This window comes from Loxodonta africana, chromosome 27, assembly GCF_030014295.1.
Source record: "Loxodonta africana isolate mLoxAfr1 chromosome 27, mLoxAfr1.hap2, whole genome shotgun sequence".
Classification (NCBI taxonomy): Eukaryota; Metazoa; Chordata; class Mammalia; order Proboscidea; family Elephantidae; genus Loxodonta; species Loxodonta africana.
This window is the reverse complement of record NC_087368.1, coordinates 27,612,391-27,756,569: the sequence shown is the minus strand read 5'-3', so window position 1 is coordinate 27,756,569 and position 144,179 is coordinate 27,612,391. Positions and strand designations below refer to the sequence as shown.

The 144,179-nt window shown below is 39.8% G+C and overlaps 1 protein-coding gene across 2 annotated transcripts; it reads right to left on the bottom strand.

Moving 5' to 3' along the window:
• Positions 1 to 43,029: 43,029 nt before the first annotated feature.
• On the bottom strand, positions 43,030 to 139,298 carry ZCWPW2 (zinc finger CW-type and PWWP domain containing 2). Of its 2 annotated transcripts, XM_003415720.3 has the most exons (8): positions 138,801 to 139,298; positions 126,137 to 126,296; positions 98,723 to 98,837; positions 93,528 to 93,574; positions 59,352 to 59,410; positions 58,081 to 58,148; positions 47,593 to 47,717; positions 43,030 to 43,327 (listed from the first exon to the last, which is right to left on the bottom strand). In XM_003415720.3, the coding sequence occupies exons 1-8, from the start codon at positions 139,136 to 139,138 to the stop codon at positions 43,166 to 43,168; spliced, it is 1,074 nt and encodes a 357-aa protein (XP_003415768.2). In that variant the 5' UTR covers positions 139,139 to 139,298; the 3' UTR covers positions 43,030 to 43,165. The 2 variants fall into 2 exon arrangements, with proteins under 2 accessions (XP_003415768.2, XP_023410654.2); XM_023554886.2 differs by lacking the exons at positions 58,081 to 58,148; positions 98,723 to 98,837.
• Positions 139,299 to 144,179: the final 4,881 nt, after the last annotated feature.

The following is a 144,179-nucleotide window of genomic DNA, read 5'->3' as shown; positions in this document are numbered from 1 at the left end:
GCTGAATCAGTTTTTGGTATGAAAGATATGGGTTTTGATTAAAAAGTTATTTGGGACACATATGTCCCACAGGACTGCGGTGGGGGGAATTAGTGGGACACATATGTCCCTTTGGACTTTGAAGGTAGGATTCACGGGATGAAGCAAGAAAAAAATCCATAGTGCCTACCAAAAATTCAAACACACTCAATGATTCAGTATGCACTCCATTAACAAAAACACATGGTACCAACAAAAAATTCAAAGCTGCAAATAATTGGGTCTGGAAAGGGTTAAGTTAGTGGGATGTACTGGTGGAACCCAGGAGGGTGCAAGGAGCAGAGAAGCCAGGGTGTTTCTTCCCTCCTTCCTCTGCCTCAGCTGGATTTCCTCCATGGCTCCAGCTCCTGCCAGACACCTCCTCCCTCAGTGGCCCCTGGTCCCACTGAGCAGCAGTCCCTCCTCTCCCCTGGCTGGTTCTAGTGCCTGCCAAATAGCCTCAGTTCTGGGATTGGGGTGTTACACCTTCCCCCTGTGGCCCTCTGCCCTGGGAATGGGAATCGCCTCCTACTCTTACTAACCTTTGGGTCCTCCGCCATCCTCTGACCTCAAAGCACTTCCATTCCATGTGCGTCCAGTTTTTTCTATCATGATCCCTTCTGTTTAAAAGACTAGAGTGGTGTCTGGTTTCCAGTTGACCCAACTGATATACCTAGCTAGCTCACCTTAATAACATAGCAGGTACTCTTTGAGTGGCAGAAATTGTTGACTCAACCTGGTCCTCTTCTAGTCATATGGTGAGTAATAAGCCAGTTTTCTGGCATTAAGTCCATTGCTGCTCTGTGTTTCCATGACAAGATTAAATAAGCACTCAGCAAGTGAGGCCCAGTGGGGATTTTTGTGTAGGAAGGCTGTCTTAGACTGGGTTTTCTAGAGAAGCAAAATTAGCAAAGTGTATAAATATCTATATAAAGAGATTTCTATCAAGGAAATGGCTCACTTGGTTGTAGAGGTTTGAGCATCCTAAATCCATAGGTCAGGCTGGAGGCTTCTCCTGATCCATGTAGCTGCAGGGGCTGGCAAACCCAAGATCAGCAGGTCACACAGCAGGGATCTTGCTCACAGATGGAGAAGATCAACGAATCCCAAGATGAGCAGGCAAGACTGCAGGTAAGCTGCTAGCTCAAGTCCCAAGAACCGGAGGTCAGTAGAACAGGAGCCAGGTGCAGGATCCAGAGTGAGCAAAGCCCCTCGAGCATTGCCACAGAGTCTACTCATATTTGACGAAGTCCACACCCCCAAGGAAACTCCCTTTCAACTGACTGGCTACTCACAGCAGATCCCATCATGGAGGTGATCACATTATATCAAATGTCATCATGGGAATAATCACATCATCACACTACTGCCAAACTACATCATAACTGACGAACCACTGAGAATCATGGCCCAGCCAAGTTGACACACAACATTATCACAATGGCCTTTCATTCAAACCTCACCTCAGCTACTCACTACATGAACTTGGGCAACTCACCCCATCCCTCTCTCTGATCTCAGTTTTTTCCACCGATTCCATTGTGAGTAATAACCTCTGTCTTGCACCATTAGGAGAATAATATTTTCCCTCCATATTTACTTATAGTCCAGATTCTTAGTTTTAAATATTTGATGCTTCACATCTTGCTAGCTTGTTTATATAGTTAAAACTTCATATGCTTTTGTTGACACAGTATCAATAAAAGAACTGAAAATAGGCACATGTCGCCTTCCTGATGGCTAAGCTGCTGAGAAGTGGTTAATTAAGAGTGCATGTCCCTGAGGTGTGACAAACAAAATTTCAAATCCTAACTCCGCCACCAGTAAACATATGACTTTGGAAAGTTACTTATATTATTTAATACCTCTGGACCTCAATTTTCTCATCCATAAAATGGCGATAATGACAGTTCCTACACCTTTGTGTTGTTATGGGGATTAGTTAAACGATAAAATTTACTTAAAGCTCTTAACACATTATAAGGGTATATTAGATTAATGTATTAAACTTCATGTGAATCACACATTTAAAATGTTCATGAATCCACTCTTGAAAGAACCCTTGAAATCTTTTCATCCCATACAGAATATTCTAGTCCTAGAATAATACAGTCCTAGGACACACAGGTAAAGAATGTTTCTACCCCAATTTCAAGCCCTCACCTGCCTGTCTCAAACTTCAGAGTGCCCAGGAACTAGGTATCAAAAGAAGTGACCTGTTGAGTGGGTTGGACAAGCCCTAGGGGCCTGGTCGTTTTTCAGGATGCTTGAATGGCAGAACTCCACAGCACTGCGCTTGCGTAGCTCAGGAATTCAGAAGACTAGATTTTGGTTAACATACCAAATCAGATCTAGCTATGGTCTTCTTACAAGGGCAGGACTTTTGCTCAACCACAGTCCAAACTGCTGAGGAGTGTATAGTGAACCTAAGTAATTCATTTCTTCTTGCCTAAGAGTGCAATTAAAGCATAATGCCTACAGCATTCCTTCATCCATTTGTTTTACAAACTTTTCTTGAGCACCTGTGCCAGACACTAAGAAAGTTGCAAGACATAGCCCTAGTCCTCCAGGAGCTCAGGTGATAAACAATAAGCAGACACATTCAATATAGTGTGGTAAGTGGTATAATACCCGTCAGCACAAGGTACTTTGGGAACCCATGGGGACATTTAATTCAGTCAAGAAGGGGAAAATGGCTGGGCTGAATCTGGAAAAATGAGGAGAAATTAATAAGGAAGAATAAAGCAAGGAGTGCACTGGTCAAGGTAGAAAGAACAATGGGTACAGAGGCACGGAGGAGGAGACTAACGTGGCACATTGCATGGACCCCAAGTGAGTATAGGAGAAATGAGAGGGGTCAGATGGAAGGGTTGGCTGGAGCCAGATGATGAAAGGATTCGATGCCATGCTAAAGAGTTCCATCTTAGACCATATATACCATGGAGGAATGATGGTGGTATTTTAAGCTGAGGATAAGAAGAAGTGGGAGATTTCTATGACAACCCTATGAATAATGGTAAGACTAGAAAGCAAGGAAAACAACTGGGACACCTTAGAAGTAATGGAAACAAGAAACGAGATTTTGAGTAAGGCAGTGGCCACAGAACAGAAGATGGGGCTGGGCTCTAAAGAGATTAAAGGTGTATTCAATAGGACTGGGTGAGTCATTAGATGTAACTATTACTTCTAAATTAAGAGTTCCAAGATCACTGAGCAGACTATAAATATCCTCTGATCCTGTCAAGGTAAGAGCAAAATCTATGTGACATTTAGTCAGATTTCACCCAAAGCTGACCTATTTTATTATCAGCTATGCATTGGAAAGGAGCCCTGGTAGTGCAGTGGTTAAGAGCTTGGCTGTTAACCAAAAGGTCAGCAATTTGAATCCACCAGCTGCTCCTTGGAAACCCCATGGGCAGTTCTACTCTGTCCTATAGGGTCACTAAGAGCTGGAATCCACTTGGCGGCAACGTTGCTGTTGTTGTTATGCATTGGAATGTCAGAGGCCAACAAATTCTATAGCTTCTTTTTCAGGAGATAAAAGAAAAGACCTATCACTTCAACATGGTACAAGTTTTTTCTTCTAAGTTTACGGTGTTACTCATTCTGGAAGTAATTCATTCTTTTGTTATAAAACTAAATATCTGCTTCTTTATGTCAAGGTGCAGACATCCTAAGTCTCCATTTTCCATTGTTTTTAAGCAAATCTTCACCTAAATCATGTCCAACCGATGAGTATCTATTCTATTTTTAAGGATCTCCAAAGAAATATGTCCCCTAATCCCCTTGAATGCCCACTTCTCCCATGACGAAAACCCTCCGCGAGCCTGTTCTCTCATGTGGTTGGGTGAGGCTCTTTCCTCTCATGCCACATGAAGTGCGTTGAAGAACAGCTGTTGTATCGAAGATGGAGACTTGCACTTGACAGGACCTTGTGAATGAAAATGCTTCTCCCTCAGAGATCAAAACAAGGTGAACTACATTAAATATAATTTGCTGCAAATTATACCTCCCAGGTTTCACAACTAATTACCAGTTATAAATAAATTAATGTTGGTTTGCAGGAGGAGGAATAATGACCCTGAACACCAATCCAAGAGTTGGCTTTTCTTAAACATTTTCTTGTCTGACAGTTTTTATGGTCTTTATAACAAAGCAACCTTTTTGGAGCTTGTAGTTGAAAGATACGATTGCAGGACATAGTTCTATAAGTCTTATGGTAGTTTTCCATGTCTATGAAGTTCTTGGTAAGCCGGATGACTGGATCTTTCCATGGCCAAGTATTGGCCACATTTTGGGAAGACATTAGCAGGCTGAGCCATTTTTTTTTTTTTTTTTTTTATGAAGTTCTTGGTAAGCCGGATGACTGGATCTTTCCATGGCCAAGTATTGGCCACATTTTGGGAAGACATTAGCAGGCTGAGCCATGGGTATGGATGACTGAAAGTCAGAGTTGGAACCTGGAGAAACAAAAAGGGGATCAGAAGTGAAATATAGGGTCAATTCAAGGTTGGAACCAGAAAGGAAGTAAATCTATCCTTTTCAGTAAAGATGATTTGGGCTACAAGTAACAGAAAACCAACTCAAACTGTTTTAACAATAAAGGAAATTTATTCATCCATGGAACCAAAATGTCTAGAAATAATACAGTTTTAGACACAGTTTTATCTGAGCACTGACTTTTTATTTCACTACTGCTCCTTTGGATCTAGCTTTCTCCATTGTGTCAGTTTTATCATCATTGGAACAAATTATGCTATGTACCATCCCATAAAGTATCATTATAACCAGGAAAATGCCACAGTCTGGTTGATGTAGACCAGTCAGGTCCTTTCCCTGGATCTGGGGTTTCTGGTCAATCCTACCAAACCACATGCCTGCCTGTCACGGATTGAATTGTGTCCCTCAAAAATATCTGTCAACTTAACTGGGCAGTAAGTCCCAGTATTGTGTGATTGTCCATCATTTTCTGTGATTTCCCTATGTGTTGTAAATACTATCACTGTGATGAAATAAGATGGATTAATGGCAATTGTGTTGATGAGGTCTACAAGATTAGGTAGTGTCTTAAGCCAAACTCTTTGAGATATACAAGAGAGAAGCAAGCAGATAGACGGGGGACCTCATACCACCAAGAGAGCAGCCAGGAGCAGGGCACCTCCTTTGGACCTGAGGTTCCTGTGCTGAGATGCTCCCAGACCAAGGGAAGACTGATGCATCACAAGGACCTTCCTCCAGAGCCGACAGAGAGAGGAAGCCTTCCCGGGGAGCTGACGCCCTGAATTTGGACTTGCAGCCTCCTCGACTGTGGGAGAATAAACTTGTCTTTGTTAAAGCCATCCGCTTGGGGTATTTCTGTTACTGGAGCACTAGATCACTAAGACACTACCGCAATAGAAAGGGGTGGAAGAGATGCTAGGGAGGCATCGACGCTCACTGCAATACCCACTAAGGCAGTGGTCAGAGAGAGCAAGACGGTGGGACCAAAGAAGAAGGAAGCCAAAGAGCTCAAAAGCAAGACTTAGTCATGCTGCAGCGAGGACCTAAGAATAGCTCCATTAGGGATGTTTGAAGTCAAGACCTGGATGCATGACAGTTACTTCCGGAATTTCATTATGAAGAAAAGAACAAAGATGGTTATAATGTCAGTCCACGTCAGTAAATCACTGCTTAAGAAAAAGAGGCATTCATTCTTTCAAGTCACCAATGGACTATTTAGCAAATGTCTGTTTTTAAGAACAAAGCAGAACTCTGAAGTGCTAAACATGTCATTAAGTAAGACAGCCTGCTTCCTAAAAACCACGCTACGTGCAGTGACAGGATGTTCCAGGACTGACTGATTGCTTTGATAGGAACGAGAAGCTTACACGCCATACTGAGTGGGGGAAGGGGAGAGGTCACAGCAGCGGGGAAAGCGCATTATATAATTTATCCAGATCTGGGAACAAAATGTGGTTTTTGTTTATATCAAGAAAGTCCCTCTGAGAATCCAACAATTAGTAAATGTCTTGCACCGTGCTTGCAAGTAGTAGGCACTCAGTAAATGTTCATTGAATTAAAGTATTTACTGAGCACCTCTCAAGTCCTGTGACAGGCACTGATGGCAATTTAGCAGACACTCGGTGCTCGGTATGGATTCCTTGGGGCTCACCATTCCCTAGTGCACGGAGAGCTTCTTATTACAAGCGTCAGAGGCTCTCTGCCTGAGGCGATGCTTAGTTCACACACGGGCAAGAAGAGGAATGGGAATTAATGTCCCCGGGAGAAGATCTCAACCAATGATGGATGGGAATGTTCCTCAGTGAGACAGCCCTGAGACACATCCTGTGCTGTCTCCCTGACATCCTGAGAAGGACTGAGTCCCTGTGATGTGTGCAGCACTAGTCTGCTTATTGGGTTTTTCCCCTTCGTTGTCTCGCATTCCCACTCTCCTGCCGACGCTTCCTGGGATCACCTCCTAAACAAACTCCTTTTACTCGCAACTTTGTATCATGAGCTGCTTCTGGAAGAACACACCCTATGACAGTGGCCTTTCCGTCGCCCTTCTCCTTTCCTTCCTGGCTAACAGAACCGGATATTTTGGGGAAAGGCAATAAGCCTAGCCCCAGGGGAGGGATCATTATTTGAATACACCAATCATGACAATCCTATTTTTTAGCTTTTCCAGCCAATCTTGCAGCTAGAAGGTAGTGATGTGGTCATTTCTAGCCAATGAGATGTAAGCACAGAACTGATAGAATTTTCTGGAGAAGCTATTGCTACCCTGGTTAAACGTGATAGATGTGACTGCCACATCCCTTTCCCTTCCTCCTGCTTGAATGCGATCATCACGTCTGGAGCTGCGATAAAGAGATCCGCACAAAGCTTCTGCTGGCCCCCACACCACTGAACCGCAATGACCCATTTCTCAAACTTCTTGTTATGGGAGGAAGATAAAACCCTCTTTGTTTAAGTCAACTTTATTCAGTTTTCTGTTACACGGCAACCAAAAGCAATCCTAATTGGTACATATACCTAGCACCATGTTAAGGGTTAAAAGAGATCAAGAATGAATAAATAATCCACAACCGTCCATAGCCTCACGGGGTATGTGTGTTTGTGTGTGTGAAAATAAGTTATCAAATAACTTTAAAAATTTTATTATCTCTGAGAGAATGAGTATGATGTAATAGTTTGGTCAAGCACAGGTTGAACAACTAGGTGGCACCAATTCAAGCACTGTAGAGTGCTTTTGGCTAGAGGGTCCTTTAGATCTCTTCCAACCCTTAGGTTCTACCATTCTTTTACTGTAGAGAAGTAAAAAAGTCAGCATTGGCAGCAGTACTCCCAGAAGTTTGGGGGAAGAAGAGGAGAAGGAAACGGGGCTTGGAAGGTGGATACCAAAGCTAACCCAAATCCACTTCCATCCGGTTGATTCTGACTCGTAGCTACCGTATAAGGCAGAGTAGACCTGCCCCATAGGGATTCCAGGGAGCGCCTGGTGGATTCAAACTGCTGACCTCTGATAAGCAGCCTGAGCTCTTAACCACTGTGCCACCAGGGCTCCTGGAATGTGGACTGAATATGAATAAAGTGAAGTAGAGAACATTTTGGTTAGAGAAATGAGTTGGAAATATATTCTTCAGGAAGACTGCCAAAAACATGGAGGTCTCATAGTTGAAAGCCCTAAACTTGGACAGAGAAAGAGATGGAGAAAGGGAACGTGGGAGGGAGGGAGGAAGGGCGGGCGGGCAGGCAGGCAGGCAGGGCAGGCGGGCAGGGCAGGCGGGCAGGGCAGGCAGGCAGGCAGGCGGGCAGGGCAGGCGGGCAGGCAGGGCAGGCGGGCAGGGCAGGCAGGCAGGGCAGGCAGGCAGGGCAGGTGGGTGGGCAGGGCAGGCAGGCAGGGCAGGCAGGCAGGGCAGGCAGGCAGGGCAGGCAGGCAGGCAGGGCAGGCAGGCAGGCAGGCAGGGCAGGCAGGCAGGGCAGGCAGGCAGGGCAGGTGGGTGGGCAGGCAGACGGGCGGGCAGGCGGGCAGGCAGTGCAGGCAGGGCAGGCAGGCGGGCAGGCAGGACAGGCAGGCAGGACAGGCAGGGCAGGGCAGGCAGGGCAGGCAGGCAGGGCAGGCAGGGCAGGCGGGGCAGGCAGGCAGGCAGGGCAGGCGGGGCAGGCAGGCAGGCAGGGCTGGGCAGGCAGGCAGGCAGGGCAGGGCAGGCAGGCAGGCAGGGCAGGCAGGCAGGGCAGGTAGGCAGGCAGGCAGGCAGGGCAGGCAGGCAGGCAGGGCAGGCAGGCAGGGCAGGCAGGCAGGGCAGGCAGGACAGGCAGGGCAGGCAGGGCAGGCAGGCAGGCAGGCAGGGCAGGCAGGGCAGGCAGGCAGGCAGGGCAGGCAGGCAGGGCAGGCAGGGCAGGCAGGCAGGCAGGCAGGGCAGGCAGGCAGGCAGGGCAGGCAGGGCAGGCAGGCAGGGCAGGGCAGGCAGGGCAGGCAGGCAGGGCAGGGCAGGCAGGCAGGCAGGCAGGGCAGGCAGGCAGGCAGGGCAGGCAGGCAGGCAGGCAGGCAGGGCAGGCAGGCAGGCAGGGCAGGCAGGCAGGGCAGGCAGGCAGGGCAGGCAGGACAGGCAGGGCAGGCAGGCAGGCAGGCAGGGCAGGCAGGGCAGGCAGGCAGGCAGGGCAGGCAGGCAGGGCAGGCAGGGCAGGCAGGCAGGCAGGCAGGGCAGGCAGGCAGGGCAGGCAGGGCAGGCAGGCAGGGCAGGGCAGGCAGGGCAGGCAGGCAGGGCAGGGCAGGCAGGCAGGGCAGGCAGGCAGGCAGGGCAGGCAGGCAGGCAGGCAGGCAGGGCAGGCAGGCAGGCAGGCAGGCAGGGCAGGCAGGCAGGCAGGGCAGGCAGGGCAGGCAGGCAGACAGGCAGGCAGGCAGGGCAGGCAGGCAGGGCAGGCAGACAGGCAGGCAGGCAGCCAGGCAGGCAGGCAGGGCAGGCAGGCAGACAGGCAGGCAGGCAGCTGCCCATGATGAATTGTAATGAAGATGTCGATGGAACAGCCATTTCAGAAGAGCATGTTTTAACTGGAATATCTGCTATGACTAGAACCAGCTGATGTTGCTTTTAAATCCTCTTTGGAAACTCAAAATCAGCTCAATGGATAATAACAACAGTGTCACCTTCTGTGACACCACTCTGAAGATGAGATCGGGATGTCATCAGGTGTGAATACCAAGCGAAGAAGAAACTGGAAAAGACTCGTGTGTGGAATTCAGTGCTCTTGTACCCCTGAGAGCAGCTTGTTGTCACTGCGTAGCATTTTTAGCATCCGCAATTCATTAGCTATTCCTTAGCAAAACCCTGTGAACTAGATTCACTTTTTTTTTTTAACAAAGAAACTCAAAGAGAATTAAGTGATGAGCTCAAGGTCACGAAAGAAATCTTTTCAATAGTGAGATAAACAAATGGCATCATGAGTTTGAAAGCTAGAGTTCTACAGTGGGAAGAAATATAAAAAAGTGCCCCTTAATTCCCACCAGAGCTGTTGACAGTGTGTTACAATGATAATAAAAACTACTAGTGTTTATATTTTTTTAGTGTTTATATTTTTCAAACTGCTATCACATATACTGTCTCCTTTGAACCTGGCAAAAACCCAGGGCCCAGATAAGACAACACTTAAATCCCTATTTTACAGAGGATGAAACTGAGGCTCATGGAGGTTAACCAGTCGGTCAAGCAACTGACCAAGGCCACCTAGCTGGTCAGAGACAGGAATCCAAGTCTTCTAATGCAAACTTCCCTCGTCTGCTTATCACTCCACCTTGCCATGTAGTTTTCAACTATGTGAAACCAATGCTACGGCCAATTCTGTTTAGTCCAGGAGTGGCCAAGTTACAAGATACGTGCCAACAACCCAATATGTACCTTCTTAGCACCTGTATAGATGAATTAAATCATATACTTATTCATTCAACAATTATTTATTAAGTGCTTACCATGTGCCAGGCATTATTCTATGTGCTGTGAATCTTTAGGGAAGAAAAGGTCTCAGTCCTTAAAGAGTTTACAGTTTCTTTCAAAAGATCTAAGCATCTTTGAATTGCTCTCTGCATTCCTGAGGCCGAATGCCTGTCCCACAGCTGCACTTTGAGCTGGCTCTGGTGCTGGGCTGAGACTTGCCGCAGTTTGCTCATTGGGTCAGTAAGAGCAGCGCAGTCTACAGAAATGAACAAAAGAGAAGGGTAAGAGAAGTCAAGGGGGAAGACAAGAAGGCTGTACGTCAGGAGCTCTCACAGTGCTGTCCAAGAGAACTTCTGGGAATGATGGAACTATTCTGTATCTGCACTGTTCATTTGGGAGCCACTCATGGCTCCTGTAGCGTCGATTCCAAATCGTGGTGACACCATGTGTGTCAGAGTAGGACTCTGCTCCATAGGGTTTTCATGGTTGATTTTTTTTAAGTAGATTGCCAGGCCTTTCTTCTGAGGTGCCTAGGGGTGGACTCGAACCTTCAACCTTTTGGCTCTCAGCCAAGTGTGCTAACCATTTGAGCCATCCGAGGACTCCCCACATGTGGCAGTCCCTTGAAATGTGGCGAGCATGACTGAGGAAGTGGATTAAAAAAAAAAATTATTTAATTTTATTGATTTAATAACCACATGTGTCAAGTGGCTATAAGCTCTAGAAGCTAATCCAAGAGCTGAGCTGTTGGAGCATGTCCTGCATCACAGGGCAGGAAGAGCCGCACCTTCTATTTGTACAGAAGTGACAATGTATTTCCTTAACAACAGTATCAAAATTTTTCTTGGGGAAAGAACTGTCTTTCCTTGGAAAACTACCTTGGTAAGCCAGTTGGGGTAAAGCTTCAGCACTATTGGCATTTTGGGCTGGATAACTCTTTGTTCTGGGGGTTGTCGTGTGCGCTGTAGGATTTTTAGGGCAGCATCCCTGTCCTTTATCTGCTAGATGCCAGTAGCAACCCCTCTATCAGCTGTGACAACCAAAAATGTCTCCAGACTTTGCCAAATGTCTCCTTGGGGATGAAATAGCCCCTGATTGAGAACCAAAGGAGGCCTGGTGGTTCAGTGGTTAAGAGCTCAGCTGCTAACCGAAAGGTCGGCAGTTCCTTGGAGCTCTTTGGAAACCCTATGGAGCAGTTCTTCTCTGTCCTATAGGGTCACTATGAGTCGGAATCAACTCGACAGCAACAGGTTGAGAACCAGTGCTATAGTTTAACAAAGCCATGGCCAAATTGCCCTCTCTGCAGGACAAAATAAGAAAAAGTAGGCTTTGCTCTTGGGAGGGAGGGAGAGAAGAAGAGGACAAGAGCAGGGAAGGAGAGAGCAACCAGAAAGCAACGAGAAGCAGGCTCTGCAGCCGGTAAAGAAGCAGCGAGAGTGCCCAGTGGTCCACACCAAAAGAAAGTTTAAGGACAAGAAAGTTTGACTTGAAGTTTCTTTGAAAAGTTGTTTGAAAAGCCATGATGTAAAATTCTCTTTCATAACCTTCTATCCCTACCCTACAATAAATATTCTGTAAAATTTACTGTGCTTTCCAAATGTTTCTGTGTGAGTGGGATTTTGTTGAAATCAAGAAAGAAGTTGAGGTTCACACCTGGACTAATATATAAATGCAAAACAGGAGTCCAGGCATACAGGGGATGATAACGATGATGAAGATGATAGCTTGCATTAATTATTTTTTTGTGCCAAACACTGTTTTAAATGTGTTACAGGCAGCTCCCTATGACATGAGCTTGTTGATGTTGGGTCCCATTGAGTCAGTACCGACTCATAGCAACCCCATGGAACAGAGTAGAGCTGCCCCAGAGGGTTTTCTTGGCTGTAATCTTTCAGGGAGCAGATCGCCGGGTCTTTCTCCCGCAACGTGGCTGGTAGGTTGGAACCACTGACATTTCCGTTTGCAGCAAGTGGTTAACCTTTGGGCCACTAGGGCTCCTTCCCCCTATGATTTAGGCATTGTTATTAGACCACTTTGCTCCCATTTTTATTCCAGTAACATAAATTTAGTTAGTATTATTTTGCCCCATAATTAAACCGCCAGAAATTTAACTTAAGGAAGTAGATATTTACATTTATATAAGTTGATATTCATGCGATATCATTTATGAACATAAAACTTGCCACCTATTATAAACAATTGAAACAATGGGAAAAGATTACACAATGATAGTATAGACATCAAAAGTTACATTTTTACAACTACTAATGACCATCATTTAATGTTAAATGGAAAAGCACACATACGTGTACATTGTATATAGATGTACATTGGATCATTGGAGTATATATGTGTGTATCATATTTTTTGTCATATGCTTCACACATATACACATACATTTATTCCAGTGATTCAATTTTTATAAAGTTTTTCACATACACACAGAGAAATGATCAAAAGAAAACATACAAAAACCAAAGGGAGAGATTATGGATGATTTTTACTTTCTTCTTTCTCCTTTATGTTTTTCTCTGAGTGATTCGTATAGTAACAATTCTAAAAAGGATTTTAAATTGTTTTAGTGTGTGTCATACTTTCATTTTTATAGGCATTATATTTGTGCTTTTTGATTTTGTGTGTATTAAAGCTCCTTGTTTAAAAAAATTCTCTTCGTTTAGAAATTATGTTAACTCACTTATTGAAGAATTGAGGTGAAAATTTAAAAATGCTCACTCATCAGCATCTCAGATGCGGTCCCAGGTGATCCTCAGCCCTGCCCTCACTAATGCAATACACGGGGTCAAGACACCTCCCTCTCTGAGGTGGTCAACCATCACGCTCAAGAGGCTCAACTTCAGGGAAGGGGTGCCACTCTTCCTCTCTCCCCACCCTCCACCCCCTCTCACACAGGCAGGACCGAGTGGACAGAGCCAGTCTGGAGCATCCGACAACCAAAGATCCTCACCTTCTAGTGGGGTCATCTTGTGTTGTGCTTGGCACTGTATTTTTACAGAATAAAGGGCAGTGAAACACTTCTGGGCCATCTTTTCTCTCTCTCTCCTGGCATCCTAAAATTTCACATTATTTGCACTAAAAAAGAATTCACTGATTCTCTCAGTCTGCTGTCCAGCAGGCTGGTGGCTGTGATAGGGCAGTTAGATAAGGAGAAGGCAGACATCCTCGAAGGACACCCCGAGCTATACAAGCTACACAACAGGTCACTCCCACACAGGTCCCTGGGGAACCATGACCTGTAGAAGGTGCTCAGGAATAGAAAGAAGAGGGGCAGGAGGTCCACGCTGGCAGGTAGAGAAGTTTATCAGCAGAAGTCAGAGCCCTGGCCTCCCTCGCTGGCCCGGCTGATGGACACACGATAGTAAATATGAGAAAGCCTGGTGTCATAGTGGTTAGTGCTATGGCTGCTAACCAAAAGGTCGGCAGTTCGAATCCACCAGACACTCCTTGGAAACTCTATGGGGCAGTTCTACTCTGTCCTGTAGGGTCATTATGAGTCAGAATCAACTCGATGGCAATGGATTTGGTTTTCTTCTTTTTTATGAGAAAGCCATACGAAAGTGTTATGGTCTTAGAACTGTTTCCTAGAGTCTAGTGGGATTCCTATGCATTTTGTTGATCTGCAGATATAATTTCTTATATGTTTCAGTTCTCTAGCAATGAGCTTCTCACTCAATTTCAGTATCACTGCACAGTGCCAGCTGAGTCCCTCACTGGGAGCCTTGGAACAACACACATTTGGCACAATTGGCTAAATCATTTTCATCCTCTTACCAGCAGGTTCCAATCATGGCAACCTAATCAATCTTCTAGCCATCTACATTAATCCCTACAATGACCCAGCTAATCCGATTGGCTGCAGTGCGGCCCAGTCACAACTTACATCAGACCATCTGGGGGCTCTGCCTCCTCCAAGGGTAGCTTAGAAGGACCATCTGCTTCGATGCTCCGTACGCCCCGCAGAAGGAGGCGAAGGTTGAGCCCCACCACACGCCCAGCAGACCACTCTCCTCCTGCCTTAGCATGAACCAGAGAAACCCTGAAATGCGCTGTAATGTAGCTGCTGGCATCCTGCAGAACCCGCTTTGCATTCTCAGTGAACACATGATAATATTCAGAATGCAGATTAAACTTTATGGGTGCTATAACCTTGGCCATTTATTGCAGCGGATTCTGTAATTGCCTGATGCTGCTAATACAGCCAAGACTACTTTGACATTTTTTTTTCTTTTTTTTTTTTAACTTTTGCAGTTCAAGCTGCCATGTTGATTAAACAATCCTGGTGTTTCTTTGTGCACTTTCTTTGGCTAATATATTAGTTAAGGTCCTTTTGCATACAAGCAACCAGAACCTGCCTCCTCGAGTGATGGGCAGTAAACTTGAAAATAAAATACATTAGTATGCTGGAGTTCAAGTTGTTCTTGAGAAATAAGTACACTTAACATTCTAAGGGGAAATAGGCTTGTACCAAAATATAAGGAGAGTTGCGGAGGGCAGGGGGAAGTAGGTCAGTTTGAGACAAGCTGTGCCTACAAGTTACATTAGAAGGTAAAAGGTGTCTCTTTGAATAATTTTAACCACAAAGGTGTCTATGGTTTACACATACTTGGAAGAAAATCAGCCAGCATTAAGATTATCACCAAGAATGAACTAGGAAATTCAGGACTACTGTTGACCTATGTAAAGGAGCCCTGGTGGCACAGTGGTAAAGGCTCAGCTGCTAACCAAAAGGTTGGCAGTTCAAACCTACCCACCACTGTGGCAGTCTGCTTCTTTCTGTAAAGATGACAGCATTGGAAACCCTATGGGGCTGTTCTACTTGGTCCGACTGGGTTGTAATGAGTCAGAATCCACTCCATGGCAATGGGGTATTGACCTACATGCACCCGTGTGTGAATTAGAAAAAGGTGCCCATTCCTTTGGCCAGAGATGGCCCTAAATGGAATATTCCATTGTAATCTTCAACCCTGGGGAAGCCACCAAGTAAGGAGTTTCTGAAAAGCAAACCACTCCTATAATGACACAGTGATACAAGATGGTGGCTGGAAAACCCTAACGTGAGAGAGGAAGTAGCATTCCAGCATTGCAGGAATGTCCAGGGGTATAGACTTCCCCAAGGAAGATACAAGGGAGAAACTTGGTGGAGTTAAGGAGGAGTTTTGAAATTTAAATTAATATTGAAATCCAAGCACCTGGTTTGAGGTATCCTGGGTTACAGGAGACCTATTGTTCCTCCCACTGGCCTGGTGACCTGTCAGTGTAAATAAATCAGGGTTTAATTCATTTCTCTTTGCCTTCTCTATCTAATGCAAGGGCCATGAGAATTGTATCTTAAACCAGGACACTGTAGTGCTCATTCCTTTGGCAACGCTGATGGGCTGAACTGGGAGTGCAGCCATCTCAAATGCACTTCCTGTTTGTGACCCCTGAGATGGGGAGAAGTGATGTGGCGAATCAACAATCAATACCACCAATATTCTCCAAAGTCAGTATGGTAGATTACATTAAGGGCCCCAAATTTTCACTCCTCCCTGTGTTATGTGAATTTGCCATTCCTCTTACCAAAGACACAAACTTTATATTCCCACCTCTGTATATATGCTCAACCATGTAACCTGTTTTGGCCAAATATAATGCAGTGGAAATGACAGTATGCCAATTCCAAACCTAGGCCTCAAGAGATCTTGCATGTTTCTGCTTGCTCTCTTGCACTTTTCCCCTCACCATGAGAAGGACATGCCCGAGATTGCCCTCCCTGGAGGAAGATGGATGAGAGACACATGGAGTAGAGGTGTTCCAGCCCAGCTGAGCCCAGATCAGAGCCCACAGCCAACCTGAAGATACATAAGTGAGCCCAGCAGAGGTCAACTGACCGACAAAAGTGTTCATATATAATTTGTTGTTTTAAACCACTGAGTTTTGGAGTAATTTGTTACACAGCAATAGCTAGTTGATACCGTAAGAACTGGGGTAAATCTTGGGGCCTCAACATTCAAATTCATGGACTTTTTCACAAACAGCTCCTGTTAACCTCAATAACCCCCAATTTCTGGTGTGTCTGTCCCAATTCCAAGTTCCCCAGGAGGGACAAATAGCTGGAGGGGGTGGAGTAGAATCTCAGGGAACATAAATCTCTGTGTTCGGGGCCAGGAAGCTTCCCCCAAAATGGCCTCAGTATTTTTCCTGGTCTTCCACTGTAGGTGATGGGTCCTTCAACGTGATTGCTCCTTGTACTGCTAATTATTAAACACCTCGTCCAGTTCCAAATACAATGTTAGTAATCAAGAAAAATAAAATAAGAACAAAATGTAGTTGTCATCTCTGATGCCTATTCATCCATTCCTGGAATTTCCCAGAACTTGCGTTTTTCCACTTAACATAGATGCTTATCGTCATCTGAAAAATGTGATCACTGGGCGTGAACACTCTCTCATAAAAGGTTGCTTCCTTGGACAAGCCCGGACCTGGTCCTTTCAACCCAAAAACGTAGCTGCTTTGTGACCACTTTGCTAGTTCTGTGAGGACTTGAGCCCTGTGTGTGGATTCTGTGGATCCCTTCACAGGCTTAATTTGGAGCCACTTTTTCATCACCTTCTGAAAATCCAAGAAAATGACTTTCACCAAGTCCTATTTATCCCTATCTTTGTTTGCTCTTTCTAAGAATGTAAAAGCCGGAGTGATTTCTCCTTCTAGAATAGCGACTATTTGTGCTGATCTTTCTATTCTTTCCCTACATTTTATCATGGGGTCTTGAAATGATACCTGGAAAACAGCTTTCCTGCAGGTTGGATAAAGCTCACCACTCTATCATTTGGGGGATCACTTATTCTCTTTTTAGGAAATAGAACTTATCTTGGCCTCTTAGCCATTTTAAAGTAACAGTACCTTCTTTTTGTGTTTCACAAGAACTAATGTGTATTTCCAACTTCAACTTCTCTGCCTTTGCAGTTTAACTTTGTTCTGCTTCCGGAAATACATTTGACACCAAAACATGTTTTGACGATCAATTTCACATTTTTAAAGACATCGAGTGTAAAAAAAAAAAAAGAATGATGCAAAAGTGCATAAAAATGTAAATGAAGAGAGGGGGAGCCAAGATGGCGGACTAGGCAGACGCTACCTCGGATACCTCTTACAACAAAGACACGGAAAAACAAGTGAATCGATCACATACATAACAATCTACGAACCCTGAACAACAAACACAGATTTAGAGACGGAGAACGAACTAATACGGGGAAGCAGCGATTGTTTCCAGAGCCTGGAGCCAGCGCACCAGTCAGGTACGGCACGAGCACAGAGAGCTGCTCCACCCCCATGAACTAACCCCGGGAGGGGGACCAACCAGTTCCGCGGGCGGCGTGGGACGCAGCCGGTAGGAGAAGTCCCCGGGAGGCAGTGACTGGTCTCGGAGCAGGAAGAGCAGTGTCCCAGCCAGGCAACCATCCCACCGGGATTTGGACTGGACGCAGGTACGGCATAAACATGGAGAACTGCTCCACCCCCCTGAACTAACCCCGGGAAGGGGCCCAGCCGGGTCCCGCAGGCGGCGTGGGATGCAGCCAATAGGAGAAGTCCCCAGGAGGCAGCGGCTGGTATTAGAGCAGGGAGATCAGCGTCCCAGCCGGGACACTCGGTCACGGCACAAGCACGGGGAGCTACTCCACCCATCTGAACTAACCCCGGGAGGCGGCCCAACTGGTTCTCGGAGGCGGCACGGCCACATGCCTGGAGGGACGAGAAGTTCCCGGGAGGCAGCGACTGATTTTGGAGTTGAGAGTGCACCGTCCCAGTAGGGGAGCCTTGATGCTGGGCGTGGGGCTGGAAGCGGAGGATCTGACCGTGACTCCAGCGGGCCAGACCCCCCAGGGGCAATCTCCACACAGCCAGCACACATAGGTGACGTGCCCTCGGGAATCTCAGATATAACAGTCATTCCAAGCAAGACAAGCAACTCTGGCTATATTCTGAGGTGCTACTCTCCTATCTCTCTGTTCCCTCCCCCACCCTCCCCAGGCGGCTTCATTAACATCCGAATAGCCTGAGCCAGAGGGAAAACTCTGATAGGGATCTGACTGCATTTTTTTTTTAGCGGATTTTCTGGAAAAACTAGTTTCCCAGTGATGGCTCAGAGACAACAATCCATATCAAACCACTTAAAGAAGCAGACCATGACAGCTTCTCCAGCCCCTCAAACAAAAGAATCAAAATCTTTCCCAAATGAAGATACAATCCTGGAATTATCAGATACAGAATATAAAAAACTAATTTACAGAATGCTTCAAGACATCACAAACGAAATAAGGCAAACTGCAGAGAAAGCCAAGTAACACACCGATAAAACTGTTGAAGAACTCAAAAAGATTATTCAAGAACATAGTGGAAAAATTAATAAGTTGCAAGAATCCATAGAGAGACAACATGTAGAAATCCAAAAGATTAACAATAAAATTACAGAATTAGACAACGCAATAGGAAGTCAGAGGAACAGACTCGAGCAATTAGAATGCAGACTGGGACATCTGGAGGACCAGGGAATCAACACCAACATAGCTGAAAAAAAATCAGATAAAAGAATTAAAAAAAAAAATGAAGAAACCCTAAGAATTATGTGGGACTCTATCAAGCAGGATAACCTGCGGGTGATTGGAGTCCCAGAACAGGGAGGGGGGACAGAAAACACAGAGAAAATAGTTGAAGAACTCCTGACACAAAACTTCCCTGACATCATGAAAGACAAAAGGATATCTATCCAAGATGCTCATCGAACCCCATTTAAGATTGATCCAAAAAGAAAAACACCAAGACATATTATCATCAAACTTGCCAAAACCAAAGATAAACAGAAAATTTTAAAAGCAGCCAGGGAGAAAAGAAAGGTTTCCTTCAAGGGAGAATCAATAAGAATAAGTTCAGACTACTCAGCAGAAACCATGCAGGCAAGAAGGGAATAGGACGACATATACAGAACACTGAAGGAGAAAAACTGCCAGCCAAGGATCATATATCCAGCAAAACTCTCTCTGAAATATGAAGGTGAAATTAAGATATTTACAGACAAACACAAGTTTAGAGAATTTGCAAAAACCAAACCAAAGCTACAAGAAATACTGAAGGATATTGTTTGGTCAGAGAACCAATAATATCAGACATCAGCACAACACAAGGTCACAAAACAGAACGTCCTGATATCAACTCAAATAGGGAAATCACAAAAACAAACAAATTAAGATTAATTAAAAACAAAAAAATACACATAACAGGGAATCATGGAAGTCAATAGGTAAAAGATCACAATAATCAAAAAGAGGGACTAAATACAGGAGGCATTGAACTGCCATATGGAGAGTGATACAAGGCGATATAGAACAATACAAGTTAGGTTTTTACTTAGAAAAATAGGGGTAAATAATAAGGTAACCACAAAGAGGTATAACAACTCCATAACTCAAGATAAAAGCCAAGAAAAACGTAACAACTCAACTAACATAAAGTCAAACACTATGAAAATGAGGATCTCACAATTTACTAAGAAAAACGCCTCAGCACAAAAAAGTATGTGGAAAAATGAAATTGTCAACAACACACATGAAAAGGCATCAAAATGACACCACTAAAAACTTATTTATCTATAATTACCCTGAATGTAAATGGACTAAATGCACCAATAAAGAGACAGAGAGTCACGGACTGGATAAAGAAACACGATCCATCTATATGCTGCCTACAAGAGACACACCTTAGACTTAGGGACACAAACAAACTAAAAGTCAAAGGATGGAAAAAAATATATCAAGCAAACAATAAGCAAAAAAGAAGAGGAGTAGCAATATTAATTTCTGACAAAATAGACTTTAGACTTAAATCCACCACAAAGGATAAAGAAGGACACTATATAATGATAAAAGGGAAAATTGATCAGGAAGACATAACCATATTAAATATTTATGCACCCAATGACAGGGCTGCAAGATACATAAATCAAATTTTAACAGAATTGAAAAGCGAGATAGATACCTCCACAATTACAGTAGGAGACTTCAACACACCACTTTCGGAGAAGGACAGGACATCCAGTAAGAAGCTCAATAGAGACACGGAAGATCTAATTACAACAATCAACCAACTTGACCTCATTGACTTATACAGAATTCTCCACCCAACTGCTGCAAAATATACTTTTTTTTCTAGCACACATGGAACATTCTCTAGAATAGACCACATATTAGGTCATAAAACAAACCTTTGCAGAGTCCAAAACATCGAAATATTACAAAGCATCTTCTCAGACCACCAGGCAATAAAACTAGAGATCAATAACAGAAAAACTAGGGAAAAGAAATCAAATACTTGGAAAATGAGCAATACCCTCCTGAAAAAAGACTGGGTTATAGAAGACATCAAGGAGGGAATAAGGAAATTCATAGAAAGCAACGAGAATGAAAATACTTCCCATCAAAACCTCTGGAACACAGCAAAAGCAGTGCTCAGAGGCCAATTTATATCAATAAATGCACACATACAAAAAGAAGAAAGAGCCAAAATCAGAGAACTGTCCCTACAACTTGAACAAAGTGAGCAACAAAAGAATCCATCAGGCACCAGAAGAAAACAAATAATAAAAATTAGAGCTGAACTAAATGAATTAGAGAACAGAAAAACAATTGAAAGAATTAACAAAGCCAAAAGCTGGTTCTTTGAAAAAATTAACAAAATTGATAAACCATTGGCTAGACTGACTAAAGAAATACAGGAAAGGAAACAAATAACCCGAATAAGAAACGAGAAGGGCCACATCACAACAGAACCAAATGAAATTAAAAGAATCATTTCAGATTATTATGAAAAATTGTACTCTAACAAATTTGAAAACCTAGAAGAAATGGATGAATTCCTGGAAAAACACTACCTACCTAAACTAACACATTCAGAAGTAGAACAACTAAATAGACCCATAACAAAAAAAGAGATTGAAAAGGTAATCAAAAAACTCCCAACAAAAAAAAGCCCTGGCCCGGACGGCTTCACTGCAGAGTTCTACCAAACTTTCAGAGAAGAGTTAACACCACTACTTCTGAAGGTATTCCAAAGCATAGAAAATGACGGAATACTACCTAACTCATTCTATGAAGCCACCATCTCCCTGATACCAAAACCAAGTAAAGACATTACAAAAAAAGAAAATTATAGACCTATGTCCCTCATTAACATTGATGCAAAAATCCTCAACAAAATTCTAGCCAATAGAATCCAACAACACATCAAAAAAATAATTCACCCTGATCAAGTGGGATTTATACCAGGTATGCAAGGCTGGTTTAATATCAGAAAAACCATTAATGTAATCCATCACATAAATAAAACAAAAGACAAAAACCACATGATCTTATCAATTGATGCAGAAAAGGCATTTGACAAAGTCCAACACCCATTTATGATAAAAACTCTTACCAAAATAGGAATTGAAGGAAAATTCCTCAACATAATAAAGGGCATCTATGCAAAGCCAACAGCCAATATCACTCTAAATGGAGAGAACCTGAAAGCAAAGCCAACAGCCAATATCACTCTAAATGGAGAGAACCTGAAAGCATTTCCCTGGAGAACGGGAACCAGACAAGGATGCCCTTTATCACCACTCTTATTCAACATCGTGCTGGAAGTCCTAGCCAGGGCAATTAGGCTAGACAAAGAAATAAAAGGTATCCGGATTGGCAAGGAAGAAGTAAAGTTATCACTATTTGCAGATGACATGGTTATATACACAGAAAACCCTAAGGAATCCTCCAGAAAACTACTGAAACTAATAGAAGAGTTTGGCAGAGTCTCAGGTTATCAGATAAACATACAAAAACCACTTGGATTCCTCTACATCAACAAAAAGAACACCGAAGAGGAAATAACCAAATCAATACCATTCACAGTAGCCCCCAAGAAGATAAAATACTTAGGAATAAATCTTACCAAGGATGTAAAAGACCTATACAAAGAAAACTACAAAGCTCTACTACAAGAAATTCAAAAGGACATACTTAAGTGGAAAAACATACCTTGCTCATGGATAGGAAGACTTAACATAGTAAAAATGTCTATTCTACCAAAAGCCATCTATACATTTAACGCACTTCCGATCCAAATTCCAATGTCATACTTTAAGGGGATAGAGAAACAAATCACCGATTTCATATGGAAGGGAAAGAAGCCCCGGATAAGCAAAGCACTACTGAAAAAGAAGAAGAAAGTGGGAGGCCTCACTTTACCTGACTTCAGAACCTATTATACAGCCACAGTAGTCAAAACAGCCTGGTACTGGTACAACAACAGGCACATAGACCAATGGAACAGAATTGAGAACCCAGACATAGATCCATCCACGTATGAGCAGCTGATATTTGACAAAGGACCAGTGTCAGTTAATTGGGGAGAAGATAGCCTTTTTAACAAATGGTGCTGGCATAACTGGATATCCATTTGCAAAAAAATGAAACAGGACCCATACCTCACACCATGCACAAAAACTAACTCCAAGTGGATCAAAGACCTAAACATAAAGACTAAAACGATAAAGATCATGGAAGAAAAAATTGGGAGAACCCTAGGAGCCCTAATACAAGGCATAAACAGAATACAAAACATTACCAAAAATGATGAAGAGAAACCAGAAAACTGGGAGCTCCTAAAAATCAAACACCTATGCTCATCTAAAGACTTCTCCAAAAGAGTAAAAAGACCACCTATAGATTGGGAAAGAATTTTCAGCTATGACATCTCCGACCAGCGCCTGATCTCTAAAATCTACGTGATTCTGTCAAAACTCAACCACAAAAAGATAAACAACCCAATCAAGAAGTGGGCAAAGGATATGAACACACATTTCACTAAAGAAGATATTCAGGCAGCCAACAGATACATGAGAAAATGCTCTCGATCATTAGCCATTAGAGAAATGCAAGTTAAAACTGCGATGAGATTCCATCTCACACCAGCAAGGCTGGCATTAATCCAAAAAACACAAAATAATAAATGTTGGAGAGGCTGCAGAGAGATTGGAACTCTCATACACTGCTGGTGGGAATGTAAAATGGTACAACCACTTTGGAAATCTATCTGGCGTTATCTTAAACAGTTAGAAATAGAACTACCACACAACTCAGAAATCCCACTCCTGGGAATACACCCTAGAGATACAAGAGCCTTCATACAAACAGATATATGCACAACCATGTTTATTGCAGCTCTGTATACAATAGCAAAAAGTTGGAAGCAACCAAGGTGTCCATCAACGGATCAATGGGTAAATAAATTGTGGTATATTCACACAATGGAATACTACGCATTGATAAAGAACAGTGACGAATCTCTGAAACATTTCATAACATGGAGGAACCTGGAAGGCATTATGCTGAGCGAAATTAGTCAGAGGCAAAAGGACAAATATTGTATAAGACCACTATTATAAGATCTTGAGAAATAGTAAACCTGAGAAGAACACATACTTTTGTGGTTACGAGGCGGGGAGGGAGGGAGGGTGGGAGAGGGTTTTTTATTGATTAATCAGTAGATAAGAACTGCTTTAGGTGAAGGGAAAGACAACACTCAGTACATGGAAGGTCAGCTCAATTGGACTGGACCAAAAGCAAAGAAGTTTCCGGGATAAAATGAATGCTTCAAAGGTCAGCGGAGCAAGCGCAGGGGTCTGGGGAACATGGTTTGAGGGGACTTCTAAGTCAATTGGCAAAATAATTCTATTATGAAATCATTCTGCATCCCACTTTGAAATGTGGCGTCTGGGGTCTTAAATGCTAACAAGCAGCCATCTAAGATGCCTCATTTGGTCTCATCCCACCTGGATCAAAGGAAAATGAAGAACACCAAGGCCACACGACAACTAAGAGCCCAAGAGACAGAAAGGGCCACATGAACCAGAGACCTACATCATCCTGAGACCAGAAGAACTAGTTGGTGCCCGGCCACAATTGATGACTGCCCTGACAGGGAGCACAACAGAGAACCCCTGAGGGAGCAGGAGATCAGTGGGATACAGACCCCAAATTCTCATAAAAAGACCAAACTTAATGGTCTGACTGAGACTAGAGGAATCCCGGCGGCCATGTTCCCCAGACCTTCTGTTGGCAGAGGACAGGAACCATTCCCGAAGACAGCTCATCAGACATGAAAGGGACTGGTCAGCGGGGGGGAGAGAGATGGTGATGAAGAGTGAACTAATTATATCAGGTGGACACTTGAGAGTGTGTTGGCAACTCTTGTCTGGAGAGGGGATGGGAAGATAGAGAGAGAGGGAAGCCGGCAAAATTGTCAAGAAAGGAGAGACTGAAAGGGCTGACTCAAGAGGGGGAGAGCAAGTGGGAGTAGGGAGTGAGATGTATGTAAACTTATATGTGACAGACTGATTGGATTTGTAAACGTTCATTTGAAGCTTAATAAAAGTTATATAAAAAAAAATGTAAATGAAAGTCCCTTTACACCAGATTTTTCTTTATCCTAATGCAAACTGGAAAACAAATACATAGACTTATTTACGTTGTTTAGTCAAGAGTGCTTATAACACCTTCTCCCCAGTCTTACCCCCTTTTTGGGGGATACAACAACTATTTCACCTAAAACACATAAATAAACATGTTCTAAGATGTGATACTTCAGCCTTACCATTTTAGGCAAAGACATACATGCTAATCATATTACTAAATGGTTTCCGGTCATAAAATGTCATATGGAGAAAATTTAAATTGTGCTCTGTGTGTGAGTGAGCCCAAAGTGATTTGCTTTCTTTCAAATGCTAAGGAACAATAAAGACAGCGCCTCATCTATGACGTTTCAATCTGCTGTGCACATGTGGTACTTCCACGACTTTCAAAGCCATCACGTTTATAGCCTTTATTTGACTTAAAAGGTGTTTTTCTGTGCTATGACTTTATTTTTAGTTTAGTTTGACTTCAAGACACCATGAGTTCCCCAAAGTTGAAAACTTGGTGAAGGAAAAGTACACAAAGAATGCTTGTTCCAAAATATGACTTTCTCATATCACTCCTTGACCAAGATGGGCGTAAGAAAGTCCTGATGTCCCACTTAAGACAATGGACCATCCCAAAGGGCGCTGAGAAATCCCATCGGCCGGTGAATGAGCAGTCTTGGCACTTATACTTCAGGCAGCCATTAGTCACTCTAGAAAATGATATGGTGCCTCCTTAAAAAACTAGAAATGAAATGCCATACCATCCAGCAGTCTCACTCCTAGGACTGTATCCTAGAGAAAATAAGAGCTGTCACACAAATAGACATAAGCACACCCATGTTCATTGCAGCATTATTTACAATAGCAAAAAGATGGAAACAACCTAAGTGTCCATCAACTGAAGGATATATAAACAAATCATGGTACATACACACAACGGAATACTGCGCAACAATAAAAAACGAGGATGAATCCGTGGAACATCTCACAACATGGATAAATCTGGAAAGTCTTATACTGAGTGAAATAAATCAGTCACAAAAGGACAAATACTGTATGAGACCACTATTATAAAAACCAAAGGAAAAGTTTACACACAGAAAAAAACTATCTTTGATGGTTATGAGGGAGAGTAGGGATGGGGAGGGGAAATCACTAACTACATAGTAGACAAGTAGTAACTTTGAGGAAGAGAAAGACAACACACAATATAGGGGAAGTTAGCACAATTTGACCTAGGCAAAGGCATAGAAGCTTTCTAGACACATCTAAACACCTTGAAGGACTGAGTTACTAGAGCTGAGGGCTAGGGACCATGGTCTCAGAGAACATCTAGGTCAACTGGCATAACATAATTCATAAAAAAAATGCTCTACATCCTACTTTGATGAGTAGCATCTAGGGTCTTAAAAGCTTTTGAGTGGCCACGTAAGACACATCTATTGGCGCAAAGGAGAATGAAGAAAACCAAAGACACAAGGAAAATATTAATCCAGAGAACTAATGGACCATGAGAATCACAGGCTCCGCCAGCCTGAGCCCAGAAGAACTAGACAGATGGTGCCTGGCTACCGCCACCAACCACTCTGACAGGGATCACAATAGAGGGTCCCGGACAGAGTGGGAGAAAAATGTAGAACAAAATTGATATTCACCAAAAAAACACCAGACCTACTGGTCTCACTGAGACTGGAGTAATCCCTGAGATTATGGCTCCCCATACCCTGCTAACTTAGAACTGAAGCCACACACCTTTCAACCAAAGCAAACAATAACACACAGGAGGAACGTGCTTCTTAGATCAATCAAGTACACAAGACCAAATGGGCAACACCTGTCCAAAAGCAGAGATGAGAAGGCAGGAAGGGACAGAAAAACTGGACGAATGGACACGGGGAGCTCAGGGTGGAAAGAGGGACAGTGCTGACACACTGTGGGAATTGCAGCCAATGTCACAAAGCAATTTGTGTATAAACTTTTGAATGAGAAGTTAATATGCACTGTAAGCTTTCACCTAAAGCACAATAAAATTAAAATTAAAAAGTAAAGATTTTTAAAAAAATACACCAAACAAGTTTTAAAAAACTCTGCTTTGTACAGAATTTATGTTAGGGCTTAGACATTTAATGGTAACAGGAAAACATTCTTTTTTAAGTGTTTAGCTCAAAAAAGCTATCATACAGTGACATTTCTCTTCTTCAATCTCATTTGAGGCAGGAAGAATGGCTTTGACCTTGTTTAGCGACACTTGAACTCTGGGGGCTCCAAGCTAACTTTTTCTCCCTCACCCTGAGCTTCATTTAGTGCCAACAAAACTTGACTTTCTAGTTCAAATAAAAAGTACCTTCGCAAAGGCTTATAAAAAGGTTCATAAGATGTGTTAGCGTTTGAAATGGCTCTGAGGTGTATAGATGTATCAGGAGCCCGCAGATTCAATTTCCCTTGAAATAGCTTCTAAAAGGAAAAGCGAGTCCTTGGAGGAAAGTACTTATGAAGATGTACTGCTTTGTCTTTGCTTGTTTTTTCCTTAAAATATTTGAAAATTTCCTCTTCGGTAAAAAAGCATCCTCAATTCTCTTAATACTGCTGATGAGAAACCATCATGTGTCTGGAAGATGAATATTTAAAGTTCTTGTTACTTAGCCTAATTCCAGAGGGTCTGCCAATGCAAAAAAGTAGTTTAAATTCCCTAAAGTCAATAATAAAATACCTTTAAGGATTGGGCAATTCAACCTGAGTGGACTTTAGCATATGTTTACGTTTGCACCAAATTTATAACGTCATCTTCTGCATTACAGCTCAGGAAAAATAACTTGTAATTTTCTTTAAGTTTGGCAAATGTATGATTTCCATTAAAGTTAAATGTTTTGGGTTAATTATTATGATATTCATGTGTCTCTGTATTTTGAACAATTCATATGAATTAAATATGCATCAAAGGAAGATGAAAAAAAAAATACCCTTGCCTATGTGTGACTAGGCAAATAAAAGGAATTCTGATATTTAAAGAAGCCATTGTTCTCATAACCTATACTCTGTAGTAAGAGCCCTCAGAGCTAGAAAAAATAATCATAAATGATACTACACCTGCCCAGTCCTCATACATTTTAAGTTAATTTGCTTTGAAAAAAATGTACAGTAGTAGGTTTCCAGGCAAACTAGTTATTAAGTGCAATTCATTTTAGTTTCTAATATTTTGCCTCTTATAATTTGAATGCTTGCTTTTTTTTTTTAAGTGGACAAAACACATACTTTTTTTTTTAGTACTGATCATTATTTTTTTGGTAACATACTCTTCTTCCCACATACAAGTCATAATCTTTAAATAGTTGTACTTTTTCCTTTCTGGTTATATCTCAGTGATTATCTCTTTACTTTCTTGCACACGTGCATACCCACAAACACATACACACACACACACCAGCTACAGGATTTTTCTGTCTCTTTTTGTGTCTATGTTTGTGTCTCTCTTCCTGGCTTCCTCTCTTCCATTCCTTCCCTCTACCCCCTCTTTCCCCATAGGAGGTTTCCCCTCTCTAAGAAACTGACTCTTCAGAAGTAAAGCACAAATAAAATAATTCATTAATTTTCCAAGATTATGCCGTAAAAGGGAGCAAAAGAGAAAGAACGTCACTCACCATTATAGAGAAAATCAGCTGCTGCCATAGGAGAACAAGGCAGGAAATCTTGTTTACCTGATAATTTAAAAAATGAAATGTGAGTTTAGATTCTCCATTATGCCTCTCCAAGGGGTGTTTACCTATTAAAGATAAACTGGTTTACCTGAGGGGAAATGTAATATTTTAAAAGTTCAAGTGCATGTAAAATGCAAACAGGATTTCATTTATTTATGATCCCTAACGTGCTCTAATGGAGGCAGAACTCATTATTCAGTGAATATTCGATTCTGTGATGTGTGTTCGCTTCAGCAAGAGAGAGACAAGTAAAGTTCAGAGTATGGAATGACAGAACATTTAGGAAATAACATTTGATTCCTAATTCTGTTGGGAGAGCTAATTTCTTAAAGATTTGAAACCCTGTGTCTCATTACGTATAAAATATTGATTGAGCTTGACTCTTCCCTGCAGTATCAATGACATTCAAACATATTTGTATAAACACAAAAGTGACATCATTTATTGATAATGCTATAGTGAAATCAGAATGTTTTAAGTAGCAGAAGGAAAAAAAGGAAGATTGCAGTCAGTAAATTTCTAATTCTTCACGTTGGCTACGAACATTAGCCTATTCTGACTCATCAGCCATTTTCATACGTCTACATAATGATCATTTGCATAAGGAGGTCTGTTAAAAGTAGAACAATATTTGGTGCCCTATTCAAATTCAGGAAAAAAGGAAAGGGGGGAGGGTGTCATGGATTGAATTGTGTCCCCCCAAAATATCTGTCAACTGCCTCGGTCCTGATTCCTAGTATTGTGTGACTGTCCACCATGTTGTCATCTGATATGATTTTCCTATGTGCTGTAACCCTATCTCTATGATGTTAATGAGATCAGATTTTGTCTAAAGTCAATCTCTTTCGAGATGTAAAAGAGAGAAATGAGCAGAGAGACAGGGAGACCTCATACCACCCAGAAAGAAGCACCAGGAGTATAGCACGTCCTTTGGACTCAGGGTCCCTGTGCAGAGTAGCTCCTAGTCCAGAGGAATATTGATGAAAAGGACCTTCCTCCAGAGCCGACAGAGAAAGCCTTCCCCTGGAGCTGATGCCCTGTTTTTGGACTTCTAGCCTCCTAGACTGTGAGAGATTAAACTTATGTTTGTTGAAGCCCTCCACTTGTGGTATTTCTGTTATAGTAGCACTAGATGACTAAGACAGGGTAGGTCAGAGGGGCCCAAGCCACCAAGAAAGATTCAAATGTAAAGTTGTACTTGTGAGAAACTCAATTAACTACTGAGTGAAATTTGAAACAGTGAACTCAGCCTTAACCATGGTGGCTTTTTGAATGTGCAAAGCCTCTCCAGTCTCATGGCCTTTGAACTTACTATTCCCTCTGCCTGGAAGCTCTTTACCAGAAACATGCGCAGCTCTCTGCTCAAATGTCTTCCTGATATGGAAAGTAGTATTCCCCATCTTTTTTTTTTTTTTTTCCTTAGCTTCATATCCTCATTGACCTGGTCTATTTCTTTCTTTCTTTAAATTACTATCTGTCTTCCTAGCTCAAATTTACTTTGTCCCTTTTTGTACTGTTTTCCTCAGTCATTAGAAGAGTATCTCAACCAAAAAACCAAACCCAATGCTGTCAAGTCAATTCTGACACATAGCTATAGGGTTGCTATGAGAAGCATGTCTAGAGGGCATTCAATAAATATTTGTTGACTTGACTTGAAGGTAATTGTGAAGCATTAACATTCACTTTTTGAACCTAATATTGTCTTGGTACTATGTAAATCACTGTGAGGAATGAAAGCTAAGGTTCTTTCCTTAAAGGTGTTTATAATCTATTTAGTGAGACAAGACTGTCACACATTGTATTAGCTACTCCAATTTTTTAGGGGATTAAAATAATAAATACTTATTATCTCACATAGTTTATGTGGGTCAAAAATCTAGAGGCAGCTTAGTTCTGGCACAAGATGGTTTATGAGGTTGCAGTCAGGATGCCAGCCTCGACTGTGGTCATCTGAAGGCTTGACTAGGGTTGGAGGATCCACTCCCAAAATAGCTCACTTACATGGCTGGCAAGTTAGCGCTGACTGTTGGCAGGAGTCCTCAGAATCTCACAACATGGACCTCTCTGTAGGGTTGCTTGAGTGTCTCTGACATAGCTGCTGGTTTTCTCCAAAAGGAGTGATCTAAAGGAGGGCAAGGTAGAAGCCACAGTGTCTCTTATGATCAAGCCTCTATCATATTTGTGATATCTTCATGGTTACACAGGTGAACCTTATTCAGTGTGGAAGGGGACTACACAAGAATGTGAAAAGTAGACGGCAAGAATCATTTTGGAGACTGACTACCACAAACATGCAATAAGTAATGAATCACATATGGCCATGTGTAATGAAGTGCTAAATTGTAGAAACATGCAAGGTTCAGCCAGCTTTGAGGACTTGAACTTATAGCTGACACTTATGAGTTAGATGGCAAATTTAACCCTCATTTGGGCAAGGCTGTTTATTCTAGGTATTTTTATAACATAAACTCCATTTATTCAATAAATATTTATTAAGCTAAATAAATAATTTATTTTATAAGGACCAGCACAAAGCTGTCCCAAATATCCCACTTTGCCAAGCTGCTATACCACTCCATCACCTCTAACATAAACTACTCCCTCTCCCAACAGCACTCTCCCTCCCGCCTTTGGGTTCCCTGATTTGCTGCAACTCACAGAACTCACAAGAATGAACCATATAAAGGGAATGGCTTATGCGGTTGTAGAGGCTGGCACATTCCATATTAGTGGATCAGGCGTAGGCTTCTCCAGGCCCACATGGCTACAGGAGCTGATGAAACCAAACTGGCAGTTTGGAACACAGGCTGCCGGCTCACAAAGTTGCGGAAGCTGGCAAATCAGGTCAAAGGATAGGCCGCCAGCCCAAGTGGCTGTGGAGACAGGTGAATCCCAGAATTGGCAGGTCAGACAGCAGGCCTCTGGGGAGGTCGGCTGATCATGAAGCAGCTGCAGTATCCAGATGCAGCACAGAGAGAGCCTCACCAGGACACACACACATATCTTAGACGCAGGCTACACCCCAGGGAAGGGAGCAACTTTAGTAAGGGTAGGACTTGAGTCACGCCCTCTTGCAAGGCTGCAACCAAAGACATACCTTATACCACTCCTGCCTCATCAGCATGTAGAGGTCAGTATCCACAACATATAAAATGGAGGACAACCCACAATACTGGGAATCATGGCCTAGCCAAGTTGACTTATAACCTTGACCATCACAAGTTCCCTGTACTGTATTTGCATAGTTCTACTTAATCACTGTGTGTGAGTCACAAAGACCAGGGCTAGAAGGGCCGTATTAAGCAATTCATTACACTGCATAAACCCCTGCCTGCTGTGCTAGGTCAAGGGATTATGAGTCTGGCCTGGAGGTATTCACAGTCCATTGTGTGTAGGGTCACAATGATGGAGTAATAATGCTTTGAGTCACTCTAAATATTTTGTGCAGTGGGACAGGAACCATCATCCCAAAGCCTGTTTTTCTCTGGGCACTATAAGCAGAGATTACAAATGTACAAACTTAACACATATGTGGGTGAAAAAAGAAATAGTCCTCATGCTGTCTTAGTAAGAAATAGTCCTCATGCTGTCTTTGTACACTATTTCAACTTAATCCAAGAAAGGTGGATTTTAGAAATTGTCAACTAAGAAATCTAACATCGAAATAGTCACTGATCTTCCTTATGATACAAGAAGGAAAGCCACTTGATCACCTTAATAAATGCAATCAGTAGAAAGTGATCTCATTCTCGAAAGCACCTCCACTCCCCCCACTTCTGCCAAAACTGGAATATACCAAACCCAAATCAAACCTATTGACGTTGAGTTGATTCTGACTCACACTGACCATATAGGGCAGAGTAGAACAGCCCCATACAGTTTCCAAGGAGCGGCTGGTTAATTCAAACTGCCAACCTTTTGGTTAGCAGCTGAGCTCTTAACCACTGCATCACCAGGGCTCCAGGTGGAATACAGCCTTCTAGATTTTCAAACCCCACCAGTTCACCAGCCCAATGACTCTCCACCAGTATTTGTCACATCAGTGTCTGAGCAGGACAGCTGGCATCTGAATCAAATCACCTGTCGTTGCTTCTTTTAATGTTTTATTTTCCCTGTCAATTGCCCAATTAATTATTCTTATCTCAGTCTCTTTCAGACTCAAATCTATGGCCTCATGCTTATTTCCATCCTTCTTTGAGGAATTAGGGGAAAACTACCCATCTTACAGTCGTTTAGTCAATGTTATTTAAGACCAAGATTAACCCAATACATTCATATAAAAAAAAAAAAAAAAAAAACCCCATTGCCTTCAGGTCAATTCTGACTCATAGTGACCCTATAGGACAGAGTAGAACTGCCCCATAGACTTTCCAAGGAGCGCCTGGTAGATTTGAACTGCTGACCTTTTGCTTAGCAGCCATAGAATTTAACTGCTATGCCACCAGGGTTTCTTATACCACCAGGGCTTCCAACATTGTTGTAAGAAATATGAAATTCAAGTAGAAGTCAAAACCCAGAGAAACAGGCACATGCATAGACTGCTAGTAGAACGTAATAAACTGTTAGACGTACAAAGCTTTAAGTTGTCCAGATACTCTGACGCCTCAATTTCACTTGCAGGAATGGCTTTGGAAAAACGAATGTATGCAAAAATTGCAGGAAAAGGATGCTCATGGCAGAGTTGTTTATAATTGTGAAAACATGGAAACAAATTAAATGTCCAACAAGAGGTATATCAGTGTATGAACATAAATACAATGAAATACTAAGCAATCATTTAAAAAAATCATGTTGTAGAATATTCGATGGCATACAAATATGGCCACAATATATAGTTAAGTGTCAAAAGCAGTGCAAGCAATCATATGTTTGGTAATATCTCATAGGTGCTTTAAAATGGACATATTTTACCTGGAAAAAAAGTTGTAAGAATTTTTAAAAATATCAGCAATGATTTGCCTCTCATTGATAGGATTGTAGGTAATATGTATTTTCTTATTAAAATTCTCTGTTTTTTCAGTGACGATATGTGATAGATGGACTACATTAAAGGCCCCTTTTTTAGTAGCACCTCCTGGTCTGAATCTGGGCTGGGCACTATGGTTTCATCTGGCCAGTGGGATGCTCCCAACTGTGACACAAAGTGGAGGTTTGGCAAGCACTTGCATGGCGGAGGTTGCTCTCATTCACGTGCTTCTGTCACTTCCATGAGAGTATGCCTGGGCTAACATGCTGGAAGTCGGAAGGAAGCACGTGAAGCAGAGCCGAGTCGCCCCAATATTCCCACTTGGGACTGCCCTAAATCACCCAACAGCTGGCCCCCAGGCACTTAGCAAGCCTAGCAAGATCAACAGAGCCTAAGCTGACCTGTACCTACTCACACCCAGAAGAGTGAGACCAGCTGAATGGAACCAAGCCAGCCGAACCCTGCAGACTCTCAAGCTGAAGCCTGCATTTGGTTGGTTGCCACTGGCATTTTGTGTTGCTACTACCCTGCAGTATTGCAACGGGAGAACTGATAGAGCATGTGCTTATTGTGACAGGTTGGGGGAACATGGAGTTAGAAGAAAAAAACGATCTTCAATTCAAACCCAAAGCGATGGAGTATAAAACTTGTCAGACAAGACTTTTGAAGAGGCTAGGTTGGCAGGAAGTTTAAAATCAATATAAAAATATGAACTGATGTTCTAACATGGGCAAGGTGCTAAGCTATGGTCTGGGTGTGGCACTGAATGGAAGGAAACACAGTCCCTGTCCCCACAAACCCACACCATAACAGTGGAAACCCCTCTTGACACAGATAACGCTTTCCAAGTGTTACCAACAATTGCATTAATATGCTACTGCACCAAAGAGCTTTAAACTGCTGAAGTTGGTTAAAAATGCATTAGTTGCTCCCCCACATGATTCCAATAGCAGGGTAAAAATCAAAGAGTCTGTTCTCACCACCCGGTGAACTTAAGGTAATGAGGTCTGTAAGCTGACTTGAACAGAAGAAAATGATATTAAGCTTTCATGGAGGACAAATGAAGGTATCTACCTGTAAGCTTTCTGACAGCCAGAGACCCTTTGCCATTTTAAACTCGGTGGCTGTGGCACATTATTTCCAAGCAGCTGAGAGTTTAATAAGACTTTGCGGAGACACCTAACCTTCCAGTACCTGGCCGCCCACTGGCAACCCTCAGGCGCTCACTGTGGAAGCTGACAATCTGAGCTAACATCCGGGCATGGATTTCCTCAGACACAGGGGCACAGGTTGGCATAGTAATATCTACCTGCTGCCCCTAATATGTGCAAATCACAGAATGGTCTCATTCCAAGCCAGCGCAGCACGAGCGCCCTTGGGTGTTTAGTCCTGGAGATTCTGGCGACCAGGGCTCTTCTCTGCAAAACCTGGCTCCCCTCGGAGTGAAGTGCTGCCTTTTTGATGTGATATACCAGGCCCTCCTTAAGGAAAACTCAACCTGCCCGGCCCAGCCTTAACTCCCAATATTCCTCCCCTCATGTCTTCCACCACCGGTGTCTGGTAATGAGGGCTGGTTACTTCTTTTCTCATCTCTGGGCTTTGTTCAGCCTGTGACGTTCATCCTCTCCAGTCCTATTCTTCTGCCTTCAAATTCTGGCCTTGCTTCACAGGTCTCTCTCCCAAACCAGACTGTAAAAATAGTAACAACAGTAACAAGACAAGATTGTGCGAGGCACCTTGCTAGGTGCTCTGCTTGTCTTAACTCACTTTATTCTGCTCAACAACTCTAGGAGGTCAACATTACTAATACATTACCATTATCATCATCACCATCATCCCCATTTTACAGATAATGAAAGTGAGGCACAGGGAGGCTAAGGCAACTTGCCCAAAGTCAGCATCAGTTCTGTGAGGGTGGAGATCCTATCGTGTTCACTACTACCACTGCCAAGCACAAAGTCTGGCTCATGGTAATGAATGAATGAATGGTCTCCACGAAGCTGTTCCTGCAGTCAGAATTAATCTCATTCCCCTCTGCTTTCAGATCTCCACTAGTACTTAAAGCGTTCTACTTCATAAGGATGGATCGAAATTTCCAAATAATCTGTACTTGCACACATCCTTGTACACTGACACCCCAACCCTACTTTGCTTGGAGGAAGTCAAGCTTCCATAGATAAACCAAAACCAAACCCATTGCTGTAGAATTGATTCCGACTTATAGCGACCCCACAGGACAGAGTAGAACTGCCCCATAGAGTTTCCAAGGAGCTCCTGGTGGATTCAAACTGCTGACCTTTTGGTTAGCAGCCGCAGTTCTTAACCACTATGCCACCAGGGTCTCCCTTCCATAGATAGGTGACATTACATGGTCACTGCATGACAGCTGCTGCTGCTGAGAGACAGGGCGTGGATAGGAGCTAGAGCCTGACTAGCCAGGCCCTTACTCTAAAGAAGTACAGCCCTAATCTTCACTCACTCACTCACTGTCCCCCATACCTCCTCTGTTGGAAGGTCCTCCAAGAGTTTGCTGGCTCGTCTAGAACAACCATCCAAGAGGAGTGTCCCTGGCTGGAGTTCCGTCCTACACATCCCACATCTTGATGATTATGTAGGAACAAGAACCAAATGGGTGATATAGGCAGGCAACTCAACAGGAAGTAGAGAGTAGGGGTGGTGGTAGTCACAGCGGACCCCCAAGGTCTGATCCAGTTATGCTGGTAGAAGCAGAAGGTCTCCTCAGGCCAAGACCTTAACCAAAGCCAAACCAAACCCACCGCTGTCTACTCAATTCTGACTCATAGGGACCCTACAGGACAGAGCAGAACTGCCCCAGAGTGTTCTCAATGCTGTAAATCTTTACGAAAGCAGACTGTCACATCTTTCTCCCATGGAGCAGCTGGTGGGTTTGAACCGCCAGCCTTTCAGTTAACAGCTGAACGCTTTAACCACTGTGCCATTGGGTGCCTCCTGGAGTTTAAAACTCAGGCATCATTGTCATTGGGCCTCTCTGTAAGTCAGGAGGAGCCAAGGGAGGGACTTGAGATGGGAGAGTCCTGCTTCTGGCTTACTCCCCTCTATGGACAGCTGCTGGCAGCCCAGGTCCAAAGTTGTCCCATGACCTCAGACTCTGTGAGGTGGTGTCTCATCTCTGGCATGGGTCACCTGGGCCTGTGGAATTGTATTAAAGGATTTTGTAATTATTGACTCTTTCGCTTCCAGGCACTCACCTTTCAGATGCACTTTCTGCTCTGAAGACCACTTATGCTTGTACGCATTTCCCATTACTACATGGACGCTCCAGAAGGGAGGGGCACAGCCACATTCACTTTTCTCTCCTGCCTCCTCCTTTTCTGCTGCAAATTATGAGGATTGTTTTCTCAAACCTAGAATTTATGAAATTTAATTGCATGGCTTGGTAAAGAAGCAGCAATCCTAAAATATTTTGTGAGCTTCCTGGCTTTCAAAAGATATTCTGAACAAAATTCTAACTCACAAAAAAAGACCAGACTTACTGGTCCCGCAGAAACTGAAGAAAACCCGAGAGTATGGCTCCCAGACACCCTTATAACTCAGTCCTGAAGTCACCCCTGAGGTTCGCCCTTCGGCCAAAGATGAGACAGGCCCATACAACAAAACGAGACTAAATGGGCACACCAGCCCAGGGGCAAGGACGAGAAGGCAGGAGGGGACAGGAATACTGGTAATGGGGAACCCGAGGTTGAGAATGGGAGAAGGTTCACAGGTCACTGGGTTGGCAACCAGTGTCACAAAACAGTATGTGTATTAATTGTTTAATGAGGAACTAGATGTAAACCTTCATCTAATGTACAATAAAAAGATGTTCTGAATCTGGACCCAGATTCCAGCTTGCTGGAGGGAGGCATCCTGAAGCATAGCACGAGCTCCCTGAGAAAGGCACTCAAGCATTCATCAGAATGTATCCAAAATGACAGAGAAATCTGCCACTACCCATCAATAGTAAGACTTTTTCCTTCTTTCCCTTTTTAACTGAATGTCTGTGAAGAAAGCAGGTGATTTAAAGCCTTCTCTAAAATTCAACAGTGAGATGTCCCTTAAAAGACAGACGTTACTGTTAACATGCCCATCAGAGGGAAGATCATAACGCTGCTGGCGATGGCTTCTGGCGATGGCTTCCAAAGATTAACTTTAAAAAGGAAAAGAAGGAGCTCTGATATTGATGACTAGTAGATGGAGTACAAGACAAGTGATCATTTCGAATGTGTAATCTCCTTTTAACTGAGTCATTATTAATTGCAATGGACTCGAACACATACTCAGTTCCTTTCTGAAGGAGTAAACAGAAGGTCAAGTTGATTTACAAAGCACTTTCATGTAAAATATCTCATTTCTTCCTCACAATAATGCTTTGATTTAGATAGCCTCGCCCCCCATTTTACATGTAAAGAAGCTAGATGATTGTTCCAGCCACTCAGCTAAAACACAGCTTAGGACAATACAGACACTAATCCATGGCATAGGATCTGCAACAAGACAGAAATGTATTCAAGTTCTGACCCTTACATTTACTGGTCATATGACTTAGACAAGTTAGCTGGTGAAATCTGGACTCAAACTTAGGTTTTTTCAACTCAACATCCTATGATACAATACCAAAAAGCTAAGAAAAGGATGAGGAAAATAGGGGTGGAAATACCTCCATGCTTTTCTTTACCAAATGAGATATTCCACCATTGTGGGTATATCTACATTCTCCACTCTATGTGATTAAAAGGAAGAAGTGACCCACTCAATGAACCCTCAATATCTTGGTGGTGTTGGTGTCATGTTTATAACAGCTATACATATGCTACCTCCTTAATAAAGCAATGTGTGAAGTTTAAAATTAAACTCACCATTGTGAGCTGTGAAGAAAATAGGCTGAGCTTCCCAGTTGAGGGGCTAGTCTGAGCCAGATCCAGACAGAGCTGGGATGATCACTGGGCAGAGAGCCACAGGCTAGCACTCTTGAGTTCAGTCCAGGATGTGGAAATACTTTGGTAGTAATACTACCCTAAGGGGAAACACCCCAATGATCCAGGTGCAGCTGGAAAGCTACCACCACAGCTGGTCTGTGGAATTGTTGGTGGAACCAAGAAGCCAAGAGTATCAGTTCACTACTGCCACAATTAAATAAATAAATAAATAAATAAATAATGCTGTGTAAAAAACAACCATAAAATTCAGTGACTTTAAACAATAACCTTTATTCTCCTGGATCTATAGTTGGCTGGAAAAGCTCTGCTTCAGGTTTTTGTGGCTTAGGCAAGTCTGCTTCATTCTGCAGGTCTGTGGGTCTGTGTTTTTTCCATGGTCTTTCATCCCCTGAACCAGAGCGCTTGCTGCGTCATGTTCTTCTCAAGGTGATGGCAGAGATACAAGAGGAAAAGCAGAAACACACAAAGCCCCTTAGAGTCTAGACATAAATAGCATCATCACTCCCACCCCATCTCATTAATCAAAGGAAGTCTCATGGTCAAGCCCAAAGTCAAAAGGCATGGAAGTATGCTCTGCCTGTGATGGGGCCATGACAAGGATGCAATGCAGGACGACACAAAGAACCTGTGCCAATAATTTAATCAATACAGTCCACCCTCTTGACCATTATTACTCACATCCCTCCAATATGAAAATCATGCCCATTTCCATCCAAGGACACTCAAAAATTTCACTCAATCACAGCATCAGGTTCAAAACCTAGGACCCTATGATCTGCATCAGGTCCAGATACGACTTCTCTTGATCTAGAGACCTGTGAACTAAAATGACAAATTATTGGCCTACTTCCCACATGCTTCCCACATTATACCATGGTATAACAGGGTAGGATAATCACAAGCACCCCCATTCAAAAAGAGGAAGACTGGTCCTTAGCAATTCTGAAATCCCTCTACGAAAATTAGCCAAGTCTCCCTCTTCTGGTGATAGACCTTGGTTTTATTGGGGGGTTGTAGAGAGGAGAAGCCCCCCAGTCCATTGTTCTCTACAGCTCCTGGCTGTGCCCTCTGAGACATTCCTTTCCATCAGCTTCCTCATTTGCTTCTGAAGAGGACATTTGAAATTTAAACATTTTTTTGGTGACTGAGAAGTTTCCCCAGCCTGTTTCCTACATGTAGACAATTGGGGGCTCATAGGTCTTTTTTTTCTTTTTTACCTCTTTAACAGTGTCAGTCCCTTTTAGTCTAGGCTGACAGAACTTTGACAATATAGATCTCTCACCAACTTAGTAGGGTTTCTATGTATTTGATTCCAAATCATTCCTTGTAACAAAAATCACAATCCAGGACATGCTTCCCTCTCCAGACTTAATGACTGGCACTTTGGGCGTACCAGGTGACTGTGGCACCATGCCTTTAAGCTTTCTAGGAGGTTTTATCCAACTGGAAAATTCTACTAAATCCCACCTGGTGATATTTAGCAACAGTATAGCCACACCTCTGATTGAGTCTTTACTCTGAAGTCAAGTTTTACTGTGAGCCACCAGGATTTGGTCTTTGACTGGATCTTTGTCCCTACGCTATTATCTTGAGAAGCTTTTTCTTGCTGGAGAGGCTGATGATAAGAAAGAGTTTTATCTTCTAACCCAGCAACTCTAAGCTTTTTATTCCCTCTTACTTCTGCTTATAAATTGGCCTTTTTCGTCTTTTTGAGTATATCTCTTTCTTAAAAGCAATCAGCTCATGCCATCAAATTTTTTCTTTGAAACCATCTTCTCCTCTCCCCATCTGCCCTTTCATTTGCTTATACTGCTCACTTCTTTGAATGTTTATACCTTGCAATAAACCTGTGGGTGGAAAATTTCCAAGATTTAGATTTAAGGACATAAGAGACCCCACTTGTACCTTGTGCCCTAATTTATCTGTCCAACCCCACTTTTTAAAAATCCTATCAAGAGACATTGAGAGCTGGCTTAGTACTTGGAATTTTTAAATTGTACTATGTCTAGATCTCTCCTGGGGACCCTGTAGAGAGAAGATTGATAGATGAGGATTTAGTTATTTCCAGGGATTTCAAAATCTTACCTTTGTCCCTTGAAAGAGTCACAGATGCAAATTCCACTGGTCTGGAGTATCTGGAGCAGAATTCCACCATTTGTTATCCCCAATCCATGGTGGGCTCATGGATCATCACCTATTTAGTATAGGCATTAGATGGTAGAATGGTGTGGCTCCATTGAAAGCACTCCACACGTCACCTCAGGCTCATGAATAAAAGGCCCCTCCAGAAAGAGTGAGCCATCAATTCTTTCCATTATGTGCACACAGACTCTAAGGTCAATTTTACAAAGTTTACTATAGTGCCTAGGTCCATCAGTGGATAAATTACTGTCTGTGCCCTACCATTCTCCATTGAAGAACCATCAGGTTCAAAGCTGTACAGACTTTTGCAAGTACTGAGGGTGTACTTTCTTCTTTAACACACATGTGGCAACAAGGGATTAACCCATCTAAAGTGTACAGTTTATCGCCAATAAAGATAGAACTAAGCCTCTCACCACTAGGAATCCCTGCATAAATTCTGATTCCAGCATGGGGTAAATGGGCCAGGACTTTCTGAAATATGAGGTAACAGTACTGGTTTTAGTGCTTAACTGTCCAGCATCTGCAGATGTGACTGTGGATTCAGGTCACGCAGTTAGTAGGTGGGAGTACCAGGATCTGGGGGAAGCATTCTGGCTCCACAGTCCCACTGTGATAGCCTGGTCTATGTGAAATGGCCTGCCTCTGTATGTAGGATATTTACCAATAGGGAAAGTTTCCCAGCCAGGTATGGTTCTCAGTACTGAGCACAGAGATGTTAGTCAACTTCTCCTTCATCCCTTTTCCTGGGCACACCCTATATCTTGAAAGCCTATATTTTCACATGGGTAGAGGGTCCTCACAGCCTTTACTTGGACCAAGTCTAACATTTCCTGAAGACAGAGTTAACCCAAATGTTTGTTTGCAGAATAATTTTGGGCTACTCAAGTTCATAAAGCCTTTCAGTGGAAACCCTAGATGTCTACAACTCAGACCAGTGCAGAGATGACTTCAAACTGGAGATTTCAGTATCTAGCCTATGACTTTGACTTTGAATCTGACTTTGATGAGCACTGGCTGTTCCACCAAGAAGAATTAGCTTCAAATGATCTAACTGATTTACTACATGGGGGTAGGGGGAGGGTGAATTGTAGATAAAGTCTTCTGAATACAGTTACAGTCATTTTTTATAGTTGATTCTAAGCAGTAACAAGAAATGGGATAAATTACTTCTTGAGACATCTTGTGAATATAAAATTATATTGGAAAGAGAGAGGAAGCGCATGGTGTTCTGAAAAGCTGTAGCTGGAGGCCATGCATCCGGTTCTGGAAAATATGTGCTAAGTAAATTCAGCTGTGAGAAAAAGAGGAAGCCTTAGCCTTCAATGTTTTCTACCACTTGGAATTTAAATATGATGTGTGGAGATGTCTAGTCACCCTGCTTCTCAGTGTAGTACTGAAATTCAGGCTTTGCCCAAGCATGAATAGCTTAGAAGCTCTGCTGAACTCTCACGGTTTGGCCCAAGCTTGATTTTTGTCCCAAGTGTCTAATCCTCACGTGTTCCATCCTCAATGAGCAGCATCATGAACACCAGACACCTGGTGTTGCCCCTGCTTCCTCTCTGTCTTACTCCTATACCCCACCTCCAGATCCAAAGAATCCGCTGATGTTAACGTGGCTTGAACTTACCCACTTCTCTCCACCACAGCACCACCACAACCTACAACCTCTGAAATGAACTCTTGAAACAGTCTCCTAACTGGTCCCCCGCCTCTAGTGTTATTTCCTCTCACTCCGTTCCCACACTGCTGTTGCTGCTGTGATCTTCCTGAAATGCAAAGGAGATTCCACTGCTGAAAACTTTTTAGTAGCCCCTAAAGTTTTCAGGGTACATCCCAAGCTCCTTAGCCTTTGTACATGGCCCTCCTGATCTGCCGTGGCTTATGTTCTCATCATCGCTCATCATTCCAGCTAATTCATCCAACAGCAGGGCCCAGATGTTTTTTCCCACTCCTCGAAGAGCTTTGGTTTCTGTTCTCATTTGCTTGTAATACCCCTTTCCCCACTCCCTGCTGACAGAGAGAGAGAGGAGAAGGGAAGAAAGGGAGGAGGGAGAGGGGAGGGGAAGGAAGAAAGAGAGACGGCAGGAAAGGAGGGAGAGAGAGGTAGAGAAGGAGGGCCAGAGCGGGAACTAGAGCTGGGTGTGCATACACACACATTTGTGGTGTGCACTGAACCAGACGTGGAAGGACACTCCCTGAAAATGTTCGTGGCAGCCCCCAAGGAATGGGACCTCGGGGAGGGGTTAAGGGAGTGATTTTGCCTGATGTACTTTTCACTTCACTACTTTGTTTGGAATTTTTGTAGTACGTATACCTCTCGCTCTATTTTTAAGTTACATCTTCCCATCTTTATCCCCAGAGATACTGGTTCACTGGGGAAGGGTCTAGGATTCTGGTCTCCAAGGTCTCCTGCAGACACTGTTTATCAGTCAGTTTGGGGAACTGCGGTTGAAATGATTGTTTTTGTTGTGATGAGGCAATTTACATTTTTGTTTTTTAAGAAAAGCTCCAACTCTCCCATACAACCATGTTTCTACTATTTCCTTTTATTTTGTACTTGTTCAATTCCACTACGAGTACACATTTTTTTTCTAAGTATATTAGACCTGAATTGTCTCTAAGAATTATAACTGTTTCAGCAGCCATTATAGCAGTTAACAAGACCGGAATAAAAGTCCTAAGTAACCACTGTAAAGTGTGTGTTTGTACAGCAAGTTTCACAAAGCTTTTTTAAAGTTAAGGCAAGCAAGGAAAATAAACTACAAATATCAGGGTTTTGTAAATTGAAATTTTTCACACTAACTTAAACGCCGTTTGATTGGCTGTCAAAACTGTGAACCTTCTCAAAATATAGAGTCATTACAAATACCCACTTTGGTATAGTGTACACTGTTTTGCTAAACATTTTCAAGCTTTTGACTTCAGGAAAATACAGAGATGCAAATGTTTTTCTAATTAACTTTGAAAATCTGTACCACGCCCTAAAATTCAGACATCAAGGCATCTATTTCTTTAAACTTGTTGGTTATATTCTCAATACATTCTCCAGCTTTTAATTTTAGTCCGTCAATTAAAAGATAGTCCTCTTCAGAGTCGTTCTCAGATGGGCTGCCTGCAGGAGCTTCAGGGCTGCACTTAGTCAGCTGTAAAAATAACCGTGCAATTCATCAGAACTATATCCAGTTTACTTCAAAAGCCAGGTCTCATTGTCTGGACAAACCATAGAGCAGTCAGTAAGTTCTCCAGCCACAGCAGTTACACAGAAGTCTTTGCTCTATTGGCGGTCAGACAATGATTCCCGTATGTAATAAAAAATGCAATATAATGCATAGAAAATGTGTTTGTATAAGAATAACATTATTTAGATCTCTCTCTACTCCCCAGCATTACAGGTTTTATTTTTAATGGTATGCTTTGAAAAAAAAATGATCATTTAAATTCCATGTCAGTTTTCTATATTGGTTTCTGTTTTAAACTATTATCACGGGGACTAGAACGTGGAAACCGTTTTAGTCACATTTTCTGTGGTCAACTTCTCATAAGCATCTGCGTTCCTTATGAACAGCGACAGCTGGCTCTGACTTAAGGGGAAGGACATCGGTAAAACGCCACACCCACACCCACACTCACACACACCCACGAGATTTATAATTTCAAGGTTCCTTAAAGGCAGGGTTAACTTCCCATGCAATTCAAGAAAAAAAGATACACGTGCAGATTATATATGTACATTTATATAGCGAAGATCTGCCTTTTCATATAAATACTATCCAGTAAATGCTATCTTATTTGTATATGGATCACCCAGTTTGTGAATTATTCAGGTGGATTTATACAAATCTGAAATTAACTTCCTCCCATCGCTTGCAAAGTCAGGGCATGTCAGCCAGCGTTAATATTAGTTAATATTAGCTAAAAAAAAAAAGAAGAACATAATTAGGAAGGCGACTCTACTGAGGAAAATAACCTCACAAAGCATTTCAGTGGCAGACAGAAATGAGTCTGATTAGCCATGTCTGTGTGCTTCTCTCCATGGTGCTGCTCTCAGCCATCGGTGTACGGGCCTGAGCGTAACCATATTGAAACCTCACAGGTGAAATGAACGATGAAAACATCACATTTACAGCTCTGAAAATCGCTCAAACAACAACTGCTCAAACAATAAGTATGCCCAGGGCTTTAAAATTACCAGGTGGCTCTTTTTGGCTTATAGGAGACCACTTTTTCCTAAAAACAAAGCACAGCTCCAGTTTTAAGCAGTGTTGCCTTTGGAAGTCATATTAATTCTTTTGACTCACTCAAAAAAAAAAAAAAAAAGGAAGAAAGAAAAGAAATCCCTGAAGTGATCATTTCTTTACTTTCAAACCGGCAATAGCTCCAACTCTGATGTATTTGTTTCATTGCTATTCTCCCCATTGACAAGTGAACAAGGCCCCAACTATCCCAACCCTGGCTTGAACCCAAGGCTTCTAAAGCGCACCGTGGAGAGTGGTTCAGTCAGCAGGGGGCGCTCACTTGCCTGCCAGCAAGTTAAAATGGGTAATTTTTATAGTTCTTCAATGCCTTTTGAAAGCATAAAATAATGCCAGAATCTAAAACCAAAAGAACGCTCCTGCTACTAAAACTATGTGTTTTACCTTAAGAAGTAAAACTCAGAAGTGAAGAATTTTCTGTTCTATCATGTTACTAGTTATAATGGCAAAATAGAAGCCAATTCTGTGGTTGTAAAAAACTCCAGGACATCACTATAAAAACCACCCAGGCTGTATTTTTGAAAAGACAAACTGCGAAGACTGAAAAAACATTTCACAAAGCCATATGGTGTTCAAACAAAACACACATTTGCTAGAAAGAATAATTTCAGTATTAATTATATATATATGAGATATGTGTCAGAGCCCTGGTGGTGCAGTGGTTAAGAGTTCAGCTGCTCCAAAAAGGTCAGCAGCTCGAATCCACCAGCCGCTCCTTGGAAGCCCTATGAGGCAGCTCTTCTCTGTCCTGTAGTGTTGCTATGACTTGGTATCAACTCAATGCCACCGGGTTTGGTTTTTAAGATATATGTCACTAATCTATGGATCTTGTTCTACAAGAGGTGAGACCCACAGACAGAAAACAAGTCTTTGGAAAAAGGTACTCTAATGGAAAAAAATGGCCTTTAAAACCTATGCCAATACAGGCGAAAGTTGATGTTGCTGGTGTTGATTATGAAAGCTACCATGTCTTTCAACTCAATAGGAGTTTTTAACATTAATTTTATTTTTATACATGTTTCTCAGCCATAAATTCTGTATGTTTTCTTAATTTCTAACTCAGTAAAGGAGGCGTTTATGATTCATCTTTATTCTTGTTGAAGTTCTGAATGAAATCATGCAATCCTGCAGCTGTCAGAGTGTGTCAACTACCTTGTCCATTTACGAAGCCATCATTTCTGCATCTGAGAAGAGAGGGGTTTGAGGAGGGGTGGCTGCCAAGGCGAGAATGTGGGAAAAGAGAGATGAAGTAAGAGAATCTCAGCACTTCCTCTCCATTGACTGCCATTGCCAGCTCCTGTCTATAATCACAGCTAACCTCAGGCATCAGTTACTACGCAAAGCACTTTTCCTATTTTGTCTTATTTAATCCTGAAAACAACCTGAGGCAGGTAAAAATCAACTGCACCACATTAGACAGGTCCTAAGTGTCAGCAACAGGACTGAGACCCAGGCATTACGATCCAGTCAGTGCTCCTGACCACTATGCTCTCCTGCCTCCAGGCACACTATATCTCTAAATGAATGAACGAAAGAATAAGTGAGTGAGTGAGTAAAAGGAAGAAAAAAGGGGAGGGAGGGAGGGAGCGAGCGAGGAAGGGAAGAACCTTAATGATACACCACAAGTCCTCGCTTGTGTCCTTTTCTTAATTATTTAGGGAGCAGCTGAACCGGCTGATGGTGGCTTCCTCCCTCTGACTTATTTTTAGCACACACACCAAACTGATGCTCTGTGTTAATGACCACCTCCCTGGCCAGTGCGCCACAAAGCCTCATTTTATTTGCAGAGACATGGAGCTGATGTGCTCATCAGTTCGCCAACCATTTATATAAGCATTTGCTGTGAGTTGGGATCGACTCAACGACAACCAGTAGTAGTAGTACAAGTATATCAGCATTGAATAAAGGGAGCACACATGGCCTTTCTGAGGCCAATTCAGTTGGCCAAAAAGCAAAAAAAAAAAAAGACAACTCTAGATATGAATGGTGAAATGATGAAACTTATCCCAACTAGAAATTCTACCTCCGGTATGTTACTAGCGAGCCTTGTCCCTACGGAGGTTACCTGGAGCACGCACCATGCCTCAGGCAGTGAGTGTCCACCTGTGCTGTCGTTGTTAGTCACAGTCCATGTGATTCTAACTCATGGGAACCCCCTGGATGCACAGGAGGGCTGTTCCACAGAGTTTTCAAGGCTGTGACCCTTCGAAGGCAGATCACCTGGCCTGTTGATAACCCCTTCGTGCCTGGCGGAACATAGAGTGACCCTGAACTTTTTCAGCCTCTGGGGTTTACTGGGTAGCTACTGTACCACTGACAGTGAGTGCTGCCACAAGGCAGGGACCTTTATGACTGTTTGAAACTGAAGAAATGGGCGTGTGCCCCAAATACCGTTTTACGGGTGTTATATGAGCTGTCTGAATTTTTGGTAGAAAAAACAGAAATTAAAAAAATTTTTATTTGTTACACGTATGTGTCAACAAACCCTGATGGGGACTCCAGGGTATCATTAGTGGTACTTCACAGGCACAACTGAACACATAGGGTAGGACTGAAGGAAGGGGCAAGACATAAAATTCCATACTACCTACCAAACACTCAGACACATTCAATGGTTTCAGCGTGCTTCCATTAATGAGAACACATGGTATCAACAGAAAATTCAAAGCAGAAAATAATTGGGTCACCAAAAGGTTAACCTGCCAACCTCTCTCGCAACAGTGGGCACTTGGCCATTTGTGCCACCCAGGAACTCTTGTAGGTGGTGCCAAACGCTCAACAGGGCATATTTTTCCGCTAGCTGCTGTTACCTGGACCCCTTTGACTGTGAAGATTTGCGACAGGGGAGAGGTTTGTCTGTAGTGGCACCCTCTCATTTCAGTCAGCCTCCTCCACCTTTCTTCATCCCAAACCCAAAGTTCTGAAATAAAAAGAGCTCTTCTGCTCAAAACGGATATTGTTTTCAAAGACTGGAAGATACATTCTGATTTCTCAACAGGCTACTAGTTTATTATTCACCTGATGGTAATCAAGGGCTCCAACTTCAGAAGTGTTTTCAGAAAATGTTTTCCGTGTAACTAAAAAGTACCACCAGGAAAAACTCTGCCATTTAGAGCTTCAAATTGCTCTTCAGGCCTGATCAGAAGTATCAATACCTTTTCTCCTGGATTTCTCTCCTCTCCGCATTCTTCTTCAGACTCATCAGGTGTTGCCGTGGGCTCCAGTGCCTGCTGTAGCATTTGCTCCAGCTCTTTTAGTAAAATTTCTGTCTCGGAGACAACTAAAGACACCTCATTAATACAGTCCAAAGTGCCACATCTGAATTAATTCCACCTAATTCATAATTTTAACCACCCAGAAAGAGGAACTCTTCTAAACATTACAATAGAAAAATAAATCTTCTATGCTAATTTCACATATAGTCTCTGATGCAAAATTAGTATGAATTTCCAGGTGAAACTCTTACAACTCTTTCTTGAAAAATGTAGGTGACATACTTGCTATGTGTAGGCCATAAGGCCTCTCTGAAAACACCAAAAACTACTCAAAATATTTTTTTTTTTTTAAATTAGGGGCCAAGGGCACTATTATGAATTTAATTGAGTCCCCCCAAAAGATATGTTGAAGTCTTAACCCCTGGTACCTGTTTGGAAATGGAGGCTTTGAAGATGTTATCAGTTAAGATAAAATGAAGTCATACTGCAGTAGGGTGGGCCCTAATCCAATCTGAGTGATGTCTTTATAAAAAAGAACGGGAAGACAACAGACTCTGTGACAACAGAGTTAGGCTGTAGATTCAAGCCAAGGAAAGCCGAGGCTACTAGAAGTAGGAGAGATAAGAAAGGATCTCCCCCAGAGCCTTCAGAGAGAGCATGGCGCTGCCAACACTTAGCCAGAGTGCTCCTTAGAAGCAAGGATGGCAAGACTTCGTCTCACATACTTTGGACATCGTATCAGGAGGGACCACTCTCTGGAAAAGGACCTCCTGCTTGGTAAAGCAGAGGGTCAGCAAGAAACAGGAAGACCCTGAATGAGATGGACTGACACAGTGGCTACAATAATGCGGTCAAGCAGAGCAACAATTGTGAGGATGGTACAGGACCAGGCAGTGTTTTATTCTTTTGTACACAGGGTTGCTACAAGTTGGAACTGACTTGATGGCACCTAGCATCAACAGCCTCCAGAAGTGTGAAACAAAAAATTTCTGTTCCTATAAGCCACCCAATTTGTGGTATTTTGTTATGGCAGCTCTAGGAAGCTAATATAGGTACCAAACTATTATTTATAGACCAGGAGTTTGCAAACCTTTTCTGTAAATGACAAAAAAAAAAAAAAAAAAATCTGTTGCCATCGAGTTGATTCCAACTCACAGCAACCCTACAGGACAGAGTAGAACTGCCCTACAGGGTTTTCAAGGAGTGGCTGGTGGATTCGAACTGCCAACCTTTTGGTTAGCAGTTGAGCTCTTAACCACTGTGCCCAGGAAGTAATATTTCAGGTTCAGTGGGCCAGACTGTCTCTGTCACAGCTACTCAACTCTGCTGTTATACAGCACAAACTACAGACATATGCATAAAGAAATGAGCATGGCTACGTTCCAATAAAACTTTATTTACAAAAAAGGTGGTTGCTGGTGGCCTGTGGGCTACAGTTTGCCAATTCCTATCACAGGCTGTTACAATTATGGGGTAAAAGAGAAAGCCATGTAGTTAAGTTGGTAGGCTGAACACGGTCATGTTCATTCTTAATCCAAATGTGAATGTACCTTAAATGAAAATCTGGTATTTAAAAAAAAAATACCAGGGTTATAGAAGCTTTTTTGTGTTTCTGTGACATAAATATACAGTCATGTGCTGCATAATATCCATTCGAGCAACTTCCGGCTGCATATACATCCGTGGTCCCATAAGGTTATAATAGAGTTCAGAAGTCCCAATCGGAGAACTGGACATAGCAGATTTAAGCACGTCGCAATCAACAATCATGACGATCCTCAAAAACAAAGAAAAAATTCTCCAAGCTGTTAAAGGATCGGCTCCACTGAAAGCTCCACACACAGAAAATGCAAGAAGGACCTCTACTAGACATGGAGAAATTTCTAATGATGTGGACAGAGGACCAAATGCAAAAGTAAATCCCTCTCAGCATGTTGAGGATCACAGCTAAGGCCCAAAGCCTGTTCGAGATGCTTGAAGAAAAGGCAGGACCAGACTAGATGCCTAGTTTAGTGCTAGCTCTGGGAGGTTCAAGAGCTTCAAACAACGTTTTTCTCTGCACAGTGTGAACGTGAGCGGTGAGTCTGTGAGGGCTGATGTGCAGGTGGCAGCAGAACTGGTTGAAACCTCAGACAGACTAATTGTGGAGGGGGTTACTTGCCCCAGCAAGTTTTTAGCATGGATGAAGCCTCCTTGTTCTGGAAGCAAATGCCTTCATCCATACTATGCTGTTCGATCAACATCCAAATCACATAACGTCCTATTTCACAAAACGTATTGTGGACGTTAAACGATGCATGATTGTACAAATAGGCAAAATGTCTAGTAATTCATCGAACTCCTGAGATCAAATGATATTCTCCACTAACAAATAAACAAAAGCCTGCTTTAATTCAGTAGATGCAACTACTGGTTAACAATATGGATCAAAATTCCTGATTTAAATAGAAAAAAATACTCTATTGATACAGGGTCTTGTTGAAGTGAAGATCAAGGAAAAGAGGCCACGTGTGGTCTTCTGCCCTACACCTGAGAGACAGATGGAGCACCTGAGAAACGCTTCCAAAGACAACACGATTTGGAGGGAAAGGCCACGTGGACGCACCTCTTCCCCTTCCATTCTGGTTACAAAAATCTGACATACCACCCCCTATGATCTGCTGTTCATTGGCAGGTCACCAAAAGTCACACTACGTAGAGCAGCTCAAAGTCCATGGAACGTGAAAATAGACTCAAGCATCATAAACGCTTTACAGCTTAAGTATCATCAGTGAATACAGCAGCATGTTTCCAGCAATGATACTAATTTTTCATGTAATTGTTGAACGTATTTAAAGTTTTCTGATAAATTATTTTTAAGAGGAATATATATGATATACACACATCCATCCATGTCTGTGTGCATGACACCTACTCACACACATCCTTGTGAATTAACTATGTTGAAGGAAAAAAAAAATTATTAATGGGAAAAAATTTATATACAGTTTCCTTTCCTCTAGTCCAAGTGTTCATATTTTATTATCTTCTTTGTTGATTATTTTTATCATATGTATTATTCATCAGAAGAAAAAATTTAAATTCTGTCAAAAATACTATGTACTAAATAATAGTGTTAAATAAAGGCTTGGGAGGTTATGAAATAGGAAGGTTTCCCTTTCTTGGTTATCATTATAGTACTGGAAAAACAATTTTTAGTTTACATTTTTCACATTACAGTTTATGTCTACAAAAATAATTTTTCTGTCACTTTATGGCTTTCCCCAAGCATTTTCATATATTCAATCAACAAATATTTATTTTGTGTCTATTAAAGGCAAGGGACTCAAGAGAATAAGCATAGATTAACAAACCTTCCTGATGATAGTTTCTTCACAGTCAATCTTAGGTTCTCTTGAGAGAAAACTCCTTTCAAATAAGAAATACCAGTTTGAAAGAAGCTTTCTGAGAAGCCTTTACATACCTTAGAACCATTTGCTATGGTTGAAGAATGAAACAAACTAAAACTATAATTAACACGTTTTTGCTGTTGTTGTTAGGTGCCATCAAGCCCATTCTGACTTATAGTGACCCCATGCACCACAGAGCAAAACACTGCCTGGTTCTGCTCCATTCTTACTTTATTGCTATGTTTGAACGGATTGTTGCAGCCACTGTGTCAATCCATCTCACTGAGGGTCTTCCTCTCTTTCGCTGACCCTCCACCTTACCAAGCATGATGTTCTGCTCCAGGTACTGGTCCCTTCTGATAACATGTCCAAAGTATGTGAGACCGAGTCTCTCCATTTTCACTTTTAAGGAGCATTCTGACTGTACTTCTTCCAAGACAGATTTGTTCTTCTTGCTGTCTATGGTATATTCAGTATTCTTCACCAATACCATAATTCAAAGGCATCAACTCTTCTTTGGTCTTCCTATTCAGTGTCCAGCTTTCTCATGCATATGAGGGTACTGAAACTACCATGGCTTGGGTCAGGCGCACCTTAGTCTTCAAGGTGACATCTTTGCTTTTCAACACTTTCAAGAGGCCTTTTGCAGCAGATTTGCCAATGCAATACATTGTTTGATTTCTTGACTGCTGCTTCCATGGGGGTTGATTATGGACCCAGGTAAAATGAAACCCTTGACAATGTCAATATTTCCTCCATTTATCATGATGTTGTTTATTTGTGCAGTTGTGAGGGTTTTTGTTTTCTTTCTGTTGAGGTGTAATCCATACTGAAGGCTATAGTTTTTGATCTTCATCAGTAAGTGCTTCAAGTCCTCTTTGCTTTCCGCAAGGTTGTACCATCTGCATATTGCAAGTTGTTAATGAGTCTTCCTCCAATCCTGATGCCATGTTCTTCTTCATATAGTACAGTTTCTTGGATTATTTGCTCAGCATACAGATTGAATAGGTATGGTAGAAGGATATAAGGATACAACATTGATACACAGCTTTCCTGATTTTTAACCACACAGTATCCTCTTGTTCTGTTTGTCTACGTACAGGTTCTGCATGAGCATAATTGTTTTGGAATTCCCATTCTGCCCAAAGTTATCAATAATTTGTTACAGTCCACATAGTCAAATGCCTTTGCATAGTCAATAAAACACAGGTAAACATCTTTCTACCCCCACGTGTCTGTCAGTTTGCCATACTGTGGGGGCTTGCATGTTGCTGTGATGCTGGAAGCTATGCCACTGGTATTCAGATACCAGCAGGGTCACCCATGGAGGACAGGTTTCAGCTGAGCTTCCAGATTAAGACAGACTAGGAACAAAGACCTGGCAATCTACTTCTGAAAAGCATTAGCCAGTGAAAACCATATGAATAGCACTGGAACATTGTCTGATATAGTGCTGGAAGATGAGTCCCCCAGGTTGGAAGGCACTCAAAAGATGACTGGGGAAGAGCTGCCTTCTCAAAGCAGAGTCGACCTTAATGATGTGGATGGAGTCAAGCTTTCGGGATTTTCATTTGCTGATGGGGCATGACTCATAATGAGAAGGAACAGCTGCAAACATTCATTGATAATCGGAACCTAGAATGTATGAAGTATAAATCTAGGAAAATTGGAAATCATCAAAAATGAAATGGAATGCATAGACATCAATATCCTAGGCATTAGTGAGCTGAAATGGACTGGTATTGGCCATTTTGAATCAGACAATCACATAGTCTACTATGCTGGGAATGACAGCTTGAAGAGGAATTGTGTTGCATTCGTCGTCAAAAAGAACATTTCAAGGTCTATGCTGAAGTACAATGCTGTCAGTGATAGGATAATATCCACACACCTACAAGGAAGACCAGTTAATACGACTATTATTCAAATTTATGCACTAACCACCAGGGCCAAAGATGAAGAAATAGAAGATTTTTATCAGCTGCTGCAGTCTGAAATTGATCGAACATGCAGTCAAGATGCATTGACAATTACCGGCGATTGGAATGTGAAAGTCGGAAACAAAGAAGAAGGATCAGTAGTTGGAAAATATGGCCTTGGTGATGGAAACAATGCCGGAGATCGAATGATAGAATTTTGCAAGACCAATGACTTCTTCATTGAATATACCTCCTTTCACCTACATAAATTGTGACTATACACATGGACTTCGACAGATGGAACTAACAGAAATCAAATTGACTACAACTGTGGAAAGAGATGACGGAAAAGCTCAATATTGCTCAATATCATCAGTCAGAACAAGGCCAGGAACTGACTGTGGAACAGACCATCAATTGCTCATATGCAAGTTCAAGCTGAAGTGAAGAAAATCAGAGCAAGTCCACGAGAACCAAAATATGACCTTGAGTATATCCCACCTGAATTCAGAGACCATCTGAAGAACAGATTTGACGCATTGAACACCAGTGCCTGAAGACCAGACGAGTTGTGGAATGACATCAAGGATATCATACATGAAGAAAGCAAGAGGTCATTAAAAAGACAGGAAAGAAGGAAAAGACCAAGAGGGATGTCAGTGGAGACTCTGAAACTTGCTCTCGAACATCGAGCAGCTAAAGCAAAAGGAAGAATTGATGAAGTAAAAGAACTGAACAGAAGATTTCAAAAGGTGGCCAAAGAAGACAAAGTAAGGTATTATAACGACACGTGCAACGAGCTGGAGACAGAAAACCAAAAGGGAAGAACACGCTAGGCGTTTCTCAAGCTGAAAGAACTGAAGTTGCAATAGTGAAGGATTCTACGGAGAAAATATTAAATGACACGGGAAGCATCAAAAGAAGATGGAAAGAATACACAGAGCCATTATACCAAAAAGTCAATGTTCAACCATTTCAAGTGGTGGCATACAATCAGGAACCGATGGTACTGAAGGAAGGAGTCCAAGCTGCTCTGAAGGCATTGGCGAAAAACAAGGCTCCAGGAATTGATGGAATATCAGTTGAGATGTTTCAACAAACAGATGCAGTGCTGGAGGTGCTCACTCATCTATGCCAAGAAATATGGAAGACAGCTTCCTGGCCAACTGACTGGAAGAGATCCATATTTATGACTATTCCCAAGAAAGGTAATCCAAATGAATGTGGAAATTATAGAACAATATCATTAATATCACACACAAGGAAAATTTTGCTGAAGATCATTCAAAAGCAGCTGCAGCAGTGTATTGACAGGGAACTGCCAGAAATTCAGGCTGGTTTCAGAAGAGGATGTGGAACCAGGAATATCATTGCTGATGTCCAATGGATCCTGGCTGAAAGCAGAGAATACCAGAAGGATGTTTACCTGTGTTTTATTGACTATGCAAAGGCATTCGACTATGTGGATCATAACAAATTATGGGTAACATTGCGAAGAATGGGAATTCCAGAACACTTAATTGTGCTCACGAGGAACCTTTACACAGATCAGGAGGCAGTTGTTCAGACAGAACAAGGGTATACTGATTGGTTTAAGGTCAGGAAACGTGTGTGTCAGGGTTGTATTCTTTCACCATACCTACTCAATCTGTATGCTGAGCAAATAATATCAGAACCTGGACTATATGAAGAAGAAGGGGGCATCAGGATTTTTTCTGAAGCAACTTTGTTAATGAAATTAACCCTGTTCTTTAAAACAGATTTCTTATCGAGTAACCTGGTACTTAATAGAACTACTGCGGCTGTCTCCACACTGACTCCCCAGTCCCACTCATTCTGTGTTTTCCTACTTCATACTGTGAGTCTATGGAAATTGACACTGACATTTAACGCACTGTTCGAAGATGGATTTTGAGCTATGCTGGAAAAGAAAAATAGTGCACACATATCTTTATATTTCTAAGGCTATGCTAATTACAACCAATTTATAATAATGAATGTCATTGCTGAATGGCATTGTAGACTTCCCGATTTCAAGTGATCTGGAGAAATACGTATAGTGCCTTTTGATCAAAGGGTAGACAAACTAATGAATGACTTCATAAATCAACCAGGGTTCATAACACCAACTTGACTAATGTCAAATTCTGCTTCCAAGGAATGAGAAGTTTGCTTTTCTAAGTAAGTATTCCTATATGGTAAATTGATAGAGTTCAAAAATAATCCCCAAGAAATAGAAGTTACTGTAATCTACAAACTAGGTTATCAAAATTGCTCAATGATATATTCCAAAGATAGAGAATGAATGCCTTTGCTGACTGCTTGGCCAATCATCAATCAATATTGATTATCTTGTAGTTTCACTGACTTTTTTAAATTTATTGTTGAGAGGAAAGTGGTAGCAATACAGTTGCTCCATCACTCAGAGAAAGTAAAAAAATTAATAAAATAAGAAGAAAAGAATAAAAAATACCACTGATACTGAAGTCCATATCTAACCTTTAAAAACAGAAGTGTGTAAAATAAATCAGTGCTATTTTTTTATTTCTGATAAGAAATAATTCACTGTTAGTCTCAATATGTCAGTCACTATTTCACTATTTAAAAGTTGTCAAATGTATATTTTTGGAGTTTTCCTTAACCTTTATGTTATAGATTGAACTGTGTCCCCCAAAACTGTGTGTCAACTTGGCTAGGCCATGATTCCCAGTACTGTGTGACTGTCCACCATTTTGTCATCCGATGTGATTTTTCTGTTTTGTAAAGCCTACCTCTATGATGTTAATTAGGTTGGATTACCAGCAGTTAAGTTAATGAGGCAGGGCTCAATCTACAAGATTAGGTTGTATCTTAAATCAATTTCTTTTGAGATATAAAGGAGAGAAGCTAGCAGAGAGACATGGGGACCTCACACCACCAAGAAACATGAGGCAGAAGAACAGTGTGTCCTTTGGACCCACAGTCTCTACGCTGAGAGGCTCTCAGACCAGGGGAAGACTGATGACAAGGACTTTCCCCCAGAACTTGGAAGTTCAAGTCCACCCAGAGGTATCTCAGAAGAAAGGCCTCGTGATCTACTTCCAAAACATAGCCATTGAAAACATTATGGACCCTGATAAAAACTTTCAACAAAACAGGCACAGAAGGGACATTCCTCGACATAATAAATGACATCTACACAAAACCACCTATCGGAAACCCTGGTGGCACAGTGGTTAAGAGCTACGGCTGCTAAATAAAAGGTCAGCAGTTTGAATTCACCAGTCGCTCCTTGGAAACCCTGTGGGGCAGTTCTGCTATGTCCTCTAGGGTCCCTATGAGTCAGAATCAACTCCACAGCAATGGGTTGGGTTGGGACATAAAGTTTAAACTATTTAGTGATTTCTCAACTTTTTCTACTGATTTCCAGAAATGGGACCTGTTTCTTTCTACAGATAAGGAGAATGATACTTGGAGATGTTAAGTAACTGCACTAAATTAGTTTTCCTCCTGATCTCTAAGTAATGCAGAGAAAAAGAGAAGCAATGATACACAAAGCCTCTAAAGGAACTTGAGACTGGGGTAGGAGATTAACGGGGGACTTCATAGCACCTGGGAGTGTAAGGAAAGAGGGTCCAGGAAGTGGGGCTGAGATTCAGGAAGATGGTATAACTTAACTCCATCATTTGATACAGGATTAATCCTACCTTAAGCTAAGAACGATAGTTATTAGAAGCTTGGATGGAAGGAGCCAAAGAGATGTGAATAAACCCAAACCTGCTGTGGTCAAGTTGATGCTGACTCATAGTGATCATACGGAACAGAGTAGAAATGCCCCATAGGGTTTCCAAGGCTGTAAATCCTTATAGAACCAAACTGCCACATCTTTCTCCCAGGGAGAGGCTGGTGGGTTCGAACCATGGCCCTTTCAGTTAGCAGCCGAGCACTTAGCCGCTGTGCCACCAGAGCTCCAGAAATATGGGAAGGGATGAAAACCTGAGGAGGATTAAAGTTAGTGAAAAGAAACATTCTTTCAGGATAGGAGTTAGCTCTTGCAAAGTACATGGCAGATTAGTTGTAGCAGAATCAGTTTGAAAACAGAAACAACAGAACTGTGTAGTGGTTTTGAAGAGGAAAAAAATGGGTTAAAAAAAGTGGCTAGTCCGTGAAGAAAATAATAAGTCTCACAACTTAAAAAAAAAACAAAACTAGAGTTTGGTAGGGGGTGAGTTAAATGGTTTAAATGGGGTGCATTTATATGTACATATATAGATGTGGTATTATGTATAGCCTGAAAGTAAGCACTAGGTCATAGGTCCAAATTCTCAAAAGAGTCATGGCAGGTCTCAAGAACTAAGCACCAAATCTCAAGACGACTAGACAAGGAGCTTAAAGGTACTACTACAGGGTACTTTATCTGTCCTTCCTCTGCCTGCTTTCCTTCCTTTTAATGAGACTATAAATGAGTGACTTATTTAGTCAATTGCAACGCAGTGCCTTAGGATCTGGAGGTGGCTGCAATGGAAAGGGAACGTGGCATGAGTAACTCCTTGGGGTTTAACAGGCTTTAAAACCTCTTTGCAAGGCTGCCAATGTTCCACCCTGTAAATAAGCATTTGCTTGCCTTTCAAGACTACTGAAAATGTAGGAAGAGTAAATAGGCTTTGAGAATTAAAACTGTCTCTTTGCATTCCACATTCACCCTACTGTGTTCTAATACCAAAGGTAATTAATTCAGCTGGAAGCCTCAGGCTCCTGTTTTCCTCCTTCTCTCACTTTGGCACCCCTAGGGCCTCAATGAATTTGGAATGGAGAGGTCTGGATTGAAATGTACTGTTGCTGGGATTTTTTTCCCACAACTGATGGCATCAACCTTATTAGTGCTTCATTAAAATAAAAGAATTAACTTATGACAAAGCCAGAGAAAATACAATTTGTGGGAATAAAAACCTAAAAACAATGGAAAACCCCTAGTATGTAAATCAATACCAAGAATGTCCCATGAATATTTTTCATATATTGTTACAGCCAAGCTATAGCCAAGAACAGATTTTTTTTTTTTCCCTTCAAATGACTACGACTACTTTTTGTGAAAGTAAATGTAGGTAAAAGAACTAAAAGTAGAACAGGCTGTCACATACCCATGTTTTCCTTTGATAAGGCATCATCTGAACAAACATTTTCAAAAGAGCATTTTAAAATAGCTTTCCTAGAAAAAGAATTTGAACGATTTAGCTTCAAAAGATCATTTGGGTATATTTAAATAACCAGTCATGTATATTCATTGGTAATTGTAGATCATGAATATATATGTCTTTCTCTTGAGGTACTTTTTTTTTTTTTTTTTTTGGTTGTTTTATACAGCAAGTAAAGCAGCATGATTCAGTGCAAAAAAAATCAAAGAGGACTCATACTGATTTGAGAACACACTGTGTAAAGCACACACAGTGTACTAAGCACTGTACTAGAGGCTACTTCATGCAATCCTTTCCCCGACCCTGGGAAACACCTACTAAGTAATTTTTACTCTCATTCTATGAAGAAACCAAGGTTCAAAGAAACTGAGAAATTTGCCAATACAGAAAAATGGCTGAGCATGACAGAACTAAGATTTTCTGATTTAGCCAGAAGATGGTTGTTCAAACTCATTTGCTGTAACCATAAAATCTTGCAAAAGTTACTTCTCTAAGTCACGAATTCTTTATCTGCTAAATGGAGATAATTATGATATGCCCTCAACCTTTTTCTCAACCTACTTGCTGGGGTCCCTGTGAAGTGTAAATGAGATAAAGCAGTAAAAATTCTTTTAAAAAATCTACACACCTTCTAAAAATGACAAAGAAGAAGGAATATCTATTAGTGCCAGAGACCTTGTTTTTGAGTAGGATTCCTTTTCAACACAGTCCTGATTACCATTCATTAAGAAAATAAGTAAGTAAATAAACTCTATGGCTGGTTCAATGATAAACCAAGACTTCTCATTAGTGGCTTATTAGTTCATCATGAAGGCCTGATTCTGGTTTGCATTACCTATCTTAAATAAAAAATCTGCTTCTCATCTGGTTGCTCACGTAATATTAATCATTGAAAGTTCTGGTTCAATATATTTCTATAAATATAAAACTTTCTTCATACTTCTAAAGCTACTACTTATCATTTTAATTCTTTTAGAAAATTTTAAACACAATGTTTTCCTAGAGAAACAGAAACAAGAATCAGGGAGAAAATGTCATGTAATAATTTAATTATATATATATTTGTGAGTATATATATACATACACATATATGTATATATGAGTCAGAATTGACTCGACAGCAACGGGTTTGGTTTTGGTTACATACATATATATATGTGGAGAGAAAGACAGATTTTAATTTTATCGTAATACTTTTTTAATTTTAAAGAGCATACCTTTTCCTTTTTCTAAATTTAGGCTTTTTCTTTTCTGTATTATTTTTGGAAACTCGTATCTATAAAACGACAAAAACAATGAATTAGGTCATATGGGGCTAGATCAGTTTAGTATAACTTTGCACAGAAGAAAACTCTGACTCATAGCCCTAAACACCATCAATAATTCCGGTCAGCCACCTCACAGTCACAAGACTGCAATTGGATTGATCTCAACTTCCAGGAAAATGGTAGAATGATCAGATGTGGATGCCTTCTCCCTATCTCCACCCCTTACCCACTTTCACAAACACATAAAAATACTAAATAAAACAAAATTTAAGTTTTCAGACATATCTGATCTTTAAGAAAAGAAAATAAAACATTCATATGCTGGAAGTATGTGGAAGGCATAGCTGTAGTTACAGGTGTGCACAGACATGGCAAAGGCCTACAAGGAATTTTAAAAAGATAGGGCCAAAAAAGCTTGAGGTTGTAGTTTTAATGTCTAAGCAAAGACAAGTGACATGTTTTGGGTCCATACTAGTTAGAGAGCTATATTGAAAATGTCCTCTAAAACATGGGGACTTAAAGGGCTTTCTGCATTAAAAGATAATTGGAAAAAACTCTACTCACCAGGACAGAAAAGAAACAAGGTAATATGTAATTTGTCCAGGCAATTGGACAAAAAAAAGAGCAGTAATTTTAAAAGAATGAAAGCTTCAGGCCTATACCATGAAAGTGAGAAATTAAAATTTATGCTTGTTTGCACAGCAGAATTCCCAAAGATCAAATAATTGGCAAAAAGGTTTATCCAGGATCTCTAAAATCATTAAGGTCAGAAGTAAAAACAAACGGCACAATTAATGTACAGACATACATAGGCTCTCTAACACCATTAATTCAGAAGTATTACAATGAAGGGCACATGAAATTTCCTGAAAAAGAAAAATTGTATAGTTTCATATATATATAATTCAGAAACAGGTAAAATTAATCTATTCATCATAAAATTAAAAATTTATTCATCTTCTGAAAATGACAAAGAAGAAGGAGGAAAATTTCTTTTAGTGCCAGTCTCTGTTAACCTGTTGCTTTCGACCCAAATCCAACTCATATCAACCCTGTAGGACAGAGTAGAACTGCCCATAGTATTTCCAAGAAGCAGCTAACAGACTCAAACTACCAAACTTTTTGGTTGGCAGCTGAGCTCTTAACCACTATACCACCAGGGCTCTGAGTTTCTTTTTGGACTGGCCACAGAAATTGGGATGTTTATCCTTGGGGCAGGGGAATATGACTAGGAGAGAACATTCCAGAAATTTTCTGTTTATTCAATTTACAAAGGAATGTTCATTTTGTGAAAATTCTTCCAGCTTTACACTTATGATTTGTGTTTGTTTTTTTTATATGCTTACGTGATATTAATAAAAACTGTTAAAAATAAATATGCTTTAAGTTATTAATAGAATAGCAAAAAATAAATAGAAACCAAAATGAACAAGGTCCAGTCTCTATGACAAAAAAAATATAGAAAGATTTGAGTGAGAACCAACCTTTCCCAGAAAAAGAAAGTAAAGTTAGTAAAATTAAAATTCAGTGAACGATTAAACAACACACTATTGAACAACAAATGAGTCAAGGATGAAATCAAAAGAGAAATTACAAATTTCTTAGAGTCAAACGAAAATGAAAGCATAACATACCAAAACTTAAAGGATTCAGCAATAGCAGTACTCAGAGGGAAACTTATAGCAATAAATGCCTACATGAAAAAAGGAACAAAATCTAAAATTAACAGCCTAACACTAAAACTCAAGGAACTAGAAAAAGAACAGCAAACTAAGCCTAAACTTTCCAGAAGAAAAGAAATAGCAAAGACCAGATCAGAAATAAATAAAACAGAAAAACAATACAGAGAATCAATAAAACCAGAAGTTGGTTCTTTGAAAATAATATTGACAAGCCTTTAGCTACACTGACACAGAAAAAAAGAGAAAAAATGCAAATAACCAAAATAAGAAATGTAAGCAGGGACATTATAACTGACCAGTAGAAATAAAGGAAATTATGACAGAATATTATGAAAAATTATAAAGGGATAAACTTGATAAAGTGGACAAATTCTTAAAAGCACAGAACCTACACAAACTGACTCAAGAGGAAACAGAAAATCTCAACAGACCCATAATAAGTGAAGAGATTGAATCAGTGACCAAAACCCTCCCCCCAAAAAAAGTCCTGGACCAGATGGTTTCCTTGATGAATTATACCGAACATTTACAGAACTGACATCAATCTTGTTTAAATTCTTCCAGAAGATAGAGAAGGAAGGAATACTCTCTAATTCATTCTATGCAGCAGACTTAACCCTGGTACCAAAACAAAACAAAGATACCACAAGAAAACTACCGGTCAATATCTCTTATGAATATAGATGCAAAAATCCTCAACTAAAATACTAGTGGACAGAGTCCAACGGCATATTAAAACAGTCATACACCATGAACAAGTGGGATTTATTCTAGGAATGAAACGGTGGTTCAACATTAGAAAATCAATGTAATACACCACATCAATAAACAAAAAACAAATCAATAGAACAAAGTAAAAGAACCACATGAGATCACCTCACACCATGGATCAGCAGTGCCCTCTTTATCACTGGAAGCAAAGTCAACAACATTTTTAAGACTAACCAGGCCTGAGATCCAATTTAGAAAACTCATCCTTACAGTTTTGTTTCTCTAGAACTATTCTCGGTACCAAATGTCTTAGGCTGGGCTCTAGAGAAGCAAAACCAGTAAAGCATATAAATACATAGAAAGAGAGATTTACATCAAGGAAATGGCTCATGTAGTTGTACAGGTTGGAATGTCCCAAGTCTGGGTCAGGATAGAGGCTTTTCCTGATTTACGTAGATGCAGGGGCTAGTGAACCCAAGATCAGCAGGTCAGAGAGCAAGGCTCTTGCTCAGAGGCTGTGAAGATTGACGAATCCCAAGATCCTCAGGCAAGACCATAGGTAAGCTACTAGCTCAAGTCCCAAGAACCAGAGGGTAGACAAACAGGAGCCAGATGCAGGATCCAGCACAAGCAAAAATCCCCCAAGCCTTGCCAGAAGGTCTGCTTATATTTGAAACTCCCTTTCAATGATTGGCTATTCACAGCAGATCCCATCCTAAGGGTGATCACATATCAAATCTCAACAATGAAGAGATCACAACATTATACGGCTGTCAAAACACTGAGAATCATGGCCCAGCCAAGCTGACACACAAGCTTAACCATCACAAAGATAATGCAGGGCAAGGCTGTCAGGCCTAGCTTTTAAGAACGAATTACAGACCAATATCTCTCATGAATATAGATGCAAAAATTCTCAACAAAATTCTAGCCAATAGGATACAGCATCATATCAAAAAAATAATGCACCACAACCAAACGGGATTCATACCAGGTATGCAAAGATGATTCAACATTAGAAAATCAATCAACATAATCCACCAAATAAAACAAAAAAATCACATGATCATCTCAATCAATGCAGAAAATGCATTCGAAAAAGTCCAACATCCATTCCTGATAAAAACTCTCAATAAGACAGGAATAGAAGGGAAATTCCTCACATAATAAAGAGCATCTACACAAAACCAACAGCCAACATCATTCTCAATGGGGAGAGACTGAAAACATTCCCCCTGAGAGCAGGAAGCAGACAAGGATGCCCTTTATCACCACTCCTATCTAATGTTGTAAGGGAAAGTCCTAGATAGGGCAATAAGGCAAGAAAAAGAAACAAAGGGCATCCAAATTGGTGAGGAAGAAGTAGCACTATCCCTATTCATGTATGATATGAAATTATATATAGAGGACCCTAAAGACTCCACAAGAAAACTATTGGAACTAATAGAAAGATTCACCAGAATAGTAGGATACAAGATAAACATGATTAAATCAGTTGGATTCCTATAGACCAATAAAGAGAACTATGAAAAGGAAATCAGGAAAGCAATACCATTTGTAATACTAAAACCAAACCAAGCCCACTGCCATCGAGTCAGTTCCAATGCATAATAACCATTTGTAACATCCACCCCCACCAAAAAAAAAAAAAAGAGAGAGAAAACTCAGGAATTAATCTAACCAGGGATGTAAAAGACCTGTACAAAGAAAACCACAAAACGCTACTGCAAGAAACCAAACAAGACCTACATAAACGGAAAAACATACCATGCTCATGGATACGTAGGCTCAACATTGTGAAAATGTCAATTCTACCCAAAAACCCAAAGCAATGCACAAATACAATGCAATCCTGATCCAAATACCAACAGCATTTTTTAACGAGATGGAAAACCTAATCAATAACTTCATATGGAAAGGAAAGAGGCCCTGGATAAGTAAGCCATTATTGAAGAAGAAAAACAAAACTACATATCTACAGTAGTCAGTACAGCCTGGTACTGGCACAACGACAGACACACTGACCAATGAAACAGAATTGAGAACCCAGATGTCAATCCATCTACCTAGGGCCACCTGATCTTTGACAAAGACTCAAAGTCTGTTAAATAGGGAAAAGGCAGTCTTTTTAACAAATGGTGCTGGCAAAACTAAATGCCCATCTGTTAAAAAATGAAAAAGAACCCATACCTCACACCATACACAGAAACTAATGCAAAGTGCATCAAAAAAAAAAAAAGACCTAAATATAAAACAAAAATTATGAAGATCATGGAAGAAAAAATAAGGTCAATGCCAGGGGCCCTAACATAGGGCATAAACAGGACACAAACCATAACTAACAATACAAAAACAACACAATAACAATACAAAAAAAGCTAGATAACAGGGATCTTCTAAATTTAAACATTTATGTTCGTCAAAAGACCACAAAAAGAGTGAAAAGAGAACATACAGACTGGGAAAAATTTTTTGGCTATGACATATGACGAAGCCCTAATTTCTAAAATCTGTAGGAAAGTCCAACACCTATATAACAAAAAGACAAATAATCCAATTAAAAAATGGGCAAAGGATATGAGCAGACAATTCACCAAAGAAGACATTCAGGTGGCTAACAGACAAGGGAGGAAGTGCTTGTGATCACTAGCCATTACTGAAATGCAAATCAAAACTACAATGAGATACCATCTCACCCCGACATTACTGGCATGAATCAAAAAAAAAAAGAAAATAACAAATGTTGGAGAGGTTACAGGGAGATTGAACTCTTACACACTGCTGCTGGGAAAGCAAAATGGTAAACCATTTTGGAAAATGATATGGTGCTTCCTTAAAAAGTTAGAAATAGAAATACCATAGGATCCAGCAATTCCACTTCTAGGAATATGTACTAGAGAAATAAGAGCCATCACATGAATAGACATATGCACAGCCATCAGTATTCACAATAGAAAAAGACAAAAGATGGAAGCAGCCTAAGTGCCCATCAAAAGATGAATGGATAAACAAACTATGGTATGTACACACAATGGAATACTATGCAAAGATAAAGAACAGTGGTGACTCTGCAAAACATCTCACAACATGGATGAATCTCTAGGGCATTATGCTGAGTGAAATAAGTCAATAACAAAAAGACAAATATTGTATGAGACCACTATTATAAAAACACATGAAAATGTTATACACAGAAAGAAACAACAATTGCTACAGGGTCACTATGAGGCAGAACCGACTTGATGGCAACGGGTTTGATTTTTGGTTTTATGGGTCAAACAATAACGCATGCGAGGAACGTGCTTCCTAGTTTAATTATATATATGAGACTAAATGGGCACACTAGCCGAAAAGCAAAGATGAGAAGGCAGGGAGGGATAGGAAAACTGGACAAATGGAAACAGGAAACCCGAGGTAGAAAATGGGAGAGTGTTGACACGTCACAGCGTTGGCAAAATATGTCACAAAACAATTTGGGTATTAATTGTTTTATGAGAAACTTTAATTTGTCCTGTAAACTTTCACCCAAAGCACCATTAAAAAAAAAAAAAAATCCAACTGGGTCTTTTAGCTATACAAAATACAGAGGCTTTAGGCTGGTGTAAGTTCTGTTTAGTATTGTAAACTAGGTCTATTAGCCTTCCTGGTTACAAATAATAGAAACCAAGTCTTGTGAACGAACACTGCAGTAAAGAAATTCACCAGAAGAATATCAGGTAGCTCATGCAATTGATGGAAAGACTGCAGAACTAGGCTTGGAAAATAAATACCCAAGGACTAAGGACAGTTAGGTAGCTGCCACCACAGACAAGGTCATGACATCAGAGCACCTGCTTGGGAATAACTGATACCAGCAGACCCTGACGACTGCCACATATTGTGTGCCAGCACTGCAATGATTGGGCTTCCAAAAATCCAATGCCGTGGAGTCAACTCCGACTATAGTGACCATATAGGACAGAGTAGAAATGCCCCATAGAGTTTCCAAGAAGATGGTGGATTCGAACTGCCAACCTTTTGGATAGCAGGCAAAGGCTTTATCACTGTGCCACCAGGCCTCCACCATTGGGTTTAAGAAAGAAAAACCCATATGAGGAAAAAAAAATGAATTATCCAATAAAGGAACAACTAGCAAAACACAAAAATAAATAAATGAGACCTCAAAGAAATTAAAAACCTTTGTACATCAAGAAACTTTACCAAAAAAGTAAAAAAACAAGCTACCAACTGGGAGAATATCTTCAGAAACTATATATCTGATAAGAACCTAATAACCAAATGTATACAAAACTTCAACAACTTAACAGTAAAAAGGCAACTAACCCACTCAAAAAATGGGCAAAGCACTTGAATAAACATTTCACCAAAGACACATTCAAATGGCCACCAAACACATGAAAAGATGCTCAATGTCATTAGCCATCAGAGAGATACAAATCAAAACCACAATGAGATACCATTTCGCTCCCACTAGAATGGCTTAAAAAAAAAAAAAAAACAGAAAATAACAAATATTGGCGAGGATGTGGGGAAACTGGAAACCTTATCTACTAATGGTACAAAAAAAAATGGAAAATGATATTACTGTTGTGGAAAACTGTGACAATTCCTCAAAAAACTAAAAATAGAATTAGCATTGAGCCAGCAATTCCACTTCTAGGTATAAACCTGAAAGACTTGAAGGCAGAGACTCAAACAGAGACCTGTACACTGATGTTCCTTGCAGCACTGTTCACAACAGCCAAAAGGTGGAAACAACCTAAATGCCTGTCAACAGGTGAACAGATAAACAAAATGTAATGTATACATACAATGGAATACTATTCAACCAGTGAGAGAAATAAAGTCTTGACACATGCTACAACATGGATGGAGCTTGAAGACATTATGCTGAGTGAAATCAGTCAATCACAAAAGGATAAATATTGTATGACCTCACTTATATAAAAAGACAAGAATAGGCGAATGTATACAGACCAAAGTTAATCAGTGGTTAACAGGCGTGGGATAGGGGAAGGGGGAAAACTGCTTACAGAGTAGTGAGTTTTAGTTTACGGTGATGGAAATATCACATTGATTAATGGTTGGGTTGCACAGCCGATTAATGTAATTGCTGTCATTAAGTTGTACACCTATAAAAAGTTGGATTGGCAAAAGTGTGTGACAGATATATTACAACAATGACAAAAAAAAAGAGTAGTTGCTGGGTCTGTTTATGTACAACCAAACACCTCAAAGGATTCGTTTCCTTGGTTTGGAGGTTTAGGGTCATGGTTTCATGGGACATCCTAGTTAACTGATCTAATATCATGTTTAGCACTTCTCTCCCACCTCCTAGTTCACTGCCTGGGGTCTTAAAAGCTTGCAAACAGCTGTCTAAGGTACAGCAATTGGTCTCTATTTACCTGGAGCAACAGAGGAAAAGGAGAGTCAGGAACAGGAGAGGGAAATGGAATGTGAGATAGCTTGCCTCCATGAACAACCGTCCCCTTTGCCACGAGACCAGAACTGGATGGTGCCTGGCTGCCACTGCTGAACATTTTGATCAAAGATTCTACAGAAGAATTCTGACCAAAAGGGGGTAAATACAGAACAGAATTTCAAATTCTCATGGACTGTAGGTTTTCTGGAGCCATGGAGGCTGTATGAACCCTTGAAACAACTGCCCTGAGATACTCTTTAAACCTTAAACCAAAAACATACCTTGAAGTCTTCTTAAAACCAAACAATAGTTTAACTAGTAAAGAATGTCTGCTTTAAGAACTATCTATATGGAATCAAACTGAGGACAGCAACTTGAAATGTTAAGTAGGAAACTTAGGGGGCAGTGATTTTATGTTAATGGGTTAGGAACAACTCAGAAAAGGAGGGTGAGAATGGTTGCACAACTCAAAGAATGTAATCAGTGTCACTGAATTATACTTGTAGAAATTGCTGAATTGGTGAATGTTCTGTTGTATATATTTTCAACAACAAAAATAAAGTATGTGGCGGGGCCAAGATGGCGGACTAGGTAGACGCTACCTCAGATTCCTCTTGCAACAAAGACTCGGAAAAACAAGTGAATCGATCACATACATAACAATCTACGAACCCTGAACAACAAACACAGATTTAGAGACGGAAAACGAGCAAATACGGGGAAGCAGCAACTGTTTTCAGAGCCTGGAGCCAGCGTCCCAGCCAGGTAACCTTGGCGCCGAGATTAGGTCTGGGCCCAGGGAAGATGAACTCATAAATCTTGTGACGGCGGAAACAAGGGGCGCAGCCCTACCCCCCTGAACTGAACCCGGGAGGGGGCCCAGCAAGTCCGCGCGGGCGGCATGGCGATGTGGCTGGTGGGAGAAGTCCCCAGGAGGCAATGACTGGTTTGGGAGCCGGGAGTGCAGCGTCCCAGCAGGGGAACCTTGGCGCTGGGCTTTTGACTGGGCGCTGTCAGGGCGCAAGAACGGAGCGCTCTACTCCCCTGAACTAACCCCGGGAGGGGGCCCAGCCAGCCCGCGGAGGCAGCACGGCGACGCGGCTGGCGGGACAAAAAGTCCCCGGGAAACAGCGACTGATTTTGGAGCCAGGAGGGCAGCGTCCCAGCCAGGGAACCTTGGTGCTGGGCTTTGGACTGGCAGCGGAGGATCTGACCTCGGCTTCAGCGGGCCAGACCCCCGGGGGCAATCTCCACACAGCCAGCACACATAGGTGACACGCCCCTCGGGAATCTCAGATAAAATAGTCATTCCAAGCAAGACAAGCAACTCTGGCTATATTCCGAGGTGCTACTCTCCTATCTCTCTGATCCCTCCCCCACCCTCCCCAGGCGGCTTCATTAACATTGGAATTTCCTGAGCCAGAGGGAGAACGGCTCCGGCTCCGCGGCGGATTTGCTTCCCCCCCCCCCTTTTTTTTTCTTTTGGTCTTTTCCTAACCCACTCTTCTGGCCTGACAGAAGGAACCACAAAAAACCCAGGGACCAAAAATCCATCCCTAATTGGACTAAAAACACAGAACCAGCTACAGCCAAGCATATATGATCCAAATCTCAGACTTTCATCCTTACAGGGAACAAGGCGGCGGTTATAATCCAAAGGCAGTTCTGATAGGGACCTGACTGCATTTTTTCTTTAGCGAATTTTCTGGAAAAACAAGTTTCCCAGTAATGGCTCGGAGACAGCAGTCCATATGAAACCACATAAAGAAGCAGACCATGACTGCTTCTCCAACCCCCCAAACAAAAGAATCAAAATCTTTCCCAAATGAAGATACAATCCTGGAATTATCAGATACAGAATATAAAAAACTAATTTACAGAATGCTTCAAGACATCACAAACGAAATAAGGCAAACTGCAGAAAAAGCCAAGGAACACACTGATAAAACTGTTGAAGAACTCAAAAAGATTATTCAAGAACATAGTGGAAAAATTAATAAGTTGCAAGAATCCATAGAGAGACAACATGTAGAAATCCAAAAGATTAACAATAAAATTACAGAATTAGACAACACAATAGGAAGTCAGAGGAGCAGACTTGAGCAATTAGAATGCAGACTGGGAAATCTGGAGGACCAGGGAATTAACACCAACATAGCTGAAAAAATATCAGATAAAAGAATTAAAAAAAAAATGAAGAAACCCTAAGAATCATGTGGGACTCTATCAAGAAGGATAACTTGCGTGTGATTGGAGTCCCAGAACAGGGAGGGAGGACAGAAAACACAGAGAACATAGTTGAAGAACTCCTGACACAAAACTTCCCTGACATCATGAAAGACGAAAGGATATCTATCCAAGATGCTCATCGAACCCCATTTAAGATTGATCCAAAAAGAAAAACACCAAGACATATTATCATCAAACTTGCCAAAACCAAAGATAAAGAGAAAATTTTAAAAGCAGCCAGGGAGAAAAGAAAGGTCTCCTTCAAGGGAGAATCAATAAGAATAAGTTCGGACTACTCAGCAGAAACCATGCAGGCAAGAAGGGAATGGGACGACATATACAGAGCACTGAAGGAGAAAAACTGCCAGCAAAGGATCATATATCCAGCAGAACTCTCTCTGAAATATGAAGGCGAAATTAAGATATTTACAGATAAACACAAGTTTAGAGAATTTGCAAAAACCAAACCAAAGCTACAAGAAATACTAAAGGATATTGTTGGGTCAGAAAACCAATAATATCAGATACCAACACAAGGTCACAAAACAGAACATCCTGATATCAACTCAAATAGGGAAATCACAAAAACAAATTAAGATTAATTAAAAAAAAAAAAAGCTCAAAACAGGGAATCACTGATGTCAATATGTAAAAGATCACAATAATCAAAAAGGGGGACTAAATACAGGTGGCATAGAACTGCCATATGGAGAGTGATACAAGGCGATATAGAACAATACAAGTTAGGTTTTTACTTAGAAAAATAGGGGTAAATATTAAGGTAACCACAAAGAGGTATAACAACTCCATAACTCAAGATAAAAGCCAAGAAAAACATAACGACTCAACAAACAAAGTCAAAAACTACAAAAATGAGGATCTCACAATTTACTAAGAAAAACGCCTCAGCACAAAAAAGTATGTGGAAAAATGAAATTGTCAACAACACACATAAAAAGGCATCAAAATGACAACACTAAACACTTAGTTATCTATAATTACGCTGAATGTAAATGGACTAAATGCACCAATAAAGAGACAGAGAGTCTCGGACTGGATAAAGAAACACGATCCGTCTATATGCTGCCTACAAGAGACACACTTTAGACTTAGAGACACAAACAAACTAAAACTCAAAGGATGGAAAAAAATATAGCAAGCAAACAATAAGCAAAAAAGAAGAGGAGTAGCAATATTAATTTCTGACAAAAAGACTTTAGACTTAAATCCACCACAAAGGATAAAGAAGGACACTACATAATGATTAAAGGGAAAATTGATCAGGAAGACATAACCATATTAAATATTTATGCACCCAATGACAGGGCTGCAAGATACATAAATCAAATTTTAACAGAACTGAAAAGTGAGATAGATACCTCCACAATTAGGAGACTTCAACACACCACTTTCGGAGGACAGGACATCCATTAAGAAGCTCAATAGAGACACAGAAGACCTAATTACAACAATCAACCAACTTGACCTCATTGACTTATACAGAACTCTCCACCCAACTGCTGCAAAATATACTTTTTTTTCTAGTGCACATGGAACATTCTCTAGAATAGACCACATATTAGGTCATAAAACAAACTTTTGCAGAATCCAAAATATCGAAATATTACAAAGCATCTTCTCAGATCACAAGGCAATAAAACTAGAGATCAATAACAGAAAAACTAGGGAAAAGAAATCAAATACTTGGAAAATGAACAATACCCTCCTGAAAAAAGACTGGGTTATAGAAGACATCAAGGAGGGAATAAGGAAATTCATCGAATGCAACGAGAATGAAAATACTTCCTATCAAAACCTCTGGGACACAGCAAAAGCAGTGCTCAGAGGCCAATTTATATCGATAAACGCACACATACAAAAAGAAGAAAGAGCCAAAATCAGAGAACTGTCCCTACAACTTGAACAAATAGAAAGTGAGCAACAAAAGAATCCATCAGGCACCAGAAGAAAACAAACAATAAAAATTAGAGCTGAACTAAATGAATTAGAGAACAGAAAAACAATTGAAAGAATTAACAAAGCCAAAAGCCGGTTCTTTGAAAAAATTAACAAAATTGATAAACCATTGGCTAGACTGACTAAAGAAATACAGGAAAGGAAACAAATAACCCGAATAAGAAACGAGAAGGGCCACATCACAACAGACCCAACTGAAGTTAAAAGAATCATATCAGATTACTACAAAAAATTGTACTCTAACAAATTTGCAAACCTAGAAGAAATGGATGAATTCTTGGAAAAACACTACCTACCTAAACTAACACATTCAGAAGTAGAACAACTAAATAGACCCGTAACAAAAAAAGAGATTGAAACGGTAATCAAAAAACTCCCAACAAAAAAAGCCCTGGCCCGGACGGCTTCACTGCAGAGTTCTACCAAACCTTCAGAGAAGAGTTAACACCGCTACTACTAAAGGTATTTCAAAGCATAGAAAATGACGGAATACTACCTAACTCATTCTATGAAGCCACCATATCCCTGATACCAAAACCAGGTAAAGACATTACAAAAAAAGAAAATTACAGACCTATATCCCTCATGAACATAGATGCAAAAATCCTCAACAAAATTCTAGCCAATAGAATTTAACAACATATCAAAAAAATAATTCACCACGATCAAGTGGGATTTATACCAGGTATGCAAGGCTGGTTTAATATCAGAAAAACCATTAATGTAATCCACCACATAAATAAAACAAAAGACAAAAACCACATGATCTTATCAATTGATGCAGAAAAGGCATTTGACAAAGTCCAACACCTGTTCATGATAAAAACTCTCACCAAAATAGGAATTGAAGGAAAATTCCTCAACATAATAAAGGGCATTTATGCAAAGACTACAGCCAACATCACTCTAAATGGAGAGAACCTGAAAGCATTTCCCTTGAGAACGGGAAACAGACAAGGATGCCCTTTATCACCGCTCTTATTCAACATCGTGCTAGAAGTCCTAGCCAGGGCAATTAGGCTAGACAAAGAAATAAAGGGCATCCGGATAGGCAAGGAGGAAGTAAAATTATCTCTATTTGCAGATGACATGATCTTATACACAGAAAACCCCAAGGAATCCTCCAGAAAACTACTGAAACTAATAGAACAGTTTGGCAGAGTCTCAGGTTATCAGATAAACATACAAAAACCACTTGGATTCCTCTACATCAACAAAAAGAACACCGAAGAGGACATCACCAAATCAATACCATTCACAGTAGCCCCCAAGAAGATAAAATACTTAGGAATAAATCTTACCAAGGATGTAAAAGACCTATACAAAGAAAACTACAAAGCTCTACTACAAGAAATTAAAAAGGACACACTTAAGTGGAAAAACATACCTTGCTCATGGATAGGAAGACTTAACATAGTAAAAATGTCTATTCTACCAAAAGCCATCTATACATACAATGCACTTCCGATCCAAATTCCAATGTCATTTTTTAAGGTGATAGAGAAACAAATCACCAACTTCATATGGAAGGGAAAGAAGCCCCAGATAAGCAAAGCACTACTGAAAAAGAAGAAGAAAGTGGGAGGCCTCACTCTACCTGATTTCAGAACCTATTACACAGCCACAGGAATCAAAACAGCCTGGTACTGGTACAACAACAGGCACATAGACCAGTGGAACAGAATTGAGAACCCAGATATGAATCCATCCACATATGAGCAGCTGATATTTGACAAAGGCCCAGTGTCAATTAATTGGGGAAAACAATGGTGCTGGCATAACTGGATATCCATTTGCAAAAAAATGAAACAGGACCCATACCTCACACCATGCACAAAAACTAACTCCAAGTGGATCAAAGACCTAAACATAAAGACTAAAACGATAAAGATCATGGAAGAAAAAATAGGGACAACCCTAGGAGCCCTAATACAAGGCATAAACAGAATACAAAACATTACCAAAAATGACGAAGAGAAACCAGAAAACTGGGAGCTCCTAAAAATCAAACACCTATGCTCATCTAAAGACTTCACCAAAAGAGTAAAAAGACCACCTACAGACTGGGAAAGAATTTTCAGCTATGACATCTCCGACCAATGCCTGATCTCTAAAATCTATATGATTCTGTTAAAACTCAACCACAAAAAGACAAACAAACCAATCAAGAAGTGGGCAAAGGATATGAACACACACTTCACTAAAGAAGATATTCAGGTAGCTAACAGATACATGAGAAAATGCTCTCGATCATTAGCCATTAGAGAAATGCAAATTAAAACTACGATGAGATTCCATCTCACTCCAACAAGGCTGGCATTAATCCAAAAAACACAAAATAATAAATGTTGGAGAGGCTGCGGAGAGATTGGAACTCTTATACACTGCTGGTGGGAATGTAAAATGGTACAACCACTTTGGAAATCTATCTGGCGTTATCTTAAACAGTTAGAAATAGAACTACCATACAACCCAGAAATCCCACTCCTCGGAATATACCCTAGAGATACAAGAGCCTTCACACAGATACATGCACACTCATGTTTATTGCAGCTCTGTTTACAATAGCAAAAAGCTGGAAGCAACCAAGGTGTCCATCAACGGATGAATGGGTAAATAAATTGTGGTATATTCACACAATGGAATACTACGCATCGATAAAGAACAGTGACAAATCTGTGGAACATTTCATAACATGGAGGAGCCTGGAAGGCATTATGCTGAGCGAAATCAGTCAGAGGCAAAAGGACAAGTATTGTATAAGACCACTATTATAAGATCTTGAGAAATAGTATAAACTGAGAAGAACACATATTTTTGTGGTTACGAAGAGGGGAGGGAGGCAGGGAGGGAGAGGGTTTTTTACTGATTAATTAGTAGCTAAGAACTGCTTTAGGTGAAGGGAAGGACAACACTCAATACATGGAAGGTCAGCTCAATTGGACTGGGCCAAGAGCAAAGAAGTTTCCAGGATAAAATGAATGCTTCAAAGGTCAGCAGAGCAAGGGCGGGGGTTTGGGAACCACGGTTTAAGGGGACTTCTAAGTCAATTGGCAAAATAATTCTATTAGGAAAACATTCTGCACCCCACTTTGAAATGTGGCGTCTGGGGTCTTAAATGCTAACAAGTGGCCATCTAAGATGCATCAATTGGTCTCAACCCACCTGGATCAAAGGAGAATGAAGAACACCAAGGTCACACGACAACTAAGAGCCCAAGAGACAGAAAGGGCCACATGAACCAGAGACCTACATCATCCTGAGACCAGAAGAACTAGTTGGTGCCCAGCCACAATCGATGACTGCCCTGACAGGGAGCACAATAGAGAACCCCTGAGGGAGCAGGAGATCAGTGGGATGCAGACCCCAAATTCTCATAAAAAGACCATACTTAACGGTCTGACTGTGACTAGAGGAATCCCGGCGGTCATGGTCCCCAAACCTTCTGTTGGCATAGGACAGGAACCATCCCCGAAGACAACTCATCAGACATGAAAGGGACTAGACAGAGGGTAGGAGAGAGATGCTGATGAAGAGTGAGCTAATTATATCAGGTGGACACTTGAGACTGTATTGGCATCTCCTGTCTGGAGGGGGGATGGGAGGATAGAGAGAGTTGGAAGCTGGCAAAATTGTCACGAAAGGAGAGACTGGAAGGGCTGACTCATTAGGGGGAGAGCAAGTGGGAGTACGGAGTAAGGTGTATATAAACTTATATGTGACAGACTGACTTGATTTGTGAACGTTCACTTGAAGCTCAATAAAAGTTAATAAAAAAAAAAGTAATAAAAAAAAAGTAATGAAGTAAGTATCAGCAAGTTTTAACTATGAATCAACAATGGGAAAATTGCATAAGTTGGAAATGTGGAAGTCAAAAGAGAAAGAAGGAAAGAAATATTTCCAATAAACTCAGCCAACGAAAAAGTAAATAAATAAATAAAGTACGTAAAAAATTCAGTGAATGAGTTAGTTTATTAGAGACACTCAAGAAAGAATGTCTGCAAGGTAGATCTGAAGAGATCAAATTCTACAGCAGAGAGAAATCACTTACGAAAGAGTAGTTAAGATAATAGAATGATAAGGTCTAATACTCATCTGAAAAAAGTTTTATACTGGGAATACAGGAAGAAAAAGGAATAGAATATATGTGAAGTGATTATGGATGTTAAAAGCCTGAACTCAGTATGTTGGCAAGGTTGGATCCTTCTGGAAGTTCTGAGGGAAAATCCATTCTATGCCTCTACTAGCTTTTGGTGGTCATGTTGTTGTTAGGTGCCATCGAGTCACTTCCAACTCATAGGGACCCTATGTACAACAGAACAAAACACTGCCTGGTCCCCTGCCATCCTCATGATTGTCGTTATGCTTGAGCCCACTGTTGCAGCCACTGTGTCAATCCATCTCATTGAGGGTCTTCCTGTTTTTTGCTGATCCTCTACTTTACTGAGCACGATGTCATTCTCTGGGGACTGATCCCTCCTGACAACATGTACAAAGTATGTGAGATGTGGTTTAGCCAAACTTGCTTCTAAGGAGTATTCCAGCTGTACTTTTCCAAGACAAATTTGTTCATTCTTTTGGCAGTTCATGGTATATTCAATATTCTTTACCAGCACCACAATTCAAAGGGGTCAATTCTTCTTTGGTCTTCCTTATTCATTGCCCAGCTTTAATATGCATATGAGGTGACTGAAAACACCATGGCTTGGGTCAGGCGCACCGCAGTCCTTAAAGTGATATCTTTGCTTTTTAACACTCTAAGGAAGTCTTTTGCAGTAGATTTAGGATCCCTGGTGGCGCAGTGGTTATAAGCTTGGCTCCTAACCAAAAGGTTGGCAGTTGGAATCCACCACCCACTCCCTGGAAACCCTATGGGGCAATTCCACTCTGTCCTATAAAGTTGCTATGAGTCAGAATCAACTTGGTGGGTGGTTCTAGCTTTTGGTGGCTGTTGGCAATTCTTGGCATTCTTTGGCTTGTGGACACATAAATTCAATCTCTACCTCTGTCTTCACATAACCTTCTCCCGTATGTCTGTCTTCCCTTTTTCTGTCTGTTATAAGGACATTCATCATTGGATTTAGGGCCCACCTAATCCAGAATGAGGTCATTTTGAGACTCTTGCCTTATTACAATTGCAAAGACCCTTGTTCCAAATAGGATCACACGCTGAGGTTCCAATGGACACACCTTTTTGGGGACCACTGTTCGGCCCACCATAGGTAGATGCTGTAACCTTTATCAATTCCATTCCTTTAACTTCTCTTTCTTTTGTTGCATTTCTGATTCTAATACATTGTCTAACCCAGTGCTGTTCAGAATGAGATCCAAAATGCAACAGAATCAGCCAATACCTGGGAGGCTGCTGGAAATGCAAATTTTTTTTGCCTACCCTAGACCTACTGAGAATCAGAACCTCTGGGGTAGGACCCAGGAATCCGGGTTTAAATAAGTTCTGCAGGTGAATCTTAGGTTACTCGAAGTTTGAGAGACACTGGTCTAGCCCACGCCCATTCACAAAAATATAACGCTATATAGGGCTCACTGGTCTTAAACAAACCAGATGAAGCATTATTTTCTTGTGGGATATACATAACAAAGAGGCATGTGTATAGACAGTACATGCCATTTAGTAAAAAAAACAGACATGTATGTGTGTGTTGTGCGTATGTATGTATGCATGTGTGCGCATACACATATATATCTAGGACTGCTGGCTGGAATGGTAAAAGATAGAACTGCCTTTCGTTGCAAAGGACAGAGAATCCACAAGTGTTTTGTTTACATCCGATTTATGTAATCTGCATAAACTGACCTGACATTGGCCATTTCCTTAAGTCACTATTCATCTGAATGAATATCTTTTTAGTTTTAAACAAAAAGAAGAAGTTTGTTAGGTGCATTAAATCTGAGGCTGTAAAATTCTGATTCAGCGTTTTATGCTCACAGAAGACACAAATGTGTTCTGCAAGTTTTTGAGGGTAATTGTCACCCAATAATCACTAAAGAGCTGCCTACTTTGACAAAATTTCCAAAAGTGAATAATGTACACAAACTCTTGTCAAAAGGAATCATACAGAGGAAAAACCAGTATCCTCATTTCCCTTGGGAAAATCTGCTGGGAAAACCTGCTTGGAGTAAGTACGAAAGCCAGTTCCGTGCAGCATTGTAAATGATGGTTATTACTTAATCTGAGTATCTAGTGAATAAAAAAAATACAGGTACGTCTTCGGGGCCTAGACAATGATTGTTCACAACACTTCTTTGGAAAAGAGGGGAAGGATAAAACGATAATTTTCTAGTTCTACTTTCTGTTATAATGGTAAAATGTCCTGTATTTTAAATACTATTTCAACAGAGAAAACACAAATCTAAATGATTCTCACATAAATATTAATAATCAATTACCACAAGGTTCAGTGTAGTCAGTCTTTAGTAGAGTCTGACATTCCTGTGAACCTTGGAAAATGTCAGAGACCAGTCTCTGGCAACATGACATAAATATCTGGTCCCTTGTACTTTTCCTTCAGCCATGTGTAGGTTCACACTAAAGCGCTACGGGTTTCTCTGGGTCTGGGGGTTACCAGAGAAAATACTGGAGTGTGTACTCAAGTGAGCTAAGGCACAGGAGAGAATTTTCTCTAAAGGTAGAAGCTGACCACCAGGCTCAACTTAAACCAAAGGCATGAAGGACCTCTATTAACCCTTCCCAATCCTAGCCGAGGATAACAGTAACAGAAAACTTCAAGGAGCTGTATGATTACATATTCCACTGACAATTTTTAAAACCTTGAACTTATAATTTTTATAAAAATGTTCTCTGACTATCTCTACCACGCATGTTGTTGTTGTTGCGTGGCATCTCATAGTGACACTCTATGAAAGAGAACTGTCTCATAGGCTTGTCTAGGCTACAATCTTTACGGGAAGAGATCACAGGCTTCTACACCCTTTCTCCCACGCGGAGCTGCTGGGTGGGTTCGAATCGCCAACCTTCTGGTTACCAGCTGAATACTTAACCATTGCACCACCAGGTCTCCTATCAGGTACTAAAAAAAAAAACAAAACCTGTTGCTATCCAGTTGATTCTGACTCATCGTGACCCTATAGGCCAGAGTAGAACTGCCCCCACAGGGTTTCCAAGGAGCAGCTGGTGGATTCGAACTGCCGACCTTTTGGTGAGTGGACGTAGCTTGTAGTAGCTCTTAACCACTGTGCCACCAGGGCTCTTCTGTCAAGTATAGAACATGAACATTCAGTTTGTTTTTTTTTTTAACAAAACTGATTCACTTATCTATATAAAGACTTTAAGAATACTAAAGGCCAATCAAAAGAGGGTGCCCAGGGAGGGAAGAACCCCATGAAAGGCAGGACTCAAGGCACAGTTGTTCATCTGATTGAACGGAAGCAGTAAATTAGATTATGTGACCTCTAACTGGAGACTGTCTAAAAATCCAGGCCAGTTGAAAACAATTTCTATATTTGTATACAGCTTTTTTTTTTTTCCTAAAGCTACTGGATATTTTAACAAGAGACATGCTGGATAAAGATAAACGGTTTCTAGAGAAGACTTTCTAGGAGCTAGAGATTTCAGCTAAATTCTAAAAAGCTGATACTCCGGGACTATCCAGTGGTTTTCGTACCTGCCTTAGTCATCTAGTGCTGCTGTAACAGAATTGCCACAAGTGGATGGCTTTGACAAACAGAAATTTATTCTCTCAGAGTCAAGGAGGCTAGAAGTCTGGATTCAGGGCGCCGGCAGCTCCAGGGGAAGGCATTCTCTCTCTGTCAGCTCTGGGGGAAGGTCCTTGTCATCAATTTTCCCCTGGTCTAGGAATTCCTCACTGCAGACTCTAGGTCCAAAGGACATGCGCTGCTCCTGGCAATTCTTTCTTGGTGGTATGAGGTCCCACACCTCTCTGCTGATTCTCTCTTTTATATCTCGAAAGAGATGGACTCAAGATACAACCTAATCCTGTAGATTGAGTCCTACCTCATTAACCTAACTGCCTCCAATCCTGCCTCTTAACTACATAGAGGTTAGGATTTACAGCACATAGGATAATCACATCAGATCACAAAACAGTGGGCAACCACACAATATTGGCATCATGGCCTAACCAAGTTGACCCACATACTGAGGAGACACATTTCAATCCATAATAGTACCAATGTTACAATTTTTTTTCTTGGCAAAAGAATGAATGTTGAGTGTCTATCTGTTTCATCATTTTTCTCTCCAGCAACTTCAGTCGTAAGGACAACCAGTCTAATTCTTTATTCCATGGGTCATTATCAAATGTTCTGAGTATCCATCCTTAGCAGGTGGCATGAAAAGATCTCTCTCCTACACAGGAATAGACAGACTCTTCATAACAGCACAATAAAAATGTGTTATTTTTTAAACTTTGTCTAGATCCAACTATTTACATCAACTCTCTGATAATTCCGGAGGCAGAAATGGAGGACATTCTTTAGAAAAAGATTCATCGAAGGGCACGGAAGTTGTAGCTCCCTTTGTGTTTCTCAGTGTGTACAGACTTAATAGGTGTGCCTAAAATAAGCATTTCATGATGCAGCAAATTCTTTATGGATCAAGGTAAAGGTATTAAGTACATAAGCAAAAAGGAAGATAAATAGCACCTCAGAGTCATTAAAATTGTAAAGAATTAGAAAGCAATAATTTCTAGGTCTTCAGAGAAAGAAAATAGGCTTTGTGTCATCTAATATTAATGAAAAGTTAAATGACTTGTGAGCAGAAGCCAAATGTTTATAAATTTGAAATGGACTTGAATTCTAAGGTATTACTTTATAAGCCAGTTCTACTAATTGACACTGACATTGTATTTTTTCCCGTGATAACATCTCCTCTTTGAAAATAGGAGAACCGCAGTTGTTAGTATTAGGCACAGGAAGATCGTTTAATGTCTAGTCTAATAGCTACAATCTAGAAAATACAAACTCACTACTTAAATACCTGTTTTATGTCATGTCGATACCCACTCTCGATGGCAATGGGTTTTGGGCTTTTATTGATTAGTAATGCTATATTTGGGTTTAATTTAAAGGGGTAAAGTTTTAAATTTCTGGACTTTGTGGCACCAGATTTTAAGTATTGCCAGACTGAAATTTCCAGTGAATTAATATCTTGAATGGATTCTTAAATGTGCATTAGGTAAAGAGAAGTAAAAAGGAACGCAAAACCATTATTATCATAAATGCTGACATTCAAAAATGATACTTTTCGTTTTATGTTTTAGTAATAAGGATGAAAACAATTCTTAAAAGACAAGAGAGAAAGTTACTGATAGATAAACTTCAGAGGCTGTTACCAAGCATCAAATCTGTATAACTAAGCTCTGAATTTTCTCAGACAAATCACTGGTGTAGGAAGGCATCACCAAGAAGCCTCTTCACTTAACACCTTCTACAGCCCCCTCTCAGAACTGCTCATACGGCATCTCTAGGCAGCCAGCTGCCCTGTGGATGAAACTGCCCCTTAGGGGTAGCTGCTAGCCAACACCTCTCCCACTGGATGCCCTGTGAACTTGGAGAATCCTATGGGGCAGTTCTACAAGGAGCTCTGGTGGGGTACTGCTTAAACACTCAGCTGCTAACTGAAAAGTCAGTGGTTCAAACCCACCAGTTGCTCCACGGGAGCTGTAAGGATTACAGCCTTGGAAACCTCACAGAGAAGCTCTTCTCTGTCCTATAGAGTTAAAACAACTCTATAAAACAACTCAATGGCAATGGGCTGCACCAGGATGCTGTTGTTTTATCTCCAGGGAAGAAAGACAAAGGAGTTTTCACTTCCATTGTAATCACCACTGATGACTGTTTTCTCTGTGCTTTCCCAGCTTCTTCCACCCCCACTGCCTGTTTTATGAGAACTACAAGGAGAGCAACCTGGGTAGGCTCATTCCGGCTGAGGTCAGATCCATAGACTCAAAGTTAAATCAAAGGGTTAAACAAATATATAAGTCCCAAAGTAGACTTTTTTTTTTTTTTAAAGGAGCAAATACAATCATTCACACCACAAAATCGGTACCCTGCATCAAAGGATCTTTTCTTGCTCTCATAGATGGTGAGTAACAGGTTTTGGATATCAGAGACTAACCTCTTTTATTTAATTTTAACATTTTACCATAGAATTCCTATAGAGTATAATTAGAAATTGAGGTAAATCTGGACCTAATCAAGCAGGTTTAGATACTAAGATACTTAAGGATATATTGTTAAAAATCACTGCAGATTTTAAGCAGAGAAAGTGAAATCAGCATGAAAAGAACACTCTACATCAAGGTTTTCCAAAGCGTGGCTACCATTTAGGTGATACATGGACAATTTCCATATTAATATATTTATTTTGATATATATTTGAAAAACTATAAATGCACATCATTTGCCTTTTTAATATTTAAGTTAGGGAACTTCCTAGGGTGAAAAAATTATTGATTTTTAAAAAAATCTTAACTGGGAACGGTGGTTAAATATTGTCTACATTTAAGAAAACTCATCCTACTTCACATTTATGATCCATGCCTTTCACTGTGTTTAAATTTTACCTCAATAAAAAAATTTAAAGGAAAATCAGTTGAAAGAAAACTATGGTAACTAACATAAAAAATGGCTAAAACAGTGATGGAATACCTGAACAATTCAAGTCTGGGTAGCACTGGTCTATGGAAAAGGTTAATGATGCCTGCAAAGAAGGATCCAAAAGGAGTTTTGAAGCTTGACTTTGATACTTCCCAAGGGCCTCCTCTGCTTGCTATTCTTTTCTCAGACTTTTCTCCGCCTGGAGCTAGAAGCCAGCAGTAGGGATCTATTATAATATTTATCTTTGGGGAAAAATGCATATATAGTCATGTGGCACTTAAAGTCCACGATGCGTTCTGTGAAACAGGATGTCAATGTTATTTGGACGTTGTGCGAACACCGTATTATGGATGGAAGGTCACTCAGGCATTTGCCTCCAGAACACAGAGGCTTCATCCGCATTAAAAGCCTGCTGGGGCAAATAACCCCCCTCCACAATTAGTCTGTCCAAGGTTTCAACCAGTTCTGCTGCTGCCTGCACATCAGCCCTCGCAGACTCACCGCTCACGTTCACACTGTGCAGAGAAAAACGTTGAGACGTTTGAACCTCCCAGTGCTAGCACTAAACTAGGCATCTAGTCTGGTCCTGCTTTTTCTTCAAGCATCTCAAACAAGCTTTGTGCCTTAGCAGTGATCATCAACGCGCGGAGAGGGGTCCTCTTTTGTGTTTGGTCCTCTATTCACATCATTAGCAATTTCTCTGAATCTGATAGAGGTCCGTCTCCTGTTCTCGTTAGCCTTGCAGCTTTCAGTGGAGCCGATCCTTCAACAGCTTGGAGAGTTTTTTCTTTGTTTTTGAGGATCATGGTGACTGTTGAGTGGTACATGCCTAACTCCTCTACAACCTGTTCTCCAACTCTAACAATCTTATGGGACCATGGACGTATATGAGGTGGGACGTTGCCCGAAAGGCTGTTATGCAGCACATGACTGTAAAGCTAAATGAATGAAGTGAGCTACAGTAGATGAATTCCATATTAATTGCAAACATATCAATTAACACAAACATCCAGAAATCTAGTCACAAAATATAAGCAACATACCTTGCTAACTGGCCTATGGACATTTTCCTGCTGGTTATGAAGAATTTTTGTAGCAATCTTTGGTGAAAAAGATTTTGTCATCAGAAAATACAAGAGCCTAAGTTTCTCAAACATAAATACATGAATAAAGAGAAAATAAAAACCAAACCTGTTGCTGTCAAGTCTATTCTGACTTATAGTGATCCTATAGGACAGAGCAGAACTGCCCCATAGGGTTTCCAAGGAGCACACGATAGATTCAAGCTGCTGACCTTTGGTTAGCAGCTGTAGCACTTAACCACTACGCCACCAGGGTTTCCATAAATAAAGAGAGTGGTCATTAATTCTGTCTTTTAAAATGGCGTGAGTTAAATTTTTGGCATTATTGAAAATCAAGTGTTAGGAAAAAAAATAACCACACACACATGCACACACCCACAGAATTTCTATATGTAAGCCAAAAAAATTAGAAAATAAAATTCAAAAAAGATCCTTTCCCTAATAGTAGCAATACCTAGGATAGCCTTAATTAGAAATACATAAAACCGTATATTAAAAAAACTAAGAAAAATGAATAGAGAGACAAGTTATGTTTCCAAGTGGGTGTATTTAGTATTATAAACATGGAAATTCTCCCTAAATTTGTACACAGATTTTCTACAGTATCAATCATTATCTTAATGGAATTTTTCTTGGCACTTGACAAAATAATTCTTAAATTCATCTAAAAGGGTAAACAGGCAAAAAATGTAAAACCAACTTCGGAAAAATTAGAGTAACGAAGGATCAGTAACACACATTAAAAGATTAAAAAATAATAGTAAAAATTAAAGCAATTCTGAACTTGTCTAAGACCAGATACATGAATAGATATACAAAGATATTTTGACATGTTAAATGCCATATACATTAAAAAGAAGATATATATTATAAAGAATGCAACAAAAAACAGTAAAGAATGGAAAAAATTACTTATAAGTCAATAAATAGTACTGGGATAGATAACTGGTTAGCAAGTCCAGTTAAAATCTCTGTGGTTGTTTATACCCTGTTCTCATACCACATACAAAAATAAATCCATACTCCTATACAGCTAACATTTATGAAGCATTTCCTACGTTCCAAGTACTGCTTTACATACACTGTCACAGCAATCCTATTATGTAATGGTTACGTTCTTCCTGTCTAATATGTAAGAAAATTGAGAGCTTAGAGAGTTGGGCAGCTAACTTAAGATCACACTGCTAGCAGGTAACAGAGCTGGGATTCATACCTCAACAGTATCTCCAGAAGTTCTTGATTTTACCCATGACACTGTGCTATTCCCTATGGAGAATTTTTTTTTTTTACTATTATAAGTAGTGAAACAAATAAAAAAGCTCAGAATTGTACATGCAGCCACATAAAAATATTTAACTTCTAAATTCCCAGAAAAATGTGGAAAAGCAAGCAATGCATTGGGAAGAACACATGTGAAAACTATGACAACGGAGTAACATGTTTGTTACTAGTATATGAAGAGTAGGTATAAATTTGTAAGAAAGTATTAGTAACTTAGACCTCAAGTCAAAGAAATGCAAATTGAAACAACAATGACAACAAAGTATGATGTAAACTGGCAACATGTTTATTATAATACCTTGTTTATTACAATACTTTTCTATGAGGATAGTGGCATTTGTATGTGCTGCTGGTAAGAGTATAACAACTTGACATCATACTCCTATCCATTTCTCAAAAACCCTTCTACATACAGGGAATTGTCCCAAGGAAACACTGCAAAAGATGAGGTTAGGAGGGGAAGTGATACGCATGAAGATTTTCATCAAAGTGTTACCAACAGGAATAGGAAAAAACGTTAAGTGAATCGCGAAAATATTTTGTATTAATTAAAGGGCAATCCTTTAAAGCACGACACCAAATCCCTAAAAGAAAAGATATGACTATATAAGTATACCAAAAGAACTACAAAAATTTAAAAAGGAAAATGGGAAAAATGTTCACAACATATAGACAATAATCAATAGCTGAAGAACACCTACAAATCAATCAGAAAAAATAAGCTCAGGGAAAGGACAGGCAAGGAACATGAACAGGCATTTTGCAAAAGAAACACATGTCCAATAAACACATTAAAAATGCCCATGTCCAATAAGTCCATTAAAAATTCCCAATCTCACTAAAAGTCAAACAAATGATAGCAAATTAAAATATTTTTTTCCTCCCTTTAGATATCGGCAAAGGGTATCAGAAAAGAGGTACTCATATTCTGTTTGTAGGATTACACCAGGTACAACTGTTTTGAAAAGCAATTTGTCAATACTTGATCAATATTTTTAACTTTTATTTTGAAATAATTTTATATTTACACAGAAGTACATAAATAAATAAGAGTTCCCATATACCCTTCACCTAGCTACCCCTAAAGTTGACATCTTAAGTAATCATAGTACAAAGATCAAAAACAGGAAATTATCACTGGTACAATACTATTAACTAAACTTACGGCCTAATTCGAACTTCACCAGCTTTTCCACTAAGTCCTTTTCTGTTTCAGGGTCCAAACTAGGATTTCACACGACGTTTGGTTGCTATGCCCCCTCAGTCTCCTTCAATCTGAAACAGTTTCTCAATCTTTCCTTGCATGTGAGTCTATTTTAAATGCTCAGACCCTTTACCCCAGCAATTGCACTTCTAGCGATTATTCAAATGAAATTTGCACACAAGTGTGTAAAAATGTATTCAAAAGGATGTTTATTTCCAGATTTTAAAATAGCAAAATGTGTGAGATGGGGCAAAGAAAGGAAGAGCATGATTTAAACTTTTTAGCTTATGTGCTTTTGTATTGCTCGATTTTACTGTTTTTTTTCAAGCTCGTATCTGTCTTATATTAAACAAATAAAAACAAAAAAAGACTGATCATGGCTAGAATTGGCAATGTAAGGAGGTCTAGACAGTCCCATATGCTAATGAGGGAACTGTAATTGGTATAAAAATGTGGGGGTTTTGGAGGGTCAGAGAAGAGTTCTTTAGCAATGTAACAATTTGGTAATACTTTGAAAAATTTTAAATGTGCATATTCATTACACCAGCAAGCCTTTTCCTAATAATTTTTCTGACAGAAATATTTGCCCAAGTGTTTAAATAGATTTGTGTACAATGATGTTGCTGCATTTTTAGTTGTAATTCTACAAATTCCTTAAATGGCTAGGAGATTAATGCAATAAGGTCCTTATATAAAAAAAAAAAAAAATTTTTTTTATAAGATAAAAGGTATGCAGTCACTTAAAATCTAGCAGATGCTTGACTTGAAAAGATGCCCACAATATATTATTGAGTGAAAAAGTAGAGTTTAACTTTGTTTGTATTAGTTATATATATATATATATTTATGTTTTTGTGTGCCGAGTCATAGCGACCCTATGTGACAGAGTAGAGCTGCCCCATAGGGTTTTCTAGGCTGTACTCCTTCCGGGAACTGATAGCCAGGTCTTGTCTCTCGCAGAGCCACTGATGGGATTGAACTGCCAACCTTTCAGTTGGCAGGAGAGTGCTTAACCATTGTGCCACCAGGATTCCTTATATATATATACTTACACACAGAAATAAAAATGAATTTTGTTTATTCGTAAACATTTATTTAATGTATAAGACATATGTTTACACATGCATAAAAAAATGCACATGTAACTGTTGACAGTGTCTCTCTCTTGGGACTGAAATTACAACCAGGAAAAGACATATGTCTGTATTTTTCGTGTGTTTTTTTCAACAAGCATGTGCTACTTCTCTGATTATAAAAACAATGTTTTAAAGTAATCAAAGTCATAAATAACATCAAAAAGGTTGGTGATATAACACACAAACAAAAAAAGATTAATTTATATTACACTTAGTTTTTTTTTTTTGTGATTAAGACCATGCAAATAAACATATGCATATAGAAATGACTATAAACAAATGCATAGAATTAATAAAGTTTAATTAAAATTATGACTTTTTAGTTTAATTAAGTAATGACTTTTTGAATAATTTTTAAAATTCTGTTCTCCAAATATAAGGTTATTATATCACACTGAAACAAACGAATTCATCATTAAAATGGAGAGACCTACATTAAAAAAAAAGACTTTTATCTAACCCTAACCGTGTAACAGAATTATGATGCTCTCATAAATTCTGAAAAGCATAAATTTTCTTAAATTCTTACTTCTTGTCTCTCTCTAAAGGGAAATTAAGGAAAAAGTACTTGCACTTATTAAACATATCCTATAATATAGTAACTATATACTCTTACAATTGCTTTGAATATTAACCTTTATACAATCATATCAGGTAATTATTATCATCCCCAAGTCAGAGATTAATTAAATGAGGCTCAGAGGTATTAAGTTAACTTGCCTAAAGTCACACAAATGCTAAGTAGCAGAACTCGCTCTTGAAGGCAGACCTATCTCATAAGTTAAATTCTTTCCCCCACACCATGTTGTTTCCAGACTATTTACGTATGTTCAAACATCCTTCGGAATCTATAACAGGCAACACTATCAGCTACACTACCTGTCTTCCTGGTACACTACTGCCTCATTCTTTATTTCTAAGGCCAATTGACTCAGATACTTATTGTAGATACTAAATCTGGTCTGCACATGTCCTTTGACACTCTGAAAGTACTTCTTGAGCTGTTATGAATGTTTCATAGTTCATGGAATATTTGCATGGGAAGATCCACGCCTACCCCTCCTTTTCATCACATGGCACTCAAGGGGATTAACGGGGCTTACTCAGAGTCACGTTCATTCACGCCGCTGCCATTGAACTGAGGTGGTCAGGCAGGTGCACTTGGACTTCTCACCTCTATTTTAAGAGGTACCCATGCTCTCACACGGCTGAAGAGCTGAGGGAGGGGAACTATGAGAGTGGCAGAGGCTTCTAGAGAGATCTCTAACACTGGACCCTAGAAGCACTGAGGTCAGCCTTAGAAATGACATGCCAGCTGCTGACACTCTTACAGCTCGGTTCAAAGAGATGGCAGCAACTGCCGGTACAACTCAGCACTTCAGTGCCTAACAACATATTTCGCGAGGTCCTCTCTTGGTCCAGGAAAGGCAGGATGACACTGTGGTTAGCACTGATCCAGCAATCCCACTTTGGGAATCTACCTTACAGTAATAATAGCATCAGTATTTCAGGATATGGGTACAAGGATGCTCACTAAAGCATTGCTTGAAGCAGCATCAAGCCACAACAGCCACTTAGAAACACCCAGGTGTCCACCCACATGGGACTGGTTGACAAAAACTGATACATCTGCTATGGTATGCAACTTGGAAGGTTAAAAATAGGTCTATATCCGTTAGTCTAAGCAGTTAAATTTATAGAGTAACATATGTAATTAGATTTCACTGTTTTAAAAACATCTATACATGTGCATATATGTATTTGTTTTTATAAATATAAACAAAATACGGGGGGTTAAGATTTGCAATACGAGATAAGAGGCTGTAGAGGCAATTATTTACTTTTTCCTCATTCATCCTTGTATTGTGTTTTTGGCTATGGTGAGCATTCTGATGCCTATTTTCTTCATTTATGAACCAAAGATAATGATGAATACCTCATATAATTGTTGCTGGAGTCAAATGAAATCACATATGTATGGTGCACCATGATTATTATTCTTCTGCTTTGAAGCCAACAACTTTCTTTTATTCATCTACAGTGTTTTATGTAAAACAGTTCTGTCTTTAAAAAATGTTGTTCAATATCTACAGATCCAAAATGCACAAGAAAGTTAACCTTAATAAGCGAAATTAACACTCGACCTCTAATGAGCCTACCTTGCCAACACTTTAATAGGAACTACGGAAAACTAATTAAGATTAAATAAAAATACCTAAGGAGCACTGTATGGCTCCAGGCAAGTTCCTTAACTTCTCTAAGCTTAAATGACCTCCTTTGGAAGCTGATAAATAATACTGTTTGCTCTCTCTCCCTCCCTCCCAAGGGTCTGAAGTGAAAGCAATGTTTGTGGAAATGCTTGTTAGGCAGAAAATACTATATAGATGATTTTTTTTTTTTTTTAACTAGGATTGTGCCCATTTATAAGCATCAAGCTCAAAGTTATTTAAGAGTCAAATGTGAGATCCTAAAGTGATTAGGAAACAAATGAACAAAAACAGTTAAAGAAGCTGCGGTATTATGTACCATCAGAACTGAATTCCTACCCTGGATCTGACACTCCTGTTAGTCAATGTCATACCTCTGGGGCAGTTTCTTTGAAGAACAGTTATTTGACACCTATTTCCCACTGCTGAGCCCTGGTGGCACAGTAGTGAAGGGTTTGACTGCTAACCAAAAGGTCAGCAGTTTGAATCCACCAACTGCTCCTTGGAAACCCTATGAGGCAGTTCTACTCTGTCCTATAGGGTCATTATGAGTTCAGAATTGACTCAGTGGCAGCAGGTACTCGATGGCAAGGGCCAAATAAAATAGTCTATGTCAGTATTTCTCAACCCTATCTGAGCTGATGACTCCCTTTTAAGACAAATGCTTTAAGACATTTCCTTCCCTTTTTAAATGACACTCTTAGACCACTATCTGTACCCCAGTACCTATGCTCCCCTTCTCCTTTTTTAGCAATAAAACCTCCCTCCAAGCCTGCCCAGCTAGAAGCCATTTCTCCCACCTTCCCCTACTACTGGATGTGGCCAATGGAATGTGAGGGAAGTGATACATGCAGCATCAAGTTCACATATATATATTTTTTCCTCAACTAATGGTTTGCACTCATCTTCCACTTCTTTCTGTGGGCCAGAATGTGGATATGACAGTGCAGTCAACTTCTGACCATATAGATGATGATCACATCCTAGGGACTGGGAAAACAAGATAGAAGGAATTTGGGAGTTTGGATAACCTTATGGGGCAAGGCCTCCTACCCTCGACCAATGGCCCACCTTTGGGCAGGCATATGATAAAGAGATAAACTTCTATCTCCTCTGACTCACTAAAATTTAGAATCTTTTTGTTACATCATTATAGTTTGTACCTTAATTAATACAACTGGCTACATCTTTACTTTTAAAAATATATATAACTACAATATAAAAGGAGAAATATATTCATAATAAAATAAAACGTATTTCTATATGTGCAGGCTTGGGAACAACTACACTTAAAGACACAATCAAGAAGATAAATGTTGAAGATAAAAACGAAGATAGCTAGCCATCTTTATTAAGGCCAGCTTTGGGCGTAAGTGAAATAACATGACCAAAGTCATTCATACAGGAGCTACATGAAAATCGAACAGCAGAAGTAGTGGTAGATATGAGAACAGAAACCACTGTTAAGTGATAACAGATCAGACTTATTTTTATATGGTAAGAAAAGAAACTAATCTTAATTGGAATAGGGATAATATTCCAAAATAAATTATAGACTGAGTACAAAAAATTAGAAGTATAACGTTCTCCCAAATGAGCTGGGCAAAAAAATTTCCAATGCTATGATAGGGGATGAACAATGTATCCCAGCAAAGGTATCTCCTTTCTTGAAATCCTACAGAGTATCAGGGAATACATTCAGTTTCTAGTACTTGAAAAGATCTTTACCATAATTTTCAATGGGTTAGGAAGACTATCTAGATGATAAATCAGAAAAAAAGTAATAACATAAGATATAATAAAGAATGTTAAGGTAGACCTCTGGGGCTAATCAGAGTAAGGCTGAAGAACAACAGGCTAACAAAAAATAACCTCGATATGTAATTTTTAAAACAAAGATTTCTAATTATTAAGCTAGACTAGTTACAAGTATAAACGATAGCAACACTATGAAATATTTCCAAATAGTTATTTTTGACAAAATTCAGTGGGATCAATGCATTTTGTGTGTCTCTGTTACTTTGGTAATATTTGGGTTTATGACTCTTAAAAGGTATCTCGAATCTCCCCGTTGCTTATCTGCAAACGCTTTTCATGGCTTCTCAGTAACTGTGCTTCTACCGTGAAACCCTTTACAGCTAACTCCACCGTTAGATAGGTTATGATATGCTGAACAGAGAATAAGTGAATTATTCAATAATTTCAAGAACAATGTATTTACTCTATTTTAGCTGCCCTCTCTACAATAGGCCTTTAAATTCCTTGGATTCTTGCCTAAATCTGATTTCAGTATTATTTTATATTAAATCACACTACAATTACATTTGTAGCTTGTTGAGTCCAGGAGAACATTCAACAGTCATGCTGAATGTCGGACTGTTCTTATCATAGGGAAGGTATCCCATACCCTTCCCCAATAAAATGCCCTATACGCCCCCAAACTACCATAACACATCCACACATTTCTACAGTGTTCCATAGGGCCATGTCTCTCAAACGATCTGTGGTGAAGGACTATCCCCCAATGCCCAGTCTGTCTCAGACCAATACTTTCTCATAAAATAAAGGTGAGTTACTAGGAAAATAAAATGAAACAAAATAACAAAGACACAGACCATACAAGCCCATTTTATTGTTACTAGATTCAACAGACAAAAATTACTCTGTAAAATTACTATGGAACTTTTTAAAGGCCTACTCTCAATTTCTGTATTTATCAGGGAACAATACAGCAAATAGTTCACAGACCAGCTCTGGTCCATGGACCACACTATGAATGGCACACCAATGCCCTAGTTGAGAACCACTGATAAATACGAAGCAATATGTTGAAATGCTAGTTATCATCTTGATCATCTTTAGCAGAGATGGAAACAGACAATTCCATTCAAATGAACAATCCTGCACTACCCCACATACGCCTGTCAAACCTCCAGACCTAAACAAGTCCCATTTCCTTTCTTTTATAAAAGGAAAACTTGTCTTCTATGATACTGAATTCCTTCCAGCAAAGGAGTGTCAACATTATTTAGCCAGAGAAAAGTCCAGACTCAGATTCCTTTTAAAAGCGGAAAAGCAAAAGGATAAAACAAAATCTGCTTTCAAAAGGCCTCATAAAATATACACATTCGGAATACAGGAAGGAAGCTCACCTACTGTCTGTTCATTTAGAAGTCCACGCCCAATATCCTTGTCTGTTCTCCCGGGTTAACTCAACCTGAAGTCCACACCCAGTATCCCTGTCTGTTCTCCCAAGTTACACTCAACCTACCTGGGTCCACCCTGCCCCATCCCCAACACCAAAGACAGGAAGTTGCTAATACAGGCTTCCCTTTCAATTGCAATTCTTTTTCTTGAGACACCAATATATTACACGTCCAGAAGGATTTTTTTTAAGCATAGATTGTTTCTCTTTTTTTAGTAGTGTCTTGTAAAAACACTGTCAAAGAGAATGTCAAGGTTCACCCTATCCCAGTTATAATACTGACGGTACCCCTTGCCATCAAGTTGATTCCGACTCATAGCAACCTTATAGGACAGAGTAGAACTGCCTCATATGGTTTCCAAGGAGCGAACAGTGCATTTGAACTGCCAGCCAAGGTCAGCAGCCGAGCTCTTAACCAGTGAGCCACGAGGGCTCCATTTTGACAGTAGGCAGAGTTAAAAATCTCTCTACATGCAATATACAGAAAGACGAATTAAATTTGAAAACTCCTTTAAAAATGCTACTGACTTTGCAAGTTTCCAGAAAAAAAGCTGCAAGATTCAGAAAATTAGTTCGAATGGTTGATGCTGCTCTCTACTTAAGTTTACAGTAAAATCCACATTAAGTTGTGAACTTTAGTTATTTAAATTTTCCATGAGATTGTGTGGGCACACTACAGTTTAATATGGTATATAAGAAAATATTTTTATATGATAGTATGTATGGGAAAAATAGGAGTCCCTGGGTGGCACAACTACTAGCCCAAAGGTTGGCACTTTGAACCCACCCAGAGGCACCTTGGATCTACATCCAAAAGATCATGGCCTTGAAAACCCTATGGAGCAGGTCTACTCTGCACATATGGGGTCGCCACCAGTCAGAATCAACTCAACAGCAACTCAGAACAACAACAATGGGAAATATAATTTAAGTGAAAGCAATTGTTTACTTCTTAAAATTTTCTAATTTCTGATAAATCTATCACACATGTATCATATCACTACGCAAAGAGCACTCACCTTCTATGTTTGTTTGTCAGCCACACCCTCCCCCTTTGAGGTGTTTTCATAAGCCATGCTATGCCAATTTGTTTTTACATGTTGCTGTAAAAAACTGGCAGAGCGCACTTACAAAAACACCTGGAGAGGAGAGGGCAGGGTTGGCAAAAGAATGTAGAAGTTGCATGTTATTTGTGTAAAACTACAGTAAGTATCCGTAAATATCATTTTCTAGTGATAACCTAAGAAAGGAAACATATATTCAACTAAGAAAATTTAGAAGACTATTTAGAAGAAAAAAATTGATTATATGTCATTTAGCTTGAAAAAAATACTATTAATCAAATGGAACCTGAAGTGTGTATATTTTATATAATAAAACATGATCTTACCCTTTTCTTGGCCGCCACAGCAACTTTGATATCTGCTTTGGGTTTATCTGTAACACAATAAAATATGACTGCTTGAAAAAAGTGCCTCTACTACTGTCCAAATGAATACCGAGGTGTGAGATCAGAATTTTCTACTTTTTCAAACTGTGCTAACGGTATTTTTTTTTTTTTCAGTGTTCCCTTGATTGAAATGCTGATAAACTCAATTTCCTAGAGTTAAGGAGTGTGAAGTAATATTATCAGGTATTTGTATACTTACTTGACAAACTTCCTCCTGTAAATGTGATTGACTGGGAGGCCATCTTGGAATTAGTGCCTAGTTGACTGGGAGGCCATCTTGGAATTAGTGCCTAGTTGACTGGGAGGCCATCTTGGAATTAGTGCCTAGTTGACTGGGAGGCCATCTTGGAATTAGTGCCTAGTTGACTGGGAGGCCATCTTGGAATTAGTGCCTAGCTTTGGACCGGGGAATTATCTCCACTGCATTATGGTTACTTCTGTGCGTATTTAAGAACTCTTCTAGACTAGAATGTTCCTCAAAGCAGGGATCTCACCGTATATGCAGTAGGTGTTGAATATTTTTTATAATTAATAAATGTACATGGATTTTATTCATTCAAAATCTTGACCTTGTATGGAAGTATGTTTTATGTGAAAAATTAATATAATTTATTAGTTAAAATGTATCGTGCATCCATTTAGTGTGCACCTATCTCTGTGAGATACAAAACAACGTATATACCCTCTGAGCTGCAGTTTCCTTACTGACAAATCAGGGATGACAATACTTACCCCGCTGGCATATTGTGAGATTTAATAATATAATCTATGTAAATCAAAGTTTCTTTTTCTTCTTTTGAAGGCCTCTAATAAGAATAAAAGTCACGAAATATCAATCTTTACAAATAGTTAAAACTACACAAAAAAGAAACTTTAAAATTAGATTTAATGGATCCTGATGGTATGGTATACAGGGAAACCCTGGTGGTGTAATGGTTAAGTGCTACTGCTGCTAACCAAAGGGTCGAGAGTTCAAATCCACCAGACGCTCCTTGGAAACTGTATGGGGCAGTTCTACTCTGTCCTATAGGGTCGCTATGAGTCGGAATCGACTCGACGGCGCTGGGTTTGGTTTTTTTGGTTTTGATGGTATACAGAGGGTTAACCAAAACAGAATAAAAATTCGTCATGTTTCTCTTCAAAATATAATATTCATTCCTATGTAAAATTTCCATTACGTAGATGAACTGCTAACAGAAGTATCCAAAGTGTTGTTGAAGGAACTTCCTATGTTCAAAAGTTGCAGAACCTTCTCCCCATCCAAGAGGAGAGTCTTGGAGAGTGAGAAAAGCCATGCTGATTTTCAAACGCTAAAGAGAAATTCTGATGTAAGACTTAAAAACATTACAATCGCTAGTGACTTTCCTAAAAATAACAGTGAGTGTGTGGCCAACTTCAGCAACATTAACCACTTTCTAGGAGCTGAATTTTCCATAGTGAGAAATTCTAATTTCCTCCCTTCAGAGATCCCTGTATTCAGGGATCCCCACTGTATGGAGCGAAATGCAGTGAACAGGAAATAGAGATTTGGATAATGAAAGACTTGCTTCACTCCTCTTCTGAGCTGTGTTCAAGTCATTTTATTTTTAAAGCACAAAAGAGGACTTGCAGGTAGTAACTGAAAATGTTCCAAAAGTGTAGAGGTGGTTATGCCTCATGACACTTAACAGACATTAGAAGATTTCTTATGTACAATATTAGCGAGGAATACAAATATTAACATAATAATGGGTTCTCTTCTTTAAATAGTTTTTCTTAAAGCCTGTCCATTCATAAAACCAAAAACATATTGCCATGAAGTCGACTCCAACTCATCGTGACTGTATAGTACAGAGTAAAAATGCCCAATAGGGTTTCCAAGAATGTAACCTTAAGGGAAGCAGACTGCCACATCTTCTTCCCACGGACCGGGTGGTGGGTTCTGCCAACCTTTCAGTTAGCAGCTGAGTGCTTAACCACTGTGCCACCAGAGCCTCTGAAAAAAGTTTTCAGTGTATGCTCTTTAAATATGACAGTTCAGAGCATTTTCTTATGAAAGTACCCAGTACCAACAAAAAGTAGAGATAGGGATATCAACTCTAAAATGTACAGCACGTAAGACAATATTGATCTTACAAATAACACAAACAATAAGACTAAATTATAAAAAGACTATGTAAATAATATCATTTGTTTTTTAAAATAAAATGATTGCTCCTATATATGAAAAATCATTCTAGCCCTAGCAAAAGAATCTCTTATTTGGAGTCACAGTTAATACAAGAAAGTATAGGACAACTAAATAGTATGGATAAGGCTTTGAAATTGGTTACAACACGATCGAGCCGACGTTTATAACCATTTACTGATTCTGCAGAGTTCAACAGTAAAACAGTTGCATCAAATATGACAGTGTGCCAGTTCCTGCAGGGTAGGAGGACCATACTAATTACATTATAATTTATTATATTATAATAAAGACTACAGTAATTATTTCTACTATAAATTGTTGGGCGAAGAAACCCTTAAAGTTGCTGGGATGAAATAAATGGTTTGCCTCTAAGCTACTCACCTTTTGTGAAATATCTGAATAATGGCTAATCATTTCTCAAAACTACTTTGGAATACGGTAATAAAGCTGAATTCTGTAATCCACTGTGGATGAAGGAAACCAAAGTCTCATAGAAGAAACTAGTCTACAAGCCACGGCCTCATCTATACTGAGACCAGAAGAACTAGACGGTGCCTGGCTACCACTACCATTCTGGGCAGGGCCACAATACAGCACCCTGACAGAATGAGAGAAAAACATGAAACCCAACACAAATTCTTAAAAAGTCCAGACTCACTGGACCAGTAGAGGCTAGAGGACTCCCTGAGACTATTGCCCTAAGATACTCTTTAAACCTGAAAGTGAAACTATCCCCTGAGGTCATCATTTAGCAAAATAACAGAATGGCACATAAAATAAAGGATATTACTTTGAGTATGGTGCTGCATTAAAAAAACTATATGAGACCAAGGAGCCCCAGTGGCGTAGTGGTTAACAGCTTGGTTGCTAACCAAAAGGTCAGCAGCTCAAATCCACCAGCCATTCTTTGGAAACCCTACCTGTCAGTTCTACCCTGTCCTATAGGGTCACTATGAGTCAGAACTGACTCGACAGCACCTAACAACAACAACAACATATGAGACCAAACTGTCAACAATTACTCTAAAGCAAAGATGAGAAGACAAAGGGGGCAAGGGTACTAGAGTACTGGAAATGGAAAAACCAGGATGCAATTATAAAGAATGTTGACACATTGTCAAAAATGTAATTAATATCACTGAACAAGTTGTGTAGAAGGTGTAAAATGGGAAGCTAATTTGCTGTGTAAACTAACTGAAAACACAGTAAGATACTGTTTTTTAAAAAAATTCACTCTGGACACAAGGATTAAATTGTCTATTTTGAAGACAGCAAAGAGCGAGTCTGGCAACGGATGAACTCCTGGAAGTTTGTTCATGACCTTCCCCTTTGGCTCTTCAGGACAAAATGAAAATACTTAGGTATAGTGCCTTCAGGAATCAGGCGGAATTACTCTGCATACAAAAATCGTCAGGCTTTCAGGAAGACAACGTTCTGTGGCTGCAACGCCAGAGACAACCACTCGATAGAAGCTCTGGACATGCAAGAATGGCAAAGGACCCAGACACGAACACTCTGGGCCACACCGTGATGGCAGAAGACACAATTCTATGACATAGTGGGAGAGGGGGTCTACTGCTGGGGTGACATGGAGGTGCATCACTTCTCAAAGTAAATGACTATACCATTTCAAAGTATTGATGTTTTAAATAAAACCTAATTTTTTTTTTTTAAATATTTCAAAGTTTATTGAGGTTAAACAAGAGAGCTGTATGGTCCACAGAAGGCTTAAGATTGAATTGGTAACAATAGAGTGAGTTCAGTGTTTACTGCCAATAAACACAGACATATTTTCAGCGAAGAAATAAAATCAGGTTTGTAGTAATAAATGTCTTTTCTCCCGGTCTTGGGGTAAACCAGAGTAATGTGCTTATCATTCTTTTACCATTCTTTTCAGACCCACTTATTTGCTTTAAAACCTAAACCTAGGTAACTAAACCAAACCAAACCCATTGTTGCTGAGTCGATTCGGACTCACAGTGACTCCAAAGGACAGAGTAGAACTGCCCCGCAGGGTTTCCAAGGCTGCAAATCTTTACAGAAGACTGCCACATCTTTCTCCCACAGAGCGGCTGGTGGGTTTGAACCACTGACCTTTTGGTTAGCAGCTGAGCTCTTTAACCACTGAGCCACCAGGAAATCTCAGAGATTAGGTTAATATTTAAACTTTTTCTCAAATAAATGTATGTATGTTTAAATATATATATATATATTTTAAAATTCAGCCAGCACCAAAAGCCAGATACACCTGTAGTACAATCCATCTTATAACTTAAGGTGATGAAGTAAGAAGGGACCTTTTACGTTATAAAATTATTATGCTCACTGAGCAGAAAAAAATTTAAAACCTGTTTGTTTACTGGTATTATTATTTTTATGTAATGGTCATTTTCTAGAGTTAAAAATGTGTCATAAATGCTATCATTCTTAAGAAGGATGTACTTAAAATACTATCATTAAACCATAATATTTGATTCAAGAGAACCCTCTGAAAATGGTCTGAAATGTTATATTTTTTTCACTTGTCTATTTTTTAAAAAGTTGAGTATTATCTTTCATCCCTTCCATGAATTAAAAAAAAAAAAGTTTTGAAAAATATTTTGTTCTGGAATAGTACAGTATAGCCAAGTGAAATCTCACCCTAGGAATATGTTGTGAAGCCATGACTTCTAATTTTGAAATAATGCTTCTGAAATACACAAAAGGACCTATGAAGACAGTAAGAATAAAGATGACAGAAGTGTTACTAAAAACTCTTGCATTTAAAGACTGCATTATCAGTCATGTAAAATAACCTCAGAGGACAAATACTATCAATCCCTACAAAAATGATTTTTCAGTGGACAAAGATACACTGTCTCCCTATGAAGAAAAAGAGTTTTTTTAATGTGCAAACATTCTGGAAAACATGTATCTGAATAAATCCTTATTTTTGAAAAGATAAAAGATTAAAACACTCATTTACCTTGTTTTGATAGGTAACACTTTTCCAGTCTTTGCTCATGAGAATATCCATAGAGTAGGTAAGCTTCTTGTAGTGCACTTTTATACCACTTCTTTTTATTCTTACATGTTCCTGGCTATAGGAAAACACAGAAAAAATAAAATTCATTTTTAAATATATAATTTTGTTTTTAAATCCACTTCATTTAGCTCTTGAGTTAAAACTAAATCTAATTTGGCATCTGATTAGTATTACATTATTTTTCAGATATAGTATGTTAAAAGCCAAAACAGTCCAATTCTTAATTCACTAAGACAATATTACAATAAGATTCAGCTCACACTTAAAAAGTTATAAAAAGTTAAGATTTCTTCGTAATAAACAAAGTAGTCATTATTAATTCATTTTATTAAAATAACATTGATTCTCATTTATGTGACATATTAATAATACTGAAGTGGTAGAAAAACAAGCTTTTTATTTTAAGAAAATTAGTTTCATTCGCATCTAGTTTTGGTCTTATGGCAGATATTGACATACGCATGCAAGTCACTTAAACTTCTATACCCTAGTTTCTTCATCTGTAAAATGTGGATAATAACAGTGTATACATTATAATGTTTCATGAGTATTAAATGAAATAATAAATTAGTAAACACTCAATAAGAAATATTAATCTACCTGGATACATCATTTTTTCAAAATATTTACTTAGTTTAAAAATATATATATATAAAAGAGAAACAAAACCAAAGAATCTATGGGTTAAAAGTTAGTATGGGTTATAGTAACACTTATAATACCAAAATCATCTATGGGTTAAAATACTGAGCCCAATAATTTTTCTAATGTTTTAGAACTTGCCAGAAAAGGTTTTATAGTGTTTTTAAATATTACAACTTATAAAATGCAGTCTACCTTTTTATTTTATTTTTAAAACCTTTAACATCAAAAAGCATACAGGTGTTACAACTTACAGTAGGGAAGAAAATATTTGTAAGCATATATCTAATATGGGTTTAATATTCAGAATATTTGAAGAACTCTTACTACTCTACTACAAAAAAGACAAACAACCCAATTTAAAAATGGGCAAAAGACTTGAACAGACATTTCCCCAAAGAAGATAAACAAATGGCCAACAAGCACATGAAAAGACCCTCAAAGTCACTCTTCATTAGGAAATGTAAATCGAACCACAAGATACTACTTCATCTTATTATTATCATGGTTATTACCAGAAAAACAGAAAATACCAAGTGTTGTCGAGAACGTGAAGAATTTAGAATTCTAACTTGAAGAATTTAGAATTCTTGAGCATTGTTGGTGGCAATGTAAAATGGTGCGGATGCTGTGAAAAATAGTTTGGCAGCTCCTCAAAAACTTACACACAGAATTACCGTGTGACCCAGCAATTCCACTCCTGGCTATATACGCAAGAGACTTGGAAGCAGGGAGTCAGACAGACACTTGTATGTCAATGTTCATGGTAGCATTATTCACAATACCTAAATTCCGTTCAACAGGTGAATGGATAAACAAACTGTGCTATACCCACAGAATGGAATATTATCCAGCCACACGCTACAACATGGAGGAACCTTGAAAACATTACGCTAGTCAGTCACGAAAGGACAAATTTTGTATAATCCCACTTGTAGACAATATCTAGAATAAATAAAGGAAAAAAAAACAAAAGTTTATCAATAGCCAAAGTTTATTGGTGGGGATTGTGAGTTGTTGCTTGAAGGGTACCAAGTTTCCTTTTGGGGTGAAGAAAAACTTCAGAAATAGACAGGGCTGATGGTTGCACAACATAGTGAATGTAATTAATGTCACAAACTACCCACTTAAAAATGGTTAAAATAGCAATATTTTTATATATATTTTACCCCAATAGAAAAGGATACAGATGTTTACCTTATTAATCCATATTTACCACCTGTTTACAAAGACCGTACCTTTATCTTAGCCGTATAAGATAATCCACCCTCTACACAGAAATGTAAATCTATGTAACGCCTATCTTCAGTCCACTCAGAGTGAAACCATACATTCCAAGCTCTTCTCAAATGCTCCCTTATTCCGTCTCCGAGTTAACATCAACCGTCTGCTCTCATTTCACTCAATACTTTCACTTCCTCATTTAACACGTTCTTTCTCTACAATAGTTATTGGTGTAAAATGAGAGGTCTGTGAAGACAGAGGCAGAATATGACATTTCATCTTTATATCCTCCTCAGTGCCCATTTGCTAACTCAGCTTCCTGCACATGACCTAAGCACTCAGTTAAATGGTGTTTGGTCCTGGACACTGACTCGTTTGATGTAACAGCTGTGAAACAATGTCCAACGAAAATCTAGTTTTGTATACAGAATCTATAAATCTCATTCACTGAGTAAGTTATTCCAGAGGAAAAAAGGGGCAAGGGTAGGCAGATAAAATATAATAAACATTGGAAAATTTAAACAAAGTATTTCAAGAATATCTAAGCTGGCCCTTGCAGAGTTAAGACATTACTGCAATTCGAATGCTACGATAATGTTAAGAAATTATAGCTAGTGGGGAAATCCTTTAAAAGCTGTTATCACTAAATAGTTGAAGTTAAGAAAATTTCTTGTAAAAAACCAACTTGACATAGCTGAAATACACTTCGGTGAGTTTGGGGAACTGAAAAGGTTTAAAACCTTGTCTAGGAGTCTCTAAGAACTTATCAGTAGGTTGTGCCACCTAGTGGTGATACAATTAAACACCCGAGGAACTCACTAAAAAGCTGGCTCTATTTTTTATTTTATAAAAAGTTTTCAATTCCAGAATAAAGCTCAGCTACACATTGTATTTTTAAACTATTTTATTAACTGAAGAAATGACAGATTCACATTCTAGCTGTAGAACGTGGCCCCCTTCCCATGATCGGTACCCAGCCTTCCTCCCAAAGGTAACCCTTATTACTAGTTTCTTCTACAGTTTTCAGGGATACTGTATTTATCTACAAACATTTCCATCATTTATATATCTATTTTTACTGACTACTAGGAATAGTTAAGGAACTCTGGTGGCACAGCGGTTAAGAGCTTGGCTGCTAACCTAAAGGTTGGTAGTTTGGATTCACCAGCTGCTCCATGGGAGAAAGACCTGGCAATCTGCTCCCATTAAGACTGCAACTTAGGAAACCCTATGGGGCAGTTCTATTCTGTCCTGTAGGGTCACTATAAACAACATGAATAGTTACATATACTTTGAAATTTTCAAGTTGTCTTGTAGATTGCTTCATTCATTTATTGATTGATTCAACATTATTTTAGACCCTTGGGATCTGTCATTGAAGAAAATAGACAAAGACATTTACCTTCATGTAGCTTACATTCTAGACCGTAAGAACATTCTACAATATGCATTGCAAATAAATAAAGGCTATAGTATAAAAGGAGCCGTGGTGGCTCAGTGATTAAGAGCTTGGCTGCTAATCAAAAGATGGCCAGTTAGAATCCACCAGCCGCTTCTTAGAAACCCTGTGGGGTAGTTTTACCCTGTCCTACAGGGTCTCTATGAGTCAGAATCAACTTAATGGCAATGCGGGGTGGGGGGGATAGTATAAGAGGTGATAAGTGTTACGGAATAAGGAAAAGGTAAGGCAAAGTAAAGGTGATCATGACTGTTGGGAGGTGGGGAGTAACCCTCACCAAAAAGGTGACATTTGTGCAAAGACAGGAAGGAGACTGGGGAGTTAGCCATGGTGTAGATATCCAAGAGAAGAACATTCCAGGCAGATGAACATGCTCTCAGGTGGGAGAATACAGGTATATTCAAGAAGCATCAAATAAGCCAGGATGGCTGAAGCTAAAGGAGGAAGGACAGTAATAGGGAATGGGGTCAGAAATGAGGAGTTCCTTGTGGGCCCTTGTAAGGGCTTTGCCTTTTAATCTGAGTGAAATGGAGCCATCACAGAGTTCTGAGCAGAAAAGTAGCATGATTTGATTTAACGTTTTAAAACAATCACCCTAGTTGCTTTGATGAGAAGGGACTGTACAGGGGGAAGTACAGAAGAAGGATGACCAGAGAAGAGGCTAGTTCAATGTTGTTGTTGTTGTTGTTGTGAGATGCTGTCAAGCTGGTTCCGATTCATAGCAATGCCCTGTACAACAGAACAAAACACTGCCTGGTCCTGTGCCATCCTCACAATCATTGCTGTGTTTGAACCCATTGTTGTAGCCACCTTGTCAACCCATCTCATTGAGGGTATTCCTCTTTTTTGCTGACCCTCTACATTACCAAGCATAATCTTCTTCTCCAGGGACTGGTCTCTCCTAACAACATAGTCAAAGTACATGAGACAAAGTCTCGCCATCCTTGCTTCTAAGAAGCATTCTGGCTGGACTTCTCCCAAGACAGATTTCTTCATTTTTTCTGGCAGTCTATGGTATATTCCTCATCCTTCACCAACATCCAAATTCAAATGTATCAATTCTTCTTCAGTATTTCAATAATCCAGGTGGAAAATAATGGTGGTTTGGACCAGAGTATGGGCAGCTACTGCAGTGAAACCCAAAACCCCTTCCCATCAGGTCGATTCTGACTAATAACAACCCTACAGGACAGAGTAGAACTGCCCCACAGGGTTCTCAAGGGGCAGCTGGTGGATTTGAACCGCAGACCTTTTAGCAGCCCCACTCTTTAACCCCTATGCCACTGTAGTGAGAAGTAAGCGGTATATAGCGTGAAGGTAGAGCTAAAAGAATTTCCTGACCAACTAAGAACTGGTTATGAAGAAAGGGAGGATGACTCCAAGGCTTTTGGACTGAGCAAATGAAAGAGTGGAGTTTGCCGTCTACGTAGATGGGGAAGGCTGCCACAGAAGTAAGACCTGGAGGAAAGCTTATCAGACATGTTAAGTATGAGGCACCTACTATGACATTCAAATGGAGATATCTAGTAGTGGTTGGGAATGGGAGAGGCAACTGAGCTGCAGATAAAATTTAGGAATCACCCATACACACACAGTGTTTAAAGGTGAGAAACTGGATGACAGAGCCATGGCAATGAGGGCATAGATGTGTGTATCCCGGTCCTATTTTAAGGGGTATATATAGTCCATCATTTATTTAACAAATGCCCTGTGGATGGACACTGGACTTGTTTCCAATATTTTGCCCATGTGAAAGTATACTGGATATATGGATAAACTCTTAGGCATGAATTGCCAGGCTTAATGCATACATGTTTTAAATTGTGCAAGCTATTGCCAAATTGCTCTTGAATGAGGTGGTTATAATTTACATTGCCACCAACAATATACTTTCCCACACCCTAAAGAACACTTCTGCTACCAAACTTTTAGATCTTTGTCAAACTTCTTCATTTCTTAAATTAAGTATGAGTATTTTAAAAAAACATTTATTTGTGTTTCCTTTTTTTTTTTTCTTTTTTTTGTGAGATGCCTATTCAAGTCCTGTGTTAATATTTCTATTGGTCTTTTCTTATTGATTTGTAAGAGATTTTTATATAGTAAAGAAATTAGTCCTCTGCTATATGCATTAAAAATATCTTCCCCCTTTTATAGTTTATCTTTTAGTACTTTCGAATTTTCTTTTTTGTTCTTTTCCATCTTTACTCCTTTTGGAATAAATTTTGGTGTCAGGTGCAAGGTATAGCTCCAAACTTCATTTTTTTCCCCAAGTAATTAATCATTTGTATCTATACCATTTATTAAAACAATACAGCTTTTCTTCACTTATTTTGAATACTACCTTAACCATTGACTACATTTCCAAGTAGTTTTGGGTCTTTTTGCACAACTCCATTGCCTTATTAATCTGTCAGTTCACTGTTGGTAACAAACTGCTTTAACTGCTGGATCTTTATTAGAGCTGTTATAGGTCTAACTTCCCCTACTGTGTTTAATTTTCCTAGGCATCTTAGAATTAGCTTTTTTTTTTAATTTCTGTTGTTGGTTTTTTTTTTTTTAATTGACATTGCATTAAAATTACAGATTAATTTAGGGAGAACTGATATCTTTCCATATCAAATCTCTGATTCCGACTCACAGCGACCCTATAGGACAGAGTAGAACTGCCCTACAGGGTTTCCAAGGAGTGCCTGGTGGGTTCGAACTGCCAACCTTTTGATTAGCAGCTGGAGCTCTTAACCACTGCACCACCAGGGCTCCAAACCAAGAAAAGGATATATCTTTCTATTAACTCAGCCTTTATATTCTATTCCTTAATAGCATTTTAAAGTCTTACATACGTAGACCTTGCACACTGCTTCTTAAGCTTACCGCCGTGTATTATGCACGATGTTGTTGTTAGCGAACATTGAATAGGCCCCTACCTCACGGGGACCCCGTGCTCAACAGAGTTAAACGTTGCCTGGTCCTGCAGATCCCATGGTCTGTCGCAGATTGGACCATTATGACCCACAGGGTTTTCACTGGCTGATTTTCGGAGGTAGATTTCTTCCTGGTCCACCTTAGTCTGGAGCTCGGCTGAAACCTGTTCAGCAACATAGCAACAAGCAAGCCTCCACTGACGACATGGGTAGTGGCTGTGCCTGAGGTGCACTGGCTGGGAATCGAACCTGGGTCTTCTGTGTGGAAGGCGAGAATTCCACCACTGAACCACTGACGCTCCTATGTTTTATGTGTTTTGTTGCTACTATAAACAGGAACTTCCATCCTTCCATATTTTTAAACTGTTTACTTCTGTAAAATAATTTTATAACCTACCACATAACTGCATTTTCTTATTGCTTATAATGGTTTTTCCATTTGAATTCCATGGGTTTTCTAGGTATAGAATCATCTACTAATAATGATAATTTTGCTTCTTTTTTTCCTGTATTTGTACTTTTGCTTCTTTCTTTGACTAATTTGATCCTTACAGGACAATATTAAATAGTAGTAGCAATCCTATATACACTTAAGAATTTAAATTTCCTACCTCAACAAGCAATTTCTTCTCTAATTAAAACTTTAAGTAGAGTGAATTCATGTATTTGTCAAGACGTGTTGAAGAGATTCACATTTATTTAATTGGATTCTTCTACAGATGCTACCAAAAAGATGTGTTTGTTTGTAATTATCTTCATCAACTAAGCTCTTTCAGACATTATCATAAACTCTCAACTGGAGTCTGCCCAGGAAGGGCTTCTGAACCGACAAGAAAGAAGCAAGGACTCAGCATTTCACCGAACATAATAGATTCATTCCATATCCTAATGACTAGGGTAAAGTTTGCGAAGGATAAATGAACATCATGCTTGAATGAATTACGTTAATAATATTGTAACTAAGTACAATTTTAAGATACTATAGTATTTAATGATATACATGTTCAACTCCAAGGTTTACAGTTTTGGAAACAAAGTTAGCAAATGAAGCAGTACTGTTCTGAACAAAGTCTAAACTAAGGCAAAAACTACCGTTTGTTTTTTTGCTCTATTTTTTCACAAAAATCATTTTTGGAAGACATGAAAACATTTAAATTTGCCTTTCTAGCCTAAAATTAAACAGGCAATTAGGTTCAGATTTAACAAAGGATTGTTCAAAGCCAAATACTATTATAAATAGGAACCAAGTTCAAGCAGAGAGTAACTGCCATTCAAACCCACCCTTCCACCTGGAAGCTAGATCTTAACCCTTGGCAGGTCCTGTGACTTTTCTAGTAACTCTCAGACAATAAAAGGCCCTTCAGCTATTTTTAGTCCTCCAAATTAAAAAACTAAAATCTCTACTCCCATATAAGAGTCAAAATTCTAAACTTTATTTCAAGTTAAAGCTCCTGTGCTCCACAAGCCAGGGGCTTGCTTCAGTCTTCAAGTGGTTCCTCCTTGGCTTCTCCGTCTCTTCCCACACCTTCTGGGTTCTCCGGTTTGAGAGCATTAGGTGTGGGGAACACGAGAGAAACTGCAGGAACTCTTTTTTTTTACTTGACTAACATGATAGCAATCCTTGGCTGGTGCTTTCTGAACGTGAAGCGTTTTTTTATCGTAGGGCACTTTGTGGATGTTTTAGGGAACCCCTTACCGAACAAGGGACAACTGACTGCAGCTTCCTTGGCTGAGGCAATGTCTCTCTTTCAGCCAGTTGCTTTCAAATTCTGCCTCTAATACCATATTTCTGCATCTTTCTGCTGAGGTTCCGTGGGGTCAGGAAGCCTTCTTGGATGAAGATTCTTTAAAAAGAACCCTCTTTCCCATGTGGCCTGTGTCCTTGCCCCTGTACGCTGAGGGGACACTAGCTACGCCCAGTGCAGCCATCTCTCTTCACTCTGCCACCAGACCAGATGACCAGACTCTCATCCTGCAGATTTCTGAGGGGGCAGTTAGACACCAGGACACCATGTTGCTGAAGCTCCAGGAAAAACACACCAAGTTCTCAAGAAGCCCCTTGTACAAAACACGAGGAATATGACCATCTTCCCCTTTCCCAAGATGGGGGGTGGGGGGTGTAGGAAAAATGCCACACCACACAAATGTTTTCCAAAGAAATTTCTGTGGGTTCAGCCTCAAACCTTTTATACTCTTCTGTAAAGTGGGCTAAGGAATGTTCGCCAGTTTTGCACCTCCTTTGCAAGACACGCAGACATAAACTTGTACCTCACTTTACAACATAAAGATAACTCTTTTGTCCTCAGGTTTTGGAGCTCTACAGATTACATCTTTGACTATAACTTGGCTATATCTAATAATTACAGAACCTTTCAGATCAGCTTATCTCCCACCCCAAAACAAACCAAAATAAGACAAGTTTTACAGGGGGCTCCCCAAGAAGGAAATTATCAAGACAGTTCTTTAGCAAACTTTTAAGGAACTAAACAACAACAACAAAAAAAACCAAAATAAGACAAGTTTTACAGGGGGCTCCCCAAGAAGGAAATTATCAAGACAGTTCTTTAGCAAACTTTTAAGGAACTAAACAACAACAACAAAAAAAAACTAAAAAGGAACTAGAGGCTTTTAAAATTAGTGATTTCAGATGAGACTATAGGAAGGGCTAGGCACCCTGATCTTCAAATTCCAGTAAATCCTATGATTCCAAGAGAGAATATCAGGTCCTTTATTATGTCTGTATAACTTTGGCAACTTGAGTTTCCTCAGGCAGTTTTATTAAATTTAGAATGGCAGAAAAGAGAAGTAATCACCATAAAAAGAGAAGGTAGCTATTTTGCCTCAAACTTTACATGAACTTAGGAGTATAAAATTCATCCTTGGTAGAACAGGAAGGACGGAGATGTTCAGGGTGAGGATGGGGTTGAAGCTGAACAGACAGCTGGGAAAGACAGTGCCCTGTGTCTGAGAAAATTCCCAACTCTGTCCAAAATGGAGAAGTTGGTAAACCGCTGTCCATTATGACGTTGTTTCAATCAGGTGTTACTGGCCACATATCATTTCTCCATTTCCCAGGGTTTGAAGAGATAGGGGAACGCTCCTTCTCAGTAACTTCTGACTCACTGAGTAAGGTTTGTGCTACCACTGCATACTAATATGGAATAGCTAACTCAGGGAAAAGAGCAGGTATGTATGTGTTCATCCACCTAGTAAGCCAGGGAAGAGAAATCTGTGACCTGCCAGAAACACTTCTCTGCTGTTGCTTTGTATTGTAAGAGAGCTTCTCCACGTAAAAACTGACCAAGTTATAGTAGCCTCGGGCTGTAGCAAGATAAATCTTACTCCTCACACTCGAGTGTGTAAGCAATGTCACATGACATTCAAGCCAAACCCAATGCTGTCGAGTTGATTTCGACTCATAGTGACCCTCTAGGACAGAGCAGAACTGCCCCATAGAGTTTCCAAGGAGCACCTGGTGGATTTGAACTGCCAAGCTCTTGGTTAGCAACTGTAGCACTTAACCACTATGCCACCAGCTCTCCCACATGACATTATTTTTACTAAATCGAATTAAATGTGACAATCCTCATCCAACTAGGATGATAAGAAATTTTATCTCAATCATTTTGGGGCCACTCTTTCTTTTCCCTAGGGTCACATAAATTGGAAAAGTGAGGACAGACAGGTATTCTCCAGCCCATCATGCTTAGATGGATAACATCTTTGTTCAAGTCCCTTGATGTCAGGCAGCCCAATAGCTTCTTTGCTACACCTGGACAAAACAATCTCTTCAGAGACTGGGAGCCTCAGTGGTATGGGGTCAACCACCCTGGGTACATCACACTGCCATTCTTCTCTGAGGTATGCCACTCGCCCAGCACTGACAAGACTTAGGGAATCTCCTCTCTGCGGTCAACCACCCTGGGTACATCACATTGCCATTCTTCTCTGAGGTATGCCACTCGCCCAGCACTGACAAGACTTAGGGAATCTCCTCTCTGCGGTCAACCACCCTGGGTACATCGCACTGCCATTCTTCTCTGAGGTATGCCACTCGCCCAGCACTGACAAGACTTAGGGAATCTCCTCTCTGCGGTCAACCACCCTGGGTACATCGCACTGCCATTCTTCTCTGAGGTATGCCACTCGCCCAGCACTGACAAGACTTAGGGAATCTCCTCTCTGCGGTCAACCACCCTGGGTACATCGCACTGCCATTCTTCTCTGAGGTATGCCACTCGCCCAGCACTGACAAGACTTAGGGAATCTCCTCTCTGCGGTCAACCACCCTGGGTACATCACACTGCCATTCTTCTCTGAGGTATGCCACTCGCCCAGCACTGACAAGACTTAGGGAATCTCCTCTCTGCGGTCAACCACCCTGGGTACATCGCACTGCCATTCTTCTCTGAGGTATGCCACTCGCCCAGCACTGACAAGACTTAGGGAATCTCCTCTCTGCTTTGCTGCTCCTGTCTGTCCCTCTCAGAGTTGTAGCCCCTCCATTCCCATCTAACCCTCCCAGCCCTCAAAGAACTCAGGTCAGGAAAACAGGCGAGCTCTGCTTTTGACCCCCACGACAAAAACCTCTCCTAAGGCATGGGAACACAAGGGGCTTGACTACTTTCTGGAAAAAAGGAGGGAAAAATACAAACAGAACAAGAATTATTATCAACCAACCATGGTGTCTTGTTAGTTGCGGGAAAAAATCTCCTAGCTAGAAGGGTGGTAGAGTAGCCTTTCCTCCCCACCCCTTGGCACCCCACTCCTTCGCTCCACCCATCGTTCTCCCCTAATTTTTTCTCATAGCACTCATCAACAACTAACACACTGTATATTGTTCTTAGCTATTAATATCTTATCTCACCATTATGTCTCATGAAGGCATTGGATTTTGTCTGTTTTGTTCACTCCTAAGCCTAGAAGGCTCTCAAGTAATAGGACCTTATTAAATATTTTCTGAGTATTGTAAATAGACAGGTTTATTCCCCCCCACCCCACCCCGGTGGCACAGGTAAAACCAAGCCATGAAATTGGAAATCAAAACAAAAGGCTGCTATGTTTTAATCCTAAACTATGTGATTATCCCACAAAGGTAAAAGAAAAACATAAATATGATGACAATCTGGCATTATGGTGATATTAATTCTAAGATATATAACCAAAAACCCATTGTTGTCGAGTTGATACCAACTCATAGTGACCCTACAGGACAGAGTGGAACTGCCCCCTAGGGTTTCAAACTGCCGACCTTTTGGCTGCTTAGCATTTTGAAACCCTGTTTTTCTGTTGTTGTTGCATAACTCAGGTCTGTAAAGTATTTCATGGGTCCCTGATTTATTCTGTGACATTAGCAGCATTGTTTCTTGAAACAAAAATATGTGTCTGACTTGGGGCACTTTAACTGCTATCAATTCAGTCAAATGCTTCTTAATGTGACCTATTTAGGGGACAGCTGAGGCTCACTATGATCTTTAGCTACAATGACAGCATCTATAATCCAAAATTACAATTCAGATTTTGATTATATCAATATTACAGTTAAATGCAAATATACTTACAATATAAGTATTCTATTTATCTTTGAAATATAGGACATTTACCTTTCAGACACAACGTTCAGCATATATTAAAAACCAGGAACACTGGAATCATAAGTACTTAAAAAATGTTTATTGAGATTCACAAATTCACTGAAATGACTTCAAATATTGACCATTACTTGAAATTATTTCTTACATAATATGCCTTTAGAAACAGGGGGATAGAGGTCATCAATTTCACTGTCCGAAGAAACACAAAATGACTTTGCTCTGGAATGCATCTCCACTAACGGTCTGAGGATCAACACTAACCCCCATTATAAAGCACTCTGGGCGATGATTTACGTCAATTGCTGCTGTTCATATATTCAAACTTGCAGTGCAGCTCGGTGACTCCAACCACATACTGCACTGACGCATCGTTCTATTTACTATCATGCCAAAGCTATCGCTCTTCTCCTCTGTTGGGCAGATGGCTTTCAACTTAAAGAAATTCAGTAGAAAGTTAATCACGAAGATATCTCGTCTTCCTTAAATTGGATTTCAGCAACAGCAACCAGTAACCTGGACAGCAAGAGCATTTCTGTTCCTTTGATGCAAACTAGAAGATACTCACATCACATTCATGGCATCTCTGAAGTTATAGCTTTGGTCTCTTGGCTTCCTAACAACTGCCTTCCCTGTCACCTGCCATCTTTAACATAAATTCCTATAATTTTTATAAAATCAAATCTGGATTATTTGGACAGCATATTTAAATGGTTGAATACTTGAAACTCATATGCATGTGAAAGCTGGATGATGAATAAAAAAGACTAAAGAAGGATTGATGTCTTTGAATTGTGGTTTGGTGAAGAATATTGAATATACCATGGACTGCCAAAAGAATGAATAAATCTGTCTCAGGAGAAGAACAACAAGAGACAAGGATGGCAAGGCTTCGTCTCACATACTTTGGACATGTTCTCAGGAAGGACCAGTCCCTGGAAAAGGACATCATGTTTGGTAAAGTAGAGGGTCAGTGAAAAAGAGGAAGACCCTCAACAAGATGGATTGACACAGCGGCTGCAACAATGGGCTCAAGCAGAAAAACAATCGTGAGGATGGTGCAAGACCAGACAGTGGTTCTTTCTGTTGTATATAGGGTCATTATGAGTCAGAACCGACTCCGTGGCACCTGACAACAACAATATTGCTTTTAAAATCTTATTAATATGTGGTTTACTTTGCTTAAGTTGTGTGTTTACCACAAACTCATAAACACATTCTTGCATTCAATAAAATAGACAAAATAAACACAATACACATTTTACATAAATACCTTCTTTAGCTAATGTCTATAAACAGAGAAAATAGGTATTTATGGGACATAATCTGTTATAATACAGTGATCCTTATGATCCACTGAGCAGAATATAACCAATCTGGCTAAAAAAACAGATTCTCAGAACACTCCCCAGTAGTAGGCTCAGAGGTATGTATTTTTAAAGAGCTCTACAAAACAATATAAGATCAGCAGGTATGGGGACCAATAGTAGGGTAAAACATCAACAACAAAAAACCCTGGCATCAGGATACCAAGGTTTATATTAATAATAACCAATTACTGCTAAGGTCACGAGGGAATAAAAAAGAAAATCCTAGATTTTAATAACAGTACGAAAAGCCCCTAGAATCCACAGCTAGGCATCAATGCACTAAACGTTGAGGACAGACCTTTCACATCTTTGTCCAGCTTTGAAAAGGCCCGGTTTAAGGCTGGGTTAATTAATCAGGTTGGCTGAATTAACAACAGACGACCAATGAGAAGGCTTTCGTGATTTCCCAGTTTACAGACGATAGCTTATTATGAATTTGGTGTATGCTTATGCAGCTTAGAAGTAGGATGGACCAATGGACATTTCAAGCGGTTAATACATAACGTAAAAACCTGGAGTTTGGAGTCAGGAGACCTGGGCTTGAGTCCCAGTTCCGCTGTGTCACCACAGGCAAGTCACTTAACCTGAACTTCAACTTTCTCAACAACTAATGAGGATCACCTGAGGTAGATCATATCAGTTAGTATATGTAAAAAGCACTTTGTAAGATTTAAAGCTCTTTTCAAATGTTAGTTACCATTATCATAACTGATCACAATATGAACAGTTATCATTTGGTCTCCGCAAACCAAGGAAATGAGATGGGAATTCTATTCACAACAGGGACAAGTTGACTAAGTACATAGTTTATGTTCATAGGAGTTGTACTGTTGAAAGAGCCAACCATTATGTATTTAATTCGTCAAGTTGTCCAATGTTTTTGTAGTGCTAAATGCCGGGTAGAGTCCGAAGTACTCCACAAGTAACTCACTGTAAGTTCCTAACAAGCTTATCAGGTAGAGACTATTGTTATCCTCATTTTGTAAGTGAGGAAGTGGGGGCACTGAGAGATTTAGAACGTGCCTAAGTTCACACAGCTAGGAAGTGACTGAGCTAGAATTCCAACACAGACAGCCAACCTCAGAGTTGACAAGCTCAACCACTACAACATGGTATCATTTTCACTACGTAGCAATTCCGTGGCATAAATCTCAAAGACGGTGTTGTAAAGAGCTCCTAGCCCATATCGTAAAAAATAGCATTGAGAATGATAGAAAACAGTCGCGTATGATAATTTTCTACATCGGGTCACTTTTAGATTGCTTAGGAAAAAATTTCCAGGGCTCTTAATCAGCAGTTTAAAAAAGCTACGTTTATTTATTGTGTAGAGTTTAAATTATTTTATATATTCTGATGTCAAGTTGTTGAATTTTTATTTTGCAAAACTGAATATATTATTAAGTCTGCAGGAAGAAATGAATTGTAAACACTGCTTTGTAAAATAATAGTGCAGCATTAGTAGTCTCTTGATGAAATAAAGCATGGGAAGTCAATGAACACTGAATCAATAGATACTTTTTAAGGCCTGTGCTTATATAAAGTGCTGCTGTCTCCCAGTGTTCTAGCCAGGCTGACTGCTTCAGCTAGGAAAGTTAAATCAAAGCGGGAGGAACGTACAGGCTTAAATCAGCCATGAAAATAAGTACGTGTTCATTTGCACTGAGTCTTAAAAATGTCAGGATTTTAAGCAACATTACTAACAGATATCGAGACATGAACTAAAAGAACGTTAGCATACTTGGCTACTTGTCTAGTCCATATTTGTTTACTTCCCGTGGAAGCATGTGTTTATGGGAAAACACTGGTTGTATGTATTACAGACAGACACTCAGAGTCTATGTTTAACAATGAAGTCACAAGAGCTGGTGCAGAGTCTGTACATATTCTCTAAGCTAAACAAAACGGTAAGAAAGTGATAATTCTGAAATTTACTTTCAAAGTTAGATTAATCAGCATTGTTTAGGGGTAATGGGTTTGCCTGCATCATGGGCTGGTCCTGGCTCTTTGCTAGGAGATACTTAAAAAGAAGAAGAAAAAAAAAAGAAGTCAATATATCCAATTGCAGAATTTCATTTACACAATTATGAGTTTGGGACTTCACCATTCCCTGGTGAAAAAATGTACCAAAATATTACTCTACAACTATTTATTAATCTAAGAACCCTAACATAAAAGACTCATGGTAAGGCAGCCTTTCCCATAAGGCATATGACTCTGAAGGCTATTTAGTGAGCCTTCCATATGGGCTTAAAAACAGTGATCTGGCTCATGGTTTCTTTAACAGAGAACAAGCATGTCCAGGAAATGAGAAAGCTGTAAAAGAGCCCTGGTGGTGCAGTAGTTAAGCACTCAGCTGCTAACCAAAGGTTGGCAGTTTGAACCCACTGATGGCTCTGTGGGAGAAAGATGCCGCAGTCCGCTTGCGTAACGATTACAGCCTTGGAAATCCTATGGGGCAGTTCTACTCTGTGCTACAGTGTCACAATGAGTCAGACTCGACTCAACGGCAATGGGTTATATACTGAAATTTCATAGGAAAGAATACTGCTGTCCCACTGAAGAGTCAATGTGGGAAGTCTAGTTGATACACAATACATTTTTCATGCCTTGATGATGAGAAAGGTAGCCACCTGTTCCATCCTTTATAAACAGAGGGAAGTTGGTCATATTATTTGGATTTGGGCTTTTAACATCAATACATGTTCACAGCTACCTAAATTTATAAGTCATGAAGTCTGGAGATGACAGAGGTGAACTCAAGGATTTATTTAGAGCAGCAAAGTCAGCATATACAAACGTGAGGGAGTCAGAATAGCAGAGTAGAGATGGGGAAGAAACTGGTTTCGTCCAGTTGCAAAGAAAGTGAAAGATAATATTTCCTGTTCTCCTTTCAAATTCCATCAAACAAATTCAAAGTATTCTTGAGGCATTGCTGACATTGGGGCCTATTCATTCACCAAGGAGTCAGGTTAAGAAGGCTATAACTTATCTCCTGCTTTCAATAGTTCTTAGCACTTCTGTTTACACTTAACTAGAAAACCACTACAGCAATGGCCTCAGTTCAATCACGTACTGAAGAATCAAAGAATAAGAGGATCAACTAGCTCTGTTTCCTTCAATTTCTGGGAGCATCATATTGGTCGACAAAGAATGCTAAAATCATGTCGTTTCCCACATATGACCTTAGCCAGAAGAAAAGATACTATTCTCCACTTTATTGTTCTTGGTCTCTTTTTTGGAATTCCCTCCTGTAGATGTGGGATTCAGGGAAAAGAAATAAATAACTTAACTGTATATTCCACCTGTTTTTGCAATGAATAATACCATCCATCAGTTAACACTGGTTGAGAGTATATTATATGCTAAACACTATACTAAATGCCTTATATGTATTATCTCAGTTGACCTTCAAAACAACTTTATGATACAGATACTATCATAACCTCTGTTTTACAGATGACATAACCTGGGATTTGTAAAGGTTAAGTGACTTGCTTGAAGTCAATGTCTAGTAAGTGGCAGAGCCAACTTTCAAATCCAAAGAGCATGAATGTAGACCCTATCTTTTTAACCACTATCACAACTTTATTGTTTTCCTAATATGCATTACAAAAATTTTTTTCTTGGTAGATTATTCACAGGCAGGTAACAGTTATAGAAATGTTTTAATTCCCTTGTCCTTTCTCCAGTCCAAACACTAAACAGTGTTCAGAAAACAAGCAAAGAAACTAAAAGTCTTAATCCAAGAATACCAAAACTATAGCAAATGATATATGAAATATGGAATTAGTATGATAAAATTTTATTGAGAGTTTGGTTGCTGTACAGATTATTTTCTAGCAGTAACATGGTACAAAAGTATTTTTTTTTTTGCAAATGCATTTTTCCACTGACTTGTCTCAGTAGATTTGTATCCAGTTTCACTCCATTACTCTAAGAGCAAAATGCTGCCCAATGATCTAGTTATACACTCATTTGCTAATCCTTATTACTGACTAAATTTTGGGAATTTGGATCCTAATAAGTCTTAGAAGCAGAACATTTGCTCAAATAGATGTTAATACAGACACAGTGGTTAAATTACTGCTGCAAATTCAATCTACAAATATCCACAGTTTCACTTTTTCTGCTTTGGTCTCCAGTCCTCCAATGGGGAACATCAAGCAGCAAGTAAAGACCTAGTCTACCAGAGACTGCCATAATTCAACATGTATATTAGGATTAAAATGAGAAAAATTTCCTAATTTTGTAGATACAAAAATGGGAAAGCATTCAACAATAAAATAGACAGCTGCTATGCATAAGCAAGAAAATAAAACAAAAGAAAAAATGTGGACTTCAGAGTTGGATATCTTGACTCTAATCACTGTCCTACTACTAAGTAACTCAGTGACCTTAGGCTAGACACTACATGTCTTAGTTATCCAGTGCTGCTTTGTAACAGAACTACCACAAGTGCATGGCTTTAACAAAGATAAATTTATTCTCTCATAGTCTAGGAGGCTAGAAATCCAAATTCAGGGTGCCAGCTCCGGGGGAAGGCTTTCTTTTTCTTTTGGCTCTGGGGGAAAGTCCTTGTCATCAATCTTCCCTTGGCTGAGAAGCTTCTCAGCACAGGGACTCCAGGTCCAAAGGACGTGCCATTCTCCTGACTCTTGATTCCTGGTGGTATGAGGTTCCCATGTCTCTCTGCTCGCTTTGCTTCTCTCTTTTATATCTCAAAAAAGACTGGTTGAAGACAAAACCCAATCTTGTAGATTGAGTCCTGCCTTATTAACATAACTGCTGCTAATCCCACCTCATTAGCATCATGGAGGTAGGATTTACAACACATAGGAAAATCAAATCAGATGACAAAATGGTGGGAATCAAGGCACAGCCAAGGCGACACGTATTTTGGGGGGATGCAATTCAATCCATGACAACACATAACCTGAATCTCAGTTTCTTCCACATGTCAAATGGTGACAATAACTATCTTCATGGGGTTGATGTAAAACTGACTTTAAATATTATATAAATAAAAATAAATAAAAGCACCCACCACAATACCTGGCCTAGGGTAGGTATTTAATATATGGTTGCTAAAAAGATCTTCCACCATTTGTCAGTTTTTCATAGTGTGATGGCCTGCATGTTGCTGTGATGCTGGAAGCTATGCCACCACTATTTCAAACACCAGCATGGTCACCCATGTGCACAGGTTTTAGTGGAGCTTCTAGACTGAGACAGCCTAGGAAGAAGGACCTGGCAATCTGGTTCCAAAAAAAATTTGTCAGTGGAAACCTTATGGATAGCAGCAGAACTTTGTCTGATATAGTGCTGGAAGATGAGACCTTCAGTTTGGAAGGCACGCAAAATACCACTGGAGAAGAGCTGCTTCCTCAAAGTAGAGTCAATCTTAATGACGTGGATGGAGTCAAGCTTCAGCACTTCCATTTGTTGATGTTGCATGGCTCAAAATAGGGAGCAACAGCTGCAAATGTCCATTAGTAATTGGATCATGGAATGTATGAAATGAACACAGGAAAACTGGAAGTCACCAAAAATGAAATGGAGCACTTGAAAATCTATATTCTAGGTATTATTAGTGAGCTGAAATGGACTGGTATCGGCCATTTTGAATGGAACAATCCTATGGTCTACTATGCCAGGGATAACAAATGAAAGAGGAACACCTTTACATCAATTGCCAAAAAGAACATTTCAGGATCAATCCTAAAGTACAACACTGTCAGTGATAGGATAACATCCATATGCCTAGAAAAAAGACCAGTTAATATGACTATTATTCAAACTTCCACACCATCCACTAATGCCACAGAGGAATAAACTGAAGATTTTTAGCAACTTCTGCAGTCTGAAATTGATCAAACATACAGTCGAGATGCATTGGTAACTACGGGTGATTGGAATACAAAAGTTGGAAACGAAGAAGAATCAGTAGCTGAAAAATACAACCTTGGTGATAGAGATGACACCAGAGATGAGCATGACAGAATTTTGCAAGACCAACAACTTATTCATTGCGATACATTTTTTCAACAACATAAATGGCTATTATACATGTGGACTTCACTGGATGAAACACACAGGAATCAAATTCACTATGTCTGTGGAAAGATGATGAGGAAGCTCAATATCATCTGTCAGAACAAGGCCAGGGGCCAACTTCAGAACAGACTATCAATTGCTCCTATGCAAGATCATTTTGAAGCCGAATGAAATTAAAACATGTCCATGAGAGCCAAAGTGTGACCTTAACTATATCCCAGCTGAATTTAGATGCCATCTCAGGAATAGATTTGATGCATTGATTACCAATAACTGAAGACTAGACGAGTGTGAGATAACATCAAGGACATTATACATGAAGAAAGCAAAAGGTCATTAAAAAGACAAGAAGGGAAGAAAACACCAAGAGAGATGTCAGAAGAGACTCTGAAACTTGCTCTTGAACATAGTGTAAATAAAGCGTAAGGAAGAAATGATGACATAAAAGAGGTGAAGAGAACATTTCAAAGGGCGGTTCAAGGAGACAAAGTAAAGCATTATAATGAAATGTGCAAAGACCTGGCGTTAGAACACCAAAAGGGGAAAACACACTCACCATTTCCCAAGCTGAAAGAACTCTAGTTGCAATGTTGAAGGATTCTATAGGCAAAATATTGAATGATGTAGGAGGCATCAAAAGAAGATGGAAGGAATATACAGAGTCACTATAGCAAAAAGAATTGGTCAACATTCAACCATTTCAGGAGACAACATATGATCAAGGATAGATCTTACTGAAAGAAAAAGTCCAAGCTGCACTGAAGGCATCGGCAAAAAAAGGCTCCAGCAATTGACGGAATACCAAATGAGATATTTCAGCAAACGGATGCAACGCTGGAAGTGCTCACTCGTCTATAACAAGAAATTTGGAAGACAGCTACCTGGTCAACCGACTGGAAGAGATCCATATATGGTGCCCATTCCACAGAAAGGTGATCCAACGGAATGCAGAAATTATCTAACAATATCATTAATAAATGCAAGTAAAATTTTGCTGAAGGTCATTCAAAAATGGTTGCAGCAGTACATCGACAGGGAGCTGCCAGAAATTCAAGCCAGATTCAGAAGAGGACATGAAATGAGGGATATCATAGCTGATGTCAGATGGATCCTGGCTGATAGCAGAGAATATCAGAAAGATGTTTACCTGTGTTTTACTGACTATGCAAAGCGATTTGACTGTGTGGATCATAACACTTAATTGTGCTCATGAGGAACCTGTACATAGACCAAGAGGCAGTTGTCCGAACAGAACAAGAGGATACTGCATAGTTTAAAATCAGGAAAGATGCGCATCAGGGTTGTATCCTTTCATCATACCTATCTGTTCTATTTGTATGCTGAGCAAATAATCCGTGAAGCTGGACTGTATGAAGAAGGAGGTGGCATCAGGGTTGAAGGAAGACTCATTAACAACCTGCAATATGCAGATGACACAACCTTACTTACCGAAAGTGAAGAGAATTTGAAGCACTTTCTGATGATCAAAGACTACAGCCTTCAGTATGGATTACACCTCAACATAAAGAAAACAAAAATCCTCACAACTGAACTAATAAGCAACATCAGGATAAATGGAGAATATATTGAAGTAGTCAAGAATTTCAGTTTACTTGGATCCACAATCAATGCCCATGGGAGAAGCAGACAAGAAATCAAATGATGTATTGCACTGGGCAAATCTTTAGTTACTGGAACCATCATAGAGAATGTTGACATCAGAGCCATGTGTTGGAAAATATTTACTAAATTTATATTTGATGTACCAATTACTCTGGAAACCCTGGTGGCATAGTGGTTAAAAGCTACGGCTGCTAACCAAAAGATCGGCAGTTCAAATCCACCAGCCGCTCCTTGGAAGCTGTATGGGGCAGTTCTGCTCTGTCCTATAGGGTTGCTGTGAGTTGGAATCGACTGATGGCAATGGGTTTGGTGTTTTTTTTTCTTTTTTTGGTATCAATTATCAGTTGGTAATTTCTGCTCATCTGTTTCTCATTATGAAGAAATCAACTTATTTGATAAAGTATTATAAAATAACAAGTTGTGTTATTTCTATTTATAGGCCGGAGATTATACAGTAATACAACCTCAACCATTTGGCCAAATTCTGAATTGCAGTGAAATTTTAGGACTGGAACTTCTAAGGATACAGGTTACAAAGAACGGTGACATCCTTTGTGCTACCATTAGTGCATCTGTCAGAACAACTTCAGAGACGTAGTGTAACAAAGACCCATAAAACCCAGAGCCGTCGAGTTGATTCCGACTCATAGCGACCCTATAGGACCGAGTAGAACTGCCCCATAGAGTTTCCAAAGAGCACCTGGTGGATTCGAACTGCCAACCCTTTGGTTAACAGCCTTAGCACGTAACCACTACACCACCAGGGTTTCCAGCAAAGACCCATATTTCCCTTAAATTGTATATCTGTCATTTATTGGCAGGGGGTTTTGCTAAGTGTGGTCACTCAGGGACCAAGGCTGAGGGAGTAGCAAGCCAACACCTCAAACATTACCAGTCACTGTGCCACAAGGAAAGGAAGGACTCGCAAGGATGCTTCACCAGTAGTTAAGTGCTCAGGAAAAGTGGTGACACTCATCACTTCTACTCACAACTCACTGGCCAAAGCGTACCTGGCCTCACCCCACCTCAGGAATGCCAAATGTGAAATTCGCCTTTGTACCAGGAAAGCAGAAACCTTAAAGCTTTGGCAAACAATATTAATTACTGTCACAATCAGGAAACAGACTTATGAGTCACAGAGCTCAAGTTTAGCAATTATGGCATTAGTTTCCTTTTACCTCCCTGGAAAACACAGGCAGCCCTGTAAGACAATGTGCAGATACCCAAATGACATCTGGTACCCAAAGAAATGGTTGTGTATCTACCGGCATAGCCTATGTATAGTGGTAAACAGGCTAGTAAAAACATGTAGCCAAAAATATCCATTCACATCATGGACAAGAAAATCTCTGTTTTACCACAGGAGCATCATAGTAACAGAAGTGAACCACCTGCTTTTTCTTGGCAATATAAGGAACCAGAAAAGTGCAGGTCAAGCAGTTACTGGTTGAAATAGTCTAGCAGTATAATGGTAATGGTGTTAAACCACGTCTATGAAAAATTATAATCACTTTATACAACCTACAGGACAGATGGTTAACTTAAAAATGTAATAAATATCGAGTTCAAGTTCTGGACCCCCTTTATCAACAATATCTACAAATTATATATAATGTTAAAAAATGACAAGATTTCTACTGACCTCAAAGCTATGTTTGATGTAACAAATTACTATGGGGTGAGACATACAAGCTTATGGCTGTAAGCATAATTTCCAGGCAAACAAAAGTGAAAAGCAAACAAAAGAACAGACAGAAGAGAAGCTAGAGAAGCACAGTAAGCCGTAACCAAGGTAGGTTTTGACACTGGTAGGGATAAAACCACCAAAACTCTGATGTCTCGAGTTGAGGAAGACTTATCAGTGATTTTTATCCCTGGGACGTACATTAGTGTCACTGGAAGAACTTAAAAATGCTGATGCCAGGGCTGCTCTCCAGGAGATTCTAATCCAATTGATCCAGTAGAGTGAGGCCTAGGCATTGTTTGCTTAGTTTGGTTGTGTTTTTTAAAGTTTTTTAATGCATAGTCATGCTTGAGAATCACTGAATTAAACCATATAGTCTATCAAGCTAGAAAATAAACCTGTAAATAATGGGCTCTGCAGACATGTACTGACTAAATATAGGAGAAACAACATTTGCACTAAGGGGGAAAGAACTGTTGCCATGCATCAGCTCTAAGGAAAAAAAATACCCATTTAGCACATGTTCATGTTTCCCTTCTCTGAATAATTACCAGAGTTATCTGTATTTGAATATACACTTTTTAAAAATCAAGGTATCTTTAAAAAGGGAGAAAATTTAGCTATCTTTACAGCTACCGGTGATATAAAAGCAAAAACCAAACCCGTTGCCATCAAGTCAATTCCGACTCATAGCGACCCTACAGGGCAGAGTAGAACTACCCCACGGAGTTTCCAAGGAGCACCTGGTGGCTTCAAACTGCCAACCTTTCGGTTAGCAGTCCTAGCTCTTAACCACTACACCACTAGGGTTTCCACACTGGTGATGTAGTAAATGAGAAAATAAAATGTATGAATAAACCAATATAAACTACAAATTTACAATCTAAATACTGCCTTCAACTGTTTTCTGAACTATGTCCTAGAGTATTGATAAGTAGTTCTGTTTATTAAGGAAAACCCTGTCATCTGTATTAATAGACAGTGACAGCACTGTTATGCTTTCAACAATAAAATTAATAAGTCAGTGATTCCATATATATGTTAACTTTACTACTCGAGAAAACTAGATACACATGATTGACCTGAAAGAGAAAAATTAAAATTTTCAGTCTAAAACTAAAAAATATTTAATTTTCTCACAAATGAGTATTACACAGCTTATGTCTCCCTCACCTTAACATATAAACTGAAAAAATATATAGCATATATTCAGTGAAAATTCTGAAATATTATTTAATTACTTATTAAACTAAATCACAAAATCCTCACAACTGGACCAAAAAGCAACATCATGATAAGTGGAGAAAAAAGTGAAGTTGTCAAGGATTTCATTTTACTTGGATCCACAATCAACACCCATAGAAGCAGCAATAAAGAAATCAAACCATGTAACGCATTCAGCGAATCTACTGCCAAAAAAGACCTCTTTAAATGTTCAAGAGCAAAGAGCTCCCTCTGAAGGCTAAGGTGCGCCTGCCCCCAGCCATGGTGCTTTCAATCGCCTCATACACATGCGAAAGCTGGATGATGAATAAGGAAGGCCGAAAAAGAGCTGACACCTTTGAACTGTGGTGTTGCTGAAGACTACTGAATATACCATGGACTGCCGAAAGCACGAACAAATCCGTCTTGGAAGAAGTACAACCAGAATGCTCCTTGGAAGCGAGAATGGAGAGACTACGTCTCACCTACTCTGGACGTGTTATCAGAAGGCATCAGTCTCTGGAGAAGGATATCATGCTTGGTAAAGTAAAGCGTCAGTGAAAAGCAGGAAGACCCTCGATGAGACAGATTGACACAGTGGCTGCAACAACGGGTTCAAGCATAGCGACAGTTGCGAGGATGGCGCAGGACCAGGCAGCGTTTTGGACTGTCGTACATAGATAGTGTCACTGTGAGTCAGAATTGACTCGACAGCACCTAACACCAACAACATACAAATTACGAGAGTCATGCTGAAGCAATGTATGAAGTCAGGTTAGTCAGCTTGAGCCAGGGACAGAAATTACATCTTCCTATCGCTCTTCATCTAGTTTTAGAAAAAGAGATCAGACAACTTGTGCGATGTGCATCCCTCTTTCACCTCCTCTAAAGATCTTTAGGAAATCTACATCACCACCTCCTAGACCTTGTTTTCTGTAAGCGGTCTTTGTTTTCCTGGGGAGCAGATGTGAATTTAATATCTGGGTCAATACAGTGCAGTGAAGAGGTGGCATTTGAGAACTTAGGAGTTTAGGGGAAGAGAGGACCATAAAAGAAAGATTAAGTCTCTGGAAAGTCTAGGCAATAGAACTGCAAGGGGCAGTCAATACTATTTTCATCTCTATTTTAGTTACCTAGTGCTGCTTCAACAAAAAATACCAGAAGTGGATGACTTTAAAGAACAGGATTTCATTGTCTCACGCTTCAAAAAAAACCAAACCCACTGCTGTCGATTCCAACTCATAGCGACCCTACAGAAATCCAAATTCAAGGTGCTGGCTCTGGGGAAGGTCTTTCTTTGTCTCTGCTAGTTCCTAGGAGCTGCTGGCAGCCGTTGGTGTTCCTGAGCTTGAAGGCGCATCTGCCTCCATCTTCACATGCTTCTTCCCTCTGTGCTTCTGTCTAGTCTGTTCCTTTTATAAGACACCACTGAGAAGGATGAAGTTTAAGACCCACCCTACTTGGGTATGACCTCATGAATGTGACAAAAGAAAGCCCCTATTTCCAAACAGGCTCATGTTTTCAGGTACAGGGGCTATGACTTCAACATAACTTTTGGGGAGACCCAATTCCATTCACAGCAATCTCCAAGGGACAGGCAAATCTCAGCAATCCCTGGGTAACACTGAGTTTGGAACTGTTCATTTCAACCAATCTCCCATATGTATCATTTCTGACCATTTTTCTACTTTGGTCCTTAGCATTTTCTGAGTCAACCTCCTTGCTTGATGTTTCTTGTGTCAGTTGGGGCAACAGGCTTCAATCATCTCTGAGTCTTCACTTCTGGGCAAGTGGAGATCCCCAGAAAGCCAAGAGTGGGGAGTCAGAGCACAATGGGATAATGGGGTAGTCTGGCTTGTGCCTGCTGAATCTGAGGTCAAAAAAGAACAGAAACGTGAGTCTTGAATGAAAAGAGCCACAGAAGAAGGCAGTATTACTATGGCAGCTCCAAAAGAGCAAATAAAGAAAAAGATACAGATACAAAGCAAAGAGCAAGGGACAGAGGGGCCCCAGAAGCAGAGTCTGCAGGCAGGTGCCATGATTGACAGTATAGGAGACAGCCTGTGCAATAGCCTATGGGCACCAAGGGAGTTATCTACCCAGAACGCCTGGCCACTTGGGGCTAGAGCACTGGGTTTGTTGTGGAGTAAGGAGGGGGGGCCAGACACTTTTTTCCCTGCTCTTGTCCTTACTTAAAAAAAAATTAAGCAGCCCTGAATTCCTGACCTTTGGCTGTGCAACATTTGCCAAGTTTACTTGAATGCTTTCAAAAGGTTAAAAACGTGTGGCTCCTGATTCCTGAGTTTGGGTTCATTTTACATCAGCATTTTTCCTGTCCCGACTATTAACTGAACACTCACTGGAATCCGACTACTCGAGATAAGCCTGACAGAAACCAAATCCTGACAGTAATACCAGTTCAGACAATTTTAAAATACACTTTCATTTTTGAACTTATATTTAAGTCTAATTTCTTAGTAATGCTTGTGCTTCACCACACTGTCAAATGTTGGAAATTCTAAGGTCTGCTTCATGAGTAGCTAGAAGGCTTCCCCATCCTTTGGGAGGGGTGGAGGGGGGCACGAGAGGGAGGGCACTCCTTTCTGTCTTCTGTGGTTGCCAGCAGAAGGGCCTGGGCTCACATGCAAGATGTTAGAGCAGAGTGTTTCACATTCAGATGGCTGGCTCACAACTACCCTGAAACGGATGTATGTGGTATTCATTCTTGAATATTTTTACTAAAACAGCCTTCTCTTCCAGCTGCTTTCAAGTTAAATGAAACACAGATATTATTTACGCCAAAGGTAAGGTTTAAAAAAAAAAATCACTTTAAAGTACCTCAAATTTCCACAGATTTAATTATACTGTGCATTAAATGGTATGCTTTGCATACACATGGACTTCATGTGTATTGGAGTATATATAATTCTCCCTATAAAATAGAAACCACCCAGACTGAGTCAAAGGTATCCACATTTCTGATAACTATTTTTTTTATCAGGTGTCTAATGAAACCAATGTTTGCAGATGAAAAGTTTCAGTATTATGATACAGATATAGCTAACAACTGATTTATGTTGATTAAACCAAACCCTTAGAAATACGTCCAGTTCACCTAGTCTCATCAACTTGAGAACCCAGTCTATTCATTAATGGTAGCATCGGATTTAAAGTTTAAAAAGAGTCAAAAAGATACTAAAGGAGTTAGTGTAATGAAATATTCTGTTTGAAATTTGAAAAGCTGGTAGCATTCCATAATTAATTTTCCCCGTGAATGAGGGTTACAACTTAGAGTCCTCTCAAGAGAATCGGAAAATTACCAAATGATAATCTTAAACATGTTTCAAAAGGCAATTATGTAAAGTTCTCAGCTGATTCAGTATATAGCCATTGAAAAAATAAAATTTAAACTCTCATGGCTATTTTTATATCCATACTTCCTTTGGAAGAAAATGCTTTAAAAACTACAAAATTTTGTTTATAAAAATCTAGAAGTAAGTAGTTATTTAGGGATCTGAGAGAAAAATGATCATAATTAAAAACAAGTACAAGAGGGATAAGTTTTGCTGTTAAATCTACCTACCTTTAATGTGACACTATAATGTCCAACAAATGTTGCGTTTATCCATGATCTTGAATGGGGATCACCCAGGAATTCTATGTGATACTGTTCAACATTTCCATCCAGGTCATAGGCCACGTATTTCCCTTTAAAAGGATCAGGGCAAAGTATCCCTGGCCAACTTTGAAAAGAAAATATTTGTAATTATTTCAATGCTTTAAAAAAAGGCAGACATGAACACATCTGTCACAGTTGTGTATTAAACTTCCTCCTTTCAATTTTAATGACTTTTTCAGAAAGCTTCAACATTTTCAAACTTGCCTGTGTTTTTACAAGTAAAATATTCACTTGATACTTGTAATAAATTATATCTTTGTAGATACAGGAAGCTCTGTAGTAGTTATAATTTAAGATACACATAAGCTCTAAGAAGAAAGATTTATAAGACAAAAGAATGATCTCCAGGGTCAATAACAAGCATTTAGGAACTACTGATAAGAAAGTTGAAAGAAGAAAAAAGATTAATTCAATTCATGTCAGGGTTGAACTGGCTTTAACCACCAGAATGATTAATAAACAAAATGTAGCCTACTTGCAGGGCTTTTGACAGGATGGGAGAGAGCAGGCCTTTCCTAAGCCAGGGCTGTGGAACAGGGATGTACTGGTAGCACACTTGCTGGCCTGACAGAGACTGGAGAAACCCTGAGAGTATGGCTCCTGGACACCCTTTGAGCTCAGTAATGAAGTCACTCCTGAGGTGCACCCTTCAGCCAGACATTAGACAGGCCCATAAAACAAAATGAGACTAAAGAGGCACAACAGCACAGGGGCAAGGACTAGAAGGCAGCAGAGGACAGGAAAGTTGGTAACAGGGAATCCAAGGTTGAGAAGGGAGAGTATCGACATGTCCTGGGGTTGTTAACCTACGTCATAAAACAGTATGTGTACTAACTGCTTAATGAGAAACTAGTTTGTTCTGTAAACTTTCATCTAAAGTATAATAAAATAATAATAAAAGAATACAAGTTAAAAAAAAAAAAAAAGAACGTACTGGTACCTCAGCCTGAGATGACACTGTGGAGTTAAACTACTATGGGAAAAACGGAAAAACAGTGCTGCAGTTCTATACTGTCTTTTTTTCTCCCTATCTGCACAATTGACAAGTGCTCAAATCACGAAAAAACCCTTCAGTCCTGGCAATAAAATGTATCCTTTATTGAAAATAAATCTTTAGGGATGTGTTCTTTCATAAAATAAACCTCTAGCAATTCCTTGCTATGTTTCATTTTTCTCTTTGGGTGCTCATTTCCCACTTTTGTTCCTTTCTATCGATTTTCTGCTTTGCTTTTCCTTGGTTTTTCTTTCTAATCTCCACAGCAGAGAGCTCCTGTCACCGACATCTCTGATAAGCAAAAACAGAAACAATATTACCATATGGAGACTGAGCAGGAAATTAGAGAGTGCCCTGAATACCTCTGCTGCGAGAAAACCCAATCCTAACAAATCATCCACTTTATCTGGTTTACCAGATTCTGTCTCAAAAATAAGTTTGAGAGCAAAACAAACACTTGCCTGTACGTAATCATCTCAAAAATGCCTGATTAGGAATGCAAATAAAAACAAATTTGTACTAGGAAAATTGGAATTTCAAATAATATATTTGCTCAACATTTTAAATATAACTTCTGAAATTTTAAACAGGAAAAGTTAGGAAAATTGATACAATCCTAGTATAAGAGAAACAAAGGAAGAATGTGACACTATCTACAAAGTTGTCCTGAAAAATCTGGTGTGGGGTGAAATGGAAGATAACAGGCTATCTGTCACTGAGGCACATGAATGTCTGTGGTGTTCCAGGCACTCCTTTGAGGATCTGATTATCACATTTAACCCTGCCAACCTCAAGAAGTGGGTATTTGTTATTTTCCTTATTTAGACGATAAAACTAAATAAATCTCAAAGAGATTATATAACATTCCTATGAAGACTAAGTCAGTTAAGAGGTGAAGACATGATTCAAAAGAGGTCTTTCTGGTGCCAAAACCCAAATGTTTTCCACTCCATTAGACCACAGTCATGACTTAGAGACAGGAAGAGTACCCAAGGGAGGGAAACCATAAGGAGGCCGTATTGATTCAGGAAAAAGGACAACTTCCAAAGAATTTATTAGTCTAGAGACAAATTATCCAGTCTCATAAAACAGATTTAAAAAAAAAAAATTTTTTTTTAAAGTATCATAACCCTGAAATAAAATGATCGGTTTGTATTTAAATAAATAAATAGCACAATGTAAATAATTGGGCTGAAACTCTGTGTATTGGGTATGTACCTAAGCAACAGGCTTTAATATTCTACGCACAGCAAAAACACACTGTATACATCAACTACATTTTAAACCTTTTACCGATCATTCTGGGTGCTGACTTACTGTTCAGAGGAAAAAGCAGGAAGGGAAAGCAGCAAGTAAATTCAGGGAGCTGTGACTAAGGAGTGTACAGTAGAAATCTGACAGGATTTTATAGATCAGGGTCCACACTATGTATACCTGATCCAGCTAAACATTCAAAGGTCTGTGCAGCCAGCCGTCAAGCTCTACTTCAGTTTACAGCACCGCAGAGTGGAACAGACAGTAAGGTTCAAATCAGGAAACTCAGGCGCTAGTTCTCCTTTTTCCAGCCATGAGGCCTCAGGCAGGTAATCAGAGCTTGCCTCAACTCTGTTCCTCACTGTGTTGTTAGAGACTCTGAACAAACACATGCTTTACACATTTTCTTTTTGCAAATTAAAACACTGCCTTCAGTGCACCTTGGACTGCTTCCTTCAGTACTGTGGGATCTTGATCATATGTGACCTCCTAAATGGTTGAACACCGACCAGTTCTTTCTGGTACAGTGACTGTGTATTCCTTCCATCTTTTTGATATTTCCTGCATCATTTAATATTTTCCCTGTAGAATCCTTCAAAATTGCAACTTGAGGCTTGAATTTTTTCTCCAGTTCTTTCAGCTTGAGAAATGCCAAGTGTGTTCTTTCCTTTTGGTTTTCTATCTCCATGTCTTTGCATATTTCCTTATAATACTTTCCTTTAACTTTTCAAGCCACCCTTTGAAATCTTGCATGCAGCTCTTTTACTTCATCATTTCTTCCATTCGCTTTAGCTACTCTACGTTCAAGGGCAAGTTTCAGAGTCTCTTCTGACAGCCATTTTGTTTTTTTCATTCTTTTCTGTCTTTTTAATGACCTTTTGCTTTCTTCATGTATGATGTCCTTGACGTCATCCCACAACCTGTCTAGTCTTTGGCCATTAGCATTCATTGTGCCAAATCTATTCTTGAGATGGTCTCCAAATTCAGGTGGGATATATTCAAGGTCATATTTTGGCTCTCATGGACTTGCTCTAAATTTCTTCAGCTTCAACATTAACTTGCATATGAGCAAGGTGACTACTTCGAGGAGGCAGCTCTTCCCCAGTCATACTTTGAGTGTCTTCCAATCTGAGGGGCTCATCTTCTAGCTCTATATCAGAAAACGTTCTGCTGCTATTCATAAGGTTTTCACTGGCCAATTTTTTCAGAAGTAGGCTGACTGTTCCTTCTTCCTCGTCTGTCCTAGCCTGGAAGCTCCGCTGAAACCTGTCCATCATGGGTGACCCTGCTGGTATTTGAAATAGTGGTGGCATAGCTTCCAACATCACAGCAACACACAAGCCACCACAGTATGACAAACTGACAGATCTGTTAGCTTTTTTTTTTTTTAGGTTTTACAGATCATAAATTAGCAACTCAACGTAAACTAATAAGTCCCAAGGCTTGCTGTCAGCAGACGATGGCTCCAGTACAACTCCGGCACAGGTGAGAACGGGGCAGGTGTCCAGGCTGTCCGCCGAAGCTACACAGGTGAGAACGGGGCAGGTGTCCAGGCTGTCCGCCGAAGCTACACAGGTGAGAACGGGGCAGGTGTCCAGGCTGTCCACCGAAGCTACACAGGTGAGAACGGGGCAAGTGTCCAGGCTGTCCGCTGAAGCTACACAGGTGAGAACGGGGCAGGTGTCCAGGCTGTCCGCCGAAGCTACACAGGTGAGAACGGGGCAGGTGTCCAGGCTGTCCGCCGAAGCTACACAGCTGAGAACGGGGCAGGTGTCCAGGCTGTCCGCCGAAGCTACACAGGTGAGAACGGGGCAGGTGTCCAGGCTGTCCGCCGAAGCTACACAGGTGAGAACGGGGCAGGTGTCCAGGCTGTCCGCCGAAGCTACACAGGTGAGAACGGGGCAGGTGTCCAGGCTGTCCGCCGAAGCTACACAGGTGAGAACGGGGCAGGTGTCCAGGCTGTCCGCCGAAGCTACACAGGTGAGAACGGGGCAGGTGTCCAGGCTGTCCGCCGAAGCTACACAGGTGAGAACGGGGCAGGTGTCCAGGCTGTCCGCCGAAGCTACACAGGTGAGAACGGGGCAGGTGTCCAGGCTGTCCGCCGAAGCTACACAGGTGAGAACGGGGCAGGTGTCCAGGCTGTCCGCCGAAGCTACACAGGTGAGAACAGAGCAAGTGTCCAGGCTGTCCGCCGAAGCTACACAGGTGAGAACGGAGCAAGTGTCCAGGCTGTCCGCCGAAGCTACGCAGAGTCAGAACGGGGCAAGTGTCCAGGCTGTCCGCCGAAGCTACACAGGTGAGAACGGGGCAAGTGTCCAGGCTGTCCGCCGAAGCTACACAGGTGAGAACGGGGCAAGTGTCCAGGCTGTCCGCCGAAGCTACACAGGTGAGAACGGGGCAAGTGTCCAGGCTGTCCGCCGAAGCTACACAGGTGAGAACGGGGCAAGTGTCCAGGCTGTCCGCCGAAGCTACACAGGTGAGAACGGGGCAAGTGTCCAGGCTGTCCACCGAAGCTACACAGGTGAGAACGGGGCAAGTGTCCAGGCTGTCCGCCGAAGCTACACAGAGTCAGAACGGAGCAAGTGTCCAGGCTGTCCGCCGAAGCTACACAGGTGAGAACGGAGCAAGTGTCCAGGCTGTCCGCCGAAGCTACGCAGAGTCAGAACGGGGCAAGTGTCCAGGCTGTCCGCCGAAGCTACGCAGAGTCAGAACGGAGCAAGTGTCCAGGCTGTCCGCCGAAGCTACACAGGTGAGAACGGAGCAAGTGTCCAGGCTGTCCGCCGAAGCTACACAGGTGAGAACGGAGCAAGTGTCCAGGCTGTCCGCCGAAGCTACACAGAGTCAGAACGGGGCAAGTGTCCAGGCTGTCCGCCGAAGCTACACAGAGTCCTGTGGCTCTTTGGCCTCTCTGATTTAGGGGGAGAAGAGGCTAAGCACTGTCCGGCAGCTTTAGATCATGGAAAAGAAAGCACTAGTAGCTTACAAATTTATTCAAACTACCTGGGACGCAAAGAAGCCCAATACTTTAGGAGAACTGGAAGTGATAACACAAAGTTGAGTGGAGGTTCAGGACATAACTGCAGAAGACTATCTGGTTATTATCAGGTTCATGCCAACAGTATCTCATTGCTGTCTGGTGACTCTTACTGGGCTGTGCTTCAAAGTAAAATCTGGGTAAGAGTTTACCTTTTAAACCTGCATTGAATATCTACATTTCTGAATAAACCCACTCAAAAGGACAAGACTTCAACAAGTAGATAAGCCACAAGAGTGAGTGGCCTGGACTGGAATGGAGATGCCCAACATACTGGAAATCGGGGATTAACAGCTGTTTTAAAAGCCACCAAATTTTAATTTCTATGCTTGTAAAAAAATTTTTTTAAAGTAAGGGGTTTATGTTTAACACTAGGTGATTTGCACCTCACAGCACTTTTTAAAAAGATTATTGCCGAACAAGACTAAATTATATGTAGTATCTACTCTGTCCAGGGTCAGTCTGAGGATTTCTAACACTTACCTAAGTCATGAAAGAGAGAAATATTTTATAGTCATTACGTGTAAGATAAGCTGTTACTTTTCTGGTGCCCATGATGATAAACTACTTTTTGTGTCATATATCACTGGGGCTAAGAATATTATTACCATGTAAAATACAAATAAAAAAGAGATGACTCCTAAAAAAATTAGATGCCAATGAAAGAAAAAGCTTCTGTTCATTATTTAAAGCATGTTAAATTATAGAAAATAGTGCGTTGCTGATTTAAAGATGAATTATGAAAAGTATTGTCAGATGTCCAAATAACAGGGAACTTCAGCATTTCTTCAGGCAGCAGAGAGCTGAATGGGCCAAGTTACAGGAAAAGCTGAGCAGGGGCGACAGACGCAGAAACATAATTAGTTCTCTCCATCTGCTACATCCGTCATCTTCTCTTACTTGCTGTGATTGAAGAATGCTGATGTCCATTTTTTGCCCTCACAGTGACCTCAATCTGAGTTCCAAAACTGTCAACCATGAGAGTGCGTTTTGCACTTCTACTTCCCGAGTTTTCACTTCCGTACTGATGAGAAATTTTGGCACACTGTCTGGGGCCTTAAAAGGAGACAGGGAGAGTAAGAGAAGACAACCTGACGGACAGGGTATCGGAGAAGGGTACCATCCATTTTAGGGCACCATCTTAAAATGGGAAGTAAGAAATACAAACAACAAGGTCAAATCGATACCAGCTCTGGAAATACATTGGGGTGGGCGTAGGGGTGGGGGATTTTGAGAGGACAAGTAACCTCATGGAAAGTGCAAATATTTCATGAGACTGATATCATATACATTTGTTATCCAGTGGAAATAATTTTCAATAAGATAATTATTAAAAATGAAAACTTAAGCGTAATTTCAGTTGTCATGTACTTATACCCAATAAGATATACTTAACAGCTATTTTCTTTTTAATTGTGCTTTAAGTGAAAGGTTACAAATCAAGTCAGTCTCTCATATAAAAATTTACGTACACCTTGCTATGTACTCCTAGTTGCTCTCCCCCTAATGAGACAGCACACTCCTTCTCTCCACCCTGTATTCCCCATGTCCATTCAGCCAGCTCCTGTCCCCCTCTGCCTTCTCATTTCCCTTCCAGACAGGAACTGCCCATATAGTCTCACGTGTCTACTTGAGCCAAGAAGCTCACTGCTCACCAGTATCATTTTCTATCTTACAGTCCAGTCCAATCCCTGTCTGAAGAGTTGGCTTTGGGAATGGTTCCAGTCTTGGGCTAACAGAAGGTCTGGGGGCCATGACCTCTGTGGTCCTTCCAGTCTCAGTCAGACCAATAAGTCTGGTCTTTCTACAAGAATTTTAACAGTTACTTTCAAACTGTGGTTTGGGTGTTTAAAAAAAAAAATAAAAGAGCAAATTTTACTTGAGTTTCAGCCCTAACCTGTGGAACACAAAATGATGAGTTGCAATCATCATTAACTGGATGCTGTATTTGCCAAGAAATCCCTGGACTATACCTACCTGCAGGAGCTGATGGGAAGAGGAAGTTTCCCACCCATACATACACATTTATAAGTATAGTAATGCATATGCAGAAGAATGCAGATAAGAAACAAATAATACTTTCTAATACTGAAAGAGCCTAGCAGAAATCTCAATGTATAAATTTATATACTATATCTAAAAATCATTACTGGGTTAGTTTGTTACCTTAAAGCTATATTTTATTACTAAACCATTTGGGCTACAGTATATTAGGATGCAAATATATTGGCCATAAAGTAATTTTTGTATTTATGAGAAAGCTTTATAAAATGTCTGTGTAAATATACCCCAAGCAATTCTCCTGTTTAGACCCTAGTTTCTCCTTGGCAATGTGTCTTCCTGTACTAAGTGAGATACGTGCCGTTACTTTTTCCCTTTAACTTCTGGGTGCTTTCTAACTGAACACAAAGCTGTTTGATCGATATTTTAAAATCAAGGCTGCTTAAACATTGTGGAAATAGTTTTTCTGTTGCTGCTGCATTCGGACATCCATCTCAGTACGCATAGATATAGCCGAAGGCAAGATCTGTGTATATATTTTTATAAGCACATAAGTGCGCACCTGTGTCAGAATGTACAGGTAGATTTTACATATATTATAATTTGATTGTCCATGGAGTTTGCCCAGAGACAGAGAAGGTGCTATTCTCTTGAAAATTATTTGTTTTTATTATGTGAAGTTTAAACAGGCATGTCTAGATTCTATATCAGTTTCTTTCTGGCTTTTTAAATTTGTTAGAGAGGATCAACTCTTCTCAGATAGAATGAGATGTTGACAAGGTTGAGTTTTTAAGCCTTCACAGCTGGGTGTAAGGCCATGGGCTAAACAGAATTGACTCAGATAACTCTATACTGTTAAATACCTCTGCAGCCAGCTAGCTGGTCTTTCCACCTGAAGCTTCAAAATCTATAAAATTGCTTATTTAAGAACTAATATTTGACTGTTTCTAATAGGTTAATTGTATATTTATACTGCACTACTGTGACTTACTGTTATCCTTCTATGCATTTGTGCTACTGAATAAGCAATATAACTAGATTTGAATTTGTTAGTCTATGTAAGTCTGTGTTCATTTGTTCTTAGTAAAGCGGAATAGATGGGACTACTTGGACAAGTGCATTTTACTCTTTCCAATAAGCAAGAAGGTAAACATGGCTGTATTTTTCAGGCATCTTCATGGTCCTAATCAGAGATAATTTAGGGACTGGAGTAAAAGAAGTTTCATTTGTTTCAAGTCCTAACCCTCTGTTACCAGCATATATAAAAACTGCAAAAGCAATCCCTAATCAAATTTCTAACATAATACTTCAGACAAAGTGACAACAGCACAAACCCACTTCTTAGAGTTACTGAGCTTTCAGAAGTTCCATTATAAAATACAAACAATCTGATTCCAAAACTGTTAGTTTTAGATAGGAAAAATAATATGAGACTACGAACACATTCATAAATAACCCTATAAAATCAGTGTTCATATTCATGTCTTCTTTAATGTTTGCTCTTATATAACGATCTAGTTCATCATGATGTTTATCCTAATTATTACATGGAAGTCAATCAGTAATACAATTTTGTTTGCAACATTATCACATTTGATTTTTTTTTTTAAAGCCCTTGGTAGCAAGGGGGATACATAGTGAGTGATAGAACGAAGAACCCAAATCCAGGTTTTGACCTGAAAGCCTGTTGTGTGTGTGAGTGTTTTGGAGAAATCCCATCACAGTCTCTCTATAAAAGCATATGTCTTATTTTCTTCATGGAGAGCAGTCGGCAATATGAACCAGAGAATCCCAACTTTGACAATGTTGTATAAGAGAATGTAATGTAAAATAGGAAGAAATTCCGGGACAATAGAAACAAAGGTAGTATAGTTTTAGAATCTCCTAAAATTCTCCCATACATAGCAAATAGAGCAACTGTAATAACAAAACTGAAACTCAACATACAACATTGAAAGCAAAATTAACAAGCTATCCACATGAAGAACAAAATAGAAGCAGGCAGATACAAATTACTGACAGCTACATAGCACCTCTGTGAGAGAAAACAGGATGGAAGGAGAAAGGCAACCAGAGGCCTGATAACTTTGAGACACCTCTGAACTGCCAAATTTTGAGAACCTCCAAATTGCCAACAGGTATTCACAAGAAAGTGCAGCAGGTAAAACTGATAACAGAAACCAAAACTTGCGGGGGGGGGGGGGCGGGGGGGCTTGCAATAAAATCTGAACGTGTTGAAGCAATCTGAGCCCTATGAACACTTAAAAGTAAACAACAAAGGTTCCTTCCAGGGCAAAAACCTACACTGATGAGACAGTGCTGGTACTATAATTCAAACTGAGGAGGACAGATCAATGGGAATAAAGAAAAGAGAAGGTACCAATAAAAGAAGGGGAAGAAAACATCTAGGAAGTCTCAGAAAAGGCAAGTCTATGTATTTGATACTTTGAAAAAACAAAATAAAAGGGGGCTCTTGGACTATGAATTAGAAAAATATATATATATTGTATAGCATCTAGTTGCAGGCAAGATGAAGTAGACTCGCCTTCTCTGTTCCTCCCGAAGTACACCTAAAAATCCTGGGTGTTATACATAAAACAAACATAAGAAGACTCTGAAAGCTGGGGAGAAGGTAGACCAGCTAGGGACCTTGGAACCTGAGGAACGACATGGTAGTGAGTTCTCTGGGCTTTCTTTTTGCCTCCCATATCCCAGACAGGGTACTGAAGAAGCCAACGACCCAGAAACACCAACGAACACAGAAAAAAAAGAAAGAAAGAAAAAGCCAAACAAAGCCTGCTCTTGCTAGCCAAAGCACCAGGATAGGGGCAGTCCAGCAAGACAGAGAACTTCTAGACAGTAACTGCTCAACCCCAGCCAAACATCACAGAAAATCTATGGCTTGCTCCTACCCCACTAGCAAAGGCCAAGTAGGGACCGCAGATTTCAACTCACCAGGCATTAACAAGGCACTCTCTCCCTCCCTGTTCAGTTGGTGTCAGAGGAGTCCTAGTACAAATCTGGGACTTTGACCACCTTCCAGCACTAACCTCCCTCCTGGGTGTCAGTGGAGGCCATGTAGGGAACAGTAACAAGGTGCTCGTGCCCTCTCCAGCCACAGTGGTGAGTAGGGAGCTTGAACTCTCTCCTGCTCCCAACTGTAATTTGGCCCCTCTCCCTCCCAGAGTGTCAATAGAGGCTGAGTGGGAAACCTGACCTTCCACCCACATCTGGCAGTAATGAGGCAGCACCTGCCTCCACCCCATCCTCAGCCAGTGTGGTATCAGAGGATGCATGCTAAAACAGATTTACATAAGATCCAAAATTCAAAAATAGAAAGCTTAGCAAATAAATAGAAAATAGAAAAAGGAGTCAAAGGGAAATTTTAGCACTGAAAGTAAAAAACTTAATAGATAAACTCAACTGCAGAATGCAGATGACAGAAGAATCAGTGAACTTGAAGAGAGAACAATGGAAATTATCCAGTCGGAAAAATATAGAGAAAACAGACTGAAAACAAATTTATTCTGACTTACCCTTCCCTTTTCAAAACAGAATTCATTTCACACAAAATTATGCAACAAGAAAGGATCATTATAGAATATAATGTAAAATTATTATAGTTAGAAAAAACAATATCCCTGCAAAAAATGTGCCAGAGACACATGCCCTTAATGGAGATTAAAAACTATAACCAGGTATTTCAAGTTGAGCTAACAGAAATTAAGAAAAATAGTATGTCATTAAAGAACAATATAAATCAGAATTTGAAAAATTGAAAAATTAGGTGATTGTAAAAAAGGAAGATTTAAAAACAGAGGTAACACAACTCTGAAAAGATACTTTTTTTAATGCTAAACTGGAAGGAACACAAGAACAAATAAACTCAATAGACAATAAGTTTAGAAAAAAAGATGGAAAGGGAAAAATATTTAAACTAAAAAATACTTAAAAAAAAAAAAAAGTGATACCAAAGATAGGCAAAGATCAATCGTAAGTAAAATACCCAGAGCCAAGTAAACTAGAAATCCCCAAATAAGAAAATCAAAGCAATGCGTGTTAGTCATCTAGTGCTTCTATAACAGAAATACCACAAATGGATAGCTTTAACAAAGAGAAATTTGCTTCCTCAAAGTAAAGTACGCTGAAAGTCCAAATTCAGGGTGTCAGCTCCAGGGGAAGGCTTTCTCTGTTGGCCTTCTCATCAATCGTCCCCCGGACTAGGAGCTTCTCTGTACATGAACCCCCAGTCCAAAGGATGCTCTCTGCTCCTGGCACTGCTTTCTTGGTTGTGTAAGGTCCCCCATCTCTGCACACTTCTCTCTTTTATCTCAAGAGATTGCTTCAAGACACAATCCAATCCTGTAGGTTGAGTCCTGACTCACTAACACAACTGTGGCCCATCCTCCCTCATTAATATCATAGAGACAGGATTTGCAATGTATAGAAAAACCACACAATACTTGGAATCATGGCCCAGCCCAACTGATAACACACATTTTTGGGGGGACATAATTCAATCCATGACACAATGCAACAAATATAATAGCCTATAATTTAAGAAAACGTAACTGAAATAAAATAAACAAAAAAAGATTTAAAACTATTAAAATATAAAGTGCATATTTGGGAAAATCAATCCACAATGGAAGCCCTGAGATATATTTTAGTAAAACTACAGAAATGTAAAGAAAAAAGAAAAAAATATATTCCAGGCATGTTCAATCATTGCAGAATACACATTCTTTTCAGTTGCACAGGAAACATGCACAAGCTAGGCCATGCTGGGCCATAAAATAAGATTCAGTGGACCAGGCTACAATAGATTTAAATTAAAACTTGATAACAAAATATTTTAAAATTCCTAAATATTTGGTAATTTAAATAAACACTACTAAATAATCTGTTTGAAAGAAAAAATCATAAAGGAAATGAGATTTTCAAACTGAATGGTAATTAAAAAAAACAACATATCAAAATTTGTGGGATGTAGCTAAACCTACATTTAGAGAGAAATTTATAGCTTTATAATTGCCTATATTATGTTAAAAATGATTTAAATTCAGTGACTTAAGCTCCCAATTTAAAAAACTAGAAAAAGAAGAAAAAGTTAAAGAAGTAGGAGAAAGAATAACAACGATATTAGAAATCAATAGATAAGTCAGACAAAAAATAGAGAAAATAAATCCAAAAGTTGATTTAAAAAATAATTTAATAAAATGCATAAGCCTAGCAAGGCTATAATGCCTCAATAATTTATTGTAAGACAACGATAAGAACCTTACCTTGGCCAATGACGTAATTTTACCAAAACCAGGCTTCCAAGAGGGAGCTGTGAATAGACAATCTTGAATCCACTTTGATGAAGCTGAGATTCTTCAGGGAAGTCTTCCTCAGAAATAGAGCACCTATTGTATCTTGAATCAGTGTTCATGAAACAGTACCACGGTTCACTGTGGTCAACTCTGACTGCATTCTCACTTGACAACAACCTCCATTTCAAACAGTTTTCATTCTCACATTGAACCCACACTTTGTTTACATACATGTTTTCCACTGAGGAATCCATTACAGTGTTACCATGTTCTACAGTTCTCTCACTGACCAAGTTTTCTTTCTCCATAACTGATGTTCAGCTGGAAAATAAATAAAAGAGGGGAAAATAAAAGCATAAGAATTCAAGAGTACATGTAAGTAGAGATAATTCAACCCCAAGTCAGAAACATACTTCATTGATATCATCTTTGGCCACCACCCACCCCCCACCCCCATCCTACAAAGACTATCCGTGCTGAAAACATTACGTTTCCCTCTACCCAGAAACAAAGGAACAAAATAGAAGCATCAGTCATTTTGGTCATAAAATGCTCCAAAATTCAAAATTAGAAAAGTATGTTGGAGCAGAAGAGGAGTGAAGTTTATCGGTCATTCCTATTAACCTACTCCGTAGCACACATCTGGTGGTGCCCAGTATATTCCTGCCGTAACAGCAGCTAAGCCTTGCTACACAGTAACTACACACTAAGACTCACTCTAAGTGCCTTCCATGCACAGCTGACATGGTCTTCTCGGTAACCTTATTATGCCGGTTTTTACAAAGAAAACTGAAGCCAAAAGAGAGAAGGTAACTTATTTAAGGTCCCGGAACTAGTAGGTGGTGGAGCAGGGATTTGAGTGTGGCCAGTTCTGTCACAAATTTTGTGATCTTACCCACTAGGCAGTATGAGATTCCTTTCTTTTTCTAACTCCCTGGGGGAAAAAATGTAGCAAAATATTGCCCCATATGAAAATTTAAAATTTATTTTTAAAAAAATCAAAGGAATCTTTTGCTTATATGGTTTTGTTATTTATCCATTATTAATTCAAAGAGTTTGAACAAAATATTTTCTCAGATTTTTTTACTATCAAAATTTTAAACATATAAAGTTAAGAAGAAATATATGATTAAGCCCCCAATATACAGTTTCAATAATTGTTAGGTGTATACTAATAAAATAATTTATACTAATAAAATAATACAACTAAAATACAAGAAAACTATTAGCTACTTATCTTGCAATACAAAAATCTATTCCTCAAAAAAAATAAATAAATACAAACTTTGATATACCATATTCATGAGTTAGGAGAACATACAACTCAAGTGTAAGCACCGCTTAAAATAGCTCTTAATTCATGACTTAACGCTTCTTGGTTGTGTATTGATAATTACCTATGTTTACAGATAAGATTGACCTATCCTTTTCATTTCTCCTTTTGTTTTACTCTAAATATCAAGATTATAACAGAATCATAAAATGAAGTAAAGGAGGTCCCCTATTTTTTCTAGAACATTTTCCTCAGAAATTTTCCAATTTTGTCATAAATTTTAATATATCTCCCATATCTCTCATTATATTTACTTAATAGCTGCACTTTTATTCTTTCCTTCCTTATACTTTGAGTATTCTTAGTTGTTCTTTTTTTCCTCTTTTTGAGTTGATGCTTGGTTAATTCATTTTCAGTCTTTTCTAATATGTGCATTTAAGACTACACATTTCTCTCCAAATACTGTTTTATTATATTGTTGTAAATATTTTCCAATTTCCATTATTTTCATCTTTGACCCATGAGTTATTTACTTTCTTTTTTAATTTCAGAAGGTACGAGTATGTGGGTTATCTTTTTGTTATTGATCTTTAATGAAATTACATTCTGGACAGAGAGCATGGTCTGTGTGATACTGATTTATTGATATTTGTTTGATTTGCTCTGTGACCCTATACACAGTACTTATACATGTTACCTGTTACTGACAAGGATGAGTATTCTTTAATTGTTGTATGGAAAACTCTACATTTAATGATTATACCAAGTTTTATATCAACCATTATAAAGCTGCATAATTGTACAAGTCTTTTTATCTGTACTAAATGATTCATCTATCAATTACTAAGGGAGCTATGGTAAACTCTCTCACAATAAATGTGATTTTATCAGTTTATCCTTATAATTCTGTCATTTTTTGTTCTTTGCTCTTTGAGGCTACGTTATTATGTGCTCAGATTTGTTACATCTTGCCGATGCACTCTTCTATTATTATATACTGATATGATTAATCTCTAGTAATGCTGTTTGCCTTAACATCCATTTGGTTCACTATTATCATAGTTATCATAACAATAATTATTCCCTGTTATGTAACTGGAGCCCTGGTGGCATAATGGTTAAGTGTCTGGCTGCTAACCAAAAGGGTGGCAGTTTGAAGCCACCAGCCGCTCTCTGGGAACCCTATGGGGCAATTCTACTCTATCCTATAGAGTTGCTGTGAGTCAGAATTGACTCAACGGCAATGGGTTTATTATGCAATTATCATAACATAATTATCCACTATTATGTAATTATCATAACAGTGAAGTTAGCAGTTATCTTTCTGATTGGTTTGTTCCTGGTATACCACTTCCAATTCCTTTTGTCCTAGAATTCTCCAGAGAAACAGGATAAGAAATATATACATATTACATATAAGAAAAAGAGATTTATTCTAAGGAATGGGCTTAGGCAATTGTGGGAGATGGCAAGTCCAAAACCTATAGATCTGGCTAATAGGCTGGAAACTCTCGCAGTCTTGTGCCCAAAATTGGTAGGACAAGCAGCAGGCTGAAAATTCTGGCAGGATGGCTATTTACAGTCTTGAGGCAGAAATCCTTCTCCATCAGGAAACCTCAGTTTTTGCTCTTAAGGTCTTCAACTTGTTGGATGAGGCTCACCTACATTATAGAGGTTTATCTGCTTTATTTAAGGTCAACTGATATAAATGTTAATTACACTTAAATACCTTCATAGCAACATCTAGTATTTGACCAAACAACTGGGCACCACAGCCTAGACAAGTTGATAGATAAAATTAACCATCACGTCTTTACATTTAACCTTTCTAATTTTATGTGTTTGGTCTCTGCTGTAAAAGGCTTATAACTGGGATTGCCATTTTCATCCAATCTGTGATACCATCTTGTAACTGGTGAGTTTAGTCCATTTACTTTTATTGTGATACTGATATATCTGGATTTTACTTTGTGCCTTCTATTTGCTACACTGTTTCTTCTTTTCTCCTTTCCTGTCCTGTACTGAAATAAACAAATTTTCTTTCTTCCCTCTACTGGTTTTGGAAGTTTACATGGTATTTCTATTTTAATAGTTACTCTTAATATCAACCATTTATTAATGCTTGATTTGGCAAGGTGAAGTTCTTGCCTTCCATGTGGGAGACCCAGGTTTGATTCCCGACCGATGCAACTCACGCGCAGCCACACCAGTCTGTCAGTGGTGGTCTGTATACTGATGTGACGCTGGATGGGTTTCAGCGGAGCTTCCAAGCTATGATTGGTTAGGAAGGCCTGCCAATCTACTCCTGAAAATCAGCCAGTGAAAACTCTACGGATCACAACAGTTCCCTTTCCAACTGATCAGGAGGATGACTCAGGACTGGGCAGTGTTTTATTCTGTTGTGCATGGGGTCACCATGAGTTGGGGCCAACTTAGCAGCAGCTAACCACCACCACAACAAATTAATCAATATCTCTACCTTTTTCCAAAATAACACTTTAAATTGTTTTAACTCTGATGGCCCTCTTGTCCCTTATGTCATTTCTTTCTAGCATGATCATTCAATTTTGATTTTGTAACTCAAAATTGGTCACTGTTATCATTAATATTTTCTATGGTCAATGTTTATTTAGATTTTTCCATATATTTTCCAATTTCTTTGCTCACCATTACCATTATAGCTCATTTCTCAATCCTGATTTTAATTTCATTGCACCAGATACATCTCTCATTCTTTTAGCAGTGATATGTGAGTGGTAAACTCTCCTCACCAATACTTTTTTTTTTTTTTTTGGTGTGTCCTTTTGAATGATAGCTTAGCTCAGTATCAATTTCTGGGTTAGCAGGTATTCATTTTTAGGATTTTAAAGATACTATTCCAACATGTTTTGGCTTTGATTTTTATTGTTCACAAGTTTTTGCATTTTCTTTCTATCTGCTTTTAAGGTGTACTTCTTACCATTACTGTTCTGCAGTTTCACCGAAGTGTAATCTCCTTTATTCCATTCAGGACTTGCTGTGATTCCTAAATCTGCATTTACGGATTGTTTTTCATCAACTATAAAAAATGGTCCATAATTATCTCTTCAAATACTGTCTTTCTCTCTATTCTTCTACTCTGGAACACCCCTTTTATGTATGTTGGGCTTTTTGACTCTATATTCTAATTTCTTTTAAAATGACTTTCATATGTCATTTTAAAACTATTGCTCTGTACTAAATACATGATAATTTCCTCAGCTCATTTTCTCTCAGTTACGTTTAATCTAGTGATGAATTTTTAATTTCAGACTTTTTAATATAGAGAGTATATTAAGAGAAACAATATAGTATCAGGCCTTACTTGGTGTCTTAGTCATCCAATGCTGCTATAACAGAAATACCACAAGTGAATGGCTTTAACAAAGAGAAGTTTATTTCCTCACAATAAAGTAGGCTAAAAGTCCAAATTCAGGGTGTCAGCTCCAGGGTAAGGCTTTCTCTCTCTCTGTCAGCCCTGGATGAAGGTCCATTTCATCAATCTCCCCTTGGTCTGTGAGCATCTCACAGCAGGAACCTCAGGTCCAAAGGACATACTCTGTTCCTGGCACTGCTTTCTTGATGATATGATGGTCCCATGTCTGCTTACTTCTTTTATATATCTGAAGAGATTGGCTTAAGACACTATGTAATCTTATAGATCTCACCAATATACTGCCACTAATCCATCTCATTACATCATAGCAAAAAACCAACCAAACCTATTGCTCCTGAGTTGATCCCAATTCATAACGACCCTCTAGGACACAGCAGAACTGCCCCATAGAGTTTCCAAGGAGCACCTGGTGGATTCAAACTGCTGACCTTTTGATTAACAGCTGTAGCTCTTAACCACTATGCCACCAGGGTGAATTTACAACACATAGGAAAACCAGTCATACAGTACTGGGAATCATGACTTCGCTAAGTTGACAGATATTTGGGGGGGGGGGGGGACACAATTCATTCCATGACCTTCTACCCTTTGGCCCCTCAAAATTCAAGTCCTTGCCACATGTAAACATATTCACCCCCATCATATCATAGCAAAAGTCTTA

Excerpts from the sequence above, each read along its gene's own strand:
- ZCWPW2 (XM_003415720.3), bottom strand. The coding sequence starts at position 139,138 with ATGGAGAAAGAAAACTTGGTCAGTGAGAGAACTGTAGAACATGGTAAC. Across the intron at positions 93,575-98,722 it reads GTGTTACCTATCAAAACAAG|ATAAACCCAAAGCAGATATC; the intron begins GTAAATGAGTGT and ends ATTGTGTTACAG. Across the intron at positions 43,328-47,592 it reads AGAGAAATCCAGGAGAAAAG|CTGACTAAGTGCAGCCCTGA; the intron begins GTATTGATACTT and ends TTATTTTTACAG.